Genomic DNA, 144,179 nt, shown 5'->3' with positions numbered 1-144,179 from the left:
GTAAAAGTCATGGAAAATAGTGATTAAAGTGGTAAATGAATCCAGCAAGAGCATCCCCAAGTATACAGAATACAATTTTTTTCTCTCGGAAAAGTAAAGATGAAAGAAGAGAGAAAAGAATTCATGGTTTTATGCCAAAGCAATAAATGTAGTCTATTAAAATGGAGTGATAACAATTAACAAATGTACATACTGAGTGCATGAACATAAAAGTAACAGTTGAACAAGACACACAACAAAACTCATGTCCATGCTCACAAGCAAGTCATCAGCTATCATTGTCTGTGTTTAACTAAAGAAGCCCTGCAATGACATTTCAATAAAGAACCAAATACATGGTTGAGCAAAAGACTACCCATCCAATGTGCATGATTCATGCCCACCTAACTACGGCCGTTTAGTTGCATCCAATTTCGCAAAAGACTATACCTCCCTGGATTCCTTACTTGGAATGACTACTACTATATCAGCAATCACGACTCATGCTTACAGAACTCAGGTGTTCTACACTATCTCATGTTGAGAAAAATTCCCCGAGGAACTTCTGGAGGACGTGCCGAAATGTCAACCACTGAAAGCCCCACCATGACATATCATTTTGACAAAGAGAAAGCTATCATCAATCCAGAATGGCCTCTCTTTACCGCATGAAAATAATATAATAAACAATAGCAAAAAATCCGTAGCTTCTGTTTTTCAAAGAATAAGTTAATGATTGATCTCATAAAACCCAATCCAGGAAAAAACATCTCATTTTGTCAGCAACTGGAACAAGTTTTTACATTCGCTGAGTGATACATAATACAATTCAGAATACTTTCAAGTTGCATTGCATTGCCTGTGAATCAATGTGACACAAAAATACCCAAAAAAAATAAAAAAATTCATGGCAAACCCATCTTGTTATCAACGAAAGCCTGCACATATATCCAAGATGGAACGAGAAACTAACCCGCCTAGCAAGCGCAGTGGCAACCATGTTTGAAGTTGCAATGGAAAGGAACATGAACACATAACTCATATAATCACACATCACAGTTCCAGGGCCTGCATATCAAAATAGTAAAATAAAGCTCAGCCAAACAAAATCTAGCACAATTACAATTTACAAAAGTATAAATTAACAATTAAATCAAAGTAAATTAGATCTAAGTACCTAAGGCAGCAAGCTCAATGGAGCTTCCCTGACCGATGACGACGGTGTCGATGAGACTCATAAGTGGGCCACACATCCAAAGCCCAGTGGCGGGTCCTGTAAACACTGCAATCTCCTTCATCCGACTCCACAGATTCTGACTCTCCAGCACTTCTTTCTTAACCTCCACAATTCCCTCCGCAGACACCGAAGCATCATCGTCCCCTCCATCGTCTGCCGCGCGGACTCCAGGTGTTTGGGCATTGCAGGCGGTACAGAACCGATTACGACGCCGTATAGGCGCGGATGAGCGTAGCCATGGGAGGCGAAGTGCAGGTGTGTGGTGAAAGCGTGGGGGGAAAGAGAGAGATGGAGTGGTGAAGGAGAAAGAAGGTTGAGAAAGAGCGTTGGGAGTAGGGTTTTGGAGGAGGGGAGAGTGAGGAGGGTGAGCTATCAGGGTTTTGGTTTGCATTTTCGTTTTTTATTTTCCGGGAAAATGGGCAGGAAAATCTCTGGCGCGAGAAAAGAAAACGGAGGCGGAAACTTGGAGGAGACTACCAACGCCAAGAAGTTCGTATTGGGTCTTCGAACCCGCCTATATACCCAATTGGATCTTAAACCCGATCAGCTGGTAATAACCCACACAAATCCAACCCGACCTCAATCTAATCATTTATTGGGGTAGGCTGAATTGGATCCCCTCCGGACCCAAAGGAACTGAGCCCAAATATCAAATTATTCGGACCATTGAAATTTGATCCAACGACTACAATTATTATAACTTTTAGAGGCCCCCTATTTGTAGCCGTTAAATCAAATTTCAATAGCCCGGATCATTTGATGAGTAGGCTCAATTCATTTAGGTCCGAAGGGGATCCGATTCCGGGTTTATACTTTGCTCACCCATATCAATTCAACCTGAATTTAATTTTTAGTCTGAATTGCTCATTCACATAATACATGTTCCACTTCATATTATATAAGCTAAGGATATGATTGAAGTTTGTTGTTTGGTTTTCAATTGAAAAATTAATGTTAGTGTTGCTTTTAGTTTTTTTTTTTTTTTAGTTAAAACTTTGATATTGTCTTGTAATTAATTTAACTTTGCATGGTTAAATTTTAGAAATGTGTCCCACTTTATTTGGTTTTTTTTTTGTATAGATGATGATATGTAAATTGAACTTTAAATAGTTTTGACGTTGTTTGCTTCGAAAATTGATATTTATGTATAGGGGTATGCTATTCAATCATTTCATTTTACTTCTCACACACCCCTTGATAATTTATGTCCGTTGATTTTCTTCAATTCATCCGATCCGACGGCCGAAAATTAAAAAAATGTGTGAGAAGAAAAATGGGGTGTGTGGATATCACACCCCTATTTATAAAATAATGTATTACAAGATTGAACTAGATAAAGTTGATCAAATCCGAACTCAACTTAAACTTGAGTTCGAATAAACCCGCATAAATTCAAACTCAACCAGAACCCAATTTAAATTTGAAACAGAATAAATCCGCATAAATCGGAACACAACCCGAACTCGAATTAGGAATGTTTGGTTAGGGTTGGGGCCCGAGTTGCACCCTTGGCCCATTTTCCACTTTTCATTTTTGGCCAAGAGAATTTCATTGAAGCAACGAAGGGGCAATAAAAACAATAGAGAAACCACCAAATTAGAGAGAACAGAAACGAGGGAGATTGGAGGTCAACAAACAAAAGAGCCCAAGCACAACCTCCACCGTGCAAGTGTTGCCATACAATCAATTGCAAGTGTTGCCAACGAAGACAAGGGAAAGCAGCTTTAACCGCTCTAATTTCACGCAAAGTAGGGAAAATTGACCGGCGAACTAATAGATTGTCGTTGCTAGCAACCGAGACGCAAACTTCGGAATCAATCTCTCTCCACCAAGATCTTGAGTAACCTTTGGATTTTCCATGTCTTAAGCCTCCCAATGCCGGCTGAAACTCCACCGCGCAGCTGAGGAAGCATGAAAGGATCTCACGTCTCAATATATCAAAGCACCATGTTGTGTTTTTTTGTAGTATTATAATAGAAAAATACCACAAGTTGGCCGCTGATGTTGTGTTTTTTTAAATATTTCAAAATGAAAATACCACAAGGTGGCCACATATGTTGTGTTTTTAATGTTTTTCTTTTGTTCAACGTGTGAAAACACGAAATTTCTAGAACAAATGAAACAAGAATGCTGTACAAAGTAAATGATCGTATTAATGTAGAATTAGGGTTACAATCTCTGTTACAATGTTTAAATTCTCTAATTTGATATCTGGAGTTGTAGAGTGTACGTATATGATCGTTGATCCGAGTGTCGTAGTGACTTGATCTCGAATAAACGGATGCTGTAAGGATTTGGCTTGTGGGGATGGAGGAACAGACACGTATAGGGGTGCTTGGTGGTTCTTCACAGGTGTGGCGAAGAATGCAAAGTTTATTGAATCTTTTGACTGTTTGGAAGTTTGAGCGCCTGAGTGTGAAGATGTATTTATGAGAGGGCTTTGTTTGCATTGGCATTTTAAATCAAGTAATTTATTTGATTTAAATTGAAATTAATTAAAGAATTAATAAAAATAATTCCTTAATTACTTTTCACCAAATGTTGACACATGTCACTCTTGATGACTCGTCAAATTTTTTGTGAGTCATGTGCCGTGTGTACGATTTGTGAGACACACAATGCATGCCAATAAGCCCTAAGATGTCGAAATTTAATGTATTTGTGAGTTTTTATTTCATCGACATTTACACGTGTCTACAATGTGTATTTAATGTTTATTACTAGCTCATTGTGAGGCTAAACTCACCCACACCCCTTTAGTGTAGATAATATAGTTTGTTCAAAAAAAAAAACTCATCTCTTTTTTTGGTAATTTGGGAGAAAATCCTCTCTCTTTTATTTCCTTCTATGTCCCTACTATAAAAACAACACATAACTTATTTTTCACTAACCTAGCTATTCCTCTCTTTGTCAATTTTTTTTCCTACAACGTATATGTTGAATTTTCGTTGGTTAATGTGATTTATTTGGTTTTGAAAATTTTGTCAGGATTTAAATTTTTTAAGTTAAAACATTCATAAAAGTTAATTAAGATAACATAACTCAAAGTTACAAAAAAAAATTTACCAAAAAAGAAATCCAAGTTAAAATTATTCCACAAAAATAAAAATATTTTAGTTCTTGAAATTATATATACTAAAACTCAGTTTCCTAACACTGTTTATTAATAGTGAACTCCCCATAATTAGACCTGGTATTCGTGTCGTTTTCGTGTCATACCCGATATCTTAACGGGTCGTGTCGTGTAACACCCGTTAAAATAAACGAGTAAAATGACCCGACCTGAAATCGACCCGATAATATTAACAGGTAATATGACCCGACTCGTTACCCGTTAAGGAAAATATATTTTAAACCAATAAATAATCAAATGAAAAACATAATACTAAATAAGTATATACATACCATATTGTCACATCCAAAACATAAAAACGCATTTTTCTTTTAAGTATATTTTCATTTACCTAAAGTCTTTAATAGTTTTTTAATTAATGTAGAAGTGTAAAAAAATATAGAAAAAATATATAAATGCTCGTAATGACAAGCTTTACAACTTTCATGAAGAGCTTAACTTCGAAATTCGCCACTGTAATCATATAAATCATAGATCAAAATTTAACCGTTGATTGTTGTTTACATTTACGCTTCATTGTTCTCATCAAATTTTGTTTTTTCAGATTTTCTTTTTTTGAAAACTTGATCTATTAGAGGATGCAGGAAGATGAACGGTTTGGATCGTTGATATTATATTAAGAGTTTTACGGTTAGTGAAAATATTGCTTGATGTTTATAAAGGTTATACAAACTATATGACATCGACTTATATTTCAATTAACTGTAAATGTCGAAACGTGATATCAAAGATCTGAACCGTTCATCTTCTTACATCCACCAGATGATCATGTTTTCAAAAAAAAAATTAAAAATGAAATTCAGTAAGAAGAATAAAGCATAAATGGTAATCGACGGTTAAATATAAATTTAAGGTTTATGAATTATAGTGTTGGATTTCGAAGTTGACCCCTTCATGAAAGTTGTAAAGTTTGTCACTACGAGTGATTGTATATTTTTTTTTTTTTTTTACACTTCTACAATAATTATTATTAATTTTATTAATTTTTCCCTCAAATAAAAAATATTATTCATGAAGGTTTTGACACACCCCGATCCTAGAATCAAGGTGTACTGGCTGTCACGTGAGCATGACGTAACCAAAAGTGCGATGCGGAAGCAAAAGATAAAAGAAATACGAAGGAATAAAAACCAACTACTAGCAATAATATCCAACTAACATGCTAGAGTGAGTTTAAGTGTGAAACACACATATTCAGAGCATAAGTACTAAGTGCAGTCAAGTAGGACCATTACTAAATTACAACACCCGAAGGTGAGTCCTACATTTAAGTAGTCTATCAGAACGTCGTGGGAATCCTCGTGAGCCACTCTCACTGCTAACTAGAACCTGGAGGGGCGCAAAACAAGATTGTGAAACCCCGTTTCCGGATTTCACTATTTAAAATTACGTATTTCGTATTATTATTATCGACGCATTTATATTTGTGGGGCATAAATTAATTTAGTGAAAGGACGAAAACGCTCTTAACGGACTAAACGTAATGTTGAGGACGTATTTGAGGTGCATATATTTTTCTTACTTTTCTTTACGAATTTGGATAGTACTCATCGATACGAGCGCATGAGCGCAAACGGAATGTAAAATGAAAATAAAAATAAATAAATAAATAAACGAGTAAAGGCTAAGGGTAAAATGGTAATTTTGTACCATACGGTGGAAAGCTCCAGAAAATTCACTTTTAGGAAGAGGGGGAAAGGGGGGAGAGGGGGGCTGTTCTTGTTTTTCCGTTTTGGGCTCCCCAAAAACACAAATCTCATACCTCTTTCATTTAATCACTGATTTTGACCAACCTTATATCTAAACCACAGTAGAAAATATCGATACTATCGGCGAAATATCGCCGATATTATCGCTTTTTGGGGACCCCGATATTTTAGTAACTATCCAACTAGTTTTCGGCTTAATATCGCGATATTATCGATAATATCGCGATATTTTCGAAACTATCGCGATATTTGGTATGGACTCGTCGGAGAACACGGCCGGAGCAAATAATCCGAAACCCTAAATCCCCAAATGCTAATTTCCAGCCTAATGAACTGAATCTACAATACAGGATTCCGACAAGAACGATTTCATTACAAAAATCAACATGTTTACAAGCCGAGAAGAACGATTTGAGTACAAAAATCAAAGCAAATGAACCGATCCCTAAATCCCCAAATTCGGATTCAAAGCAACTGAACTGAATCCCTAATTCCTAAATCCCTAAAATCTATTTCAGTACAAAAATCAAGCAACATGCAGATAAATCGCAATCTGTACAAAAATAGAACCCTAATTCCTAAATCCCTAAAATCAATTTCAGTACAACAAAGGTGTGCAACATGCAGAAAAATTGAAATCTTTACAAAAATTTAAAGTAATAGAGGGGAAGAAGAGAAGTAGGAGCCTGGAACATCGTCTTCCTCACGAATCCAAGACGGCTGGGACAAGTTCGTGGTCCTCAGTGGTGTCGACGGCTTGGACTACGGAGACAGAGGGAGACAGGGAGACACGGAGACACGGACGGTTAAGGAGTGGTGTCGACGGCTGGGTTTAGGGCGGGTGAGATGGGAGGAGCAGAGGGAGACAGAGAGACACGGAGACACGGACGAGGACTGAGAACTTCTCGGTGATGATGTCTCTGTGTGTGTGTGTGGAAGAAGTGGAGAAGGGGGAAGGGAGGGAGAAGACTGAGAACTTCTCGGTGAGAACGAAGGCTCAGACCGACCTCAGAGAGAGAAGAGAGAAGAGAGAGACTGAGAGGATTCGGGAATAGGGTAGTGGAGTGGGAAATGAAAGATCGAGACTGAGAGGATTCGAGAGAGACTGAGAGGATTCGGGAATAGGGTAGTACGTGTGTGGTGTGCGTGTGTGGTGTGGTGGGGGGGTCTCGAAGTGTGTGTGTGGTGGAGTGTGAGTTATTCAGTCTTTTTTTACTGTCTGAGTGATGGCATGTTAGAAAAAAAAAGCATCCAATGCTCCAAATTATTGAAAACCAAATCATTCCAAACCTATGTCTACCTCTCTGATACAATAATCCAAAGAACTTTTTGCAATTTCAGAACATGCACAACAAATACTACTGCTTTAATAATGAAAGCGTGTGACAGTCTTTCATATGCAAAACAGTGTCAATGTCTTTCACATGTAAAACATTGTCAATGTCTGTTATATACTTACATTCTTTCATCATCAGAGGCATTCACCGAATTTTAACTTACATTCTTCTTCCCATACCATTTTCAAAACCATTCCAGATCCTTTCCAACGCCAAGCAACACAAAGGCTTCCATATTTAAGGTAAGTTTACAAACTTAAATTTATATTATTGTAATTTATACAAAAACAAATAAATTTGTGTGCACTCGTATGTTAATTTTTTTAAGTAATTACTTGCATGTTAATTATGTTAATTTTTGTAAGTAATTAAGTAATGTTAATATTAATTGTTTTAAGTAATTAAGTAATGTTGTATAATTATTCCCTAGGATAATTTTAATATGTTTAATGTTATTTATTATTTTATTTTCCTTACCATTTTCAAAGTCATTCCAGATCCATTCCAAAGCTTGAACACAAAGGCTTCAATATTTAAGGTAAGTTTACAAACTTAAATTTATATTATTGTAATTTATACAACAACAAATAAATTTGTGTGGACTCGTATGTGAATCTTTTTAAGTAATTAATACTTGCATGTTAATTTTTGTAAGTAATTAAGTAATGTTAATATTAATTGTTTTAAGTAATTAAGTAATGTTGTATAATTATTCCCTAGGATAATTTTAATATGTTTAATATTATTTATTATTTTATTTCCCTTACCATCTTCATTATCAAATTGGATTATTATTCATTAATATTAGGTTTTTTTATTATCAAATTGGATTATTATTCTTTAATATTAGATTTTTTTATTATCAAATTGGATTATTATTCTTTTATATTAGGTTTTTTTTATTATCAAATTGGATTATTATTCTTTTATATTAGGATAATTTTTTTATCAAATTGGTGGATTATTCATTAAATTGGATTATTATCAAATTGGATTATTATTATCAAATTGGATTATTATTCATCACCATGTTTTAATTTAGGATAATTTTTTTTATCAAATTGGTGGATTATTCATTAAATTGGATTATTATCAAATTGGATTATTATTCATCACCATGTTTTATATTAGGATAATTTTTTTATCAAATTGGTGGATTATTCATTAAATTGGATTATTATCAAATTGGATTATTATTCATCACCATGTTTTAATTGAGGATAATTTTTTTATCAAATTGGTGGATTATTCATTAAATTGGATTATTATCAAATTGGATTATTATTCATCACCATGTTTTAATTTAGGATAATTTTTTTATCAAATTGGTGGATTATTCATTAAATTGGATTATTATCAAATTGGATTATGATTCATCACCATGTTTTAATTTAGGATAATTTTTTTTTCAAATTGGTGGATTATTCATTAAATTGGATTATTATCAAATTGGATTATTATTATCAAATTGGATTATTATTCATCACCATGTTTTATATTAGGATTTTTTTTATCAAATTGGATTATTATTCATTAAATTGAATTATTATCAAATTGGATTATTATTCATTAATATTAGGTTTTATTATTCCATATTATTTGTATAATTACTTAACTTTTTACAATCATTTTCTTTACTTTGTATTTAATTCTTCTGTAGAATAACTTTATTATTTAGGTTCTCTTATTTTTATCAAAAAATAATTGTCTAATTTTAATGAAAAATAAATATAGGTACGTTTAAGATGTCAAGTAAACGTGATCCAGCTTGGGAACATGGAGACCCAATAGACGGAAACAAACATGGCACAATTTGCAAATATTGTGGTCGGGTAATGAAGAGTGGCGGAGTGACACGACTGAAGTATCATCTTAGTGGATTAGATCCATCAAAAAATGTCCAACGATGCGATAATGTCCCCCCAGAAGTGAAGGCATTCATCAGCACATTATTAAAAAATAAAAAACAGCAGAAGGAAAAGATGACACAAGGAATGGAAAATATTCGAGCTGGGCTACGGGGAGAAGTCTATGGCCAAGCGGTTGACAGTGATGAGGATGACGATGAGGACGAATGTGATGATGACATGGGACCTGAAGAACGACGCAGTTTGAAACAAGCATTACGTGCCTCCAAACAGTCAGCATGGGAAAGAGAACACCTTCATAAAATTCCTAATAGGGGACAAGGTTCCGGGACAAGTGGTGGTGCACAAATGAGACGGGGAGGCAGTCTTAGAGAATCACAACCAACACCACCAATAGCCCCAAGTTTATATAAGTCATCCAACGCACGTCAAAAGAGTGTTTGGAGTTATTTCAAGGGAGGTAATGTGAAGGAGGGAATGGGGCGTCTAATTAGCAAGTTCTTTATCTATGAAAATGTCCCTGCTGCGAAGGCTTCATCACATCATTTCAAAAATATGGTAGTGGGATGTCAACAGGCCGGTGTTGGAGTACAACCTCCCACTCCCTATGAGATAAGAAACAAATATTTGGATATGGAGTATAAAGACATTGGCGAGTATGTTAACAAGTTGAGGTCAAAGTGGGAAACTAATGGTTGCACAATCATGTGTGACGGATGGACCGGCCCGACCAGATTATCTATCATCAACTTCATGGTATACTCCAAGGGCAAGACAATTTTTCTGAAGTCTGTTGATGCTTCAGACCATATAAAGAATTACAAGTATATTTACAAATTATTGAGGGATGTAATCATGGAGGTGGGAGAGCATAATGTTGTCCAAGTCGTGACCGACAACGGTTCTGCATTTGTCAAAGCTGGAAAAAAGTTAATGAAGCATCATAATGTGTTTTGGACATCATGTGCAGCACATTGTATTGATCTTATGTTTGAGGCAATGGGGAAGAGAGAGAATGTTGCTACTGTGGTCAAAAGAGCTAGAACGATCACTAATTATATTTACAATCACGGTTGGTTGTTGGCAAAGATGCGTGAATTTTGCAGAGGAGAAATTATTCGTCCAGCTACCACTCGATTCGCCACCAACTATATTGCATTAAACAGCCTACTCAAGAAGAAAGCAGGGTTGAAGCAACTATTCACTAGTGACGATTGGGCCAACCACAATTTCAGCCGCTCAAATACAGGTCGTATGGTGGAAAGTATAGTGCTTGATCATGCTTTTTGGAGTCAAACAGAACATGTGTGTCAAGTGTTTGAACCTCTTTACAAAGTTTTACGGATCGTTGACACAGAAGTGTATCCTACTATGGGGGCTGTATATGAGTTGATGCGTGTAGTGAAGGATGAATTGGAAAGAAAACATGGTGCAAGGTGGGTCGTAAAAATAATTGAAGACCGATGGTATAAAACATTATACCACGATTTGCATGCAGCAGGTATAAATTATGTCATAATTTGCAATTCATTTCTTTAGTTGCATAAGTATTATTTATCTTATTAGAGTATGTGTTTCTTTGAACAGCATATTATTAGAATCCCCGATACCAATATAGACCCGGTGTTGGAGATGATGGTAACCTTATACGTGCTGTACATAATGTATACAATAAATTAGACCCTGCATCACCAGCAGTTGGCCAATTTGGAAATGAGGTACACAATTACTTAAATTATAATAATTACTTTGTTGGATTAAACTAACACAATTTATTGTATTCAGCTAACATGGTTTAAAGATGCAAGAAGAACATTTGGAGAACCAACATCAGTTGCTGCTCGAACAAATATGTCTCCTAGTGAGTATAAACATATTTCACTATAAGTTTATAATAGAATTTGTTGGAGTTATTAGGCTTATCAACATTATTTTTCATTGTAGCTGAATGGTGGATCATGTATGGGACCGATGCACCAACTGTGAGAAAGTTAGCAATAAAAGTATTATCACAAACGGCTTCCTCATCTGCTTGTGAAAGAAATTGGAGCACATTTGCACTCATCCACACAAAGCAAAGAAATAAGTTGGCTCATAGTAGCTTGGAAAAATTAGTTTATTGCTACTACAACATGAAGCTTCAAATTCGAGATAAGGAAGCAGAAATCGATCATGTCGACCGTGGTGACCCACTAGATGTGTTTGATATTGTTGGTGAAGATGATGATACGGAGGGTAACCAACTTTTTCAATGGATTAGACCTCTTCATTTAGATGATGATGAAGGCAACCCAGCTCCCAGAGTTGCTGAAGAAGCACGTAATGAAGGGATAAATGTAGAAAGAGTATTAGAGGAGGAGGTGGGATCTAGCAGCGCTGACTCTTTCGAAGAACTTTTGCAGCCAAGACCAAGCAACACTGGAATTCCACCTTTTTCCAATCCTACACAACCACAACATCGTGCTGATACTAATGATAGCTCTAGTACAAGATCAGGAGACTCACCTACCACCGGAGGTGGGAATGATGAAGGACATAGTGGAGCTGGAGGTAGTGGAGCTGGAGGTAGTGGTGGTGGATATGGAAACTATTATGGACCACCACCTCCCGGATATATGAGCCCCTTCACTGGTGAGGCAAACTTCACGCATGCAACCCAGGATGATGACCATGGCAGTAGGCGGGCAGGACCAGGAATTGGTGCCATAGGGAAGGACTATACTCGCAGAGAAAGAGGCAAAAAGATTTTGTCAAGTCAAGAAGATGACTCGTTATCTAGAACTTCAGACTCTGTTGGATTGGGAAGTAGTAACTATGGTTATCCTCATAACCAACCATTTCCCTACCCTTCATATCCCATTCCTGTTGGGATGGAATCGAGCGACTCATGGAATCAATCCCAGCCTCAATCTTCAAATGATTTTTCTTATGGACAACCTCAACCAATCTCGGATCCATATGGGTGGCATATTAACAATTACATGCAAAACTATTTTGGGGATTTATCATTTGATAACTACTCTTCACAATACACTCATTCTACACATAGAGATGATGAAGATAGTGACAAATTTGAACCTCATAGGAACTCTATGTGGTTCTAAAGTGTAAAATATTGTACTAATTCATTATATATAAATGATTATGGTGTGTTTAGACTTCTTTCATTAATTACTACATATTTTCTACACTCATAATGTTTGTCAGATCGCTATATAATCAACTTGATAATGTTAAATCCATCATGCAATGCATTTCCTTCCAATTTTTTGTGATAAACTAATAGATAATTGACTAAATAAACATCCTACAAAGTTTCAATAAAAATTTCCAAGTTTTTCTTACAATTTCCGTGGTTTCCATGTAATTTTTATCGATATCGATATTTTACCGATATTTCCATCGATATTTCCGTGTTTTCGGACTACCGATATTTCCGATATCACCGATATTTTCTTCCTTGATCTAAACTCAAGTCCTCGTCGAGCCCATCACGTTTGTCACCTCGATTTTTCCAGAAACCACCAAACAAGGCAGAAGTTCGTAGCTTTGTTCACAGGGAGACTTATCTGTGTTCCTCCGTGGCAGCCCGAGTTGGTTCTTCTTCTGCTTAGGAAGACCCATTTCTAGAAAACAAGGAAGAATTATTTTGCGGAGCTGAATCGGGTTGGTCGAGGCACCATCTTGCGATCATCTTGCTTCCCTGTCCTCTAATCTTACTCACATTCCCACTTCCGATATTGCCTACAACAGAAATAGAAAGACATGGTGCGCGTCAGATATACCACTTGATGTCTTAAATCCATGTATGACTTGGTCAGTGGACAAGGCCAGAAGGGAAGAAAGCATGCTCAAACAGGTACATGTTCTTCTCCCCATCCATTGCCTTTTCAATCGATTTAAGTATTTCTAAATTTAAGCAAGCCTGGAGATATACGTGCCAATCTTCCTCGTAGATTAATATTAGTTATACGTAAGCTAGCTATTGTATATGTGTATATGCTTGAATCATGACCACGAGGGTGAAAGCTTGGACGAATTAACGAGTGGCTAGACAATTGCAAAATGGTTGAGATAAATAATTAATTGTAGAATTATATGCTTACATTCTTAGTCCAAGAGAATACGACAGAGACGATGGTTCTTAATAGACAATTTAAACCATGATCACCTGATTCACAATATATCCTCTTTATGTGACTCATAATATTATATAATTAGCGTTAGTTATTATCCGATAGCAAAGTTATACCCTATTGTAAGATGTGAGTTAGGCCAATCAGCTGAAGCACTTACCCTCTCTTCAATAGCGGAAGAATTTTCTAGTCTTCTTGTTACTATTCGTTATCTTTATGTTTGTTACTGATTCATTATCGTAAACATTCGTCCAATTAATGCATGCTGATGTTAAGTGCCAACGTCTTATTGAATTCAGGATAAATGAGTTTATTCTTTTTATGTTTTATGTTTTATTGGTTGCATTTCCTTTCTTGTGTTCTGCACATAAAGGAATTATTTATCGTGCTTATTCAATTTTGATGCAATGACGGGGGACTTCATATAATCTGTAGCATTAGGCAAATATTCAATAAGACATCTCCACTCTTTTCTATGTCAATGTCATGGCTGATGATTTTTTGGGAAGATAGTGTAAGGGCGGGATAATTTAATGTTCCTGTATAAAGGATTCCTGAGGTTTAGTTCGTGGATTTTTTTATATGAATCGACAAGGAAATGTGTTACGCTTTGTGATGAAAGAAAGGTAGTGCAAAGAAGGTAAAGACTAACGATACAAACAGCGCAGTTGAAAAGAGAGTAAACTATGGGAGGGTTGTACTTGAGAAAGATGTAGCAGCGGCATATTCCTCCGAGATTGGGATGATCTGCTTTAGGGTATGGCTCTGTGCTCAAGTTTAATTAACCAAAGCATTCCATTGGAAGTACGTATAGTGAAATCCGTCAACTAGCTGGAGTTCTTATAGCGTACCTTTGAGTTTAAAGTGTGGTTGAGATTTCATGGAACTTGACAAGTTCATCGTGATGACGTGTTTCCTCGGTTGACGTGTGAATCGATTGATGTACTAGTGGTACCGTATTATATTATACTTGTTTATTAAGTATGTTTTGGATTTGTGCATTGAAATGTTTGTGGAATATGGTCTAATTTGTACGATTGGCATGTTGTGATGAAATGTGAGGGCTTGTAGTGGACCGGTAACCTATTGTGATGGAGATTTGTTGCATCGATATTGTTTCATTTCCTGCTTCGTTGATTCGATTTAAATTTAGTGTTTGTGCCTTGCTTCACTTTGTTGAGCTTTTGTAAATTGAGTAACTTGTGCCTTGTCTCGTTTCTTTGAGCCATTGTACATTATGGATGTTGGCCTTCCGCTCGGTTCCGTAGAGTGGTCCGGAATCGTATCCAGCTTGGGTTTCATTTAGTGGTGGTTATGCATTGTACTCCGCGATTCCGTTGAGTGATGGTCTAGAATCGTACCCTGATTTGGATTACGTTGAGTGGTCCGGAATCCCTACTCTTACTCATTTCCATATGTTAGACTTGTTCCCTAGATTCGAGTGAATGTGATGTACCCATAATAGATCTTGTGAAAATCAATTAGAATTATCAAGTTATTTCTTGAAATCCAGGCAGGGAATTATGTAGAAATCCTTTATTAATTTTGTGCATTGAGGTGTGATCTGATTGACTGATTAACATAATTAAATGTTAATATTGTGCCTCCTTGATATCATGGAATGAGTTACTTGAGATGATTGTGGAAGGATGTTGAATATGATTGTTAGTAATACGATTAGATCAGTGATCAATGCAACTAGAGGATACTATTGTACTATGTTGATTCTTTGATATATTTCATGATATGAATAGCGATTTTATGTTGAAACATAATGATTTATATGATGGATGAAATGGAAACCTTGATTGTCATGCGGGTTGTTATGTAGTTTAAATCAAATAATTCATGCTTGTCAAGTCCAAATGTTTGATTGAGAAATGTTATGCATTTTGACTTGAACAGACTGTGTTATATGTCGAGTTATAACGAAGACGAACTACGAATGACTTAATCCCTGTTGAGGGTACGTAGGCAGTCTAACGAGAAGGTTAGATGCAACCATAAAATATATGGAAATTACTACACAATTTGGACCTTGAGTGGTGCTTTATTCATATCCATGAGGCAAGGTATGTTCGATATACGAGTATTTGGTGACGTCGCGTGTCGATCCTGGACGTATGTTGGGATCGAGGCGTGACAAAGATTGAGTGGGTCAGTAAAACAAAGCTTTTCGAAAATATTTCGTTTAACAACACTTTTAACCTCGCTGTAAAATATGTATACTTTCCCAGAAAAATAGTATATACATAACTATATATAACAGCAAAACTCAAAGCACAAGTCTTTAACACTTTTCAAGAATATGCCATGCTATGATTCAAAACATGATAAGGATGCATCAATATAACAGGTGAAATAAGGAATCAACCGGAGATCTTGCAGCTGTCCTGTACGGTTAATTCTATAGCTCAATATCCAATCCAACCGGAGTCACCACTGTGACCTATACGGCACTACTCTGCACATAAATAAGAACTACCTGAAGTAGTCTGTACGACAAGAATGGTGTAAGAATACGCTCTAGTGCTTCTCTCATCAACAGTTGTATAATAATCTAAAGTCACCTACAAGTCGGAACCACCTCTAATGGTATGTACGACATGCACCTACTTGGATCCAAGGTGAGCGTGTGGTGCGGGGTGAATAATATAAGCACTAACACCAGGGGTGCAGGTTATGAGCTCTCAACACAATTCACATCATCAATAAACCACATGAACAACATAAAACTCACTTGATACTCACATGTGCGTCCACAACACTATTTCACATATATGCATCAAATACTAATTCATATATTTCATAAATTATGCATGCATGGCATTTTAAAACATACTTTCATTTAAATTCAATTTCAGGGAAAAATCAGTAGTATATAGGTATAAACAGAAAATAACTGCCCACTCATTGGTAAGTCGAAGGGTCGTAACCCCCGTGACGCCCTTGAATGCACTCGTCCTCGTGATAGGTCTCACCTATATGCGAAACAACTATAAAAACATTATTTTAAAGCACATAACCAACAATACGTAATAACTTCTCATACGATGCTCAATTTGGGTATATGAATATACCATAGTGACCTATTTGACGTCACGGATGTCGAGATATTTTTAGAAAAAAAATTGGATCTATCACTCGCCCTCACACGCCAGAAATGGCACGGGCCTACGCACCCCCATGCGCGTCATCCCCTACCTCCAGTCGTCGGATTGGTTTCATCGGCGACGGAAAAGTCGCCGGTTTCTGGGTTATTTTCAAACTTCTTATTCTCCGTCAATTCTCAACCATTTTTTACGCAATTTATACCAAAATGAAGCCCTAAGCATGTAGAATCACGATGCATTAATTTAAGGCTAACACACGAAATATTACCGGAGAAAATCCAAGAAAATCGGCCAACTTCGAACCTTGCGATCCCGACGTCCAAAACCTTCAAACTAAGTACTCCGAACTTCCTTGGGACCTCACTAAGCTCCCTGTAGGCTTAGAATTCCCTGAAAACCAACATTTCACGTGTGCATGAACAATGACATCAAACTGGGTTACGGTTTCGACCTGATTTCGAGGGTTTCCAGTTCAAAAAATAGTACCAATCGATTCAGGAGGTTGCAAGGATGAAGGAACTCACCTTTTTGACGTCGATCCGTGAAGTTTTGAAGGGATTTGGTTCTTGTCCGTACAAGTTCGAAAGGGAGAGAGAGAGAGAGTGAACTGAGAGGAAGAAGAGAGAGGGCACGAGGTGAGTGTGCGTGTCTCGTGTGTGTGTGTGGTCCACCCAAAACAAACCACAATCCAAAATTCTTTAAGTCCCTAACCACACAAATTGTATACAACTTTTAATCCACTTAAAAATTTCCAAGAATTTAGGAGAGTATGCAATATTCAAACCACAAATTGTATACAAACCACAAATTGTCACACGTACCTTAGCAACTGTTAAGGGCAATTCCGTCATTTCACATTCGCAATAAATGAAATTTCGGGACGGGTTGTGACAGGTTTGGAGGATTGTAAAAATCTAAACGATAATGTAAGTGTAACCATTATCTACTCGTGGAGGAATAATGATGAATCACAAGTGTTTATATATCCTTTCACATTTTTCATACTTGTATGTATGTTTTCTTAGTTCTTACCTATACAAATACTATATTAGTTTATTTTAATTTTGGACAACAACATGTTAAGTAAAATTTATCCTAGTAATGATAATAACTCATAATTAAAATAAATAATGACTAAAACTTTTTTTTTAAAACATATATAGAATAATAATACAAAACTATATATTTAATATAGAATATATTGTATATACTAATATGACTATTGTATTTTATAATAAATCTTTAGTAATTAAACTTTAAAATTATCAAAATAAATTTTTTCTTAACGGGTCGAAACGGGTTACCCACGTGTTACCTGCGTGTATACCCGTTAAAAACTCGTTTACACCCGTTATTAACGGGTTTTTAACGGGTCACCCGATAATGACCCTATAAGTGATTATGTTGACCCGAAACCTGCTATTTTCGTGTCATTTTCGTGTCGTGTCAGAAACTGCCGGGTCTACCCATAATGCCCCAAAATTGCTCTTGGTTGTCCGGGTTTTCCACTTTTTGGCTAGTAAAATGGCGACATTGCCCTCTGTGACAACGTGTCTATCATCGCCAATCCTTTTCCTTCGATTTCTTCGTTGCATTTTCTTTATGTTCACTTCTCCCTCTTTCCATCCTCAGCTTCTGCAAATTGTCGAACGTTTTTTCTCTTCCACGCCGGTGTTGTTCTTGGTGTCCACCCTTTGCAACTTTCTCCGTCCAATTATTCACCTTCGTTTTTCTTCCGGAAAATTGCTCGATTCATGAACGATGGAGGGGCTACAGATTTCTGCCTTTTTCAACGATTGAAATCCGTTTTTTGCTTATGTAGTCTAACGTGTTCGGGTATTTTTGCATTTTTTCAGCGTACGTGATTTCGTTTTTTAGGTGGTTCTCAATTGGATTCCACAGTGAAACCCAGAAACTTAAAGGTGTGAAAATTTCAATTTTTTTGGATTCTTAATTTATTTTCAGTGTTAATTTTTTATTTATTTTCAGTATTAATTCTTGAATAAATTATTATTTTTGATAAACCCACTTAGAATCTGATATGGGTTTTGTTTCGATTCCATAGTAAAAACCTTGAAACTTAAAGGCACAATCTGCATGTCATTAGAAACTACTTGAGCAGCCGCGATCTCAGGTAATTTACTCTTTTGTGTTTATTGGGTTGGTGAGTTATTGATAAAATTTGAAATGACTTGAAGATTTGATTTGGGTTTTGCATGTTTGTAGTTTTTAAAATTATGGTTTTTTTGGGACTGGAATTTGGATTATACATGATTTAAAAGGATTTCATATATATATATGATTTGAGTTTAATTCATGAAAATTATTATCTATGTTGTATATTTTCAAACTCAGTTATTGGTTGAATATACTCACTGGTTGAAACCTGAAAGTAAAAGACTGCTCCAAGGCAAGGGAGAAGTGTCGCTTCATCAGTATTGGGAAACTTTCTTGAAATAATGGTGTCAATGACCCTGAGTTGGTCTGTTTTGGTTTTGGTTATTTTTTTTCAATTGGTTTGGGATTTTTTTTTACGTTTGGAGTTCTGTTGTTGTAATATTGTTTTCAATTCATCTGGAATTTAGTTTATGTTATGGGTTGCCATGTTTCTGTATTTAATTTGGTGTTTCGATGTTTATGTTACAATTGTCATCGATTTTCTTAAAAAAATAATCCAAGTGATGATGCCATTTTTTATATATGTTTAGATGTTAACACTTTACAGATTTTCAATTTCTAAACAATGAGATGATGCGACTGTTCAAAGTGCTTTATCATTAAGGTGAGTGATTTTTGTTTTTGCTTTTAGCCTTTTGTGATGAAGAAAGTTTAGTCATTTGTTTACTGACTTATTAATTGGTGAGAAGATGAAACATTTTGTTGCTGGTTGCTAACAAAGTAATACAATCTCACAAACAGTTTTCATTTTTTTTCTTTGTTTGCTTTAATTATGTATCTTTCTTTATAAAAAAGTTTTGTATATAGTTTTGGAAATTTTTATTTGGTTAGAGAAAGGGGAAGAATATAGAAAAAGGAGAATTACATGCTTTAATAAAAATGTTGCATTCTTATTTGTGTAACTGGTTACACGGTTGAAAAAAGAGTTGAGTGATGTTGTTTGTGTCTTCATAGTTTCGTCAAGATTTGAAAAACAGTGAAAATATATTAAACTTATGGATGGAAGTAAAGCAAACAAAATTTTAACAAAAAATGTGAATGGGATGAGAGGGTATTGTCAGAGTTCATTATGGTAAAATATTGTCATGCATAATAGTATTAAATAATCAGTTTGATAAATTAAAATGGTGTGATTAAATAAGATTATCTGTTGGGTGTACCTATATATGCTTAATAAATTGTTAATGAGTTTTCAATTTCATGTTATTATTTGCTCTGATGATTTTGTTTCGCTTTTGTATGTTTAAAATTGTCATGCTCTGTGTATCTGAGATTGTTTTTTTTTTAATTTAAATTTTATTTATGTGTATGGTCCAGTAGACTTCTGGTTCCCTAATCATTTGACTTAATTTTATTTCCACTTTTAAAAGTTTTTCCTGTAATTTTTTGTAACAAAAGGATTGTTTTGTTGTAAAAAGCAAGGCCAATTTGTTTAGGGCTTGAAGATTTCTACATTCACCAGGTTTATCTTCGACTTCAGGTACTTTGTTCCATTAACAACTTAAAGTCAGTTGCAACCACACAGTTTGGTTATGATTGGGTAAAATAAGCTGATTATCTGCATATTTCATGAGGATATCAATAGGGACTATCTACCCAATCTTTTGTGTGTAAATAGTATGTAAACACACATCAAATATTATCTTTTGTATGTAAATAATACTATATACAAAAAATTTCCTACGATTAAGGATAGTTAGGAGTTCAATTTGTAAAAGATGTGAATATTAGAACAATGACAATAGAACTGCCAATCCATATCGTTGTAAATAGATTTCTATATGTATGTAAAAAGTATTGCATATCGTGTGTATTTAGAATTTTCTGCATGTTTTATACAGTTTTAAAATCCGCATCATCGCGCAGGCACTATTGATAGTTTTAGTTTGGAAATGACATTTATTGTTAATAGTGCTAAATTATATATTTAGTCTTAAGGCTTAATTGGATTATTAGTCTATGTGGTGATAGGGTAGTCGGAAGATAGCTCATGTGATAAAAAAACAAAAAAAAGATTTAAGTGTCTGTAGTGAAGTCTATTAGAATTTAGGTTCAAAATTGAAAATTCCGTCAATTCTTCATTAATCCAATTATGCCAAAATCTAAAGACAACAAACTTCTCCCAATCCTTTTTCAAAAGGGGTTTTTTTCATAAATGGTCCTTGAAATTGACCATCACTATTAAAATGGTCATTGAAATTGATAATTAATCAATGTAGTCGCTGAACATAGGTATCACAAATCAATGTGGTCATTTTGTCACAATTTTGTTAAAAATTCCGTTAATTGTTGATGTGGCACATAAATGGATCCCATAAGTCTTTTTTTTTTTTGACAAATGATATTTGAAATTGACCCGCGACAACAAAATGATCCTTGAAATTGACTTGCAACATCAAAATGGTCCCTGAAATTGAAAATCGATCAATGTAGTCCGACAAGTAAGTGTCCCAAATCACTATAGTCATTCCGTCACAATTCTATAAAAAAATCTAAATGGATCACACAAGTCTAATTAAATTTAAAAAAAATTACAAATGGGTTTAATAATTTAATAGTTAATAAAAAGTTGTGAACCCAAAAACAATTTATTCATAATAAAAGGAAATTGAAATGCCACTTTTATTGAATTGAAATGTGAGTTTTAAACTACACGTTCAAAATAAAAATACATCAAACATAAATGATTCAATTGGACCGGTACACTTTATTCCCTCTCTCCACAATGAAGTCTGAAACATCTAGGTGAGTTGTGTTCAACTGCCCTGATAAGTTGAGTACTGGATCAGGTATATCCATTGGTCTAGCCTAGTCGAGGAAATTGGTCTCGACACCATTTTCCTTAAGGGAGGCTTGATATAGATCCACCAGATGTTTTGGGGCACGACATGTACGCGCCCAATGTCCATAGCCACCACACCTATGGCAAGTTCCTTCAGAGTTTCTAGGAGCATTGTTCATATGAGCTTTGCCTTTGTGACGATTTACATTTTTAAAGCTCAGACCTGAATTTTGTATTGGAACCTGATTGTGAAATTGGACACCATGATTCTTGCCTTTCTCGTTCCACTGGCCTCACTTGTGGCCATGTCCTCATTTATGATTATTGCCACCAGAGGATGTGGTGTTCACCTTGAGGAAAACAACATTCACTTCTGGGAATGGTGTTGATCCAGGAGGTCGAGACTGATGATTTTTCATCAGGAGCTTATTATTTTGTTTAGTTACCAAGAGCACAGATATCAGTTGGTTGTATTCAGTGAACCTCGCTCTCTATACTCTTGCTGTAGGAGCATGTTGGAGGCATGAAATGTGTTGAACGTCTTTTCCAGCATATCCTCCTCAGTGATGGTTTCCCCATAGAGCTTCATCTGAGAGCTAATTCTGAACATCGCATAATTGTACTCAGCCACTGACTTGAAATCCTGGATCCTTAGGTGAGTCCACTCATAACGAGCTCTTGGAAGAATCATCGTTTTTTGGTGATTGTATCTGTTTCTTAATGTCTTACAGAGAACTAATGGATCTTCAACCGTTAAGTATTCGCTCTTTAGTCATTCATTAAGGCGGCGACAAATAAAGATCATGGCCTTCACTCGATCTTGAGAGGATGCACTGTTTTCCTCCCTAATGGTTTCTCTAAGATTCATTGCCTCCAAATGGATCTTGGTATCCACTACCCAGGTAAGGTAGTTCTTCCTAGTAATGTCCAAGGTAACAAAATCAAGTTTTGTCAAGTTCGCCATTTTCTTTTCTGAAAGAAAGATGAGATGTGTAAAAACTTGAAATAATATGTATTCCTAAAGGAATATAGTGTTAGAACTTCTAGTTCTTACAATTTTTTCATTTTTGATCTTCAGGCCAAAATGATAAGCATTCGAAACTTCAAGCTCGAGATTTACATGATTAATGAGAAGGGCGATTGTACCGCATCATTCTCATTAAAGTAAGCATAGGATGGGCGATTATTCCGCACCACTTAAACAGCAGGAAAATTTAAATATGCAGAGCAGGGTAGGCGATTATACCGCACCACCTAAAATTACGATAAAATTTAAGTCTACAGCTCAAGATGGGCGATTGTACCGCACCATCTTTGATCGCAGTGAAATTGAATTTGCAGTTCAAGATGAGCGATTGTACTGCACCATCTTTGATTAAGTAAAATTAACATAAATAACTGGGTTAGTAATCAGGAACTACACCAAACAAGAAATCAAAGATATAAGTAATTGTTAAATTGAGAACGAGAAGCAGGCATGGTGGTAGGAGTTCTTTGCGAGGGTATATCATGCAGATGAGGCAGAGGAGGAAGAAGAACATGAAAACCCTTGGACAAAGCATTTTTTTTAATTTTTTGATGATGGGAGATGGAACTAGTTAAGTTTAGAGAATCATGCTGATAACGTGTTATAAATAGGTAAAAGTTATAGAGATAACCTTTGCTAAGGATATGAGTGAAGCAGGTGTAAAATATTGCACTGTAACTATAACACAAAATTATTGCAGAGGAGGTGATAGATACTGATATTATTTCTCTTGCTTTCTTTTGCAGTGTACTTTTAGCTAGCACACAGAGTGCTCTATTTATAGAGCAACTTCTGTAACTACAACCATCCAAATACAATGACGATACTTTTGAAAGTACCAAACACTATTCCTAAGTCTTTATATTCCCTTGAGTGGGCATTCACCCACTAATTCTACAACAATTTTTTCTTTATAATATTCAGGGGGAGAGAGGAAGGTAAGAGATTTTTTTTTTTCTCATTTTGTATATAAATGATTTGAAATCAAACCGAAACCGTTTAAAATCGTACCAAATCAAACCAAACGATTTGATTTCATTTTAATTTTAACTTCAAAATTACACTGAATCAAACCGTAAAAAGTTTCAATTTCAATTTCAATTTCACTCAGAACCCCACTTAATCAAACTGTGCCCATCCTTACGGGCCTGAAAGGCTGAACCCAATTTCCCTTTTTATTCCCTCCATCTTTCTTCTTCTCTTTCCCGCCGTTGTATGATTTTTGGAAAGAATCGAGGACTCCGCTTTCTGAGACTGATTTGCTGGATTTCTTCTATTCACTCCGACCCTTCCATATGTAAGTCGCCTTCTTCTGCGCCCTCTCTCTATTTTCTTTCTTCCTCTTTCCTTTTCCTCCTCTTCTTCTACTCTTATTTTTTTTTCTTGCAATAATTTCTGAGATTTATTAGGTACTGATTTAGGAATTAGGGTTTTAGCTGTTGTTTACTCTAGCGTTAAGGTTTGTGAAATTTACGTAAAGTGTATAATATCATGGTGTTTAATCGAATGTTTGAAGGGGTCTGTATACTGAGAGTTTTGTTCATTCAGTTCAGTTGTGATGCAATATGATAGGATATTGAATTATCAAAAAAGTCATGTCATTGTGTTGGCTTGAGGAAAGGCAACGGATGACGCTTAATGACGATTCCCGTAGTCGTAGATGCTGTCATCATCTATTTTGTGGGCAGATTTCGGGTTTTTAGTAGTGTTACTAGATTGATCTTGGTTACAGATTGCAGCTTTTTGGTTGTGTTACTGAAATTTTATGAACTGGGACAATTTGGAAAAAGTTCAGCCCACCCCATTTTCAAATCCCGAGAGTCAAGACGTGCCTGATTAGTACCCAAAAGTAAAAGGGCGATCAAGCCAACAAGGCTCCCCGCTTTGCAAGGGTCACCGGGGGGACATCTATTGTATGCAACCTTACCCTTGCTTTGCAAAGCGGCTGTCTTCACGACTTGAACCCGTGACCTTTTGGTCACAAAAGAGCAACCTTTCCGTTGCTCCAAGGTTCGCCCTTGTACTTTTCAAAAATATATGTGCTTGTTCTCCAACAGTATTATTAGCATTGAGCGTTCTTTTTATTTGGTCTATAATAATTATTTTTATTTTTTATAGGTGGTTTGCTTATATTGTGCATTTTAGTGTGCTGAGACACTCCTGTTGTTAGTCCTTGCAAAGGCGGGACTTTTAGTTGACTCTGACAAGTTTGAAACGTTTTCACACAGCCATGAGAACATTTTCTTCTGATGATCCCATCGAACCCGCTACATTTGACCTTATTATTATTGGAACGGGTCTCCTTGGATCAGTAATTGCTGCCGCAGCTTCTGCTGCCGGAAAAACTGTCCTCCAGCTTGACCCTTACAACTCTTATGGCAGTCACTTTGCCTCTCTTCATCTCAATGATTTCACCTCCTTCATACATTCCCATGCTACTCCATCCTCTACTGCCAGCGCCAATATGACCCCTACAAGTATTGACCATGACTACACCGTTTTGGACCTCAACCCCCAGTTGTTATACTCCAACATGGAGATTGCCACCTATGCCCCTGAAATCCTTGCAAAACATCAACCTGAAAGATTCACCATTGATCTTGGCGGGCCTAGGGTTTTCTTTTGTGCTGACAAAGCCATTGACCTTATTTTGAAATCAGGTGTGTATCACCAAGTTAAGAGCATTGATGCGAACTTCATTCTTGATGGGAAAGGGCAGTTATGGAATGTTCCAGATTCTCGAGGAGCAATATTTAAGGACAAGAGCCTAAGCCTTATAGAGAAGAACAAATTAATGAAGTTCTTCAAGCTTGTTTGGCAGCACTTGGCAGCCTCTGATGGCGGTGACGAAGGGAGTCAAAATAGCGAGAGTTCCAAAATTTTGGAGGAAGATTTGGAGAGCCCCTTTGTTGACTTCTTAAAGAGAATGCAGTTGCCACACAAAATAAAATCGTATATATCACAAACCCTGCCTCTATTTATTTTTATTATGAATTCTATGATTCTGATATTTTTTTTTTCATCAGAATGTTTATGTTCCTAATTGTCTTGGTAGAAGTGCTCTTAATTTTTTGGATATTTTATTTCTTAACTTTTTGCCATTGAGCGTTTGTTATTTGCAGTTTAAGCATTCACATGATACCCTTACCACTCTTTGCTGTTTTTTGCAGTTTTTTAAGGAGTTGATTTATGAACTCTGTTTTGTGTTTTTCTACAAATAATTGTTTGCCTTTATGCTCTACACCAGAACAAAATATTCGTTTTTTTAATTTTCATTCATCTCGTTTCTCTAGGAAGGAATGTAATAGCTTCAAGTTCTTTCTACTTATGACATTTATGGGTAAACAATATTAACAATCACCGCATCAGTTTGTCTGATTATTCATGTTAGTTTGTAGTCCTTCCGGAATACTTTTTATCTTCAATATGCTGAGAATTTGTGTCATCTTTTCGTGTGTAGGATTATTCTATATGGCATTGCCATGGTAGACTATGATCAAGACAACTTGGAATTTTGTAAAAGCATACTTAAAACAAGAGAAGGGATAGAGCGCTTAGCACTCTACCAGAAATCGAGGTTAGTTATGTCCCTTCTATTTTGTACTCACCAGCTATCGTAGGATTTTTAAATTTTAGGTAGTATTATTCTAGTGATTCTTAACCTGGTTCTATACAGTATTGATACCATCAAATGTGTTCTGTTTTAGATAAACTATGATCTAATTATAGATACGAAAGAGATGTGCTTGTGAATAATAGAAAACTGAGAAATTGTACACTGTTTAGTGATCAACTTAATGATTATGAAAGATAAGCTCATCTCTCTAGCAGGGGAAACAAGTAGGAAGTTTAAATAGGTGGAGTCCCATCAAATTCATTGAATAAAATCTCAAAAGTTTTTTTTTTCTTTGATGTGTTATGTTTCATACTTCAACTAATGGTTTCAGTATGTATCTTATCTCAATACTTACAGCGCGTATATATTTATAAGAAGCTAGGTACATTTGTATGCCCTAAATAAGTTCTTTAGGGGTTCTTCTTCTTATTAGGTTGACTAATGCACCTGAGGCTATGATTTATCCAAAGTATGGTCATGGGGACTTATCATACGCCTTTTGCCGCCGTGCTGCTGTTAAGGGTTGCGTTTATGTAAGTTCAAGTGGAAGTATCTGTTACTTATTTTTCAAGGAAAAAGTATCCTACACCATTATTGGCCTGTACATACTTCTTCATTTATGTGCACGCTTATTTATTTTTTTATTTTTGTGCCAATACATTAATTTAGTCTTTTTCAGTACTTGCTCTTTACTGTCTTGAAATTTTGCATGTCTCTGTATTTCCCAAATTTGTGTATCGTGTATTTTATAAAAGTACTTGATTGGGCTACCTTAATGTTTTGGATTTGGATTGGAATGGACAACCCACTGTATTAAGGAATAAATGAAAGATTGTGGCCAACTTGAAGTTAAAAGATGAATTGCTAATCGCCCCTTCAAAACAAAATTGTAGGTCCACCTTCAAAATACCATTTTATGAGTTACCAGTCCATTCCAATCTTAGGTACCAAATGTGCCCTTGAAGTTATGTTCACATGCACTAGTTCATACTTATGCCTAAGATATCTACCATGCAGGCTGAACGAGTTCCAGTTTCGGTACTTATGGACAAGGTATGAGATTGAGAATAGTTATGTTTGAAATTGAATCTTTGGTACGTGAAAGTTGCAAACTAATTCATATTTGTAACTGGTTGAGACTTTTGCAGCACAGTGAGCAATATAAAGGTGTTAGATTATCCACAGGTCAGGATTTGTTTAGTCATCATCTAGTTTTGGACCCAACCTTCAAGTTCCCATTGCCACCAGCTTCATCTCCACCTGATCTGAGCGCAAGTCTAAAAGATGATAAAGGAAAGGTGGCTAGGGGAATATGTATTACAACCAGTTCCATGAAGCCAGATATATCAAATTGTTTTCTTGTATATCCTCCTGGATGTAAGACTTTATATTGGTCATGTTACTATGATATTCTTCAAAATAACAAACATAATCCATCGCTTTTTTTCTTTCTTTCTTTCCTTCGCTAGCTTTGTACCCTGAACAACGTACTTCAATCCGGGCTATCCAGATAGCTGGCAGTTCGGCTGAGGTTTGTCCGAAGGGCATGTAAGTTTATGCCAATGTTTTATAGACAATAACACAGCTGAAATGAAATTGGTCAAGTCTTTGTTTCTGTAGTCTTGATATGGATTGCTAACTACTTGGCACTAACGACTTTTAAGTGAGCGAAATTGGGTGGCTAACTGTTATCAATGAATATAACTCTTATGCAGTCAGGGATATTCCTCTATCTCCCTTTTGGGATTGTTCACATAAATAGAATTCGACTTCTAACGTTTACCAGGTCGCTACCATTGTGTATTTATTGATATACTTATTGCTTACCTATTTGATTGGAGATACATATGTATGCTGCGGCTGCCTTCACTCTTATGAGGAATCTGTTAAATTTTTCATTGTTATCTTCTCTTGTTCAGGTTTATGTTGTACTTTTCTGCTTTATGTGATGACGCCGAACAAGGAAAAAGATCACTACATGCCGCCATGAATGCTCTTCTTACACTTCCTGTCTCTGGAAATCGTCATGGTTCCACTGTTCACAGTGAAGACGCAGAAAAAAAACCAACCTTAGTATGGAGCACGTTGTATATTCAGGAGCTGATCATGGTATGCCAATCATCTTGACCTTCATAAGTTTGCACTATTTTCTCATTAGTTCTGCTCGCATGGCAATGATGCACTTCAATAGTGATACGCCCCCACCCGCACATAGAGACACCATGATTCAGGGTCAAAATGAAAAATGAGGAACGCATATAATGTAGATTAAAGATATCTGAATAACCATATCTATCCAAGTAGTCTGCAATTACATTCATATATAGGGAGCTTCTTGTTGAAATGTGGCTGTGGACTTTGTATAATCTTGATATAGGTGTGACCTGTCATGAATTTTTTGATTCGCTTTGATTTCAGGATCAACATGAATATTTCATCTCAACTCCCATGCCAGATGGAAACCTGAACTACAATGATCTGATCGATGCAACTGCAGAGGTATATCTTTTTATTAACATCCCGTGTTTCATTATGCATAATTTCTTGTTGCCATAATCGCCTGATGTTGACCCTTATTTGGTTATTCCTACACCCTCTCTTTGGAGAACATAATACGATGAAAATTGTAAGTTGTGTTCCCGCTGGGGGAGGGGGTTACTGTCTATTGTGGACCTCTATGGTAGAATCACGCTTTATTCCTTTGTTATATGGCGCTCCCTGGGATCCCATCCCCCACCCTTGTGAAATACTGGTGTTGGACCAGAAGAGGGTGTTTAAACGTCTTGCCAGTTGTGTCTGAAAGATGACAGCTTCCCACAAAAAAATTGGGAATGAAAAGGGGCTAAAAATGAAAAAAAATAGGTTTTATAGAGTATCTGTCAATTTTTTTTGTTTGTTTATCTTTCATAATCTGATATGTAAAATTTGGTTCTGATGCTTGTACTTGACAGAGTTTCCATAGGATTTATCCAGATGAAGAATTCTTTCCACTGACATCGTCGGCTCGTAGTCTGGAGGATGATTGTGGCCTTGTTCTAGAGAACTAGGGCTCGTTTGGTAAGTGAATTGGATCGACCCATGTATTACTGTGCTGTACTTTACCGTATTATCTTTTTTACCTTTGATCTTTTATAAAATAAATAGTTCCCAAATTGTATATTTCAATATAAATTTTGCACAGCCCTCATCTTTCGTAGGACTTGTTCGTTATTGATATCTATGAGCGGCTTTTAGCAAAAAGATGAGGGAGAAACTCCTTAAGATGAAGCGTAATCTTTGCTTTTTTCTTCTAAACAAACAAAATTAGACATTGTATTTGATTCAATTTTGATAAATAAAGAGGGGTATGTGAGAAGCTAAAAACGGTGCTTGAAAATTACTTCCTTAAGTGAAAAGTACGGTTTGTTTATTTATTAAATGACTCAACGATTTCAAATTTAGTTAATTTTTTGCATAAGATAATCTTAAGGGGTGATCTAGAAAGTAGAAGGTTGCAATCATCAAACAATATTGCATGATGAGAAGGAAAGCCAATAAGGAACAACGAGAAGATTCAAGTGAAAAAGTTGCTAGCATTCTTCTTTACATAATGTATACACATTAGACATGACAAATCGTATTCATACGTGACACGAAACGATATGAAAAATTCAATATTTTGGTTAACACCTGATCATGTTTATAACGAATGGACCCGTTAACTAATGGATTGTGATCGTGTTAAAATGGACCCGTAAGTAACATGCATCTTCGTGATTATATACTATGTTCAATTTCCTCGTGCATAAGTAGCTCGGCCTTATGTTTTGTATTGAACGACAAATGGTAACCAGTGACAATCAATTGTCAAATGCAATATCATTATCCCACTTAAGCACCAATTATAACGTGCAATGCTGCAAAATATAACACAAAAAGAAATGAAGATCTTTTGTGTTTCACAGTGAAAAACTTGTAGAAACTCATGACTCTGGGAGAATATTGAAGGTAGAGAGAGAGAGAGAGAGAGGGAAATTGTGGAGAAAGAGTAATTAAAGTTGTATCTCTCATATTACATCGAATGAGTGAGTACAAATGTATAAATACATTACAATATTTGCTGAGTCACCATAACAACTAACAAACTCTATAGTCTAGCAAACTTATCTTAACAGCTAAGTTAAGATTTAATCTGGTGCTATATATCTATGGTTAGATGGTGGACCTTCTTTGTCCTTAACACACACCCCCTCAAGCTAAAGGTAAGTGATCTAACTGCAAGCTTGTAAGTCAAATATGCAAATCTATCAGTAGCCAAGGATTTGGTGAAGATATCTGCAATTTGATATCGAGAAGCGACATGATGCACACTTACATGACCATAAAGAGCCTTTTCTCGATGCAATGATAGTCTATATCTACGTGTTTAGTTCTAGCATGAAAACTGGATTGAATGCTAAGGCAATGGTAGTCTTGTTATCACAGAAAATAGCAGGAGTTTTTAGCAAAGGAAAAAAAACGTCCTGCAGAATTTCACACCCAAGTAATTTATGCAGCTCTGTTAGCAAGAGATCTATATTCTGCCTCTGTAGATGACCTAGCAATTGTGTTTTGCTTGTTTGCACTCCAAGATATGAGATTTGGACTAAGAAAAACACAATATCCATGGTGGACCTTTTGTCAACAAGGCACCCTGCACAATCTGCATCAGACCAAGCAGTTAGGTACTGAGGACCTTTAGTAAACCATAATCCTAAATCAAGTGAACCCTTTAAGTATCTAAGGATCCGTTTGATTACTTGCAAATGAATTGTCCTTGTTGCATGCATGTATTAACAAACTTGATTGACAACATATGCTAAATCAGGTCTTGTAAATGTAAAAAATTGGAGTGCACCTACAATTGATCTGTAGAAGGTAGGATCAGAGAGCAATGTGCCTAAGTGGTCTAACTTTGTAGAACTAACTTGTGAAATCCCGTTTCTGGATTTCACTGTTATAATCTACGTATTTGTATTATTAAGATTTTGTATTATTTTTCGAGAACTTATATTAATTTATTTGGATTAGATTTTAATTAAATTTGTTACAAAGTTTGAAGTTTGGAAAGTATTTATCTAAAATTCGTTGACCTTTCGAGGTCACAAGTAACGTATTCGAATAGATCTTGAAACTACGAGCGCATAGGCAAAAGTCATTTGCGAGTCCGAATTATAACGATATAGTTACGGACGTTTGAAATTGTGATACTATAGTTTGTAGGAATTATTTAACTTCCGCTTGTGAGTAAAAGGCCCAAAAAAAAAAAACATATATTTGGGTTAAGGGATTAGACAGGAGTGAGTTAAAAAAAAAAGGGGGGGAGGGGGTTTGATTTTTGACCCGTTTTTGGGGAGATTTCAACCCGTTAACCCGCCAACTTGACCTGCTCATATCTCCTTCATCCGATCTCCGTTTTGGGTGATTTTGGTGTTCATGGAAAGCTCTTGACGAGCCCTATAACTCTGTAATGTTAGATTTTCCATTTTCTTATCCATTTTTCCATTTCGATGCAGCATAGTCCCGTGGGTTTTCCAGCGGTTTTGTCATTTTTCTAGTGATTTCGGCAACCATTTCCCTCAAGTGAGATATGAAAGTTCATCTACTCTTCATAATCTTCAAGTTGGTATGCTTGGTTCATGCTTTTGTATTCGTTTTAGAGTTGGGTGTTTAGAACCCTAGAAACCTGGTTTCCCAAAGAATTTGGATGATTCCGGTTAAAATTTGTCGTTGGTCTAGTTGTGAATAATGTCTCCCTTGTTGAGCTCTAGTTACCACGTGAATTTGAACCTCTTGGGTTAAGGTTGAAAATTTGGGTTTTCAAACCCTTCACCATGGCTACCATTGCGTGTGGCGGTGCATGGTAAAGAAGCTAAAGTTTAGTCATTAAGTTTGTTGTTAAATAGTTTTGTATATTGTTAGATTGGTTAAGGGCATTAGTGTAATCTGTTAGAAAGGACACAAGTATATATATTAACATTGTTGTAATTATTTGTGATATTGAATGAAAGAGGAAAGTTCAGTTTCTATATGGTATCACGCCCTTCTTGCCTCCCGACTCCCCCCTCTCAATGCTCTTCGCTCTTGCTCCCAATCTCTGATTTCTTCTTCAATTTTCCTCAAATTCTTCGTCGTTCTTCCTCAATCGCACCCTTTGTGTTGTTAATTTGGTCTCTCTTACTGTGATTTGTCATGGCGTCTCCGTCTGGTTCGTCTTCTCTTAGTGCGTCGATGCAGGTTCCAAACCCTAATCCCTCAAATTCTTCGTTTTCTTCAAATTCGTATGCCTCTCTTACGATTCAAAACATTGGAAGTATGGTGCCTATCAAACTTAAACGCTCCAATTATCTTCCATTGCGTGCTTTATTTGCTCCAATTTTGCGCCGATATAAGCTTCTTGGCATCGTTAATGGCACCGACATCTGTCCGCCGCCTCTTCTTCCTGATCAATCTCTCAATCCTGCCTTTGAGATTTGGTATGAGAAGGATCATAATCTCCTAATCTGGTTGAATTCCACTCTGTCTGAAGAAGTGATTCCGTTTACCATTGATGTATCGTCGTCTCGGGATCTATGGCTCAAGCTTGAGCACCGTTTTGGAGGAGTTTCCGATGCTCACATTCATCAGTTACGATCTTGTCTACAGTCAATTCAGAAAGGATCACAGTCAATTTCTGATTATCTTCAACAAATCAAGGAGATTTCTGATGCTTTAATGGCAGCTGGTGCACCTGTCACCGATCGTGACCTAATTGCTGCTACATTGGCTGGTTTACCTGATGAGTTTGAATCCTTTATTGATTCAATTCTTTTTCGCATCTCTACCATAACTTTGGATAAATTGCATGGTTTACTGATCACCAAAGAATTGTCAATGTCTCGGCGGAATAAGCATGTTCCCTCCAGCTCCATTGAGCCCTTTCATGCCTTTGCTGCTCACTCACAACCTCCTTTGTTGCCTACTCCACCGCCGCATCAAGCTTTTGTTGTTCAATCACAGCCTTCTCGGAGTACTTACAGAGGCAATCATCGTGGTAATTACAGAGGTTCTGCTCGTGGACCTCGTGGTCACTACAGAGGTAACCACTTTCGAGGTAACTATCAAGGTTCTCGTGGTCCTAATTCTGGTTCTCGCGGCACTCTTTGTCAAATCTGTGGCTCAACCAGTCATGAGGCCATTGACTGTTTTGATCGAATGAATCCGGACATTTTTGCCAAGTTCCTCATGCGAAACTAGCAGCTATGTGTGTTCATTTCTCATCCAAGCCCTATCCTTCTTGGCTAATTGATTCGGGTGCGACTTCACACATCACCAACGATATCTCTAACATTTCCTCTCCTACTCCTTATCGGGGTGAAGACAAAGTCTACATTGGTGATGGTAAAGGTTTGACAATTACTAATATTGGTTATTCCCGTTTACATACTCCTTCTGCTACATTTAAACTGCAGAATGTTCTTCATGTACCACACATGCAACATAATTTACTCTCTGCATATCAATTCCTCAAGGATAATTACTATTCTTTGACACTTAATTCTGATGGATCCTTTGTCAAGGATCGTTCTACGGGGAAGACGCTTTTGCGGGGATCGGTTAAGGATGGGTTTTATCCTCTGCAGTGTTCTTCTACGGCATCTCCATGTTCTGCCTCCTCCCCTACTGCTCTAATAAGTGTCAAAGCACCAGTTCAAGTGTGGCACAGTAGACTTGGTCATCCTTCTTCCTCTATATTCAGACGTGTTATCTCCAAGCAACAAGTTGCTCTTCAAGGACGCCCTTCTGTGGACTTTTTTTGTTCCAACTGTGCACTTGCCAAGAGTCACAAGCAACCCTTTAGTACTATTCGTTCTAGTTCTTCTTCTTGTTTAGAACTTTTACATTGTGATCTTTGGGGACCAGCTCCTGTTCAGTCTGTGAGTGGTTCTAGGTACTATCTGTTGCTTGTTGATGACTATAGTAAATACAGTTGGTTCTTTCCTTTATAGTCCAAATCTGAGGTGTATTCTGTTTTTGTTGAGTTCAAGACTTATGTAGAAAATCTTCTTGGCAATAAAATCAAAATTGTTCGCTCCGATTCAGGGGGTGAATTTACTAGCACTGTTTTACAGTCTTTTCTCAAAACTCATGGTATTGTTCATCAATATAACTGTCCACACACACCTGAGCAAGACGGTTGTGCCGAAATGAAACATCGTCATCTGGTCGAGACTGCTCGCACACTCTTGGTTGCTTCTAATGTTCCTCATGTTTTCTGGGTAGAGGCATTCTCCACTGCTATGTACTTGATCAACCGCCTCCCTATATCTGGAAAATTACATTCTCTATGGGAATTACTGTTTCATACTTCACCTGGTTACAGTCGACTGAAGGTATTTGTTGCAGCTGTTTTCCTTGGCTTAAGCCTTATGCTTTTTCCAAATTGGACAGCAAGAGTAAGTCATGTATGTTCTTGGGCTATAGTATTCAACACAAGGGGTATCGGTGCTTGGATCCATTGACTCAGAGGGTATATATATCTCAACATGTGGTTTTTGATGAATCAACATTTCCTTTTCATCGTTCTCAGCTATCTCCCACAAGTGGTGCCTCTCTGTCAACTGCACCTGATTCACCTGCTTTTTCCGTTGATTTGCTCTTCACTGTTCCTCATGCTTCCAGCTCTTGTGGATTCCCTACTGTTCATGCTGTTACTCAACATGTGCCTTCTTCTAGTGCTTCTCACTCACTGTCCCCTATTCCTAGTGTCCCGAACTCCACTTTTTATGCAGAACTTGTTGATCCTGCTATTGCCGTCACTCTCCCTTCTCCTGCTGCACCTAGTATTCCTTCCTCTACATCCAACATTCACCCTATGCTCACACGTTCCAAAGCAGGGATATTCAAGCCGAAAGCCTTTTCAGCAACCAAGCATCCTCTTCATTCTTCTATAGATTTTGTTCCCACCACTTATCTGCAAACTTCAAAGTATGCTCACTAGAGAAAAGCCATGCAAGATGAATTTAATGCTTTGCAATCTATTGGAACTTGGGTTCTTGTTCCCCCTTCTTCTACTTTTAATGTTGTTGGTTGTAAGTGGGTGTTTCGCATCAAGAAACATCCTAATGGTTCCATCGATCGCTACAAGGCTCGCCTTGTTGCCAAAGGCTTTCATCAACAAGCCGGCCTTGACTATCAAGAGACATTCAGCCCTGTCGCCAAACCTGTCACCATTCGTCTTCTATTGTCTCTTGCAGCTCAGTTTAATTGGTTTTTAAACCAATTAGACTTCAGTAATGCTTTTTTGCATGGGGATTTACAAGAGGATGTCTTTATGCAGCAGCCTCCGGGGTTTAGTGATCCATCTTTTCCCAATCATGTGTGTCACCTTAAAAAGTCCATCTATGGTCTTAAACAGGCTCTACGGGCTTGGTTTGACAAATTATTTCAAGTGTTGCAGTCTTTTGGTTTTCAGCAGTCTTCTTCAGATGCTTATCTCTTTGTTAAAAAAGCTCCAACCTTGGTTATCATTCTTGTCTATGTGGATGATATTTTGGCCACGAGTCCTAATGCTACTCTCTGTCAACATTATATTCAGAAGCTGAGCACTGTTTTTCCAGTCAAGGATCTTGGTTCCCTGCATTATTTTTTGGGTCTCGAGGTGCACCGGTCTTCTGATGGTATTTTTCTACATCAAGGAAAATATTTGCTTAATCTTCTACAGAAAACCAAGATGGAGGGTGCTAAACCCTGTTCCACTCCTTTAGGCACAGCCAAGCTTGATCATACTAGTGCCCTTTTGTCTAATCTTACAGAGTACATATCTCTTGTTGGTGGCTTGCAGTATCTCTCTTGGACAAGACCCAACATCTCGTTTGCGGTCAATCAAGTTTGTCAATTTATGCATGCTCCACGGGATTCTCATCTTCAAGCTGCCAAAAGGATTCTTCGGTTCTTAAAATGTACTCTCACATATGGCCTTTTGTTTAAACCCGGGAATTTTAATCTTACTGCCTATTCCGATGCTGATTGGGCAGGGTGTACTTTTGACCGGCGATCCACTGGTGGTTATTGTATATTTCTTGGTTCTAACTTGATTAGTTGGAGTGCTAAGAAACAGTCTACGATTGCCCGATCCTCTATTGAGGCCGAGTATCGGTCCTTAGCTCATACATCGGCAAAAATTACACGGATATGTAAAGTGTTCAGGGACATTGGCTTTTCCCTACCACATATTCCTCATCTCTGGTGTGATAATATTTCTGCCATCTCTTTAGCTTCTAATCCTGTTTTTCATGCCCGGACTAAACACATTGAAATTGACTATCATTACATTCGTGAACTTGTTCTTGCTCGTCTTATCAAAATTCAGTATGTTTGTAGTCAAGATCAGTTGGCCGACATTCACACCAAGTCTTTGTCCAGGCATCGGATCTTATACCTACAGTCCAAGCTTTCTCTTGGTCCCTTTAATGCTTCCAAGTTCAGCTTGAGGGGGTGTAAAGAAGCTAAAGTTTAGTCATTAAGTTTGTTGTTAAATAGTTTTGTATATTGTTAGATTGGTTAAGGGCATTAGTGTAATCTATTAGAAAGTACACAAGTATATATATTAACATTGTTGTAATTATTTGTGATATTGAATGAAAGAGGAAAGTTCAGTTTCTATACGTGGGACCGTCCACGAGTGTTGTCTAAGTACCAAATACCTTCTAATGACCTTGTGAACCTATGTCTAGCTTGGTTTCCCGAAATTCAATTGTTGGTGTGATGTGGAGAAATGTGAATGATTAATATGTGATATTGATGATTATCTTATTTTCACAACTACTATCTTGTGTGGATATGAGATGGTTTTATAATTATGTTTCCTATAAAATTGTTAATTTTTATATTTAGCCATTGATGTAGTTTTATGGTATGATTTGACGTGCATATTGGAAATATGGTTTGTATTGTATGATTGGATTGATGTGATGAAATGCGAGGGCTAGTACTAGACCATTAACCCATTGTTATGGGGTTTGTTACTTCGAAACATGTTTTAACCCTCATGTCATTATGTCATTCTCGTTTTGTTGAGTCTTTGTACCTTGAAGAACTTGATCCATGTCTTGTTTCATTTATTGGTGTTACACATTCTACTTCGCGATTCCATTGAATGATGGTCCAGAATCGTATCCTGGTCTAGATTCCGTTGAGTGATGGTCCGGAATCCCTTCTACTCTGCGATTCCATTAAGTAATGGTCCGGAATCGTATCTACTCGGATTCCGTTGAGAGATGGTCTGGAATCCCTTCTACTTCGCGATTCCGTTGAATGATGTTCCGGAATCGTATTTAACTTGGGTTTCATTTAGTGGTGATTATGCATTGTACTCCGCAATTCCGTTGAGAGATGGTTCGGAATCGTACCCACTTGGATCCTGTTAAGAGGGTCCGGAATCCCTTATACTTCGCGATTCCGTTGAGAGATGATCCAGAATCGTGTTCACCTTGGGGTTTATTGAATTTGGATTGAGATAGCTTCAAAGATGTAGACTTCGGCCGAATTGTGTCACTCTAACCCTACTTTTCATTATGTTGTATGAGATTATGATTGTGAAATGTTGTGATTTGTTTCAAATGAACCGTTGTATGTCTGGGTGACTCATTCGGAGTTACAAAGGTTTGGTATTCATTCCTTATGAAAGATTTATATTCAAGAGATGTAAACTGTGATTAATGGTTGGCTTTATCATTATTATCACATCCTTTTATTATTGTCACTCACCCAAACTTTGCAGATTATCTGAATTCTTGATGCCAATGCATCATTCCCATGGTGTAGGCACTGATTGTACAGATGTCAGGTCTGAAGAGATTACAAGAGGTCGCTTGGTATTTTGGTTGGATTTTGTTGAGTGGTCTAGAATCCCTACGCTTGCTCATTTCCATAAAGGTAGTCTGACCTTAGAGTAAAGTGAATATGAATTGTTCACAGTAGACATTGTGTATAAATTAGACTTATCATGTTAGTACTTGGAATCTAGGTGGGGAATTATGTAGGGATCCTTTATTAAAATTTGTGAATTGATATGGGACCTTATTGATTGAATAACATAGTAATTGTAGATATCATGCATCTTTGATTTTTAGGATTGATTAAGTAGAATGATTGCGGAATGATGTGGGATATGATTATTATTATTATTATGATTAGTCTCGTTGCTCAAAGTGGCTTGAGAATAATATTGTGCCTTGTTGGTTCTTGGATATGTTACATGTGGTGGATTAAGGTTTCCTATTGAAGTCATAGTGATTTATATGATGGAGGAAGTGGAAATGTTGTTTGTCATATTGCATTGTTATGTAGCCCTGAATCTAGTACTTCCATACTTGTCAAGTTCTAATGATTGATTGAGGAATGTTATATCTTTCGGCTTGAACGTACTGTGGTAAATGTAGATGGGTAGTGAATGATGAACTATGAATGACTTGATCTTGTTTAGGGTACGTAGGCAGTCTAACGAGGATGTTAGATGCAGCCATAAAGCTTAAGAAAAATTATTATGCAGTTGGATCTTGAGTTATGCCTTATACATATCTCGAAAGCGGGATCTGTTAGATATACGGATGCTGAGTGACGTTATGCGTCGATCCTAGACGTATGTTGGGTTCGAGGTGTGACATAACTTGTGTAAAACATGGTTTAACACCAACCATATCAGTTTTGGTAAGAAGATGCAATGCATACTTGGATTGATTTAGAAACAATCGTTTGGCAAACCTATAAACTTCTATGCCTAGAAAATGATGAATGTCACCTAAATCTTTGACAGGAAACATAATCTACAATTGAGAAATGAGAGATTGACAAATTGAACTAGAGTTGCCAGTTATTATTCTGTCATCCACATAAACCAAGATGAAAGTAATGGATGAATCCCTCTTGATGAATAGGCTAGTAACAAATAAGGATGGAAAGAAACCCAATGATAAAATAGCAGTGTAGAAAGCATTATACCAGGCCATGGGTGCTTGTTTAAGGCCATATAGTGACTTCTAAGTTTACAGACATGATTTGGCTAAGCGAAATCCACAAAGCTAGGTGGCTAGACCATATAGACAGCTTCTTTCAATGTACCATGCAAGAAAGCATTACTCATATCTAGTTGATGAACAAATAAGTCATAATTGACAGCTATGGATAATCGAATACTTATAGTTGTAGGTTTTGCAACAGGACTGAATGTCTCATAACAACCAATTCCTTTTTGTTGATGAAACCCCTCAGCTACTAGCCGAGCCTTATACTTTTCAATTGAACCATCTGGTTTGTGTTTGATCTTAAAGACCCACTTGCAACCTACTAAGTTGTAACAGGGATTGAAAGGAACAAGATCCTAAGTCTTGGTAGTTCGTAAAGCTTGAAATTCATCCTTCATGTCTACCATCCATTTGGGATTCTTAAAGCTTGTAAAAATGTAGTTGGTGTAGGAGGAAGACTTGTGAGAGAATCAATAATAGCTAGAAGTTGGTGTTTTGTTGCAGTGAAAACCTTAGGTTTGTGAATTCCTGTTTTTGCCCTTGTAATCATAGGATTAGCTTTTTATACATCAGATATATAGAACATAGGATAAAGCTAACTGTATATGTATCTAGCACATGAAAGAGTGGGAGAAAGACCCCATACATCAGATTTATGTAATTTTAATAATTTTTTCGGATATGATTTCAAATGCCACATGTCGAGATGCAATTGGTTATACAAATTTTACATATGATTCTTATCTACGTGCCACGTAAAGAATTGAAATAAAATAAGGTAAGATATTATGGAATGGTGAAAAGGATGTGAGAAATGATGTAGAAATGGCTTAGGGATTTATAGGAAAAAAAAATTAGAATTTTTTTTAAAATCTCGTCTAATAAAAAATAGATGTCGCAAATGGTTCCAAAAATTGAGCCTCACCATCAAGATGGTCCTTGAAATTGAAAATCAATAAATATAATCCCTGAAAATAGGTGTCACATTTATGTGCCACATCAGCACTTAACATAATTTTTAATAGAATTGTAACGGAATGACCACTTTGATTTGTGACACCTATTTTCAGGGATTACATTGATTGATTTTCAATTTCAGGGACCATCTTGATGGTGATGGTCAATTTCAGGGACCATTTGTGATAAAAACCCATAAATAAATTCAAATTTCAACGATAACTTGACGTCAGCTAGTAGGTTACCGTTGGGCTTGGAGTGGGCTGCCCAGATCGGGCTAGCTGGTTGGCTTCTTTTAGCCAAACCACTTGCATGTTGGCTGGTTTATGGCCCAGCAGGGCTTGCAAGCCTTTTGGCCTAGCCCATAGTTGGAACGGTTTTCGTGTCAAAACGGACTATATTTTGACATATGGCGCTTTGACCGGGTTGCTTAGAGATGGCCCAAGTCCACCCCTCCCCCTTAGTATATAAAATATCATTTGTTCATAAATAAAATAAAGTAAAATAAAAAAACCTCACCCTCAAGTCCCCTTTCATTGCTCTCCAAAATATCATTTCATCACTTTCTTTTATACTAGTACGTGAGATACACTTTTTAATTGGGTGATGCTAGAAAGACCAAATTTTCGTATCATGAAAAAGGAGTCCAGTCATCAACAATCACATGATGTAGTCTACAAAAAATGGTTTAAACGTGGTCTCCCTATTATTTGTTTTTTAATCACGCGCTCTATGTGTGACTTACAAAATTTTATTTTATTTTAAATATTTTTACGCATTTCCACAAACTCAATAATTTCTTAAGGTATCAATAATAACAATTAGAGGTAAAATGAGGAAGAAAGGGTAAAATACAGATGGTTAATCCTTTCAAGTGTTCGTGCTTGGTTGGGGTAAAAAGTTAAGCAAAATATCTTAGGGCTCGTTTGGTATTCTACTAAAAAACTTTGATTGTTCCTATAACATTTTTCAAAGAAAATATCTTGAGAACAATTTTTTTTAATCTCAAAATTTCAAAAACCTCTTTGGTTGAATTTTAAAAAAATGAATTTTCTTAGTTTTTTTTTTTTAGTACATCGATATTTTTTACACTAAAGAGAGGAAGAGTTTGGCTGAACCACCCAATGGGCAGCCTAATTTGGTATCGAATTCGTTATCCACGAGATTCAATCCTAAGACCTCTCACTTCCAAGTGAAGAGGAATACCAACATATTGTAGTACTGAGTGGCAATAAGTTTTCTTAGAGCAGAAATTGGAGGAGAGAGAGAATTGATAAAGAGAAAAGAGAGAAAATAGTTGGTGAAGAGAGAGAAAGACCAAGGGAGGGTGAGAACGTGAGGGAGAGAGCAGAAAAATACAGTACAGTACGATGAGAAGAAAGAGAGGGTGATGAGAGAGAGAGAGAGATAAGACAAAGGCTGAGGAGAGAGAGAGAGAGATAAGACAAAGGCTGAGGACAGAGAGAAGACAAGACGTGGGTAGAGAAGAAAGAGAGGTTAGGGGAGAGAGAGCATAAAAAGATATTGAGGAGAGAGCAATAAAAACTTTAAAAACACACTTTTAGTGTTTTTAAGAAATAATCTATGTTTTTAAGCTAATTTTGAATCCAATTTTTGGAAAGAGTCCTATCAAACAAGAATTCAAAGTCTAAAACTCAAAAGTATTTTTGAGCTTAAAAAGTTGAACTCAAGTAAATATTCAAAGACATTTGCAATTCAAGGTCATATAAAGCAATTTAGAAAGGAAATTTATTAGCAAGTGTCACCAAAATTGCAATTTGTTGCTCTATAAAATAAAAGATTTGTGAAAAAAAAAATGCAACCGATTAGCACATGTCTGAAAATATCAATTCTCAATGACAATAACATGAGTTTCAACAAATAAAAGATGACAATAACATGAACGCGATTTATATTTTGATTGAGTGCCCTTTACCGACTAAACTCGCCTCACCCTAGTCTTTAGTTATGGAAAGAAGTTTCAAATTCGAATTAACTCCCTTTTTACTGATAATGGCTTTAAAAAATTAAAATAAATTTAAACTTCGCAAGTTTTCCAATGAGGGATAAAGTAGGCATGCGGATGTGTGTTACTTTTTTTTTTTAATTAATTAATTATTTATTTATTTATAAATGTGGCTATGTATTACTTGTTAACAGAATTAAACAAGCATTTCTTAATAAAAGAGATATCGTTTGGCGCAGTTTTGGTGGGGGAGAGAAGTAGTAAAACGGAGAATACATTGGGTAAAATGGCAACGGTTGTGTAAACCAAAAAGTGAAGGTGGCTTGGGGTTTAAAGATTTATATGCATTCAATCTTGCTTTGTTTGTGAAGCAAGGGTGGAGACTACTACAGCAGCCTAATTCTCTTGTTGCAAGAATTTTCAAAGCCCGGTTGTCTCTCCCCAATCCCAACATACGTCCAGGATTGACTCGTGACGTCACCAAATACCCGTATCTCTATTATATTTCGTCTTCGAGATATGGGCAAAGCACAACTTGAGATCCAACTGCGTAATAATTTTTGTGTACTTTATGGCTGCATCTAACCTCCTCGTTAGACTGCCTATGTACCCTAGAAAGGGATCAAGCCATTCGTAGTTCACAATTCACTGCAAATTGATGATTATCACAGTACGTTGAAGCCGAAAGGCATAACATTCCTCAAGCAATCATTTGAACTTAACAAGCATGAAATTACTAGGTTCAAGACTTCTTAACAAACCCACATGACATTCAAGGGTTCCATTCCATCCACAACATGTAACATATCAAATAACCAACGAAGCACATTATTATTCTCAAGCCACATTGATCAACTAAAATAATCATAATAGTAACAATCATATCCAACGTCATTCCACAATCCCATCAATTATCAATTCATGAATCAAAGATGCATGACCTTAGCATTTAACTACTTTAATCAATCAATGCAATAAAATATCATTTCCCAAATTTAATTAAGGAACTCTATATAATCCCCTACTTGGATTATGAGTAATAAACATGGTAAATCTAATTTATGTTCACAAGGTCTACTATGGGTAATTCCTACTCACTCAAATCTAGGGTTCTAGACTAACCTTATGGAAATGAGAAAGAGCAAGGATTCCGAACCACTCAATGGAACCAAAATCTCAAGCGGTTTCTCGTAATCTACCCCAACCTGTCACATATATAATCAGTGCCTACATCATGGGAATGGTGCATTGAGCAACCAGAACTCGGATAAGCTGCGAAGCTCAGGTGAGTGACAATAATACAAGTATGTGATAATTAATCAAAACAGACCATCGATCACAATCTATAAACATCAAGTATAGTAGAATCATGCTTTATGAAATCATAATCAAGTCATTGAAAACTCCGAAGGAGTCACCCAGACATCCAACGACTTTTATAATTCAAACCACAAGATTATCAAAAACCCATCGTTCATATGTACATTAAAAACTAGAGCTAAAGGGACGCAGTTCGGCCGAAGCCTACATAAATAACCAAACAAGAAGTGGCCCCCCAAAGCGGATTAACCAAGCAGAGCCACCCCTGAGAAAGTACCAAGTAGGCAGTGACCCCCCTAATGCGGATTAACCAAGCAAAATCACTACTACAACTATTAGGAAGTGATCACCCAACGCGGATTAACCAAGCATGATCACTCCTAAGCATACATGGCCATAAGGATTACCCAACGCGGATTTACCAAGCAGGACCACTAGTGACCCCCCAAAGCGGATTAACCAAGCAGAGTCACACCTATAGAACTGTTAGGCAGTGATCACCCAACGCTGATTAACTAAGCACGATCATCCCTAAGTATAAATGGCCATAAGGATCGCCTTACACGGATTAACCAAGCACGATCCATAAATAGTGTCCCCCAACGCGGATTAACCAAGCATGACTAGCCATGTACCACTGCTACATAGTGCAGACTCGGTGTCACATAACCTTGTGACATTAGGGTAACGGTCCCTACTAGCCTTCAATTTAACAAACATTTCAATATGCGCTTCAAAACACCTTTTCACAAATATTTCCAATCCATGAATCAAATCACATTTAATAAAAATAGATCGATGGCCAATTATAAAAAATCACATTTTAATAGAAAACACATTTATAAAATCAAGTCATATCCATAAAGTATATTAATATAAAGAGTTGGGTAATCATCATATCACATAAATTAAAGTCACTCACCGAAATAAGCCTACATAGCCTCACTGAGCCTCTATTAATACTAATTTTAGTTTCCATAAACAATTAGAGACATGTTGACCAAAAGTCAACTCTCGATCAATGGTGGGGCCCACAACCCTACGTAATTCAATCCGATAGATCCGTACATCGGATTTCAGATCCGTAACTTCCAAAGATCCAAATTACGCTTCTCAAACAATACTCTAAAGTTTCATTATGATCCAATGGTTGGATCTCCGTCAATCACCAAATTAAGAGGCAGTCAACAATTAGTTTTACAAACTTAGAAATTCAATTCAAGAAGATCCATACGTCAGTTCCTAATCTGTTAATTTCTAGTGTCCTCAAATATTACATTCTATAACACAATAAAGTTTGGTGACGATCCAACGGCCAGATCATCAATTTAAATTTTGATCAGGTGATATATCGTAATGAAACTAAGTTCAAACAATCAAACCATGTCATACGGATATCAATTATGAAATCAAGGCATCTAATTGAACTTAGAAAGACATCTTCGGCCCACTGGCCATGCGTCGCCATGGGTGGCGGTCAGTCGTCCCGACTTGCTGGAAAATTCAACTATTTTAAAAAATTACCAAATATTACAGAAATGTAGAACTCAATGATTGGAGCAAGTTTTATGCCTATGACCAAGACCAATTTGGTTGGGAAAAGCCTCAAATTGCCCACGAACCGCTTGAAACCCTTGATTTTGAGTGTTCTTGATTCATCACATTCTCAACTCCACCACACCCATAATTGTTTGGGGTTTGCTCCTAGGTCACATCAAAACACCTTTTGGAAACGGCGGATCACCGCCGTTCACCCCACGAAGCCCTCGGCTTCAATTCTCGTGAAATGAGACCAAATTGGTATCAGATTTTTGATGAAAATGTAAGAGGGGAGGTTGAATTCACCAGAATTTGACCGATAAAGGCATCGGAAACCCTTGTTTCCGTCCAGTCGGGAGGAACACCCGTTTCCCCTTTTTTTTTCTCTCTCCTTTCCCTCCTTGTTCTCCCTTTTGATTGGCTCTCCCCCTTATTTTCTCTCCCGCACTCTCCTTTCCTTCCTCTCCCCCGCTGCCATATGGTAGGTTATCCACTTTTATTTTTTTAACAATTAAAACATCTATAATTTCTTCGTTTCAAATCCGATTCGCAAACGGTTTTCGTCTCCGCGGTCGTAGGGTTGAGCTCTATCCAAAAATATAAATTGTGACCTCAAAAAGTCTACGAATTTTAAATAATTAATTTCCAAACTTCAAACTTCGTAACTAGTTTAATTAAAATCTAAATTCAGGATCGAGATTTCACACCGATACTATCCTACCACTGAGTTCTTACAGGCTCCAGTTAAACCTAATTCCGCTTACTGTTGGCACAGTATGGTGGCATCTCGGACAATTATTTGTCGAGGTGGGGGATGGTTTACGAATTCACATTTGGGGGGATAGTTGGCTACCACGGGATCATTTCTATAAAGTTATCAACCCAAGACCGATGTGGTTGCACTCAAAGCTTACGGTGAGATCATTAATGGTGGAGGATGACGGGATCCGTTGGAATTCCAATTTAGTTCGTAGTTGGTTCTTGGAGGAGGAAGTGGATTTGATTTTGAGCATACCCTTGAGTTTGTTTTACTTGCAGATTCTATGATTTGGGTAAAAGAACGTAAGGGTTTGTTTACAACTAAGAGTGCATACTTTGTGGCAAGACCGTGCCAGGGAGTTGGAGGTGATGAGCTTATGGGATCGGTGATTAATGTCGACACAAAGTTCCTTTGGAAAGCCTTGTGGTGAGCCAAAGTTCCGGGAAACTGAAAATTTGTATATAGCGTGGGTATATGAATGCGTTGCCTTCCAAAGTGAATTTGAAGAACATACGGCTACTTACGGAGCATACTTGTGGTTTTTGTGATAAAGATGCTGAGACAGTAGAACATGCTTTACTAATGTGTCCTAGAGCGGCTGTGGTGTGGTTTAGAAGTTCCTTGGGAATCCATTTGTTTCATCGAAGTGAGGATGGATTTGGAAGTTGGTTGGAGTATATGGCGCCACATGTGTCTAAGGATAGCTTTGAGCTGCTACTTGTCCTTGTTTGGAGTATTTGGAAGGTACGTAATGAGTTTATTTGGAATGGTGTTGGTGTTTCTCCGTTGGATACCCAAATCAAAGCACAAACTTGTCTGGCGGAATTTAAGAAATGGAATGATGCGAAACCGCCAAACTCCTCGGCAAAAATATATAAATGGCAATTTTGGATGGATAAAATGTAATTTTGATGCAGCATGGGATGAGAGGGGATCGATTGAAGGTTGTGGGCTTGTAGTGAGAGACTCGGAAGGAGGTTTTCAGGCGGCACAGGTGAGTAGAGAAGATGCTGTCAGATCGGCATTACATGCAGAGGCAGCTGCTGCAAGAGCATCAACGTTGTTCTTGCGTAGATGAATCACGAAGCAAGTCCAGGTGGAAGGGGATGCATTATTTGTGATTTCTACAATTCAAAATACAGGTGTAGCGTATAGTGGTCACTACGGACATATGTTCAATGATACAAGGCGGCTCCTACAAGATTTCAAGCAATGGAAAATCACATTTGGTCGAAGAGAGGTGAATAAGGTGGCTCATCGCCTTGCGAGGTTTAGTCTAACTGTTGATCGCCCAGTTTCTTGGTTTGAGGTGCCTCCTGATGTAATTTCTGATTTATTATTAGATGATAGTACTAGTAGTTAATTTTGGTGCGGGACACTTTTTTTTCCCTTCGATGGGGTTGAAAGCCCCGACAATGCTTTTATTGAGGCCCACTGTAAGCATCCTATCCTCGATTTGTACATGTTTTCAATCTTTAATGAATATCGTACTTATGCTCAAAAAAATAAAAAATAAAAGAGATGCTGCTGGCAAACAAAAAATATATATATATACACACACACACAAGAGATGCCGTTGAGATCCTTTTGTTGGAATAAATTTTATTTATTTTCTTGTGGGTTAAGAATTAAGACGCCTTGTCGGTTGAGTTTTAAATTTCTTGTCTATTTGGGTTTCTGGTTAATTTTCTATAAATAAAGTGCTTTGTAACTCAATTAGAACTAAGTTAGTCACAATGTAGTCTTACAGGTTATGTAGCCATCTTGATGAATTAGTAGTGTTCTATTTTGTTTCAATTAATAAAATTTCAAGTGTGATTTTATGTTTTGATTTTTCGTTCGTCAGGTACTCTGGTTTTCCATGTAAGACAAGACGTGGAGGACCGGTATTGTGACATACTGGTTATGGGAAGGGATACTTGGAAAATGATTCGCACAATTCTTCTTCCAAAAAGTGGAGAGATTGCGAAGGATTATTATCGTTCATTCCTGGCGCTTGTCCTATTGAAAGCAAAAACACAAAACAATCTAAAAGAAGAGAAGGGATTAATAGGAGAGTCCACTCTTGCAAGTAAGTGTCGATATCTTCACGAGTATTAGGGTTTTCTGGCAATTAGAGTTCGTATGTTTTGAGCGCGGTTTAAAGACTTAATTGTTTCGATCACTTCATAATGTTAATGTGGTTTACATGTTATTTACAAGTTTAAGCAATCTAATTAAGTTCATTTGCAGATTTCTTTCAATCTCTATGAATATAAACAAGAAAGAATCGCTTGAAACCAGTTTATTTATTCAATTAATATTTGGATTATTGGTAGTTCACTAAGAAATCTACTACGCTCATAGCTTACAAGGCATAAAGACTGTTCAATACCCCACTCATGTCACAATTTTTTTATTACAAGTAAGATAACTTGTGGTGCAAGCAATACTTATCTATGTAAGTATATGTTGGCATGAGTTAATAATGGCATTAGCAGAAGAAAAAAAAAATCTGATAACTGTCCTTTTGGGGCATCAACATTAATTAATTTGATTAGAGGTTGGATGTGTTGGCGCGTAGTCTAATTCGTTTCACTAATTGTATTAAGCTCTTTGCATTGGAACGATAATGACAGATCAGACCCGGTTTATGAGCCAAGGAAATTATGATTTCAGTGTTCAAGGCCTACTGAAGTTGCAAATAAACAGCTGGGGGGTTGGAGTGGAGGCATTTTCAAGTTCTACTCAACTTTTTTGAACAAACGGTATTATCTAGAGGGAGGGGGTGGGCTTAGGGCTCACAATAGACTAGCTATAATGTGATTCAAACATCTCACTTACGAGTGAAGATGAATACTACTAGACCTTAACACTTAATGGCCAACGCCTACTGAACTTAGATCAATATTTTTGTGGTAATAAAATGCAAACCAAATGATATATTTGGGTAATAAAATCTAGATTTCGATTGAGTTTGGCAATAAAACCTACCTCAGCGCTCAAAATAGACTAGCAATAATGTGATTCAAACCTCTCATATATAAGTGAAGAGGAATATCACTAGACCGTAGTACTAAACGGTGACTTAATTCACTCCTTAATGTTTCTAAAATATTATGAACTTTAGACTACTTATTTTAGTAAAAGGAAACTAAAGGAGAGCAGATTCAAACACCAATTATTTTTTTTTTGAACAAACGATATTATCTACACTAAATGAGAGGGAGTCCGCTTAACCTTACAATGAACTAGCAATAATATTGTTTTAATTCGTATTTGACAAGAATTAAACTTAAGATCTTAATTAGTCAAAATATTTTAGGTTTTAAAAGACTTTTGCAATTCAACGGTCACATCAAGCAATTAGAAAGGATTTGCAATTTGTTGCCTTATAATATAAAAGATTGTGAAAAAAATATGTAATAGACTGACACGTTAGTATTTGATAACAGACGTTTAAGATATTTGTCTGAAAATATCAATTGTCAATTCTCAATGACATAACATGAGAACAACTTCTTAAATACAATGATTTCTTGCCTTTAGAAAATTAAATTAAACCTAAACTTCGCAAGTTTTCTGACCTGGGTCAAGTAAGCATGTGGCTATGTAGTACTTGTTAACAAAATTAAACAAAGCATTGCTTAATAAAAGAGATGCTATTGGCAAACAAAATTAAAATAAATGAGATGCCATTGAGATCCTTTTGTTGGAAAATAAGTTTTGTTATTTTATTTGTTTTCTTCTAGGACAAGAATTAGGATCCTTTACCCCGTTAAGTTTGAGATTTTTTTGTCTATTTAGGTTTATGGTTAGTCTCTGTAAATAGAGTAACTTTATTAGAAGTAAGTTAGTAGCAATGTAATCTTCTAGGTTATGTAATTGTCTTAACAAATTTGTAGAGTTTTATTTTGTTTCAATTAATAAAGTATTATTCGCAAACTGATGTCCATTTGTTCATTCGCATGTACTCTGATTTTCAAGTCCTTGATGCCAAGGTCATTAGAATTGCTCTCTGAGTTCTTTTGCATTAAAATTTTTTACCCTAGGGAGAAGGGGAGGGCTAAATTGTAATGGCCAAGTTCAAGGTTGAAATGATTATTAAAAAAAAGGAAATAAATTAAGAGTCTGTTTAACAACTATCTTGTTTTTAAATTTTTATAACTTTTAAATTTCAAAAAGTTAAAAATAAAATAATTATCAACCGAAAATTTCCGCATTTTTTATTTATTTTTAATACATATCATATTATCTACACTAACGGCTGGGAGTGAGTGTTATAATAATTTGATTCAAATTTACCTTTGACGAGAAACTAACCTAGATCTTTCACTTACAAATAAAAATGAATATCATTAAACTATAATACTAAGTGACAACCAAACTCTTCACTAAAAATGCGATTTCACACTTAGCATGATATATGCCTAACCCAAGCAACCCCTTAAAGTTGACATTAAAAATTTTTCAACATAAGTGTTCAAATTATTTGGAAGTCCACACTTTGGTAGTTCGCATTTGGCATATCCACTCTCCTAGTCAAACAAATGCGGCCCTAGGCTCCCCCAAAAAAATTATATATATATAATTGTTTATTGCCGAATGAATATTGTAAAAAGAATTAAATCCCACCAATTAAAACTCACCCTTCAGTCCCTTTCATCGGAGAGAGTATTCTTGCCGGATCTCTTAGTGAAGATTCCGGAGATTCTACAATCACATTCGTTCATCGTATATCGTGCGGTCAGATATCATTGTAAATTTTTTTATTTAAAATTGAATATAAACAGAATCGGACGAAAACTGACCGTACGATGTACGATGAACATATATGATTGGAGAATCTCCAAGATCCTCACAAAATTGCTCTCCAAATTATTATTTTCACTTTCTTTTATACTAGTACGTAAGATACCGTAAGATACAGTTTTTGTCGAGTGATGATAGAGATTCTAAATCTCTAAATCATTGTTTGTAGACAATTTTATGTAGTGTTGATGATTAGACTCGTTTTTCAAATCACTAAAAAAAAGTTCAATCATCAACCGCCACATCATGTGGTCTACAAAAAATAGTTTAAATATTTGGTCTCTCTATCAGTTTTGTTTTTAATCACACGCTCTATGTGTGACTTACAAAATTTATTTTATTTTTAATATTTTACCGTATTTCCACATACTCAATAATTTCTTAAGGTATCAATGATAACAATTTGCGTAATATGAGGAAGAAAGGGTAAAATACAAAAGGTTAATCATTTCAAGTGTTCGTGCTTGTTGTCTAACCTCAGTATGCGTTACTTCATTAAATATAGAAAAGCTTTTTTAACTGTGGACAATTGAACAATCGCGAAATCAACACATGCACCAAATGGAATCACTAAAAAATAATACTTACATTCCTCTTTTCAAGTATGAGCTCATTTCCTCGAAGAGAAATACAATATTATTCAACCATCTATTAAATAATATCGTTTGTTTTTTCTTTTTAAAGTCAAAGACGAAACAATTAAGCCACTGACAAATAAACAATCCTTTATTTGCTAAAAAAATATGATAAGAGTTGTACAAATATGACTGAACATTGATTGACACAACCGGAGGCAGATTGTCTGCCCTCGTATTACCATGTCCTTCCCATCCTTTGTGCGGTTACGGTTAAACTACGTCAACATTTTATATTATTTTTTTATAGAGATAATAAGACATTTTAACGTGGCTTCACCGTGACCGCACAAATAGGAAAGGATGAGAAGGACATGGAAAAAAGAGGGTAGACAATCTGCCTTCGACACAACCGAACCTAAAAATATAAACCCATCAAATTTGATGGTTGCATGGAAAGTGACTTAAGGAATTAGAAAATAAAATACCTAGTGAAACAGATGAGCCCTAAATAATAACCTGCGTTTGGTGTTTGACATGTTTGAAATGGGGAATTTTAACGAAAAGCTCATGGTACTGTTCACTTTAACAAAAAAAACCACATTTTTACACTAAAAAGTCAATCCTAGTACTATTCACTTCACCCCTGTATTTTGTCCTCATCGTTAAAATTCAAAGTTTTCAAATCTTTTTCATTAATTTTCTTTTTGAAATGACCTCACCTTCTATACCTAAATTCCATAAAAAAAATTAAGAATAATACTTTTTACACATATTTTTTTTACCTTCAACACATTTTCTATCAAGTTTTGTTCTTTAATAATCTTCAGTTCATTCGATTCAATGATAAAAAATTAAGAGATGTGTGGAAAAAGTAAGAAAAATGTATGGAAAATTAAGGTATATTTAGTATTGAATTTGAATTCAATTTTTTAACTCAAAAATAATTTTTGAATTTCAAGCTAAAAATTCTTGTTTAATAAGATTATTTTCAAAAATTAAACTCAAACCAACTTGAAAAAAATAACTTATAAATTAAAAACACAAAATGTCAATTTTTAGAATTTTCAAATCAATTCAATCTCCACTTTTTTCTCTCTTATCCTATCCCTCATCTCTTTTTTATCTCTCTCCCTACTCTCCTGTCTCCCATCTCCCGCTCTCCTGTCTCCTTTCTCTTCTCTCTCCCATCCACCATCCTTTTTACTAGGAGTTGATTTTAATTTTTAATTGTGAATACTTAAAAAGATAATTTTACAATTTTATATGAAATAAGTTTTTGAATCTTATTAAAAGTTGTTCTCAAGAAATAGTCTTAAGAACTTTTTTGAAAAGGATAAATTCTCTACAAAACAGGCAGTTTTTTTTTTTTTTTTGACAAAATAACAGCTTGTTTGTTACTTTACTTGAATCCAACTTTTTTAACTTAAAAATAATTTTTAAGTTTTAGATTCCAAAAACTTGTTTGATAAGACTATTTAAAAAAAAAAACTGAACTCAAAACTAACTTAAAAATACATTTTCTAAAATATCGTAAGTAAGTTTTAAGAATTTTTAAACTTAAAGTCCTTTTTTTTTTCATCTCTTCCCCTCTCGCTCTCTTGTTTTCTTTTCTTTTCTTCTTTCTCTCCTCTCATCTCTCTTCCGATTCTCTCTTTCAGTGTTTCTTTCCTCCTCTCTCCTCTTTCCTCCTCTTTCCTCCTCTCTCCTCTCAGCTTGTTTGTTATTTTGAGTGTTCTTGATTCACCACATTCTCAACTCCACCACACCCATAATTGTTTGGGGTTTGCTCCTAGGTCACATCAAAACACCTTTTGGAAACGGCGGATCACCGCCGTTCACCCCACGAAGCCCTCGGCTTCAATTCTCGCGAAATGAGACCAAATTGGTATCAGATTTTTTATGAAAATGTAAGAGGGGAGGTTGAATTCACCAGAATTTGACCGATAAAGGCATCGGAAACCCTTGTTTCCGTCCAGTCGGAAGGAACACCCGTTTCCCCCTTTTTTTTCTCTCTCCTTTCCCTCATTGTTCTCCCTTTTGATTGGCTCTCCCCCTCATTTTCTCTCCCGCACTCTCCTTTCCTTCCTCTCCCCCGCTACCATATGGTAGGTTCTCCACTTTTTTTTTTATTTTTTTAACAACTAAAACATCTCTAATTTCTTCATTTCAAATCCGATTCACAAATGGTTTTCGTCTCCGCGGTCGTATGGTTGAGCTCTATCCAAAAATATAAATTGTGACCTCAAAAAGTCTACGAATTTTAAATAATTAATTTCCAAACTTCAAACTTCGTAACTAGTTTAATTAAAATCTAAATTCAGGAACGAGATTTCACACCGATACTATCCTACCACTGAGTTCTTGCAGGCTCCAGTTAAACCTAATTCCGCTTACTGTTGGCACAGTATGGCGGCATCTCGGACAATTATTTGTTGAGGTGGGGGATGGTTTACGAATTCACATTTGGGGGGATAGTTGGCTACCACGGGATCATTTCTATAAAGTTCTCAACCCAAGACCGATGTGGTTGCACTTAAAGCTTACGGTGAGATCATTAATGGTGGAGGATGACGGGATCCGTTGGAATTCCAATTTAGTTCGTAGTTGGTTCTTGGAGGAGGAAGTGGATTTGATTTTGAGCATACCCTTGAGTTTGTTTTACCTGCAGATTCTATGATTTGGGTAAAAGAACGTAAGGGTTTGTTTACAACTAAGAGTGCATACTTTGTGGCAAGACCGTGCCAGGGAGTTAGAGGTGATGAGCCTACGGGATCGGTGATTAATGTCAACACAAAGTTCCTTTGGAAAGCCTTGTGGTGAGCCAAAGTTCCGGGAAACTGAAAATTTGTATATGGCGTGGGTATATGAATGCGTTGCCTTCCAAAGTGAATTTGAAGAACATACGGCTACTTACGGAGCATACTTGTGGTTTTTGTGATAAAGATGCTGAGACAGTAGAACATGCTTTACTAATGTGTCCTAGAGCGGCTGCGGTGTGGTTTAGAAGTTCCTTGGGAATCCATTTGTTTCATCGAAGTGAGGAGGGATTTGGAAGTTGGTTGGAGTATATGGCGCAACATGTGTCTAAGGATAGCTTTGAGCTGCTACTTGTCCTTGTTTGGAGTATTTGGAAGGTACGTAATGAGTTTATTTGGAATGGTGTTGATGTTTCTCCGTTGGATACCCAAATCAAAGCACAAACTTGGCTGGCGGAATTTAAGAAATGGAATGATGCGACACCGCCAAACTCCTCGGCAAAAATATATAAATGGCAGTTTTGGATGGATAAAATGTAATTTTGATGCAGCATGGGATGAGAGGGGATCGATTGGAGGTTGTGGGCTTGTAGTGAGTGACTCGGAGGGAGGTTTTCAGGCGGCACAGGTGAGTAGAGAAGATGCTGTCAGATCGGCATTACATGCAGAGGCAGCTGCTGCAAGAGCATCAACGTTGTTCTTGCGTAGATGAGTCACGAAGCAAGTCCAGGTGGAAGGGGATGCATTATTTGTGATTTCTACAATTCAAAATACAGGTGTAGCGTATAGTGATCACTACGGACATATGTTCAATGATACAAGGCGGCTCCTACAAGATTTCAAGCAATGGAAAATCACATTTGGTCGAAGAGAGGTGAATAAGGTGGCTCATCGCCTTGCGAGGTTTAGTCTAACTGTTGATCGCCCAGTTTCTTGGTTTGAGGTGCCTCCTGATGTAATTTCTGATTTATTATTAGATGATAGTACTAGTAGTTAATTTTGGTGCGGGACACTTTTTTTTCCCTTCGATGAGGTTGAAAGCCCCGACAATGCTTTTATTGAGGCCCACTGTAAGCATCCTATCCTCGATTTGTACATGTTTTCAATCTTTAATGAATATCGTACTTATGCTCAAAAAAATAAAAAATAAAAGAGATGCTGCTGGCAAACAAAAAATATATATATATACACACACACAAGAGATGCCGTTGAGATCCTTTTGTTGGAATAAATTTTATTTATTTTCTTGTGGGTTAAGAATTAAGACGGCTTGTCGGTTGAGTTTTAAATTTCTTGTCTATTTGGGTTTCTGGTTAATTTTCTATAAATAAAGTGCTTTGTAACTCAATTAGAACTAAGTTAGTCACAATGTAGTCTTACAGGTTATGTAGCCATCTTGATGAATTAGTAGTGTTCTATTTTGTTTCAATTAATAAAATTTCAAGTGTGATTTTATGTTTTGATTTTTCGTTCGTCAGGTACTCTGGTTTTCCATGTAAGACAAGACGTGGAGGACCGGTATTGTGACATACTGGTTATGGGAAGGGATACTTGGAAAATGATTCGCACAATTCTTCTTCCGGAAAGTGGAGAGATTGCGAAGGATTATTATCGTTCATTCCTGGCGCTTGTCCTATTGATAGCAAAAACACAAAACAATCTAAAAGAAGAGAAGGGATTAATAGGAGAGTCCACTCTTGCAAGTAAGTGTCGATACCTTCACGAGTATTAGGGTTTTCTGGCAATTAGAGTTCGTATGTTTTGAGCGCGGTTTAAAAACTTAATTGTTTCGATCACTTCATAATGTTAATGTGGTTTACATGTTATTTACAAGTTTAAGCAATCTAATTAAGTTCATTTGCAGATTTCTTTCAATCTCTATGAATATAATAAACAAGAATGAATCGCTTGAAACCAGTTTATTTATTCAATTAATATTTGGATTATTGGTAGTTCACTAAGAAATCTACTACGGTCATAGCTTACAAGGCATAAAGACTGTTCAATACCCCACTCATGTCACAATTTTCTGATTACAAGTAAGATAACTTGTGGTGCAAGCAATACTTATCTATGTAAGTATATGTTGGCATGAGTTAATAATGGCACGCGTAGCACACCAATGCATACAACTTCGAAATTTATCCTAGAATTTTATTGGCATTAGCAGAAGAAAAAAAAAATCTGAGAACTGTCCTTTTGGGGCATCAACATTAATTAATTTGATTAGAGGTTGGATGTGTTGGCGCGTAGTCTAATTCGTTTCACTAATTGTATTAAGCTCTTTGCATTGGAACAATAATGATAGATCAGACCCGGTTTATGAGCCAAGGAAATTATGATTTCAGTGTTCAAGGCCTACTGAAGTTGCAAATAAACAACTGGGGTTTGGAGTGGAGGCATTTTCAAGTTCTACTCAACTTTTTTGAACAAACGGTATTATCTAGAGGGAGGGGGTGGGCTTAGGGCTCACAATAGACTAGCTATAATGTGATTCAAACATCTCACTTACGAGTGAAGATGAATACTACTAGACCTTAATACTTAATGGCCAAGGCCTACTGAACTTAGATCAATATTTTTGTGGTAATAAAATGCAAACCAAATGATATATTTGGGTAATAAAATCTAGATTTCGATTGAGTTTGGCAATAAAACCTACCTCAGCACTCAAAATAGACTAGCAATAATGTGATTCAAACATCTCATATACAAGTGAAGAGGAATATCACTAGACCGTAGTACTAAACGGCGACTTAATTCACTCCTTAATGTTTCTAAAATATTATGAACTTTAGACTACTTATTTTAGTAAAAGGAAACTAAAGGAGAGCAGATTCAAACACCAATTATTTTTTTTTTGAACAAACGATATTATCTACACTAAATGAGAGGGAGTCTGCTTAGCCTTACAATGAACTAGCAATAATATTGTTTTAATTCGTATTTGACGAGAATTAAACCTAAGATCTTAATTAGTCAAAATATTTTAGGTTTTAAAAGACTTTTGCAATTCAACGGTCACATCAAGCAATTAGAAAGGATTTGCAATTTGTTGCCTTATAATATAAAAGATTGTGAAAAAAATATGTAATAGACTGACACGTTAGTATTTGATAACAGACGTTTAAGATATTTGTCTGAAAATATCAATTGTCAATTCTCAATGACATAACATGAGAACAACTTCTTAAAAACAATGATTTATGGCCTTTAGCTCCCTACCCCGCCTTAGTCGCTTTCGAAAATATTGTCAAGCATCTAGTTATCGAAAGAAGCATCAAATTCGAATTAACTCCCCTTTTATTGATAGGTAGTTTTAGAAAATTATATTAAACCTAAACATCGCAAGTTTTCTGACCTGGGTCAAGTAAGCATGTGGCTATGTAGTACTTGTTAACAAAATTAAACAAAGCATTGCTTAATAAAAGAGATGCTATTGGCAAACAAAATTAAAATAAATGAGATGCCATTGAGATCCTTTTGTTGGAAAATAAGTTTTGTTATTTTATTTGTTTTCTTGTGGGCCAAGAATTAGGATCCTTTACCCGTTAAGTTTGAGATTTTTTTGTCTATTTAGGTTTATGGTTAGTCTCTGTAAATAGAGTAACTCTATTAGAAGTAAATTAGTAGCAATGTAGTCTTCTAGGTTATGTAATCGTCTTGACAAATTTGTAGAGTTTTATTCTGTTTCAATTAATAAAGTATTATTCGCGAACTGATGTCCATTTGTTCATTCGCATGTACTCTGATTTTCAAGTCCTTGATGCCAAGGTCATTAGAATTGCTCTCTGAGTTCTTTTGCATTAAAAATTTTTACCCTAGGGAGAAGAGGATGGCTAAATTGTAATGGCCAAGTTCAAGGTTGAAATCATTATTAAAAAAAAAAAAGGAAATAAATTTACAGTCTGTTTAACAACTATCTTGTTTTTAAATTTTTATATACTTTTAAATTTCAAAAAGTTAAAAATAAAATAATTATCAACCGAAAATTTCCTCAATTTTTATTTTTTTTATTACATATCATATTATCGACACTAACGGCTGGGAGTGAGTGTTATAATAATTTGGTTCAAATTTACCTTTGACGAGAAATAAACCTAGATCTCTCACTTACAAATAAAAATGAATATCATTAAACTATAGTACTAAGTGACAACCGAACTCTTCACTAAAACTAATGCGATTTCACACTTAGCATGATATATGCCTAACCCAAGCAACCCCTTAAAGTTGACATTAAAAAATTTTCAACATAAGTGTTCAAATTATTTGGAAGTCCACACTTTGGTAGTTCGCATTTGGCATATCCACTCTCCTAGTCAAACAAATGCGGCCCTAGGCTCCCCCAAAATAAAAAAAATAAAAAAATATATAATTGTTTATTGCCCAATGAATATTGCAAAAAGAATTAAATCCCACCAATTAAAACTCACCCTTCAGTCCCTTTCATCGGAGAGAGGATTCTTACCGGATCTCTTTGTGAAGATTCCGGAGATTCTACAATCACATTCATTTATCGTATATCGTGCGGTCAGATATCATTGTAAATTTTTTTATTTAAAATTGAATATAAACAGTACCTGACGAAAACTGACTGTACAATGAACATATATGATTGGAGAATCTCCAGGATCCTCACAAAGAGAATCTGGCGAGGATCCTCATTCCTTTCATTGCTCTCCAAATTATTATTTTCACTTTCCTTTATACTAGTACGTAAGATACAGTTTTTGTCGAGTGATGATAGAGATTCTAAATCTCTAAATCATTGTTTGTAGACAATATTATGTAGCGTTGATGATTAGACTCGTTTTTCAAGTCATTAAAAAAAAGTTCAATCATCAACCGCCACATCAAGTGGTCTACAAAAAATAGTTTAAATATTTGATCTCTATATCAGTTTTGTTTTTAATCACACTCTCTATGTGCGACTTACAAAATTTATTTTATTTTTAATATTTTACCGTATTTTCACATACTCAATAATTTCTTAAGGTATCAATGATAACAATTTGCGTAATATGTGGAAGAAAGGGTAAAATACAAAAGGTTAATCATTTCAAGTGTTCGTGCTTGTTGTCTAACCTCAGTAGGCGTTACTTCATTAAATATAGAAAAGCTTTTTTAACTGTAGACAATTGAACAATCGCGAAATCAACACATGCACCAAATGGAATCACTAAAAAATAATACTTACATTCCTTTTTTCAGGTATGAGCTCATTTCCTCGAAGAGAAATACAAGTATTATTCAACCATCTATTAAATAATATCGTTTGTTTTTTCTTTTTAAAGTCAAAGACGAAACAATTAAGCCACTGACAAATAAACAATCCTTTATTTGCTAAAAAAATATGATAAGAGTTGTACAAATATGACTGAACATTGATTGACACAACCGGAGGCAGATTGTCTGCCCTCATATTACCATGTCCTTCCCATCCCCTCTAATATTATGCAGTTATGGTTAAACTACGTCAACATTTTATATTATTTTTTTATAGAGATAATAAGACATGTTGACGTGGCTTAACCGTGAGCACGCAAATAGGAAAGGATGAGAAGGACATGGAAAAAAAGAGGGCAAACAATCTGCCTCCGACACAACCGAACCTAAAAATATAAACCCATCAAATTTGATGGTTGCAAGGAAAGTGACTTAAGGAATTAGAAAATAAAATACCTAGTGAAACGGGTGAGCCCTAAATAATAACCTGTGTTTGGTGTTTGACATGTTTGAAATGGGGAATTTTAACGAAAAGCTCATGGTACTGTTCACTTTAACAAGGAAAACCACATTTTTACACTAAAAAGTCAATCATAGTACTATTCACTTCACCCCTGTATTTTGTCCTCATCGTTAAAATTCAAAGTTTTCAAATCTTTTTCATTAATTTTCTTTTTGAAATGACCTCACCTTCTATACCTAAATTCCATAAAAAATTAAGAATAATACTTTTTACACATATTTTTTTTACCTTCAACACACTTTCTATCAAGTTTTGTTCTTTAATAATCTTCAGTTCATTCGATTCAATGATAAAAAATTAAGAGATATGTGGAAAAAGTAAGAAAAATGTATGGAAAATTAAGGTATGTTTAGTATTGAATTTGAATTCAATTTTTTAACTCAAAAATAATTTTTGAATTTCAAGCTAAAAATTCTTGTTTAATAAGATTATTTTCAAAAATTAAACTCAAACCAACTTGAAAAAAAATAACTTATAAATTAAAAACACAAAATGTAAATTTTTAGAATTTTCAAATCAATTCAATCTCCACTTTTTTCTCTCTTATCCTATCCCTCATCTCTTTTTTATCTCTCTCCCTACTCTCCTGTCTCCCATCTCCCGCTCTCCTGTCTCCTTTCTCTTCTCTCTCCCATCCACCATCTTTTTACCAGGAGTTGATTTTAATTTTTAATTGTGAATACTTAAAAAGATAATTTTACAATTTTATATGAAATAATTTTTTGAATCTTATTAAAAGTTGTTCTCAAGAAATAGTCTTAAGAAATTTTTTGAAAAGGATAAATTCTCTACAAAACAGGCAGTTTTTTTTGTTGAGAAAATAACAGCTTGTTTGTTACTTTACTTGAATCCAACTTTTTTAACTTAAAAATAATTTTTAAGTTTTAGATTTAAAAAACTTGTTTGATAAGACTATTAAAAAAAAATAACTGAACTCAAAACTAACTTAAAGTCCATTTTTTTTTCATCTCTTCCCCTCTCGCTCTCTTATTTTCTTTTCTTTTCTTCTTTCTCTCCTCTCATCTCTCTTCCGATTCTCTCTTTCAGTGTTTCTTTCCTTCTCTCTCCTCTTTATCACCCTCCTACAACCACGTCTCTAAGAATTTTATTTTCAGTTTAAATTTTAAAATTTAAAAACAATTTTAAAATTTATACCAAACAAATTTTTAAGTTTTAAAGAAAAATATTTTCAAGTGATATTTTTAAGAAATATTTTGAGAGAATGCAAAATTTTCAGGGTAGAAAGTTGTCTCTTTGTTTTTACAGCACAAATTTCTAAAGAAAAACAATGAATAATGCAAGTAGAAACAAACAAGAAAAAGAATAACACGGTAACACACGGAGTGACCGACGAGTGGCCGACAAGTGACCGACCTTTTTTTTGGCTCCAAATAGGACACCAGCTTTGGACCAAGCCTCCCGTCACCAGACCTTTACAACTACATAAACACTCTTCCAAAAATATCATCGAATCAAAATTCCCACCTTCCAAATCCAACCTCTCTTCGTCGGATTCCAAATTCTGTGATTTGGGTTTTGATCTCGGGTCCAGATCGAAAAATGGGTGCCTTGTCGACCATGATCAAACACCCCGACGACATTTACCCGCTTCTGAAGCTCAAAATTGCATCGAGGCATGTCGAGAAGCAGATCCCGTCAGAGCCCCATTGGGCTTTCTGCTACACCATGCTCCAGAAGGTCTCTCGTAGTTTCGCTCTTGTTATTCAACAGCTCGATACAGAGCTCCGCAACGCTGTAAGTTAATATAATATATATACACATATATGCATGTATATATATATATGTATATGTACGGAAGTGTTAGTTTCTGTATCTGATTTTATTTTTGTTTTTTGTTTTTCCAAGTGGTGATTTCTTGGTTTAGAGGAATTTTCTTGATTATGGCCTTGACTGTTGATTAAATATATTTTTTTGTGTTCAATATTTTTTATGGCCTGTTCTTAGTAGAATTGGAAATTTTATTAGTGTTCGTATTCTCGATTTTTACTGAAGGATGATGGTAATGGTTCACATAGGAGTTTTATTGCTTACAAGAAAAAAAGGGAGGCCCTTTTTTAGTTGTTTCAAAAAATGTTTGATAGTATTTTCTGTGGGTGTTTTGTTTGGTATTGGATTATCTACTTCTGTGGGTAGATTGTCACTTCTCTGCTTATTTTTTTTGTCCTTCTCTGTATTTTCTGGGATTTGAGTTGAAGCGGAGGCTAGACATAGAGTAACTTTCAGTTCCGGCCTTAATTCTCTTGCGGAATAGACTGTTTTTTACTTTGATTACTTATTCTTAAGATCCTTACAGATTGCTGCATTTCATTTATGTTGTTGACTTTCCATCTTTTGTTCGTTTTGTTGAGATTATCTAATGTTTGACTTTTTGCGGTTTTGCAGGTCTGTATATTTTATCTGGTTCTTAGAGCTCTAGACACTGTCGGTATGTTTCTATTATCTTTAGTTCTTGTCTTCCTAGTTACTTTCCCATCAATTGTACATGCCTCTTGTTCCTGTGGATTACCTACGTAATTGTTACAAGTGACACTGTATTGTAATCTAACTTTTTCTTCAGTGTGGCACTTGTGATGCTAATTTATTAACTCACCGTTTCATTGATATAATGCTAATTTATTAACTCACCGTTTCATTGATATAATTTGTTCTGGTGGACATGTACAGAGGATGATACAAGCATTGCAACAGACGTCAAAGTCCCTATCTTGTTAGCATTTCATCAGCACATATATGATCCCGAGTGGCATTTTGCATGTAAGTGGTTTAGCATTCCAAAACTACATTCTGAATGTTTGCTGTTGTCCTGTATCCTACGGAAGAGATTAAGATATATAACTTATTGTGCTGCCAATATCCTGTTTTAATAAATTCTATACACACACACACACACACAGAGCACATATACATGTATATATTTAATTATCTATATATAACATAGCGCATTTATGTAATTTTATCTTATCAAGGACTTGATATTCAGCCCTTTGATCATTTGGAGGGTTAACATGCACAGGGGTCCTAATAAAATACAAATTATTGCACTAAAATACCCATATTTGATATAATAAGTAACAGCCAAGAATGGGGTTGTAATAAGAGTTTATTAGCTTATACTTATATATGTAGAAATGAATATAGGAGCACATATGCATATAGATATGCCATCGAGAAATTCTTAGTAACTTGTAGCATCTCCAAGAGAAACTCTAATTTTATTTTTTTAAACTAGCAAGTGAACAGTGTCAAAAAACTATTTTAGCTATTCAGTTTAACTTTTCAACTCCAACAACACTCTCTAGTAACAAACTTTGAATATTTTATTGTTAACGTTTCAAACCCAACCCACCCATTTTCTAAAACAACCTTCTCTCTCTTCCTTTTCTCCTTGCTCAAGGGTCCACCCTTGAGTTTTATTATTTTTAATATTTAGCGAGTGAGTAGTTGCTCTCTAAATTTAAAGTGTGACTGTTCATTTTCCTATAATAGACTCTTTTACAGCATCTCTTGGAGATGAATTTTTTGAGTTTGGCTTTTTAAAACAGAGTTTTGGTTGTTTTACAACATCTTGATTGTTTACAGCTTCTCTTGGAGATGCTCAAGCTCATATTAGTCTACACCCTCATCATAGTATTGTGAACCTTATAAAATTTGTGATCTGCTTGACTTTATGGCAATAGTTCGAACAGTAACCAGAAAAAATCAGACTAATTTCTTTCCTTGCCTCTTACGAAAGGCTATTCTTTCTATGTTGTCGTTGCCAGTTGACATTCAATTGTCGTACCCAGTGCACAAGGCTCCCGCTTTACGCAGGGTCTGGGAGAGGTGAATGTCGGCCAGTTGACATTCAATGCATTATAAAAAATGTCTCATCTTCTTGTTATAAAAAAAGATTCATATATATATATATATATATAATATAGATGAACATAGGGAAAGAGTATGTTTGTTGTTGATCCTTGGTAGGTATAGTACATGCACACTCTCATGTTACTATGTTGATGAGACTTGTCTGCTTGCTCAATTACCTTCGTCCTTGTCTTTAGGTGGTACAAATAACTACAAAGTTCTCATGGACGAGTTCCATCATGTTTCAACTGCTTTTTTGGAACTTGGGAATGGGTAATTTCTTATCCTCGTGTATTTCATTGCTCAATTATTTGAAAGATCTTTTCTGTTCATTCATAATAATTTATGGTGCAGCTTCTCTATCAATGGACTGATTGGAAATCTAGTTTTTGGTTCTTTCTCTTAGTCATTTCATACTTGTTACTGTTATGAGGGTTCATCCAAAAGGAACGCCATTTAGTTATTACATGTAGCTTATAAACAATTCATGGGTTATAAGCATGGTTGATGAATTTGATGGTTCATACCAGTTACTGCTAAGTGCTAACACACACGCAGGAACATATGCAGAGACTTACCCCACACACACTTACAAATCCAAGTCATGAATTATATTTATCTAGTGAATGTAAAAACTGATTTTAGACGTCGAGCTTTAAACACCTTCAACGGATATAAGCATCAATTTTCCCATTCTATTGAAGATTCTTACATAGGATTCTTGAAATGTGTTCAACTCTCTATGGATTTCATGACGTTGATATTGACTGAATTCTCTTGCATGTTCCAGCACAATATCCTTGTCCTTCCTTTATGATGTCTGGAGAGTTTCCCAAGAAATGCAACTAAGTAATGCTGGTCCGCGCTTAGTGTTCTTGGTGATTATAAGAGAAAGTGCATGGGACAAAAATTTTCCCAACATTTTGGCTATATGCATGAAAACTTTGACCAAATTACTTAGCATAAGACATCTGATCATTTAGGGCAGTGTCTTTTTCTAATATGTCGATCATGTGGTACATGATGATTGATAACTGGGTAATTCTGGTGCTTCATATATATTTTTTTTAATTAAAACACCTAAAATGAGTGGTGATGTCCAACCCAACTGACTGTGTTGGATAATCCAGGTTCTCGGTGTAAGTTTTGCCTTTGGAAAATTATGTTAATTCTTGTTCTTTTCAATGAGTGCATGCTTTGCGGTTGGCTTGTTGGACTTAGCAATACTTATTGCTTGATGGAATTGTTTCTTTAAAAACATTCTTCATCTTCATGTTGTAACAACTCTCTGCATAACTTCGTTTCTTTTATGGGATATTCATATATGATTGGAAGTTTCATTGTACAATATTTAGATAAGCGATTGGTTTAATCTTGCAGTTATCAAGAGGCAATTGAGGATATTACCAAAAGAATGGGTGCAGGAATGGCAAAATTTATCTTGAAGGAGGTATGTGATGCATGATATATGTTGTAGGAAGAAAGAGTGGATTTGCTCTATTGTTTCATGTTTCTCATGCTTCAATTAAAATAAACTCCTTTCAAAACCTTTCTGACATTGTTTGCATTGTTTATTGACATATATTTATGATAGTTGTGAAATATATTCCAATTTTTTCACATATTCACAAATATGTATATAATCATTTTGATCTGTATTTGTAAATGCTATTATGGATGTTTGTGGATGTGTAGTTATTTTGAATGCTAATTGAAAGAAAATAAAGATTAAAAGTAGATCAACCATAGAAAGAATTTTAGCATCTGTTTTAAACTAGGATTTTGTTAAGTAATTTAAGAGTTAAAAACTTAAAACTAAAGAAAAAAATGTGTTCTGCAGTCAACTAGTTTCCACAATTTATAAGTGTCTATGGACCATAATTTGTGCATATAAGCAGGCACATTAGCTTACTTAATGTTTTTACACTATGGGAAATCAGATTCTGCAACGAAGTTGTTAAGCATAAATAAAATTTGAATTATTCTTCATTGGATGATTTCCGTTTACAATATTCCAAGTCTTATTATCAGTGTGCGTTTTGCACTATGTGCAGAAAGGAGAGACGTATTTCTTATGCGACTTGGATGTATTTTGCCTCATCTTGCAGGTAGAAACCATTGATGACTATGATGAATACTGCCACTATGTGGCAGGACTTGTTGGTTTAGGTTTGTCCAAGCTCTTCCATGCTGCTGGAAAGGAAGATTTGGCCTCAGACTCTCTCTCAAATTCAATGGGCTTATTTCTTCAGGTATAACAATAATATTAAGGCTAGAAATGCTATCTGTTCTCAGTATCAAATGTGATTCATGGCTTGATTCTGATTCTACAATGTCTGGATCTGATAAACAACAGAAAACAAACATCATTCGGGATTATTTGGAGGATATTAATGAGATACCAAAGTCACGCATGTTTTGGCCACGTCAAATCTGGAGTAAATATGTCAATAAACTTGAGGTGTTTCTTCTTTACTTGTATAATTGTAACAGCTTCCTATGCTATTCCTACCAGTTCACCTTCTTAGTCACTTATTTTCTTTCTAGTCTAGTGGAGACCTATGGTAGTGGGGTGGTGATGTAAGGATTTATGCATCACCACACAGTTGGAATTTTGTCTGAATAAATTTTTTTGATATTGCAACACAGGACTTGAAATATGAGGAAAACTCAGAGAAGGCAGTGCAATGCTTGAACGACATGGTAACTAATGCTTTGATACATATGGAAGATTGCTTGAAGTACATGGCTGCATTGAGAGATCCTGCTATATTCAAATTTTGTGCCATCCCTCAGGTAGATTATTCCTCAACTTTATCACAAAAGTTAGTCTTTTGTGGTGTGTGTCATAATCTGACATGTGTATTTTATGGATTTATAGAACAAATACAAACATTGTTAGGATGAATTGAGTGATTTTAACAGTATTTTCAAATGTACTATGGTGTAATCTTGATATTCATTGTTGGCTGCCCATAAGAGAAGTTTACACTGTTAGACCATCAGGATTGATTAGTTGCTTCCAAAATGACCCTCTTGTCCCATGTACAAGTCATAAGAGATCCTATTGACTTTTAACTTGATTGGAAGTTGGACCAGTGGAATGAAATTGATCCAAGTGCTTCCAAAATATCTTGGCTCAACAGTATCTCTGGATGTGCTTTTGTTTCCTCCTTGATGGTCTAGATCTGGATTGTTTTTATTTTCAATCCTTTGGAATTCCCATTGGAACTCTTCATTTGATCAGGAACTCTTCAGATTGTGTTTATCTTTCCCTTTCAGCAAAATTCAACATAACGTTTTGTGACTTCATAGTCTGCTGTTTAATTATTCAATCAAGATCATCTTCAAGTAATCTCATTTGATTTGTGCTGCCTTTACTAGATCATGGCAATTGGCACCCTAGCATTGTGCTACAACAACATTGAGGTCTTCAGAGGTGTAGTCAAAATGAGGCGAGGTAAGATTTTAATCTATGAACACGGTATTCCTTTCAGTTATAACCGACACATTTTGATATAATCAAAACAAAAATAATCGCATCTTGTATTTAATAAAGAATAGCTTTGTCAAAAACGGTGGTATGCATGTGCCATGGGATGGTCATTTGGTAGATACATCTATAGGAATTCCACAAATCCTAGCAAGATTGTTTTCTTAGTATAGTGATTTTATCGGAGATTTTGGAAGCTTACGCTGTTGGAGACTACTCTATAGACTAGCATGTTATAGTAACTACAAGTATTTTTATATATTTACTAGGGAAATGCTCTATGAAATCACGTCATGATAAAAATTATTTGTTAGAAAAATGAAAGTACTGCGACTACTGGTTGATTATGCCTTCCACCTCTGAGCCCTTCATGCACTACTGGTGAATTATTTGAATTCCTCTCTCATTCTATTGGGGTTTGCGATGGTTTGGATAGAATACTTGTCATGTTGTGTAGTTTTGGTCACATGATTTGTCATAACTCTTTACTGAAAGTATTCAATTCTTTGCTGTTTTTTCTAGGTCTTACAGCAAAAGTTATTGACCGAACAAAATCAATTGATGATGTCTATGGTGCTTTCTTTGATTTTGCTTCCGTTATAAAGTCCAAGGTAAGATGCTTCAAGAAACTAGATATGTATTATCTCGTAGCAAGATAGCTTTACTGCATACTAAACTGTAGTGAGAGTTGGGTTTGATGAACCCAACCAACCCAGATTTGACGAGTTTTGGGCAACCTGGGAATTTGATAAGTTGAGTAAACATATTTATACATATATCTTTAGGGGTACTGTTATTGGCACTCCAAAAATGTCGTTGTGCACTCCAAGCTTTCTTTATTTAGAAAGAAAAATACAAGTATGAGGACTGCCCAATGAGTTTTTTGGAGTGCCAATGGCAGCACTCATCTTTAACCTGAATTAAAAGTTAAGCAAACACGGTAAATAATTTTTAACCCAAGCAGGCCTAGGAATTATGATATGAATGTATTTTATAGGAAAATGTTCTCTTGTCAGACTATCTTGTGTAGACTATGAATCTGGACCATTGATCTGGTTGGCTGAATGTCTTGTCCATATCAGAGTCTGACAATATAAGCTCTCTCTAGCAATAGAAGTCTGGCAGGGGAACATTACCCGTAGTTTGTGTGTGTGTGTGTGTGTGTGTATTCCTATCAACTCTATAAATTGGGTAAATATGATTTGACTTCTAGCCCGCCCAACCCTGACTATTTGCACTTTTAGAATAAACTCCTTTGGATGCGCCAGTTTGTCTAGTTTTCCCAGTATGGATTTATCTATGGTTTTCTAAACCAATCAGATTATTCAAAACATTAAAGATTTAATATTGGCTGCAGGTTGACAAGAATGATCTTCATGCAACAAAAACATTGAGCAGAGTGGAAGCGGTACAGAAATTATGTAGAGACTCTGGAGCTCTGAGCAAAAGGTACGCATTTCATAGTTTCTAGTTCTTCTTCCTGATTATTGAACATTCATATTTAGTTATTTACTGATTATCTGACAAGTATCTATGGACCACACCAGGAAATCTTACATCATCAACAACGAACAAAATTCAACTCTGGTGAGTTTAATCTTAGATTAAAAGAAAAACTCAACTAGAATCATTGTAGAATTTACATACTGATCAGTCTACATTCTGAATGCAGATTGTGGCGTTGTTTATTATATTGGCGATCATTTACGCTTATCTCTCTGCTAGCCCAAGAATCTAATGTAAGTGTCGTCGAGCTGAACAATCGAGAACTGATTTCATAGTCTTAATTTCTTTTAGCAAGCAAAACCACTACCTCTAATCCCTTACACCAATTTTCTTCTTGTTGTGCAGGGTTTGCATTTCTTATATATTCTTCAACATAAATGGCTGGTTACAAAAGTACATGCCTCGTTGACTACATTAGTTTCTTGTATTTGTATGCAATAACGGCACTGCTGCTGCCGCCGCCGTTGTATACTCAGTATGAAGTTGCCCTAAATTATTGCCGTAGCTTTTGACGCCGTTTAAGCATAGTTACCGTTGCCAACCAATTGAGCCTGTGTTTTCTCTTCTCTGGAGTTCATATGTGATTGTTCTACTTAAGAAAAAGTACCTTGTTTATATGAAAGTAATGTAGTATTTTATGCGTGCATACAATAATGGCAATGCTTATATGGTATTATGTCTGATTTGTCCAAAATTAAATCCATAGATATATACCTGGTAATTTCTTGCACGACTTGTTAACTTGACATGAAACGACACAAAATAACATGTTTTGGAGCATCACTTTGTCGTCATCATTTGTGGTTCGAATCTTACAAACTGGTAGGTTGTCTATTCAATTAAGATTTCCTCCATCAAGTGCATGAGTCCTTCATATTCAACTATTTTGAGAAGGGGTGTGATATCCACACTCCTTTTTACTTCTTCCACACTTTTTTAGTTTTCAGTCGTCGGATCGGATGAATTAAAGAAGATCAACGGATATAAATTAACAAGGGGTGTGTGATAAGTAAAAAGAGGGGTGTGCTATGAGAAATGTAACGGCGAAATGATTCAAGCACTCTAAAAAAGATACAGGTCTCAATCGCTTCCAACCCACCAACTATAGCACTTGGCAGGAGGAAGCATCTATATCAGTTTTTGAATCGTCATACAATCACATATCACTTCGGCAACGCAAATTCAACCAAAAACACAAATTTAACTCCAAATCTTCAATGTCATGTCACTAATCAATCATTTACAACTGTATAATTTTTCAATTTTTTATACAAAGAAAATTGAACTAAGCAAATACAAAGGATTAGAGACCAAGAACGAGAAAATATCAATGAAAAGCCTCACATACTCTCTTCTCTGCCCCTTTAACCACTGCATGCAGCTCCACTTTCATCCCTCACTCACTGAAAATAATAGAAATCAAAGTCACTCAATGATGAAAATCCCTCAAAATAGACCACACATATAATTAGTATAGGCAGACTATTTTTCACTTAACGGAAACTTAAAAAAAAAAAAAAAAAAAAAAAAAAGGAATCAACTAGAGGAAAAGATGATATTTTTTTGGTCAAAAGAGGAAAACATGAGCAAATCCTTGCAAGCAGATATGATAAAATCTAATAATTTCAATGGAGAGAGAGTCATTATTCCTAGCACCATTTGATAAAATCCTAATCATTATTGCTTATAACCAGGTTAATACATGATGTAGAAGCAACCTTAGATATATATCTCATGGAGGCCTTTAAAGCCCACACCACATCGAACTTTAACGATCTAAATCATCTATTTTTTAAGTTGCACCTTGTATATCACCCTTGCAAAATATTTGCCAAATCAGAAATATTTGAGGTATCTAATTGAGTTTAAAGAAATCGACGAGCACTGTATTATAAGAAAACATTGAAATTTCATCTTGGTAATTAAATAGACAAATGATTTCGGATTGAATTGAATTTTTGCAAGGATGATTTATAAATCAAGACTTACAAAATAGACAGTTTTGATCGTTAAAATTTGGTGTGAAATGAATCCCACAACTAATCCCCATGTTTTGAATAAAATGGAAATCCCTTTCCGAAAAGGCATGTATATCTCATTACCTATTAATATGTATCCAACCTTTATCCATCTATATAGATATATCTCATATGCATGCAACATTCAATTTCACAATATAAACTGAAACAAAAGAGAGAGAGAGAGAGAGCAGTAAATTCAATAGTGGGTAAAAAGGATTATAAACACAACTGACCGCATGTATTTTATGTGGGTGTAATTGGCACAAAACGAACAAGTGAGTCGGACGCTTTTTAACATCCACCCACACCCTCATTGCAAGTGGTCCAATTGGCACAAAACGAACAAGAACGTTCGGACCACTTATGACCACCAACCTTCATCAATTAATTCTCCAGAACCCATCCAATCAAGCAATATGCACTTTTTATTTGACTTTGAGGACTATACGGAAAAACAAGAAAGCATTAATCTAAGTTACTAACCAAATTCACATTAGCAAGACAATAAATATAGCTCAAATTAGTAGCAAAAGAAACATGAAGGAACAATGTAAAAATTGAAACTTGCAACCAACCAGTTACAGGACGCCTAAAAAAATTTCTACTTTTGAGGTTATAAAGGTCTTTATGGATAACGTAATGGCTTAAAAGAATATTTACCGTAAATGTGAGGCATTCATGCACCCTCAAGCATTCATGCACTCTCTAAAAGACACAAGTCCTAAGATCAACTTCATCTCTAAAAAATACGCTGGTATACAGCCTATTTAATCCACTCAATGAACAATGATAGACCTCAATGAATAGTAATTAACCAAATGCATCTCCACTCCTAAAACTAAATAGCCTAGTCAATTTTATTAAAATATTATTAATTTTTATTATAAAATAAAATAATAATACTTTTATTTTTAATTTCTGACTTTATAAAAAATATTATTAATTTCTGACATTTTATTAATTTTTTTAAAGTTTTTTGGTCGAAAAATCTGGACCGTTGATCTGAAATTCGAACGGTCCTAATTGTGCCACGTCAGTAGCCATTAATTTTAAATTTAAATTTTTTTTTACCGTTGGAAATCCAACGGACACAGAGGCGCCACGTATCCCCATGCCAAAGCCCCATATTGTGCTTGCACAGTGGGCCCCACCTCTGCGACGCTATAGGCCGCTTGCAACCATGCGTGCATGTTTTCCACGCGCCTGGCGCAAAAAAAAAAGGATTTCAGGTGGTTGACGTCAACCTAGCGTCATGTGGGCCGGTCTCTAGCTTAGCATGTTTTGGCACGGCCTATGGACTGGCTTGGGCTGGGTGACAGCCTATTTGGATGGGCTGGAGGGTTTTTAAGGGGTGCCAACCTATTTTTCCAACTTTGGACAAGCCTATGTGCTTGGGGTGGAGTTGCTCTAATTGCTTCCAAATTTCCAATCCACCCACTATTGAATTCTTTATCAAACATTTATGTCCCATTAATGTAGGATGGGTTCAATTCCTTTCGGTTCGTTTTTTTACCGAAATCAAAAACCAAACCAAAGTTACTATTCAGTTCAATTCGGTTTTTCTTTCGCTTTGTTTTGGTTATGTTTTGACGGTTTGGTTTGATTTCAGTTTTGTTTATATATATATAAATTGTCACGCCTCGATCCCAATGGTTTAACGATCCACCATTAGCCCTCACATTTCATCACAACATGCCAATCAAACAAATCAAACCATATTTCAATATATACATGTCAAATCTCATTTCATAAACGTAAATCAATGGCTAAGCATTAAAAATAACAATTCAATAGAAAACATATTTATAAAACCAAGCCATATCCACACAGGATAACAATTACGAAAGCAGGGTAATCACCAATATCACATAAATTAAAATCACTCACTGAGATAAGCCGCAAAGCCTCACTAAGCCTCTATTAATACTAATTTTAACTTTATAAACAATTCGAGACATGCGTCAAACGAGAAGGACACGTCACCACAATGAGCCCATCAAGCTCCATGAAATCTCAACCACACTCTACGATAGCTGACACACTAGAAGAACTCGATCTAGTTGACTAAAGAGCCAATCGTCGATCAAGGTTGATAGTAGGGTCCACAACCCTATAAATCAAAACCAGAAGATCCGCCTATCGTATTTCTGATCCATAACTTCCCAAAATACACATTACACTTCTAGAACCACATACTAAAATTTCATTATCATCCAACGGACGGATCTCCACCAATTGCCAAATCAAGAGGCGGTCAACAATTAATTTTACTAACTTAGAAATCCAATTCGGGAAGATCCGTATATCGGATTTTCAATCCGTCAGTTCCAGCTGTCCTCAAATATTATGTTCTATAATGCATTTAATTTTGATAGCGATCCAACGGTCAAATCGTTGATTCAAATTTTGATCAAGTGATGTATCATAATGAAACTAAGTTCAAACAATCAAACCACTTCATACGGATTTCAATTATGAATTCAGGGCATCTAATTGGACTTAGAAAGACATCGTCGGTCCACTGGCCATGTCACACCCTGATCTCGACATACGTCCAGAATCGACACGTGACGTCACCGAATACCCGTATCTCTAACATACCTCGCCTCCGGAATAAGGCAAATCACAACTCAAGAATCGAATCGCATAGTAATTTTTTGTATACTTTATGACTACATCTAACCTCCTCATTAGACTGCCTACGTACCCTTATTAGGGATCAAGCCATTCGTAGATCATCTTTCGTCGAACCTTAAGCTTTTCGTAAAATACTTCTAGCAAAAATCATAGAGCATCACACTTTACACCAACCTTACGCCAAAAATATCATTATCACCTTATCATGCATGAAGGTAAGCCATTCTCATACATATGCTTTCCAATTCATACATCATATAAATCACTATGTTTCAAACAATACCGCAATTTATAGTATACAACATCTCAAATATAGTCGATGAAGCACAAAGTCATTCTCTAACCACATTGGTTAACAAGTCTAATCATAGTGACAACAATCACAACCAACATCATTCCACAATCACATCAATCAATATAACACATCATAGACCGAAATGCAGGGCTAGAGCAACACAGTTCGGCCCAAGCCTACATCTCTAAAGCTGTCTCGATCCAAACTCAATCAAACCCAAGGTGAAAATGATCCCGGACCATCTTTCAACGAAATCGCAAAGTATGAGGGATTCCGAACCATCTCTTAATAGAATCCAAGTGGATACGATTCTGGACCAGCACTCAACGGAATTGCGGAGCACAATGCATAACCACCACTAAGTGAAACCCAAGTTAGATACGATTCTGGAACATCACTCAACGAAATCCAAACAAGCATATGATTCCGGACTATCACTCAATGGAATCGCAGAATATAAGGGATTCTGGACCATCACTCAACGAAATTCAAGCAAGCATATGGTACCTACCAAATGTACTAGGTATATCTAAACCTCATCATCTCCATAAAGGTATGTCGTATTTCCCTTACCTAGATTCCTAAGCATTGCTTTTAGTTACTAACACAAGGATGCACCATCGTGGCCAAATTTTGTTTCACAAATGTAAGATACTACTAAATGCATGACTTGAATTTTAATCCTAATTAAAGTACTTTGGATTACTAATGTAACAGTATCCAAATTCAATGCCTTTTTTGGTTGATCTAAAACAATCGTTGTAAATACACATGAAGGAATAATTATAGATCATTAGTAATGATGTGTTTAACTCCGCCTATGTCTTACATGGCCGGTCCCAAGCCCGGATAAAGGAGGAGGGGGAGGGCGTCAGGTAGTCGACAGCCGGCACTCCATGATCACGTCGAATCCTTATGAAAATGAATCCAGAACAAAATCGCGCTAAAGCTAGGGCGTCACCCGTAAGTGGCGCTCTGTGTGGCCCAAGCACAGTGATAAGTGAGCAAGGGTCGCTGTATCTCCATCGGCACCCGGATGCAGTGTTAAATGAGCAAGGGGGCCATAGAAACTTCTTTTCGAACGACTCCACTCAAAGTTGTTTGGGAGCATATGCTCCTATCAACTTTACCCGGGACACACAAAAGAAGTACTTTGATCCTATTAGACGGGGGAGGGTGAAGAAGCTAGGACAGAAGGGTAGAGTTCAAGAGAGCAAAATGCGTTTAGGAACGTGGAATATAGGAACCTTAACGGGAAAATCTATGGAAGTAGTGGAAGTTATGGTGAGGAGAAGGATAAATATTATGTGCCTACAAGAAACTAAGTGGGTTGGTAGTAAGGCAAAGGATCTAGAAAACTCAGGGTTTAAACTTTGGTATTCGGGCACAAATAGAACGAGAAACGGTGTTGGCATCATCGTGGACAAGACCTTGGTACAAGATGTTGTAGATGTCAAGAGGGTAGGAGATAGAATCATGGCAATCAAGATTGTAATAGGACAAGAACTTATCAATGTGATTAGTGCGTACGCACCTCAAGTAGGGTTGGATACGAGTTCGAAGGAGAAATTTTGGGAAGATCTTGGAGACTTGGTGCAAGGAATTGCTCAGACGGAGAAGTTATTTATAGGAGGAGATTTAAATGGACACGTGGGCAGGGAGACAGGCAACTATGGAGGTTTTCATGGTGGCCATGGTTTTGGGGAGAGAAACGAGGATGGGGAAGCTATCTTGGATTTTGCAATGACATATGATCTCTTCTTAGCCAACACCTTCTTTAAGAAGAGAGAAGAACATGTGATCACCTACAAGAGTGGGTCGTCAAAAACACAAATAGATTTTCTTCTAATGAGGAAAGGGGATCGTATAACTTGTAAGGATTGCAAAGTTATACCAGGAGAGAGCGTGGCTAATCAACATCGCTTGTTGGTGATGGATGTACATATCAAAAGAGTAAGACAAAAGAACAAGACTTGGAAGTGCCCAAGGACTAGATGGTGGAATCTAAAAGAAGAAAAACAAGTCATTTTCAAAGAGAAGGTAATCACCCAATGTGTGTGGGATAGAGAGGGGGAAGCTAGCCAAATGTGGGATTCCATGGCTAGTTGTATCCGAAAAGTAGCAAAAGAGGTATTAGGAGAGTCCAAGGGCTTTGCCCCACACCAAAAGGAATCTTGGTGGTGGAATGAGGAGGTACAAACAAAGGTGAAGGCTAAGAAGGAATGTTGTAAAGCCTTATACAAGGAGAGGACCGATGAAAATGGTGAAAGGTATAGAAAAGCGAAGCAAGAGGCGAAGAAAGTTGTCAGAGAAGCTAAGTTAACGGCTTACGACGATATGTATAAACGACTAGATACCAAAGAAGGAGAGTTGGATATCTATAAACTATCTAGAGCAAGGGAAAAGAAGACAAGGGACCTAAACCAAGTGAGGTGCATCAAGGATGAGGATGGAAAGGTTCTTGCTACAGAGAACGCGGTTAGAGACAGATGGAGAGGTTATTTTCATAATCTTTTCAATGAAGGACATGAAATGAGTGCTTCTTTAGGGGAGTTGAGTAACTCAGAAGAGTGTAGAAACTACTCTTTTTATCGTCGAATCCGGAAGGAAGAAGTGGTTGTAGCTTTGAAGAAGATGAAGCATAAAAAAGCAATAGGCCCAGACAATATACCAATCGAAGTGTGGAAACTTTTGGGAGAGACAGGTATAACATGGCTCACTGACCTTTTCAATAGGATTTTGAAAACGAAGAAGATGCCAAATGAGTGGCGAACGAGCACTTTGGTGCCTATCTACAAGAATAAGGGCGACGTACAAAATTGCATGAACTATAGGGGTATTAAGCTAATGAGTCATACAATGAAGCTCTGGGAGAGAGTCATTGAGCATAGATTGAGGCAAGAGACACGGGTTTCGGACAACCAATTCGGGTTCATGCCAGGGCGCTCAACCATGGAGGCAATCTATCTCTTACGAAGATTGATGGAAAGATATAGAGATGGGAAAAAGGATTTACACATGGTCTTTATAGATTTGGAAAAAGCGTATGATAGGGTCCCAAGAGACATTCTTTGGAGGATTTTAGAGAAGAAAGGAGTATGAGTAGCATATATCCAAGCTATAAAGGATATGTATGAAGGAGCAAAGACTGCCGTAAGAACTCATGAAGGACAAACCGAAAGCTTTCCCATAACTGTAGGATTACATCAAGGCTCATCCTTAAGTCCTTACCTTTTTGCGTTGGTAATGGATGAGTTAACAGGACATATTCAAGATGATATTCCTTGGTGTATGCTTTTCGCAGACGATATAGTGTTGATAGATGAAACTCAGGAAGGGGTAAATGCAAAGCTTAACCTTTGGAGAGAAGTGTTGGAATCTAAAGGTCTTCGCCTAAGCCGATCAAAGACAGAATATATGGAGTGCAAGTTCAGTGCAAATGGAGGCCAAAACGAGTTAGGGGTGAGGATCGGAGATCAAGAAATACCAAAGAGCGACCGTTTTCGTTACCTAGGATCTATCTTGCAAAAGAACGGAGAATTAGATGGAGATCTCAACCATAGAATACAAGCTGGATGGATGAAGTGGAAGAGTGCATCCGGCGTGTTGTGTGACCGCCGTATGCCACTGAAGCTCAAGGGAAAATTTTATAGGACGGCAATAAGGCCGGCGATGCTGTATGGCACAGAATGTTGGGCGGTGAAACATCAACACGTACACAAAATGGGTGTAGCGGAGATGAGGATGCTTCGTTGGATGTGTGGGCACACGAGAAAGGATAAGATTAGGAATGAGGATATCCGGGGTAAAGTAGGAGTAGCCGAAATTGAAGGAAAGATGAGAGAAAATCGGTTACGGTGGTTTGGACATGTGCAAAGAAGGCCTACTGACGCTCCGATTAGAAGATGCGACTATGGGACAGAGGTTCAGGGCCGAAGGGGTAGAGGAAGACCTAGGAAAACTTTGGAAGAGACTCTAAGAAAAGACTTAGAGTACTTGGATCTAACGAAGGACATGACACAGGATCGAGCACAATGGCGTTCTAAGATTCATATAGCCGATCCCACTCAGTGACTTGGATTTTCCAAGTCTCCAACTGAGAAGTTTTCCTCACTCGGGAAATTAAGGGAACACTACCCCAACCTACATGCTCCACTCAGAAAGCTTCAACATACAAGCTTCAACAAAAGAAAATTCAAAGAACTTAGCGAAGAAGGCTTTGGTGTATTTAACACAATACGTTGAAATGAAGGAAAGCTTATTTATTGATATCCCCGATAAGCTACAAATATGTACATATACATGAGTCAAAATAAACACACAAGAGGGAGCCTTCACAAAGGTTGCTTAGGAGAAGTCTCAGCAGTCGGTAGAGCCCCAGAAAGAGAAGGCACCGGAGGGGGATCATTTGGAGCCTCAGTACTGGACAGAACCCTAGAAGGAGGAGGCATCAGAGGTTGATCATTCGGAGCTTCATTACGCGGTACAGCCCTAGAAGACGAAGGCAATAAATGCCTTTGGAACAAACCCACAAATCTCTGATGATCAAGTAAAACCTGACCATCAGTTTCCTTCATTTGGTCAAGCTTCCTCTTCATGTTTGTAGCATAGTCATGTGCGAGCCGGTGCAACTGTTTATTCTCATGCTTGAGCCCTCTAATCTCCTGTTTGAGACTCATCACTTCAGCCGCCAATGATTCAACTTGGCGGGTTCGAGCAAATAGGCGTTGGGCCATATTAGACACAGAACCTGCACACTGAACACTGAGAGCCAGCGAATCCTTAACAGCTAACTCATCAGACCGTTTGGAAAGTAGTCTGTTATCTTTGGGAGTGAGAAGGTTCCTGGCCACCACCGCAGCGGTCATATCATTCTTCATCACGGAATCCCTAACGGTAAGAGGACCAGTAGGGGAGACGAAGGATGGGCGCCATATGTTGTCTGGAGAAGGCGGGGCTGCCTCTTCAACAAGGTTCAAGTCAAAACGACGGTCGGAGGGGCCAGACATTTTCAAAGGTGTTGAAGAGAGAAGAGGTCGGACAAATCAAGATCTTAGAAGTGCAAGAATGAAGCTTCTACTGGTGGAGATTCAAGTGTGCTTTGGAACTTAATGCCAGCCCCTATAAAAATCTGCACTCGACGGAGCTTCAAAAATCGAAGAGGCGCCTGCTCAGAAATCGAAGAGGCGTTTGCTTTCTCAAAAGCTGGGCTGCTTAGAGATTCACGAGGGTTGATCTCAGAAATCGAAGAGGCGTTTGCTTTCTCAAAAGTTGGGCTGCTCAAAGACCACGAAGGCCGATCTCAGAAATCGAAGAGGCGCTCGCTTTCTCAAAAGCTGGGCTCCCCAGAGACCACGAGGGCCGATCTCAGAAATCGAAGAGGCACCTACTTTTCCAGCCTTGTCAGCACCTGTCACACGCACACTCAGCTTTGCGGAAATTATGGGCATTCTGTCGAAGACTTCTGGGGAAGTAGAAAACACATGAATCTTACTGTTCAATCACCCACTTCCCACACGCAACAATAGCTCATGGGTACCACAGATAATTTTGCCAAAGTTCTCTGCCAAAGTTGAGCACGTGAAGCTTGCAGCTCCCATTACATCGCTCTGACCAAGAAGGGTAAAAGAATAGCAAAGAAACAGCACTAACAAAGTTTAGACCCATAAATTTTGAAGGTCTAGCTACCATATTATTACCCACAAGGGTAAAGGAACAGTACAACTGCTGGATAATTGGAAAGTCCCTGTGTGTCAACCTCTGTGCTTCGTGGCAAGGTAGACTAGCAAACATGCCCAACCTTTACTCACATTCAAGAAAACACTCCCAATAAGATTGCTTGCTCCAAAATCGAAGAGGCACCGTCCTCCGAATCTCGAGAGCCAGACTCCCAACATGACTACTTTCTTAAAAATCGAAGAGAGGGTAAAGGAACAGTACCATTGCTGGATAATTGGAAAGTCTCTGTGTGTCAACCTCTGTGCTTCGTGGCAAGGTAGACTAGCAAACATGCCCAACCTTTACTCACATTTGAGAAAACACTCCCAACAAGATTGCTTGCTCCAAAATCGAAGAGGCACTGCCCTCCGAATCTCGAGAGCCAGACTCCCAACATGATTACTTTCTCAAAAATCGAAGAGACACTACTCCCCGAATCTTCGAGAGCCAGACCCCCAGCATGATTGCTTTCTCAAAAATCGATGAGGCATCGTTCTCCGAATCAATCGAAGAGGCGCTCGCTTTCTCAAAAGCTGGGCTGCTCAGAGACCACGAGGGCCGATCTCAGAAATCGAAGAGCCACCTACTTTTCTAGCCTTGTCAGCACCTGTCACACGCACACTCAGCTTTGCAGAAATTATGGGCATTCTGTCGAAGACTTCTGGTGAAGTAGAAAGCACATGAATCTTACTGTTCAATCACCCACTTCCCACACGCAACAATAGCTCATGGGTACCACAGATAACTTTGCCAAAGTTCTCTGCCAAAGTTGAGCACGTGAAGCTTGCAGCTCCCACTACATCGCTCTGACCAAGAAAGGTAAAAGAATAGCAAAGAAACAGCACTAACAAAGTTTAGACACATAAATTTTGAAGGTCTAGCTACCATATTATTACCCACAAGGGTAAATGAACAGTACCACTGCTGGATAATAGGAAAGTCCCTGTGTGTCAACCTCTGTGCTTCGTGGCAAGGTAGACTAGCAAACATGCCCAACCTTTACTCACATTCGAGAAAACACTCCCAACAAGATTGCTTGCTCCAAAATCGAAGAGGCACCGTCCTCCGAATCTCGAGAGCCAGACTCCCAACATGACTACTTTCTCAAAAGCGAAGAGAGGGTAAAGGAACAGTACCATTGCTGGATAATTGGAAAGTCCCTGGGTGTCAACCTTTGTGCTTCGTGGCAAGGTAGACTAGCAAACATGCCCAACCTTTACTCACATTCGAGACAACACTCCCAACAGGATTGCTTGCTCCAAAATCGAAGAGGCACCGCCCTCCGAATCTCGAGAGCCAGACTCCCAACATGATTACTTCCTCAAAAATCGAAGAGACACTGCTCTCCGAATCTCGAGAGCCAAACCCCCAGCATGATTGCTTTCTCAAAAATCGAAGAGGCATCGTTCTCCGAATCTCGAGAGCCAGATACCACAGACCACTTTTTCAAAGTGCTCTGACAGAGTTAAAACATGTGAAACTGGCAGCTCCCACTACCGTGCTATGACCAAGCAGGGTAAAGGAATAGCATTACTACTTGTTGTTAGGGAGGCTCCTATATATGTCGACCTCCATCCCCAACGGACAGGCAAACCTGCAAAAATGCTCAACCCTTCATCATATCTGAGAGGGCACTCCCAACGAAGCCTTTCGAAATATTCAGCTTTCTTTCCCCCCGATAATACCTCTACAAACAAGCTATACTAGAGCAAGAATATCTCATATCATCAGGGTTAAAAGCAAGAGTATCCCATATCATGCTTTTTCCCTGTCTTTTCCTTTGGCCTTGTTTTTACCTGCAAGACAAGGAGAAAGAGAGCAATCAGTCAGCACTTGGAATCAAGCTTCCAGCTAGGAACTGACTGCCTGGAACCCCTTACCTGATTACTTACCTGACATTGCTCTCGAGTACTCATCTTCAACATCTTATGTTTCCAGGGAAGATTTCGCATCTGCTTGAGGAACAGATAGGGCAAGTGCGAAGGATACAAGGAAGCATGTGGAGACAAGCGTAACAGCACACGTGCCGATACATCCATTACTCTGTCAAAAGCAAAAGTATCCCATATCAGCAGGGTGGAACGTACTCTAGATTTGATGGACTTGTTTTGACCCTCAAATTCTTCAGTCGGCCTTATACTCTGGAGGAAACCAGAAAACCCTCCAGCTCAGTTCAAGAATAAGCCTGTGGAAAGTTACTTCTTCAAAAGCAAAAGTATCTCATATCATCTCTTCTCATTTTTCTTCTCTTTATCCTTCATGCTGCTGCAAGATGGGGAGAAGGTGAACAATCAGTCGGAGCTCTGATTGCTTACCTTGTCTGTCACCTCTTTCAGCAGACCCCCTAGCTCGGCGACTTGGGGGACTCTTACTACATGGTTTGTATCGCACTTGACCAAGCCTGAAACTACAAGTAAGCTTCAAGTGAAATTGATACATTACCTTGTGCATCTCCACCAGTTGAAGATACCACCCCTGGATGGAGGAAGAGTACTTCCAGAGAAGATGCCACATCTACCTATGAGACAGATAAGGCAAGTCAAGACGACACCACACTCCGATACTTAGAAGTTTCGTGATTACGAGATCATTCTCCCACAATATTTCCTAATGTCATTTGTACTAAATCATTCACTTGTACTCACTAAAGGAGAGCTTGAACATATGTACTTGTGTAAACCCTTCACAATTAATGAGAACTCTTCTATTCCGTGGACGTAGCCAATCTGGGTGAACCACGTACATCTTGTGTTTGCTTTCGTATCTCTATCCATTTATATACTTATCCACACTAATGACCGGAGCAATCTAGCGAAGATCACAAAAAGCGACCGTTTTCGCTACCTAGGATCTATCTTGCAAGAGAACGGAGAATTAGATGGAGATCTCAACCATGGAATACGAGCTGGATGGATGAAGTGTAAGAGTGCATCCGGCGTGTTGTGTGACCGTCGTAGGCCACTAAAGCTCAAGGGAAAATTTTATAGGACGACAATAAGACCAGCAATGTTGTATGGCACAGAATGTTGGGCGGTGAAGCATCAACACGTACACAAAATGGGTGTAGCGGAGATGAGGATGCTTCGTGGGATGTGTGGGCACACGAGAATGGATAAGATTGGGAATGAGGATATCCGAGGTAAAGTAGGAATAGCCGAAATTGTAGGAAAGATGAGAGAAAATCGGCTCCGGTGATTTGGACATGTGCAAAGAAGGCCGACTGACGCTCCGGTTCGAAGATGTGACTACGGGACAGAGGTTCAGGGCCGAAGGGGTAGAGGAAGACCTAGGAAAACTTTGGAAGAGACTCTAAGAAAAGACTTAGAGTACTTGGATCTAACGGAGGACATGACACAAAACCGAGCGCAATGGCGTTCTAGGATTCATATAGCCGACCCCACTTAGTGGGAAAAAGCTTTGTTGTTGTTGTTGTATTAGTAATGATGTGTTTCAGTAGGTATAAAAATGCACCAACACAATAAAATAATTGAGCTTATAATCATATCACAGCTTTACTCAAATTTATCTTATAAGCCAAGGGATGGAATCATATAATGCACAACTATATAATATTCATTGTTTCTGACTTTAAAGAAATGCTTTGATCGATAAAGTTGGAACTACCCAACAACCATAGCAGCATATGAAAAAGAATTGCGAACGTAAAGGCTATTTTGGTGTAGTTCAAGAATTTGCATGCTTATGCATGAATATACAAATATGTGTATACACAACCTGAATAGGTAAAGAATACATAAATACATTGGCACATAATTGTATAAGAAAGTGGTTCTTTTGGAACCAAATACGTAACCTTATCAAGTGGTTTAAGCACAAACTCAAAATAGATAAGTAAATTAGAATTAAAGTTGTAAGAAAAAAATGATATTACAAAGGCAACATCCTCAACTCCACAAAAGCTGCAGAAAAACAGTCTTAGTCAACCTAGATTAAGCCCGATTTTGAACACCCATAACTATACCAAATGATGCAAACTTACATGAGATTCAAAGCTTGTTTTGAGTGCATTAAAAACATATAAGATTTGTAGGAAACGGGGTTTCGATTTGAAAGTTATGCAAGATACAAAATAGAACCCCGAAACTGGAATCCAGTATTTGCTGCTTTCTGGCAGCTTCGTGACTTAAAATTATACATGGTTTTGACAAATCAAAACTCAACAGAATTATGTGAAATCAGATGGGCTTTGATTATTGACATGTCTAGTTTCAAAACACATAATAATAGATCAAAAGGAATCCACAAGGACATAGTAATCAGGAGCCAAAGTAAACTACTGGAAACATAGCTTTTCTCTGCAAGCACATAAGTTCCTGCAACTTAGAACCCAAACTCTTCTAATCCAAAACATAACTTCAGAATACTTCTATATACTTCAATCATATTTATAACTTTGATTTCAATTATGTCAACAATAAACAAGAATTGGCCTTTTTACCCAAACCCTAAAACATGATAATTTGATCAACACACCCAATGTATAAAATTGAAAGTAATAAGAAGATTGATACAAAACATTTATGGAAAGAACCAAGAGAGCTAGGAGTTTTTACCAATGTTGCAGGTCGACAAAAGGAATCATACCTTCGTTATGATTCTCTTTGCTTCTTCAGACATCGTCTTCTACACTTCCTTATTCCGGTTCATAGTTTCGGGGCGGTGGGATTCCTCGTAATCCCCTTCTTGGCCAACGCCATCTCCCCCTGTTTTTTTTTCCTTTTCTGACCCGTCTCTCCCGTTCCCGTGTTGGGATTGAAACATTGTGTCCTCCATATGATGCTTGCAACATGCATCACCGAATCAACTTGAAGCTCTCCACCTCTCCATCTTGATTCTTTGGCACAAATAGTTAAGTTTTGAGATGGGACAAAATGGGTCTCAAGACCCACATACAATGCATCCGATGGTGTTGAAATCCTACAGATCTTCCTCGTGGACTCTATGCCACCATACGTGAAAACCCAACATCTGGGACCAAACAAATTACATTCTCTGGCATAGCAAGAATAATCCTCCCTGCTGAAAATCCTCTCCCTTGCTGCCATCAGGCAGCCTCTAGAGTTCTCTCCCTTTTTCTTTTTGGTCCCTCACTCTTTTATCTAATTAGTTACTCTTCCCACATGATGGGGGTTTAACTAATTTATAATCTATAGTTTAGTAAAACGATTTCAAACGTCTGTAACTGTACCGTAATAATCTGGACTCACAAACAGCTTTCGCCTATATGTTCGTAGTTTCGAGATATGTTCGAAAACGTTATTTGTGACCTCGAAAGGTCAACGAGTAAATAATAATTTTCCAAACTTCACTCTTCGTACCTAGTTTAATTGAAATCTAAATTCAAATAAATTAATATAATTTCTCGTAAAATAATGTAAAGTCTCAATAATATAATTTCGTAGATTATAACACTGAAATCCAAGAACGGGATTTCATAGGTCACACGCCGCTGCACAAGCCGTCGCGGGTGGCGGTTTGCCGTCCCGACTCGTTGGAAAATTCAACTATTTCCAAAAATTACCAAATTTTACAGGCAAGTAGATCTCAGTGAGTGAAGCAAGTTTTATACATGTGGACAAGTCCAATTTGGCCGGGAAAAGCTCCAATTTCACTCAAACCCGTCGAAAACCCTAAGATGGGTGTTCTTCGATTCGACTTCCTCCATCTTCCAACGCCCCTAGAACTGATTAGGTCTTATTCTGGGTCCAAGGGGAGTTGATTAAGGGTGGTGGTGGGTGGTGAGACTCACCGGAGTGTCGAATCGCTGTTGAAAACCTCCGAGTTCTCCGGTACGGTTCTACTTGAAATTGGCCTTAAAAACCCTTGAATTTGAGAAAATATGGTAGATGAGAGGTTGTGGAATAAGTTGCAGGTGGTGGAAGGGTGAGAATGGCCTAAAAATGGTGGAGATTGGCCCGAAATTTGTCCGGGTTGAAGTCGGGTTTGTAGGTGCACGGGGTTGACGAAATGGAACGGGGAAAAAAAATCCCCCTTTCCTCTTTTTCCCTTTTTGTTCTTTCTTCCCCCTTTCTGATTGGCTGCTGCCTAACCTCTCTAAAATCTGATTGGTCCCCTTCCTCTTCTAACTGATTGGTCCCTTAACCTAAATATCTGATTAGGAGTATTTTTGCTCACCACTATTTAGTGTGGTGTATGTTCACCACCTTATTTATCACCATTGGTTTGTCTCCTCACCTTTTTGGGTATTCTTCACTATGGGTTTTACATTCTTTTTTTATCAGTTCAAATTTTGATTATTTTTTCAATTTTATTGTATTAGATAATTCTATTTAATTTAAATTTGTGTTTTCCTTATTAGTTATAATCCACAAAATCATCCAAGTCATTTAATGTTTAACAATCTCCACATCATTCTTGATTTAGACCGTTGAATGTTATAGGATCCAAAGGCTACAAAGGAGTGTAAAACTGTTTGTCAAAATCTTTATCCTTTGATCCTATCCTATATATATATGGGGAAGCATTATTGACACGTCAAAAATCTCATTCTACATTCTACACTCCCCACAAGTGTATTTTTCTTTCCTAATATAAAAAGTTTGGAATGTAGAATGAGATTTTTGGAGTGCTAATAATAATTCCTTATATATATTTATGTGTGTGTGTGTAAATATAAATATATGATCCCAAAACTTTGACAGGCGAAAGAAAGACTTGTGGCGGACCAACATATGTGTAAGTGCTCTATCTTCAACTTCCCCCTCTTATTTTTCCATCCACTTGTCATCTCCCTCCATCTCTCTCCAACCACACAACCACTGGAATACACCCCACAACCATTATAGCAGTGGATCCACCACCACTGCAACTTCAATTCCAAGTGTTGAGTGTCAATTAGCAGATGCGGCACTGAACGAATTTCAAATCTGTTCTTCGCCAACGACAACCCATTCCACCAACTCAGTCTTCGAAGGCCATCTTGGCACAAAATAATCCAGAACCATGATTGAGCTGGTGAACATGCAAGGGAGTCAGCAGACTGGGCAAAGAGAGTCACAGATACGAAATGGGAGGTAGAAGATACCGGGGGGTAGTTTGGGTATAAAAGTTGGATTCCTGGAAGAGGGAGTCCAAATACCACCTCCATCTAGGAGATCCGACTTCGGCAGATTTAGGGATCCAACTCCTAATTTTAAGTGGACCCCATCTTGTTTTTTATTCTAGAAATGTAGGCTTGAATGCCTAGAAAAGAATACAAGTCCGTTTCTTGCCATTCCGTTCCGGTTTCGTAAACACGCCCTTAGTTATAAGTTTGCATTATTACATTCCTTCCTCCTGATATCTTCCTGCCTGGTCGTCCTCTTCTTTTCCAATTAAAAATCTTCTGCGACTCCTCCTCACCAAGCAGCCACTTTGCTTCAAATCTTTCAAATTGAAATTCCTCTCCTTCAACCTTTGCATGTTGAATTTCACATCAATATCATCTCCCTATAACCTAGGAGCCTTGTTCGGATTCAAGCTTTTCGACGGTAATTGGACGATTCCTCCGACTCCCGCCGTCAAGGTTAGTCTGAAACAATTCCTACCTTATTGATTTATTGCATGTCAAAATCTGCTTCAAATTTGTGGTTTAATATAATTGGGCTTTAGAAAAATTTTCATGATTTTGTCTAATCCAATTTAACAATTAGAAATTTCGCCTGGGGATTGCAATTTCATCTGCTCCAAACAAATAGATTCTTTTTAATCTGAATTTAGGAAATTATATGTGAATTTGTTTTACATCTGATTTTGTTGGATTTAGGGGTTGTGTTTTAGGCCTCGTTTGGTACGTCGTATATAGCATCGGATAGGATTATTAATACGGAGCCAGGTGTTTGGCGCGCTCTCGTATTAAATTGGACCGGACTAATTTAATCCGATGCTCTTATTTTATACGGTTTACGCCCTCTTAATAAACCCGTCCAAAAGGAGTGTATAATTTAGTCGGGTCCTTTCTCTCTCGCGCGAACTGGGCTTTCTCTCTCACTTCCATCGCCGTCTCATTCTCTCACCGACTACATTCTCCCCGTCTCCTTTGGCTGGCTATGTTCTTGCCATCTCCCCTGCCCAACTCTGTTCTCCTGGTCTCCTCTCATCGACTCCGTCCTCCTCTGCCGACGTTGATCTCCCCAGCTCTGTTCTCCCCGTTGCCATTTTTTTGGTTTAATTCAGACGCCCACAGAGAGACCAATCGCACCACCACTGCACAAATTCTGAAAGATTTCATTTGGGTTTTAGAACCTTGACTTGGATTCGATGACAAGATTCGAAAATTCGGAAAGATTTCATCTGGGTTTTACGATTTTGCATGTTTCCCCTTTTTTTGTTTTCTGATTGTGATTTAATTTCATTAGTTCGGGGTATTTTTTGGATTAGTTTCAGATGTACAGAGGGGGAAGATCTGCTTGACGATGCATTTCAATGCCTCTTTAGGCCAAGAATTGTAAGGAGATAGAGACTGATGCTGTTAGGGGACAGTGCGGCGGAGAGATCTGGGGAAGACTGAAGCTTTTTTTTTTTTTTAATTGTATTTTAAGTAACTTGATTTAAATAAAAGAAGATTTTGTTTTTTGTTTTACTTTGATCCATTAGGTGGTTGTGAATTTTATTAAGTGTAAAAAAAAAATAAAAAATTCCCCTTGTTTTTATTAATCATCTATTTTTATCTTTAAAAAGTAATAATACTTTGAATTCTTCTTATTCGGTATAGTACCAAACGCAGTATAAATAATACGGTCGTTAGTCCGATACTACACCAAACGTCCGATTAATTTAGTCAGTACTATCCGGTGGCTATTTATCCTATCCGACTGAAATAGTCAGTACAGTCCGAGCTGCCAAACGAGGCCTTAGTGTTTCCTGGCCTGAGTTGTATATAAAGAAAAAAGAGTGATTTTTCTTTTTTGTATCGCAAAGAGTTCATCATGATCATAGACACGAGTTTGATATTATCAAGTAAGATGCCGAGTCCTCTTACATTCATGTAATTACATTTGTGAGCTGCTTTTCTGGGGTTTTGTTGATTTTGTTTGCTTATCTGGTACATACAAGAAGAGTGACACCGCCATGAACATTATAAATTTATACATGAAAAATGTAACACTTGGGCCAATCTAACCTTTTTTTTAGCACATCACATGAACAAAATAATAAAACATATGACAATGGGGTTTTCTCAAGTCAATTTTTGTTGGCATGTTGTTGTTTGTTGATTGATAAATGTGATTGCTTTTGACATTTTATGACAAAGAAGAAGAAGAGTATGTATGCTATAACATTATGAGTTTGAGAACTAAGACATGTAAATTGTATGGAGGTAAGCAACGGTTATGTGAGATATGTGAATTGTAAGGAGGTAAACAACAATTATGTGACTGTTTTTTTGCTAAAAGAATTATGTGACTTTTTGATATATTGTTCATTACGAAACAAGAAAATTAGAAAGAAAGTGTAATATATGATGTCTAACTATTCAACTTTGTTCCAAGCAATATTGTTTGGTGAAATAGTTGTGAATTGGAGAAAATTAAAAATATTTAAAATTCTTTTTGAGGTGGTTCTCATTCTCCGTGAAATACCAAATCTCAAGATCAATGGTGCCACAAAGTGGCATGTGAAGTAGTGCATTAATTATTCAAAAGAGCCCAACAAAACTCCAAGCAGCCCAATTCTGAAAACCCAAAACCCTGCCGACTTAAATCCTTTTTTTTTTTTGGGCGACTTGGATCTCTCACTCTGGGGCGCCGCCGCCATGGCCGACGCTCTCGCACCGGAACCCGAACTCTACTCACCACAACTGCACCAAAACACTCCAAACAGTCCAAGCAAACCGAACAGCCGCAAAAGAAAGTCCACCGACGACGGCAAAGCTCACCCCACAGTGCCTCCCCACGTTCAAAAACTCCTCAAACGAATTGTTTTGTCCCTGAGCAAGCCCTCCTATCTACTCGGTGTTGGCTCCACGAGACCCCGAGCCGAGCACCGCGCCCGGCTCACCAAGCTCATGCGGAAGCTCGTCAAGCAGCGCAACTGGGTCGAAGCCAGCGGAGTCTTGAGCGTGTTGTTGGAAGGCAGCCAGAAAGAAAGGTCGCCGGCGAACAACCGGTTCAAGTATTGGGTAATGAGATTAAAGTTTGAAACTTTCTGGGCTTTAATTGGTGTTTGAAATTGAATAGTAGTAAATTAGAAGAAACACTCAGATAATTATAAGTTTTATCGAAAAATACTTTGAAAACGCAATTAGAAAAAAGAAGAAGAAGAAATCCGTCATTTATCCACTTGTCATGTTTTTATCGTGGGCGAAATAGCCCTTTGAATAATTTGATTGTTTTGAGAATAACCAGTGATAATTTTATTGTTGGTTTTTGGTAATGTGTTTTAGGTTTTGATGGAAATGCTTGAGCATTTGGATTCCAATGCTTATAAGGTTATGGAAGCTTATGCTGTTTGGGAGGGCAGGAATGCGATGGCAGGTTACTCGCCGGAGGTTGTATTATATTCGCTATGATTTTACCTGGCTTATGCATTTAATTTCAGTATATGTTATACTGATTACTCATACTTTCTTTTTGTTGAGCAGTACCGGTATGCGCTTCAACTGGAGCGTATTACTTTGTTGATTACTGAGGGAAATTACAATGAGCATGCGCATCACTCTACCGTGATGTATGTATGATTCTTATATTTTCACTGCTTGGCAGCTTTCTGCATATGGTAGCAATTTCTGTACTATTATCCTATTCAATGCTGTTTTTGCTAGTTCATCATTCACAACATTGAATCAGGAAACCCATGTGTTATATATTTGAGTAATGCTGACATTTGCCTTGCATTTTTATGACTTCTCAAGAAATTTTTGGCCCTTCTTTATCTTTACTCAATAGAGGCAATGAATAGAACAAGCAGTTTTTGATCAGGGTATCATCCATCCCTTTGACTTATGATTCTCTTATTTCCTTTTGACAACGTGTTGTGTGTGCCCAAATTTTTTAAAGTTACATGTTGACTTTGCTACTTTTAGAAAGAATTTTCTGATATCTAAATTTTCTCTCTTTTTTGAATTGTATTTGAACTTGTTATGTAAGTAGGGAAATGTATACTTTTTTTTGTGTCCCCGCTATGTCATGCTCTATTTCTAGAATTCTATTTTCCTATGTCTGTGTTGTGTCTCTTTGCATCTCACATCTGTAATTCATTTTCATGTAGTTTTTATATCCTTGATATTTGTTATAGGTGGACTTTCTCTGCCACTTTTATTTGGTACAGACTTTAACAAATGAAAGACAAAATTGGCTTGTTGGATAGCAGAAATGAGTCTTCAATTTTCTGTATTAGTTTTGAATTACCTTTTCCTTTTTTTTTTAATCTGATTTAGGCTGCAAATATGGCGGCTTTTAAGAGATACCATATGCAATACATCACCTAATCAATCATGTTTGTTTTTTTCCAGTCTCACGCAATTAAAGGAGTTTGGAAATGAACCACTGTTAATTATGATTGTAGGATTGGCATACCAGCAACTCTGGTATTCCAATCTTCCAAATGAAATGAAATGGAGGGAGTCTGACCAGTTTTACACTGCTAGGGAATCAAATGAACTACTTCCACACTCGGAGGGGCATTATGCTGGTAATACTCACGAGGCTGGTACTGACATTCAATGTGGTTCAGAGACCTCTGTAATGAATGATAAAGTATCATATATTGGTGCCGACGGTGGCATACATAGAGATATATCTATGGGGGTCGACGACATGGAGATAGAAAATTCTCAACCAAACTTTGGGGCCCAAAGTTTTTATGCGGACCCTGATGAAGATACAGAAAATGAAAATGATGGCGAAATGCAGTATGTTCCCATTTTTTATGCCCTTGGTGAGTAACTAGTTTCTTGCATTCTCTCAATTGATGTTATGTGTTAGGCTTTCAATCATTGAATTTCTTTCTTTGTATAAGGAAATATAAACATTGTCCCTTTTCTCATCCATATTCATGATGATGAAGAGTTTCTGTAAATGCAGTTGCTATAAAGGGGGAAGGTATAAGTAAAATCTAGTTCCAGCTGATTTAAATTGGCACAGTTCAAAATAGTACATGCATTGTTTAGTCTGTTAGTCTTGACTACAATTACCAGATACTGGTTGTAACCAGAATGCGTCGATTACTCAACATATTGTGTGTGCGCGTTTGTAGTACACATCTGTTACTTTTACTAACAATTAACAAATCACTGTTTCCATTCACTCTGTATTTTCTTAGGTGTTTAATAACTTCCTAAGTATATTTTTGTTCTATTCGTTATTGTGATATATACCTGATTTATCATTCATTATTTCAGAGGGCTTGGAATCTCTGTTACTTCCCATACGATTGCCAGAATCTACAGATAGGGAAGATTTCATGAATTCACAGACGACAATTTTTAATGACAGTTTTAGGAATGCAGTGAAATATTTAAGGCGTGCTCTTCACTCCATGCCCCCAGTATTGCAGGCCTTGCTTCCTTTGGTACAGGTAAAAATTTGTTCTAGTGAAGTAAGAACATTTATCTTAATATGATTTTTATAAAATTGTAGTAGCTAATGTTATGGCAACCCTATTATAATTTTTTATTACTTTTCTTAAGTACCAAGTGATATAGTTGTAGCTTATGGTACCCTGCCAAAACTCTAGTACTCTCTTCTCAGGCTTTTTCTTTTCGTGGCAGCTGTTGCTGATTGGAGGTCAAGTAAAAGAAGCCCTAAATGAGATTGACAACTGCTGTAGTCCAAATACTGCACTGCCACTTCGGTACTGATTTCTTTGGCAAATTTCGTTTTATCTCTGATTGTGAATGTGAATTGAATATATAAGTTAGAAAGCGCACCAGATGAATGGAAATTAATAGGAAATTCTGCTAGATTGATTCTACAAAACATGGGATAAAAGGTGAAATGATATTTTACTGTATAGGATTTGACTGTAATGATTGCTGCAGTGGCGGTTGGTCATAGTAGTGAAGTTGGAGGTGGTGATACTAGTAATACGTTGATAAATGAGTAATTGGTGCCAACTTGTCACTGGGATGATGAAGTTGAATGAAATAACAATGACAGCACCGGAAGAGAATGATTGCAAGAAATTGAAAATAAAATCAAGGGAGCTTTACAAAAATCAAGGGCAGAAATGTCTCCTTGTCTAGGGATAAGGCACACTTTATTTGGAAAACAGCATTTACAATCTCAAAATAATGTTTTCTTCAAAGAAGAAAAACAGATTAAGCATACTTATTCGACTCCAGACTGGTTTCCTGGTCTTTGTCGATTAGTTGGGTAATGGTTTTCTAAGTTAAGACACTGGCGGCAAGCTGGTTCAGAGTTAGTCTGGTCAGACAAGTTGGGTAGGTCTGGTTTTCTGAACAGCGCTAAAAGGTCAACATTAGCTTCACTACAGCAGCTTTGGTAGAAAGTAGATCCTAGGAATTCCTTCTTCAAAAGTCTGACAATTACTAACAGTTGTGTTGTTTAAGTGATGGCTATTCTGGTGATGCGTTTTTTTTTTTTTTTCCCTGCTATGAGACACTGTATTAACATGTTATCATTTAGGTAATCTCGTTCTTGAGCATTATAACTTAGCTTGAATTTTGGATAGATTAGTTGAAACAAAATATGCTGTCTGCGGACAGCAGTTGTAAAACAAATGACCATGTATTAGAGTCTGAACTTTCAGGACTTTTGAATTTTTTTTTTTTGTGTACAATTTTTACCATAATCTTGCTACAGAGAACGCGGTTAAAGACAGATGGAGAGGTTATTTTCATAATCTTTTCAATGAAGGACATGAAAGGAGTGCTTCTTTAGGAGAGTTGAGTAACTCAGAAGAGTGTAGAAACTACTCCTTTTATCGTCGAATCCGGAAGGAAGAAGTGGTTGTAGCTTTGAAGAAGATGAAGCATAGAAAAGCAATAGGCCCAGACGATATACCAATCGAAGTGTGGAAAGTTTTGGGAGAGACAGGTATAACATGGCTCACTGACCTTTTCAATAGGATTTTGAAAACGAAGAAGATGCCAAATGAGTGGCGAACGAGCACTTTGGTGCCTATCTACAAGAATAAGGGCGACGTACAAAATTGCATGAACTATAGGGGTATTAAGCTAATGAGTCATACAATGAAGCTCTGGGAGAGAGTCATTGAGCATAGATTGAGGCAAGAGACACGGGTTTCGGACAACCAATTCGGGTTCATGCCAGGGCGCTCAACCATGGAGGCAATCTATCTCTTACGAAGATTGATGGAAAGATATAGAGATGGGAAAAAGGATTTACACATGGTCTTTATAGATTTGGAAAAAGCGTATGATAGGGTCCCAAGAGACATTCTTTGGAGGATTTTAGAGAAGAAAGGAGTACGAGTAGCATATATCCAAGCTATAAAGGATATGTATGAAGGAGCAAAGACCGCCGTAAGAACTCATGAAGGACAAACCGAAAGCTTTCCCATAACTGTAGGATTACATCAAGGCTCATCCTTAAGTCCTTACCTTTTTGCGTTGGTAATGGATGAGTTAACAGGACATATTCAAGATGATATTCCTTGGTGTATGCTTTTCGCAGACGATATAGTGTTGATAGATGAAACTCAGGAAGGGGTAAATGCAAAGCTTAACCTTTGGAGAGAAGTGTTGGAATCTAAAGGTCTTCGCCTCAGCCGATCAAAGACAGAATATATGGAGTGCAAGTTCAGTGCAAATGGAGGCCAAAACGAGTTAGGGGTGAGGATCGGAGATCAAGAAATACCAAAGAGCGACCGTTTTCGTTACCTAGGATCTATCTTGCAAAAGAACGGAGAATTAGATGGAGATCTCAACCATAGAATACAAGCTGGATGGATGAAGTGGAAGAGTGCATCCGGCGTGTTGTGTGACCGCCGTATGCCACTGAAGCTCAAGGGAAAATTTTATAGGACGGCAATAAGGCCGGCAATGCTGTATGGCACAGAATGTTGGGCGGTGAAACATCAACACGTACACAAAATGGGTGTAGCGGAGATGAGGATGCTTCGTTGGATGTGTGGGCACACGAGAAAGGATAAGATTAGGAATGAGGATATCCGGGGTAAAGTAGGAGTAGCCGAAATTGAAGGAAAGATGAGAGAAAATCGGTTACGGTGGTTTGGACATGTGCAAAGAAGGCCTACTGACGCTCCGATTAGAAGATGCGACTATGGGACAGAGGTTCAGGGCCGAAGGGGTAGAGGAAGACCTAGGAAAACTTTGGAAGAGACTCTAAGAAAAGACTTAGAGTACTTGGATCTAACGAAGGACATGACACAGGATCGAGCACAATGGCGTTCTAAGATTCATATAGCCGATCCCACTCAGTGACTTGGATTTTCCAAGTCTCCAACCAAGAAGTTTTCCTCACTCGGGAAATTAAGGGAACACTACCCCAACCTACATGCTCCACTCAGAAAGCTTCAACATACAAGCTTCAACAAAAGAAAATTCAAAGAACTTAGCGAAGAAGGCTTTGGTGTATTTAACACAATACGTTGAAATGAAGGAAAGCTTATTTATTGATATCCCCGATAAGCTACAAATATGTACATATACATGAGTCAAAATAAACACACAAGAGGGAGCCTTCACAAAGGTTGCTTAGGAGAAGTCTCAGCAGTCGGTAGAGCCCCAGAAAGAGAAGGCACCGGAGGGGGATCATTTGGAGCCTCAGTACTGGACAGAACCCTAGAAGGAGGAGGCATCAGAGGTTGATCATTTGGAGCTTCATTACGCGGTACAGCCCCAGAAGACGAAGGCAATAAATGCCTTTGGAACAAACCCACAAATCTCTGATGATCAAGTAAAACCTGACCATCAGTTTCCTTCATCTGGTCAAGCTTCCTCTTCATGTTTGTAGCATAGTCATGTGCGAGCCGGTGCAACTGTTTATTCTCATGCTTGAGCCCTCTAATCTCATGTTTGAGACTCATCACTTCAGCCGCCAATGATTCAACTTGGCGGGTTCGAGCAAATAGGCGTTGTGCCATATTAGACACAGAACCTGCACACTGAACACTGAGAGCCAGCGAATCCTTAACAGCTAACTCATCAGACCGTTTGGAAAGTAGTCTGTTATCTTTGGGAGTGAGAAGGTTCCTGGCCACCACCGCAGCGGTCATATCATTCTTCATCACGGAATCCCCAACGGTAAGAGGACCAGTTGGGGAGACGAAGGATGGGCGCCATATGTTGTCTGGAGAAGGCGGGGCTGCCTCTTCAACAAGGTTCAAGTCAAAACGACGGTCGGAGGGGCCAGACATTTTCAAAGGTGTTGAAGAGAGAAGAGGTCGGACAAATCAAGATCTTAGAAGTGCAAGAATGAAGCTTCTACTAGTGGAGATTCAAGTGTGCTTTGGAACTTAATGCCAGCCCCTATAAAAATCTGCACTCGACGGAGCTTCAGAAATCAAAGAGGCGCCTGCTCAGAAATCGAAGAGGCGTTTGCTTTCTCAAAAGTTGGGCTGCTTAGAGATCACGAGGGTTGATCTCAGAAATCGAAGAGCCGTTTGCTTTCTCAAAAGTTGGGCTGCTCAAAGACCACGAAGGCCGATCTCAGAAATCGAAGAGGCGCTCGCTTTCTCAAAAGCTGGGCTCCCTAGAGACCACGAGGGCCGATCTCAGAAATCGAAGAGGCACCTACTTTTCCAGCCTTGTCAGCACCTGTCACACGCACACTCAGCTTTGCGGAAATTATGGGCATTCTGTCAAAGACTTCTGGGGAAGTAGAAAACACATGAATCTTACTGTTCAATCCCCCACTTCCCACACGCAACAATAGCTCATGGGTACCACAGATAACTTTGCCAAAGTTCTCTGCCAAAGTTGAGCACGTGAAGCTTGCAGCTCCCACTACATCGCTCTGACCAAGAAGGGTAAAAGAATAGCAAAGAAACAGCACTAACAAAGTTTAGACCCATAAATTTTGAAGGTCTAGCTACCATATTATTACCCACAAGGGTAAAGGAACAGTACCACTGTTGGATAATTGGAAAGTCCATGTATGTCAACCTCTGTGCTTCGTGGCAAGGTAGACTAGCAAACATGCCCAACCTTTACTCACATTCGAGAAAACACTCCCAATAAGATTGCTTGCTCCAAAATCGAAGAGGTACCGTCCTCCGAATCTAAAGAGCCAGACTCCCAACATGACTACTTTCTTAAAAATCGAAGAGAGGGTAAAGGAACAGTACCATTGCTGGATAATTGGAAAGTCCCTGTGTGTCAACCTCTGTGCTTCGTGGCAAGGTAGACTAGCAAACATGCCCAACCTTTACTCACATTCGAGAAAACACTCCCAACAAGATTGCTTGCTCCAAAATCGAAGAGGCACCGCCCTCCGAATATCGAGAGCCACTCTCCCAACATGATTACTTTCTCAAAAATCAAAGAGACACTGCTCCCCGAATCTCGAGAGCCAGACCCCCAGCATGATTGCTTTCTCAAAAATCGGTGAGGCACCGTTCTCCGAATCAATCGAAGAGGCGCTCGCTTTCTCAAAAGCTGGGCTGCTCAGAGACCACGAGGGCCGATCTCAGAAATCAAAGAGGCACCTACTTTTCTAGCCTTGTCAGCACCTGTCACACGCACACTCAGCTTTGCAGAAATTATGGGCATTCTGTCGAAGACTTCTGGTGAAGTAGAAAGCACATGAATCTTACTGTTCAATCACCCACTTCCCACACGCAACAATAACTCATGGGTACCACAGATCACTTTGCCAAAGTTCTCTGCCAAAGTTGAGCACGTGAAGCTTGCAGCTCCCACTACATCGCTCTGACCAAGAAAGGTAAAAGAATAGCAAAGAAACAGCACTAACAAAGTTTAGACACATAAATTTTGAAGGTCTAGCTACCATATTATTACCCACAAGGGTAAAGGAACAGTACCACTGCTGGATAATTGGAAAGTCCCTGTGTGTCAACCTCTGTGCTTCGTGGCAAGGTAGACTACCAAACATGCCCAACCTTTACTCACATTCGAGAAAACAGTCCCAACAAGATTGCTTGCTCCAAAATCGAAGAGGCACCGTCATTCGAATCTCGAGAGCCAGACTCCCAACATGACTACTTTCTCAAAATCGAAGAGAGGGTAAAGGAACAGTACCATTGCTGGATAATTGGAAAGTCCCTATGTGTCAACCTTTGTGCTTCGTGGCAAGGTAGACTAGCAAACATGTCCAACCTTTACTCACATTCGAGACAACACTCCCAACAAGATTGCTTGCTCCAAAATCGAAGAGGCACCGCCCTCCGAATCTCGAGAGCCAGACTCCCAACATGATTACTTCCTCAAAAATCGAAGAGACACTGCTCTCCGAATCTCGAGAGTCAGACCCCCAACATGATTGCTTTCTCAAAAATCGAAGAGGCATCGTTCTCCGAATCTCGAGAGCCAGATACCACAGACCACTTTTTCAAAGTGCTCTGACAGAGTTAAAACATGTGAAACTGGCAGCTCCCACTACCGTGCTATGACCAAGCAGGGTAAAGGAATAGCATTACTACTTGTTGTTAGGGAGACTCCTATATATGTCGACCTCCATCCCCAACGGACAGGCAGACCTGCAAAAATGCTCAACCCTTCATCATATCTGAGAGGGCACTCCCAACAAAGCCTTTCGAAATATTCAGCTTTCTTTCCCCCCGATAATACCTCTGCAAACAAGCTATACTAGAGCAAGAATATCTCATATCATCAGGGTTAAAAGCAAGAGTATCCCATATCATGCTTTTTCCCTGTTTTTTCTTTTGGCCTTGTTTTTACCTGCAAGACAAGGAGAAAGAGAGCAATCAGTCAGCACTTGGAATCAAGCTTCCAGCCAGGAACTGACTGCCTGGAACCCCTTACCTGATTACTTACCTGGCATTGCTCTCGAGTACTCATCTTCAACATCTTATGTTTCCAGGGAAGATTCCGCATCTGCTTGAGGAACAGATAGGGCAAGTGCGAAGGATACAAGGAAGCATGTGGAGACAAGCGTAACAGCACACGTGCCGATACATCCATTACTATGTCAAAAGCAAAAGTATCCCATATCAGCAGGGTGGAACGTACTCTAGATTTGATGGACTTGTTTTGACCCTCAAATTCTTCAGTCGGCCTTATACTCTGGAGGAAACCAGAAAACCCTCCAGCTCAGTTCAAGAATAAGCATGTGGAAAGTTACTTCTTCAAAAGCAAAAGTATCTCATATCATCTCTTCTCATTTTTCTTCTCTTTATCCTTCATGCTGCTGCAAGATGGGGAGAAGGTGAACAATCAGTCGGAGCTCTGATTGCTTACCTTGTCTGTCACCTCTTTCAGCAGACCCCCTAGCTCGACGACTTGGGGGACTCCTACTACATGGTTTGTATCGCGCTTGACCAAGCCTGAAACTACAAGTAAGCTTCAAGTGAAATTGATACATTACCTTGTGCATCTCCACCAGTTAAAGATACCACCCCTGGATGGAGGAAGAGTACTTCCAGAGAAGATGCCACATCTACCTATGAGACAGATAAGGCAAGTCAAGACGACACCACACTCCGATACTTAGAAGTTTCGTGATTACGAGATCACTCCCACAATATTTCCTAATGTCATTTGTACTAAATCATTCACTCGTACTCACTAAAGGAGAGCTTGAACCTATGTACTTGTGTAAACCCTTCACAATTAATGAGAACTCTTCTATTCCGTGGACGTAGCCAATCTGGGTGAACCACGTACATCTTGTGTTTGCTTTCCTATCTCTATCCATTTATATACTTATCCACACTAATGACCGGAGCAATCTAGCGAAGATCACAAAAAGCGACCGTTTTCGTTACCTATGATCTATCTTGCAAGAGAACGGAGAATTAGATGGAGATCTCAACCATAGAATACGAGCTGGATGGAAAGAGTGCATCCGGCGTGTTGTGTGACCGTCGTAGGCCACTGAAGCTCAAGGGAAAATTTTATAGGACGGCAATAAGGCCAGCGATGTTGTATGGCAGAGAATGTTGGGTGGTGAAGCATCAACACGTACACAAAATGGGTGTAGCGGAGATGAGGATGCTTCGTGGGATGTGTGGGCACACGAGAAAGGATAAGATTGGGAATGAGGATATCCGAGGTACAGTAGGAGTAGCCGAAATTGTAGGAAAGATGAGAGAAAATCGGCTCTGGTGATTTGGACATGTGCAAAGAAGGCCGACTGACGCTCCGGTTCGAAGATGTGACTACGGGACAGAGGTTCAGGGCCGAAGGGGTAGAGGAAGACCTAGGAAAACTTTGGAAGAGACTCTAAGAAAAGACTTAGAGTACTTGGATCTAACGGAGGACATGACACAAAACCGAGCGCAATGGCGTTCTAGGATTCATATAGCCGACCCCACTTAGTGGGAAAAGGCTTTGTTGTTGTTGTTGTTGTTGTACAATTTTTACCATTCAACATTTTGATAGTTCTGCATGTGAAAATTCCTATATTGGACCATCATTGGTGAAGTTGGATCTCTTTTTGTCAATAACTAATGACTTAAGGTAGTGTATGGTTGTTGAACTGAACTTTGAATGGATGGAATCACAATTACAAGAAAGACATCGGTATCTACCATCCTTTTGATGGAGTGACATTGTATAGGAATGCTCATTTGTGGTTTTGGTTTTGGTCAACCAAACCTGGAGTATTCTTGTGGAATATGGATGCACATTCTATTCCAAGGTTCATTCCAATAATTCAAATACTACCTCATTTATAAATATTTGCTGAACTTTTTGTTGCTTTAGTTCTGTTTGTGAGATATGGATTTATTTTCTCATGCTAGTTATTGTTCTATGGTCTTGTCACCAATCACACGACAATAAAGATTTAATGTGTTCACGTTGGGCAGATTAAGGGCTACTCTTTTGGAGCAATTTGATCGTTACAACAGCGCCCTTCTTTCTACTTGTTTTGAGGATGTTTTAAAGAACGATCCAACCTGTTACGATTCATTGGCAAAACTTGTTCAACTGCATCAAAATGGTACGTGATTGTTCTCAGCTTGTTCATATATGCTGATTATTCTTGCAAACAGACAGAACACTAACATTACGTGCTGATCATGTAATTACTATATATATTCCACATTCATGTAATTAGAAAAGATATATCATATGAGGAGCGAGCTAATAAATTCATGGGTTCTCTCTAGCCCAGTTAACGGAGCATATCAAGAATTCTTCCTTTCTCTTAAGTCAGACAATTCTCTTAAAGAAATAAACCTAAAGAATAAAATCTCTCAAGATGCAAAACCCCTTATCGGGCATTTAGAAAATTTTGAAGTTACTTTGAGGATTGACATGACTACATCTCCTTAGCTAGAACTTTTTCTTTTTACTAGTAAAAGGTTTTTGTAGAACAGATAATTTATTTGTTGCTGTTCCAATTGTTGGGAAAAGGCTTTGTTGTTGTTGTTGTTGTTGTTGTTCCAATTGTTAAAATCCCTTTGAACCTGTCTAATCCCACTAGTCGTTTTGAACTTCACATGGTTTGGAATTGAAACCAAGTTTCTTGTAAGTATATGACCAGAATTCCCTAGGTGCCAACTTCTCCATTATACAGATAATTTCTATTTTTTTAATTTTCTCAAATCCCTGATCATTTTGCTGCGGAACTTAATAGTCTTCCTCATTTTCTAAGTTTTCAAGGTTTTAAATGTCTCATCGACTTACAAAATCGGTATTTGTGACTAACAATAAACTTGGTCCTATTTCCAAAAATCCTGGAAATCCTTTGTCTCTCTCTGTCTTTGGTCTTTTTGGGCTATATATTTTTAGGAATTAATACACCTCTTCTTGTTTATGTAGTTTATCTCATTCTTTTGAAAGGACACTGTACTTCATTGTATTGATTAACTTTATTTTGACACTCGTGAACAAAATATTTTATATGAATTTTTTATAATTTAGGAGAAACTATTGTTTCAAATCTTAATATTTTCAAAACTTGGATAGTTGTAGAAGCAGCTAAAATTTGGAAGTCCTTGATAACAAGAATTTGAACTGAAATTTTGATTTTTATAAATTATTAACGGTTTCTTATTTCTTTCTTCTGATATTTTGCAGATGAATATAGTCCCGAGAGTCTACTGGAAATGATAGCTTTGCATTTAGATGCAACCTATGCAGACTACAACACCTGGAGAGAATTTGCTTTATGTTTCCTGAAGCTTTCTCAGTATGACGAGGACCGAATGTCCGTGTGTCTGAATGGAAATGAGGGTGAACATAAAGAGCGCTACTCCGTTTGTTTCAATAGGACCCCCAAAATGTTTATAGAGGGAAAATCTGGAGAGAGTTGGAGATTTCGCTGCAGATGGTGGCGTACACGTCATTTCAGCCACCAGATGCTAACCTCGGAGATAGCAACGGGTGAGTTGCAGCTCTTAACTTACAAAGCAGCATGCGCGGTGCATATGTACGGGTCAGAGTTTTCGTACTTTGTGGATGCTTATGCCTGTTTAGAGAAAGAAAATGAGTGGGATTTGCTCATGTTTTTGCAGACCAACATTCAAAATTCAGTTAGAATACAATCAAACTTTGAACAGAGAAGTAGATGAGTTTATGGAGACAAAGCCTGATCATATTTTGCAACTCTTTTGTTTCCTTGCGTCTCAAGCAATCAAAATCAAGATCTATCATCTGTAGGACTAAGATGATCATTCTTTCATTTATTTATTTATATTAGTGAAATCGAAAAGTGCATTGAATCTCCTAGTTGTGCCTGAAAAGGTCATGAAGCTCAATTTTTACGCTAGTGACATGTTTACTTGGAATGGGAGAAGTCATAAATCAGGGGAGGGAGAGACGGTTACTGGATCGATTAATTTATGATTTTTTAGGTATTTGAGCATAAACTTTAATGTGGAATTCACCTTTTTCTTTAATTTCCATGTGCATCAATAAACATTGGAAGTCAGGAATCGAAAATAGGAATAATTTCAATACCTGTGTTTTAGTATCGGAAAAATTAATAGTGAAGCAAGGTTTTACACAAGTTTTAATTAATTATCATGCCATATCAAACAAGAAAATATATCGCACCACGTACGGCACATTCATTTAAACTCGACACTTACTAAGCTCACATGACCCAAGAGTCAAGACACGTGGTTTTACAGGGATTTGCTAGAGGGGTTGAGGTGTGAAAGGTTGCATAGTTCCACAAGGCTCATGAAAACTCTTCAATAATGTAGACTTGGCGTGCTTGGGAGCACCAAAGTCCAAACCCATTAGTGCATTGTCCATGACAATAACCTAATTCTATAACAACCTATCGACCCAAGAGACATATATTCTCCTTTCTTGCACCAAGACACATTTCCCGTGTACCTATTCATGTTGCAACTCATCTTACCTTTTTCCAATTCTTTCCTTTCCATCTACGGTAAAAAAAAAAAAAAAAAAAAAAAAAAAAAACAAACAAATCTTTCCCCATTTTCCTATACATAAAAGTCAACCACCATGGCCAAACTCATCCATCGTTAAAATCTCTTAGAAACCTTCATGCTAAACTTAAGCCTGGTCAACACCAAGTATTGTCTCATTTGATAAACTTGTAGATCTTTAGTTTCTACACTTCAAGCTCTCATGCCAAACCATTTTCGACATTAATTAACCACCTTAAGGAACCACTTCAACAACCACCGTAAGAACTTCGGTGAACATTGAAAGCATTTCAACAAAAGATCCACCAAAAAATTGGTGATTTTCGGGTGTTTTTTTATTTATTTTAATTTTATTTATTTCTATTTAGTTTTTATTTTTCATTCGGTGTGTTTTTATTAGGAATTGAATCCTCTTCTGAGCACAAGCTCAGGAGCCTGCTGACTTGCGTACGTGGGCCGTTGAATTTTGATCCAACGACTACAAACAGGAGATCCCTCTAAAAGTTATAATAATTGTAACATTTGGATCAAAATTCAATGGTTCACGTGCATTAGTCAGCAGGCTCCTGAGCTTGTGCTCAAGAGAGGATCCAATTCCTTTTTATTAGTAGTGTTGCTGATATGTTGAAAGAATGATGAAAAGACTAATTTGCTTATAACTTTAAAAGAAGTATAGGTGGAATCAGACGCCAGGGGTCAATAGGCCAATTTCGAAAAGTTTAGATCCTTAATTTATCACAGGATAGGTTTTTTTTTTCTTCTATTTTTACGAACGTTAATAGCGAGTTAAATTGTTAATTGTTAGAGAGAAATTTATGGACCATATGAAAGAAAAAGGTAATGCAAGAGAGTTCAAATTTTTTAAACCAAATTTGCTAACTAAATGATGTGGTTGTAGAGGATTGGATTATTAATTACATGCCGATTAACGTGCTTGTTTTTTATAAGTCACACATTATTTGGTTTGCAAATTTGGAGAAAATTTTCATTATGATGGGAACATGGGTGGTACACCACGTGTTTTTATATAAGTGGTGGGAAATTTTATTTTTTAAGCTATTAACTTTTTAGCACACATATTTCACCATTAGTATAATGACACGTGATGTATCACCATTTTTTCAATCACACTTAAATTCCCTTGCAAATTTAATTTAAAATTTTAATTTCTCTAACATTATTTGAAAAAAAAAAAAAAATCAGGCTGAAAAGGCAGTTTAGCCCATCATTTTATCACCGCCAGCAGAAAACTCATAAAGTCGTTGTCCTTCCCCTTTTCACATAGTCCCTCCTCCCTTTGTTCCATGTCTCCGAGTCCGAGTCGCTCTTCCAATTGAGTAAATCGGCGACCCATTTCGGATTCGACCTGGAAAACCAGAACCAACCCAACCACCGAGTCAAATTTGTAATTTGTGAGGGAGGAGGGCAGCTATGGCATACAAGGTTGACGATGACTACGACTATCTGTTCAATATGGTGCTGACTGGCGACTCCGGCGTCGGAAAATCCAATTGAAGTGAGTTTCAGGGTTTGACAAATTTGGATTTTATCACCAAAAAATTCCAATACTGATTAAACACTGCCATTGTATTTTTCCTTCAAGAAAACATTATAAAAAAAACAAAAAATCAAAGTTAAACTAGAAAAGAAAACTGAGATTAAATAAGATGCTAACGTGATCAAACCAACCATTTTTTTTACAGCTCAAAACCCTGTTAGAACCCAAATCTCAAACCCTAACTCAAACCTTAACTATTACACATAGAAGAGAAGGAAGGAGGAAGATAGAAGGAGCAGAGCTCCAATATTTTTGTATTGATTTGTTTTGTTAAATTCTGTTCCGTTTCAAACCAAAGAGCAGGTGCTCTTATACATGAAGTGTGACTGCCAGCTGGAATTTCTATCAAATTCCCCTAATAACCAGTAAAAACCATCAATTACAACTAATTTGACTCTTTACTTTAAGCATAAACCTCAATTACAAATTGGGTTCATAACAATATTTCCCCCTTGAAAATTAGCCCTGTCCTCAAGGCTTAAAAAAGAAACTGTGGAAACTTGTTTGAACGCAGCAGCACTCTCCTTCAGTTCCAGAAATGTCCATTGCAATCCCAATATCAGCAAGTTTCAAAGTAGGTGCATCATTCACTCCATCAACAGTCATAGCAACAACCTCACCATCAATAGCTACTTGTTTATTCCGCACTGCAATTACCTTCTCAGCCATATCATTTAGTTCAGACACCTCAAGCACACCATTATAGAGGTCGCACTTGGTGCGATGGCAAGTGCCTTCGCCCATTAGCGGTAGGTCTCGGGTTCGAGACTTGGGAGCAGCCTCTCCATAAATGGGGGTAAGGCTAGCCGACATTCACCTCTCCCAGACCCTGCGTAAAGTGGGAGCCTTGTGCACTGGGTACGACGACCTCAAGCACACCATTGTTGACTTCCTCAGGATCAAGGAGAGGTAACTCAAATATAATGGGTCGTAAGTCATGAGGCTCAACTCCATTTGTTCCTTTACCTTCTTGGTCCATAATGTCCTTTCTCACAACATTATGGCTAGGCTGCAAAATATTCAGCACTAAATAACTTTTATTCCCAAATTCCATAATAAAACTCAAGTCCTGCACATCAGCAATGTTTGCCATTTCAAGCATTGGATAAATTTTGATCAAACATTTGATGTTGTTTTCAACACCATTTATTGCTCGATGACATGTTGATCCCTTATCACCTGTACAGAGAGCCCTGAAATTCCCTGTTGTCTGATGAACAACATCAACAAAAAACTCAATAACAAGTTGTTCCACAGGGTCCCTATCAATTGATATATCTAAGAAGACATGAGGGTTCTTCTTCTTGCTTTGTTCCACAGGGTCCCTATCAATTGATATATCTAAGAAGACAAGAGGGTTCTTTTCTTGCTCTTATCTTCAATGGACATTGATATTCCTTGTAATTTGATACCGTGAAGAGCCCCACCACCTCTCCGCAAAATCTCAGCAACCACATCTTCATTTCCAAGTGAATTTATAGAGCAGGTAGAGTACACCATTATTCCATGGTCTAATGCACCCGAATGCTTGCACGCGGATCTTACACACACAACCATTGCCACGTCTAAGTCATCGATAACCCAAGGTTGAGGGATAAGGTTTTGACAAGTAACTAAAAAGGACATACCCTTCTTTGAGAGAACTTCTGCAAGCTGTGCATAACCAAGATCAAATATATTTCCAGCAACTATTCCTCTAATCAGATTCTTTACCCACTTGACTTCATCTTCAATAGCATCACTAAGGTCCACTACATTCTCAAACAAGGATATGGCCTTGGCATTGTCTTCATCCACATGTCCCACCCGGTTCAAAGCCTTAATTCTTGACAAAGCTGAGATCACATCCCCAAGAGTTGAAAGAGATTTATTGACGTTTTGAGCTTCCTTAAGGCTTTCCCCTAGAACTTCAGTTTTTGCTAGACTCTCACTGCCACCCACATTCACAATCCAAAGCTTGCTCATTGTGGACCCTTCATCGAACTTAAGCTTAAGCTCATCAAACTGTGTAACCATCGCTGGAATTGCAGAAACCATATTGTTGAATTCGGAAATCACATCAGCAAATTTATGCACTTCAGAAAAGAGTTGAGAATAACCTTTCTCCCTCACCTTGACTTTACTTTCTATATTGTCAGCAAGAGATATACAATATTCACGAGACAGAAACTGGTCAAGAGATTGAAATCTGCCCTCACATATCGATCGTAAGGAAACTATCAAACTCAACGGGGAAGCTTCTTTTATTTTCTTGAGAGATACAATATTAATGTCCTGATTGCAGTCCTTGTTGGCCAAATATGCAGCAACTTGTGCAGCAGCCATTGCATAACTGGCAGATTTTGAAGCTGAGTCTACAAACTGCATATGTCCTCATTCACACCACAGCATGCGATTCGCACCACAGTAGGGACGTACATCAACAACCGCAGATACAAAATCTTTACCATACTTTTCCTAAAAAATATGCCTTAGTGAGATCAGTTTCAAAATCTCAGAACACCTAGAAAAGGCCAAGATTAAACTAGCAATTCCTTCTTTGAGACCAGGCTGACACTCATTTGGCTCTGCGATGATAGAAAGTCTAGATACTACTAATTCACAGAAGAGCTTAATGAACTCATTGGCAGCCAAAGTGTTATGTTCTCTAATCACATGTTCAACCCGAATTCGAGCAATAACGTTTTTACCAGATTGTAGGAGCAAGGCAATGGCACGCCTCATTTGCTTCACTACCACCTGCCCCTTGTTCCTCAGCAGCTTTATTCGAGCCACCGCCATCTTCAATTGCATTTTGTTGAATTTAGAGCCTCCACCCTTATCCCAAATGCCATTACAGTAGCATATGTCACCAATTGGTGTGGAGGAACCAATTATACTGCCCCCAAATGCTGCCTGTGATGTTTGAGTTGGACCTTCAAAAGGACTTGGTTGAGCAAGATTGGACCCAAATGCTCCAAACATAGGCTTCTGACTAAAACCAGATGAACAAGCAAAAGCTCTACCTAAAACAATTGTACTTCCATATTCAAAACCAAGGTAGCAATTTAAGTCAAAATAATGGAGCTGGATGGCAAGACAGTCAAGATGGAGAACTTCAATATTGTGAACCAGTGGCTGAATGAACATATTGTCATTCTGTCTCTTAGACATTTCATCAAACAGTTTCAATGCACAGAAATTCTTCTTCACAAATTTTCCCACAAGATACCAATGAACCCATCCAAATTTATCTTTCAGGTATGCACCATAGTTATCAGTCAAAAGAGAAGGGAATTTAGCCTCCGAAGTTGCTGAAATGATACTCAAATTAAGAACTACCTTAGGTCTATTTTTCGTAGTATTGGAGAATGAGTGCTCATGGAGTAGCCGCGGAGCAGAGGTCATCGTTGAAGCATGAATCCCTGCTTTCGATTCCGGACGCAAAACTGTAGCTGCAGCGGAGTCCTTCGAGTGTGGCTTGACGGCCGAAGTTGCAAGTGCTTGCAACAACGGTGAAGATGAAAGCAGCGGTAGAGCTTGGACTGTCGACGGACTAAGCTGCGATTGGGCTCCTTCAGCATAGATTGGGCTCCGAGTTAGCTGAATCAGATCAATTGCAGGAGAACCATGATGATCGCTCGCAAAAGGGGCGGAGATACCTTCCCCAGCACCTCGAAAGAACATGTCGCGACGAAATTGTGTAAGAGCGTCGGCGAAGGCCTAGTCGATCGCAGCGGTGATGAGGGAAGGTAAAGCAGCGACGCAAGCCTCCAAGGAAGCAAGACGGGATTCCAAGGCAGCGTCGCAAGTAGCAGCGGATTGGCGGGTGTGCACAGAAGGGAATCCAGGAATTGATATGGGTGATACCATTGTTAGAACCCAAATCTCAAACCCTAACTCAAACCTTAACTATAGCACATAGAAGGGAAGGAAGGAGGAAGATAGAAGGAGCAGAGCTCCAATATTTTTTTATTGATTTGTTTTGTTAAATTCTGTTTCGTTTCAAAACAAAGAGCAGATGCTCTTATACATGAAGTGTGACTGCCAGCTGGCATTTCTATCAAATTCCCCTAATAACTAGTAAAAACCATAAATTACAACTAATTTGACTCTTTACTTTAAGCATAAACCTCAATTACAAATTGGGTTCATAACAAACCCAAGGTGCTGTAATTTAATTATGAAATATAATCTAACCTAATTCAGCAGACAAAGAAACAAAGAAAAAGGAAACCATGTCATAGAGACTGAGAACAGCGATGTAGCAAAGTTCACACCACAATGCTTAATAGAATTAGGGTTGATAAGGGACATAAACCGACGTCCTTTTAATTGGTTTTGGAATCAATTCGGTTCTGTTCGGTGTCTGAACCCTTGCAATTGAAACCGAAGCACTGAATCAACCAGATTGGTTCGGTTTACTTGATTCAGATTTGTTTTATTGGACATTGGTTCGGTGTTTGGTTTTTCGAACCCATTCCTCATTAATAATGATGGCTTTGTCATTGTGAGAAACGTTAGTAGGATTAGCCAAAAAGCTCCTTAAGATGACAAAGAAAAGAAGCAAAAGGCAAATAAAGTATTAGTTTCCTCCAATATCTAACTTCTTATAATTGCAAATTTTTGAAACATTTATCTTTGTTTCAATTGTAGCCAGTTTCTTAATATATAGCTGCTCCGAAAATTCCAAAATTGCTCATCTTGAGTCTAAATACATTGTTTTGATGGTCAACTTATCATATATTTTATATGGCTAGAGTCACGCATGAACATAAAAACTATATAATGTTACAGCTTCACAAATATTCTTATCAATTTCACAACATTGATGGAAAACGCTGCTCTTGCCCTATCTCGTAATATTCAAGCTAGACTGATGCGACTCTAGGCTATTGAGCTTCAGTTATGACCAATTGGACTACCTATTGTTATTGCTATCCATTAGGTCCATGTAATGGTAATCTCATAAGACTCATCTACATTTTAAACCCTACGTATCCTTAGATGTATTTAAACGTCTTTTATGATGTAAAGAGACTATGAATGAAATGATATGAATTTACTCTAATTTCTTCTACTTCTCTTGCATTTCCCTTTCCTGTAATTTCCTTTTCCGATTATGTTGATCAATGATCCTCTCCGGATTCTTTATGTGAGGACCCTAAAGATCAACTGATCCTAGCCGTTCACTAAAGATCGAACGGTCGAGACTCAATCTTTCAATTTCCAACATAAAATTCCTTGGGCATAATTTTTTCTCATATGCAGCTTCGCCAATCCAAACTCTCTGCAGGCTTGCCTCAGCTCGAAAATGGTGATGAACCTGCTTCCGTCCTTGTCGAATAACGAGAACGGCGAGAACGGCGACAACAGATTTTCCTCCCTCTCCAGCTTGTTCCAGTGCACCGTCGCCGCCAGAAACTCACCGTAGTCGGTCGTCTCCAGTTGTCAATTAAAGGGAAAATATGAAAGGAGAGAGAGACCTTAGTCTGGGGGTTTGGATTTGGGTGGTGTGTCATCAGTTAAAGGGAGAAGAGGGAGGAGGACAGAGGGAAAGATTACACGTTCCTAGCCGCACGATTCGATTGAACGGCCATGATTCTAGGATCTTGAGGCTCGGGATACTAACAAAAAATATCCGTAAAAATGAAGAAAACTACTTGAACATCCAAAGGCCTCAAGGTACAGTACTGATAGTATATATCCGCATACGAACCTTTGCTAAGAAAACTAGTTGTGAATCAACAACTCAACGGCATGAATTGCTGCAACAAATTATTAGAAGAAAGTGGGGAAATTACATTGACAAACAGCACTGATCCAAATGAGAAGGCCACACGGAACAGCTCCGATTCAACAACATAACTCAAAAGAAACTATTCAAAAATTCAAGTGCTGAGCTAGCTTCAGCTGCTAAAAGCATGGACACGGGCAAATTTCAATTTCGGCATTGTAGCCTACAATTCCGTGTCAGCTTTAATCTTCCGCCAAGAGTCCATGCTCATTTTTCAACTGAATTGCAAAAACCTTATGCAAGAACAGAACACACGTGTTGGAATTCAGCTAATGATCATCTTGCTAAGGAAATCAGCTTTCTCAGGAAAGTACTCCATCAATTCATCCTTGGTCACCCAGACAAAATCCTCGCACTTCCCAATGTTCAACTTGTTCGTTGCAATCACTTGAGACTTGAAAAAGAATTGCTGAATCGGGCAAAATGAAATTCTGATTAATATACAGGATTGACAGCAGCACCAATATGTACTTTAACATTTATTGGCCAAAGCCAATCCCACGTAAGAACGGACATAATTTACAACAACAAACCTTCATATTCTCTGCTGTCTGTTCCATATGGCCCATGGGAGCATTTCCAACAAAGTATGTGTGTGACAGATCTCCCAAAACTGATTTTAATGCAGATTCTGCGCACTGAAAATAAACCGAATGTATGTAACTGAGAAATAAAAACAAAGAAACTACATGGGATTTTAGGAGGATAAGAAGATGATAAGTATATGGCATCTTATAGCAACCATCACCTTCCGCAGTGTGTCTTCAGACTGGTAAACTTTTTCTGGAAAATGCCAGACTGATTTTCCAGCAGATCCATCAGTGGTTCCGTAGAGAAGAAGATATAGTCTTCTGTCAAGGGCTCTCTGCAATGACCTAAAGAACAAGAATCAACTTTTAACATTCAAGGCCTAACTACCAATAAAAATCACTGAAATGTCCCACAGCTGGCAGTAAAGGACAATTGTATGTCTTCTAGCTCCCAACAAGGTTGTAGAAAAGGTTTTACAAAGAATATGAAGATCTTGCAACATTACAAGCAAAAAGAACTTTTTATGAGCTCCTTAACTTCAAACAAAAACTGAAAAATATAAATTTTAAAAAAGAGCAAGAAAAACAAATTCTTAAAAAACATCATCAAAATTGTACTGCATACTTTTTATCATTCTTTTTGTCAGCTTCAGTGATCCGCAGAGCAGGTTCATAATCTATCTGGTAGTCACCTTTTCCCCTGTTCACAGTAAGTGTCATGTTTGTTTGAGTGAAAACTTGTATTTGCATGTCTTGTGGACATCAAGTGTGAGTAATGCTTACACAACAAACCAAAAAGTTGCTTATAAACTATACTTCCAGTTCTACCCATAAAATTAGAACAGAATAAATGAATTGGATGGTGATGCAAAACACATTTCCTCGTACTAATATCAACATTATCCCTTTTCATAACTCTGAGACCCATGAAACAGAATCCACTACAGAATGTATCGTCATTTCAAGGAACTTTCAACCAATAATAACCTTTTGAAAAACTAAAGACATTCAAGTCAAACAGACCTAATATTTGGATAATTAGTTCAATTAAGAAGTTCTAATGTTTAGAGCTTAGTGATTAGAACAATAATGAACATCCATGATGTGTTTGCTACAGACAGTACAAGAAAAAGAAGCACCGACATTTATACGAAATGTAGTTATTTCTTTAAACGAGAACATGTGATGTAGTTGCGATTAAATGAGTATATAACAACATAAACCTAGATATATGTGCCAATATTGCGATTAAACGAGAACAACGTTAGCCTTTGAAACAAACCTTACCTAGCATTAGACTTGTCTAAAAGCTCATCGGGATATATGCGCCGATATTGCTGTCGCCACCGGAACCTAAAAAACCCAACATGAGCCACTCATAACACAAATTTACATATATAATCAACAGAATAAACCACATTTTTACAAATTTAGGTACCCTAGTCAATATCTATCACCATATCACATTCATCACCCCAAAAACCAATATTGAAGCCTTCAGTCACTTGCCCAGAACCCACCATCGCGGCTAAGAAAAGTAAAAACCGCCCAAACAGAGCAATTCAGGACAAAAAGCAAACTGAATCTGATTTACATGCATACACAAGAATGTATTGTCCCCAATATTATGAAAATGTAAAGCTGAGCTCAATCCAGCTCAATTCAGCAAGGCCACCTATTTTGTACAGTAAATTAATCAACATTTTCAGTCCTTTCCACAACTTTCTGTGCAACTAAGCCCTACCAACCCTCTTTATCTAGTTAACTTTCTCGCATTTTCTGAGCAACCAAACAGAAAATAAACAAGAAAAACATAAAGAGAGAGATTAAGAAGCAGACTTACGCGAATTCCTGATACGCATAAACGACGGGGTCGATTTTGGGAATAACAACGGGCAGCCTCTCGAAGAGCACGGACGCAACGATTTTGTCGGAGGAAGACGATGAGGTGGAGGAAAACCCTCGGCCTCTGCCCAGAGGACCACGCAATATTGTGATCGTCCGCTGCATCCTGTATCAGAATATCAACCGGAGATTTTCGGGAAAAGCCCTTTCTAAAACCCTAAATTCTCAGTAGCCATTATAAACAATGAAAAAGGGCCTGCTACTGCTGAAAATTACAAAAATAGCCATTATAAAGATAAATAATAATTATATACTAGAGAAGAAAGTGCTCTGTTGGGCTCGTGCTTTTAAAATGACTTAAAATAGTTTTGATGAAATATTTTTGGAATCTTGAAAAAATATTTGAATTGCTTCTTGCAGAAGATACTTTAAGTGTTTTTAGAATCCAAAATTATTTTATCTAAAAGCACTTTTGATCATTTTATAACGTTTCGTAAATAACCAACATGCAATCATGAACACAAACACCATAATAAAGACTTGAAACCCTCCACCTTTAAGAGAAGAAGGTACTTTTGAACACTTATGTTATACGCTTTTACCCTGTTTCAGAACAAAAAATATATATTGCTCTGGAGTGTAAGATATTTTTAACTTTTTAACTATTAGATCTTGATTTTTGTGTTTTTAGTAAAGATCTAACGGTTAAAAAAATTGGGAGTATCCGATACTTGTGAAATGTGGAAATCATATGCAAACTCTTTGTTTGATTAATGCTCGTATAGGTCTTTTGATTGGGGTTCGTGGCCAAGTGAATTTTTCTAACACACATAATGTACATTTAAATTACACATCTGAGTAAGGCCTATTCAACTTTCATTTCATTAAGTCAAACAATTTAAAGTAACGATATTTGTTCAAATGTGCGATCTAAATGTACATTAGAAAGGCCTTTATGGCCTAGTGCCACAAATATTTGGGCTGCCTTGCGGGCTAGCGTAATTGGACTTGTTTCTCTCTTACCTTACCTAGGGCTTTTGGACTTGTGAGGTTATTAGGGCTCCTTCCGTCTTCGTTGAAGGGGATAAGTATCAACAAATTCTATTCGGGCTCCTTACCTTACAATAGGCATGATTGCATTCTGTCACCACAGTAAAGTACCATCTGTATTTGTATTTGTTCACCAAATTCTATGATTAGCAAAAACTAACACAGTTAAAATAAAAATTAGGCTTTTTAGCCAAAATGATCTCTAAGATTTGCATAATACATCACTTAATTTCTGAGATTTGAAATCAATATAAGTGGTTGTCCATCATCAATCATTTTGGTCATTCAATGCAAAATTATGTTAAATAAGGATCAAAATGACAAATATACCCTGAATAAACAATGAACCAAAATGATTTGATAAAAATTAAGGGTATTTTGATCATTCTATTCTTATTTAATGGAGATTTTTCAAGGAATGACCAAAATGATTGATGATAGACAAACTCAAGGACCAATTCTATTGATTTCAAATCTTAAGGACCAAAGTGAGGAGTTATGCAAATCTCAATGACAATTTTGAATAGAAAGCCTAAAAATTAACAAATAACTACTCATTTCTTTTTGTCGAGGAATAAGCTGCATTGCAAAATTGTTGTTTTGGCACCCATGGTGGTTAGTGCCTTCTTCTTCAACCCACTACATCTCGAGTTCAAACCCTCCACCCTCTTCTTAGAGCCGCACCTTCTTTCATTGACAAAAAAGATGATAACGATGATGGGGTTCCGTATATGTGGCATCGTTAAAATCTTGCTCAGTAAAAGCTGCATAGTAAAACCTCAAACCAAGAATAATACCAAATCTACGTCAATATAACTATACAGATTTTCTCTCCTGTATACGGATTTTGTGCGTATGGCTTGCACATGACCCAATTGAGTCTAATGTCACCATGACGACACTCCAACAACAACAAAAACAGGTCAAAATCCGCCCATGCACAACCAATGGCGTTGTCGTAACAATGTCGTTGGATTGTTGAAGTATCATTAGCATCGTTGTGGCATCGTACATGGTTGTCGTTGGAGTGTCGCTATGACATCATTAAACCCAACCAGGTCATGCGCAACCCATGCGCACACGATTCGTTGTGCAGGAGAGAAAATAGGTAAGATAACTGAGAAATCTAGCTGTTGGATATGAAACAAACAAAAGTAAGGAAAAATACAAATGTACCAAGTTGTTCATAGTGCTGCAAGGCAGATATGAAATCAGTAAAGAAACGATACTTGTATCAATCAATACGATACACTGTTATTCTATTTGAACCAACGTATTCTCCATCATTAAGTACATTAAATAACAAAAATACACATTTAGAGGAAACAAAAAAGAATCGAAAAACGCTCTGTCCCATGCACAAACGCTAGAACACTTCGGCCACCTTGCTTGCGAGAACTCGTTCCCTTCTTTCGATGTATCCAAACGGGAACCAACCTGCTCTGCCTTTGCATTCGCCTTCTGCCCAACCGTTGTTTGTCACCTGTAGAAAGAACAAAAGATAATCAACCTAGAAACTCGCATCAACAATAATGCACTACAAAAATTTAGGCATTCGCCTTCCTTCTCGTTTGATTGTTTTATTTATTCAACACAAGCAGCAGACACATGTGCAAATAAAGAAACAAGAACTGCAATCTTCAACCTGGATTCACTGACTTGCCTCAGATGACAGGCATCTGAAATCTGCAAAAACCAACCGGATCATGCCTTATTGTTGCAAGGTTAAATTGTACTCAACCCAACCTAAAGTGGATCCAGTTGGTATGTATTAGTAATCACAATTAAAACAATAGATCGTGCTCATTTTTCCATTTAGATTAGATCTTAGGTTGGTCCAAATCCAAGCCCAGGGCCAACCCGAATTCAGAATTTAGTATCAAGGTAGTTGAAGTATAACATCCAAGTAAGTTGTAAACCTTTCGCACAACAACATAATCGCCAACTGACAAACTGAGCTCTATGTCAGACACAGCTTGATACGTAAACATAACCTGCAATAAATTGACAAATAAACAACACAAATGAACAGCCTTCAAGTGCAGCAGTTGCATCATACAAGCAAAAAGAATTCAGAAATTTCATTGATTACTAACCTCCCCTAAGAAGTAATCCATGCTGTCTGACGATCCATTATGTGTTTGAGAAGCATATATGCCGTTAACTTCTTCATAAGATGGAGGTGGAGGCATGGTGGTTTCAACAGTAGGGCTAGGAGGTGCTTCAATCCGTTGTCGTTCTGATACCATCTATCAATATCAGAAAAAAACATTACCCAAAATCATCAATTGACACAGAAATAAAAAATGGGATTTTGCATAGTTGAGAAAATTAGTTTATTTGGGAGAGAGAGGGGGGGTGCATACCTCTCCTTCAAGTTGATCAAGTATCTTAAGGATCCTCTGATGATAAGTACGCTCTGCCTCGACCTTCATTCCAGAACAAAATTGACAAGAAGAAAGACATTTTGATAAGAACAGGAAGAAAGTTTAAACATTAATTCCCAATAAATAACACGTAAACATTTACTTAGGCTTAACGTATTTATCTCGAAGTATATATTCACAAAACTTGTACTACCATGGCAATGAGTCGCTGGAGTGTCAACCTCTGTTGTTGAGCCTCAACAGCTGCCATTGCTGCAGCAGCTTCCTTCCCTAATATTGCCATATTTGACTTCAGATCTTGCAGCTTCGACTCTGCAGCTTCCAGTTTCATAACATTTTCTGAATTTCCTGGTGTTTCCCGCACTTTTGCTTGGCGTTTGGAAACTTCATTAGCCTGTCTAGGTTCAAAAGAACGCACAATGACATACTTGTACAAGAAATCCACCAGGTGAATTAGCTTTCACCAATTTGCATGAATAGAAGGTGCATCAGTTGACGCACACTGATTCCAGTATAAAATATTGTTGTGGGAAGAAAACACTCAGAAAGTCTCTGGTAAACACAGATTAAAGATACCTGAGCTTCAGCTTCTTGTCGCATTCTATCATAACGTTGAGCAAGATGCCGAGCATCCTCCAATGGAGCCCCCATTACCATTGCTCTTAATGGCTCTGCCACCTAATAGTATTTTTAAACACCGTGTCACAAACTTAACCTCTGATAGCAGTAAGAAGGAATTAACGATTTCAAATTAAATCATACAATGGTATTTACCAAGTAAAGGATGACTGAAATAAAATGTCAAGAAGAACAAAATGTAGTTTAAGCATATAATCAATGTTGGATGTGCAAAATGAGCTTGGATGATGCCTTTCGGAAATTTAATTTTGGAGGGGGAAAGCGGTAAAGATTAAACTAGGAGAACAGAATCTAAACAGGATATCGATGTCAATAACATCCTCTGTTCTACCCACCAGTAAGGTATGGCTTTGAGGTTAAAGAAATTGGAACACAACAACCAAAAGAAAATACTACCAGAAATATTGTGAATGGCAGGAACATGGTGGAATGCAACAATTTATTAATGCAGTATCCCTGTACAAAGAATGATGCAGACTGTTGGTTCTATAAATCTACAAAATCTTAGTTGCTATAAGAATTTCCTTGGCACATTTAGTCAGAAAATATCTCAGAAGAGAAATATAACTTGGTTTGTCATATCTAGTGTAACTAAAGTAAACAACTAAACATAACAGAGCTGCCAATTTGAGTCCTTCATTCTGCATAAGTTTATGCATAATGTTTGGGAAGCTCTTGATGCAACAACTTGGGTTCACTATTGTCACAAAGTTGCATACAGAAGAAGAGGTAGAATTTTGTATCTGAATCCACACCCTCTTCACTTGTCTAATAAACAGATTCTAACATTAAACCTGGGATAATTAAATTTAAAATTTTCTGAGCAACTGTATAGTCCAACCCCCTACGGCCAAAAAGAAAAATTGCATTACAATTATCAATCAAATAAATTATAAAATCAGTATGAAAATGTATTACTCATTCCACCATTTCACAAACATATGCAAAAGTCGTATCTATAGAATTATGCATCTAAGTGAAGAAAATTTTGTCACACCTGTGTACCAAGAGCTTTCAACAGATTCCCCCTCTCCTTCTCCATTTGAGCACGAGCTCGCCCATAGCTTAATGAAGCTCTTGATAATGTACTTCCACTAGTACACGTATTTTCAGCACCATATTTCCTACTATCTTCTGACAACTTCGTTCCTATCCAATAATTAAGGTTATGGTTTTTAATATGAATATTAGGCCTTGTGAAATTAGCTTCAAGCTTGACAAATGACATATAAGTTACGAACTCACCTATTTCAACTTGTTTGGACCCGGTGACAATATATCCCTCCACACCACGAACAATATCCCTTTGATAATGCTACAACATGAATTAAAATTTCTATAAGTAGAGGTAAAAACATTAACTGAAATTAGAGGAGGCAAGAAAGGAAGTAGGCCACCTTGCCGGCACGTGTTGATATGTAAAGCTTTTCAAGTTTCTGATGCTGCACGAGTTCTGCCTCATCAGTTACTAAATTATCTGAACCTCCGTATCCTCCAGCTCCAAACTGCTTGAGGACAGCCTAAAATAAAACGAAAAGTAATCAGATTGTCTGTTACACTTAAATGAAAATGAAATGTAAGTAAACCTTTGTTACAACAAACATACGCTCAAGTTTAGCCATGTTATTTGTTCACCTAAAAAACATCATTAATAACAGAGAAGGATGGAAATATACGGGAGCTTCTAATTGATAGATAGTCGTTGAAGATACACCATATACTTTTTTGGTGCATGTGTAGGAATATGACCACATGAACAGAAAACGTGACATGAAAAATAAAATTACAACAGAAATGGAAATCCCTTAACACATTGTTTGCACAACTTTCTTAAATGGTTAATAGTTTTTCAGCTGCACTTTAGACACCAAGGTAATCAGTGTGCAGCCATGACCATCTGTAATGTGCCCATGATCAAAACACATTGCCACCCAATTTCTTTAAGAACACATTGCCATGTAAAACATAAGAGGAACACATTTACTTATCATGACCTGCATCCCATAAAACACACTTCTAGGCTACAATTATCCAAGATATGGAACAATAAACGTATTAAAATGTTCTACCGAAATCTTCTGCTTGCAATCCTCCACAGACACATTTCTCAGTTCACCAATGAAGCTTCCAAGATCAACCATCAGATTCCAAAGATGTTATTGGAGCAATACATTGAGGCGTAAAACATACTAACAACATTACGTTTCATTGGATGAACAAGCTTGACCTGCATCCCATAACACAAACTCTAGGCTATAATTTTTAAGGGGGTATGGACCAAGAACTGCAGCAAATTGTTCTACCCATATCTTCTTTTTGCAATCCTCCTCACATCATTTCTCAATTCACCAAATGAAAATCCCAAAATAAACCATCAGATTCCAAGAAGGTTATCGGAGCAATGCATCGCGTATCCTCATTACACATTACACTAAATTTCGGTTGCATATCGAATCTCAATCAACAAAATTCATAAAAGATTAAGACTTGAAAAGCAAATGCATTGCGTTGCATCACACCATGCGAAGTGAATCAAGAATCTCAAACCCAACTGAGATAAAAGCATTGCCAGCAGAACAAGATTGCAAATTTCACCAAGAAAAAAAGAAAAAGAAAAAGAAAAGACTTGGAAAAATGAAAAATCGGGCTAACTCAGCGGGGAATTAAAATTTGGTAACAAATGAAACATCAAATATGGATTCAGGACAGAGAGTTAGAGATTGAAAGAGATTGAAATAAAATTGGATCTGGTGGGAATTAGGATTGTGGGTTGAGGGTACCTGTTGCTGCCTGGCGACCTGTTCGCGAAGCCGGGTGGCTTGCTTTCTGATAGCTTCCATTCAAAACTGAAGGGCCAAATCTGCCGAGTGTTTGGGGTCTCCACCAACAGAATTTGTAAGAGAGAGAGAGATGAAAGCAGGCAGGCTTGGGTTTCAAATAAAATGGTAGGGACTTTTGCTTTGATGGAGCTGTTTGAGCTTTCGGTCGTGTGCGTGCAGACATTTCACCTATTTGAACTCATATTTGTTTTATATTTTAGTTTTTTAATAGGGAATTGTTATTAGTATTCTAAAAATTTCATTTGACATTTGAAATTTTCTATAATTAGAAAAAAAAATACATTTATGAGGAGTTTAGAATGAGATTTTTGGAGTGTTAATAACAATTTCCTTTTAATATTTTGCATGTGTTATTTACATAGATGGAATCCAAATGACAAAAATAGGAATGAAATTAACTTTTTAGAATTTAAATAAAATATATGTAATTAACATGATCATCATTTGCCATTTTGCCCTTTAGGACTAGGTATGATAGTAATCATCTTCGTTTGTAAGTAAGAGATATTAGATTTGATTCTCGCTAAAGGCGAATTTGAACCACATTATTGCTAGCTCGCTAAATGTAGATAACATATGATGTGTATTTAAATTGACCTAAATAATAAATTAATTTAAACCAAATTAGACTCGCAAGCGCACAAATCAATTGTAATAATATATGCATATACGAGGTCGATCCCAAAGGACTGCTTTAATACCAATTTAACCGATTTATCACACTAGACTTTATTAAACAAACAAATGATAAATTGAATTGAATAATTGAGCAAGACTATACTTAACAAGAATAAGAAAACCATCCAATTACCATGTCAATCTTAAAGGTTGTTCTTTCTAAGGTATGAATCAATCCGTGGCCAAACAACAACTCGTGTATCTCTACATGATAATCCTATCCTATTGGTTAAGCATACAATTAAACACATAAAAACTCATTACACATAGAAGAATCATGTCAACCAAGTAGGACTAGCTTGATACTGGTCATCCTCACTAGTTTGTCTACTCTTCTTAATCTTAATTCCAATAAACCTAATTGATTGGTCATCCACATAGATTTATCTAAATATCTAGATGCAAAATTCCTAAAGGTGATTAGTCATTAGAAATCCAAATCTAGAATAAATTACACACAAAGATTAAGAATATAACATGGCATATAATAGGATAATAATTAACAAAGTACTTCGCAACTATTCATGTCATGGCTTCATCATAAACCTTAGAAAATAACTTAGTTACACATAGAAATAAAAATAAAAGAAAGATAGAACCAGGAGTCCATGGCAAAGCACGTCCCTAAGCTCTTCTTCACAAATTGCGGAGATGGTGAATGGTAGTATGGATGTGGGGTGATGTCAAGAGGATGTTCTAGAGAGAGCTTAGGACACCTTATTTATACTAAAAAAACCCTAAAATGACTGGGAGAAACTCTCCTAAATAAAACAAACTCCTAAACAATTAATGACACTAACTAGGAAAGAATCTTTCTTGGCTTGGGAATATGTCATCTGTCTTGCGTGCCAAATTTAGAGTCAATTTATCTTCTGGAATTTTTTTTCAAAAATATAAGAAACGTAGCTTTATCTCTTATCTTTCCAAGCATATATCGCACTCCATTAGGAAAAATCGGGAAAGCCTTCAAATCATCATTCTCCTACAGCTGCGCATTTCTGACGGAAAAAACAACTTCTGCGGGATTGATTTTTAAAACTGGAATGAATGTTTTCATGGAAAATTATGAAATTCGGACACAATGAGCTTCATCCTTTTAGCTTCCTTCTCCAATTGGCATTGCACCAAAACTCCTTCAGAAAGTCAAATTATCACAAAAAACGTTTTAAGTGTGCATATTGGCTAAAATTAAGGAAAGGAAAGTAATAAGGCTCTTTTATAATCAATTCCTTAACAAAATTTAGGGATAATTAACATGAAAATATGATACATGATGCACCTATCAACATCGTTTGTTCAAAAAAAAAAAAAACATGATCATCATTTGATCGTTGAGATGGTGATTGTTGTGGTAGCTAATTTCCGCCGTCTTCGATTTTCACGAAAATGTAACTACAAAACAATCAACACCTTTGATCAAATCCTAAAGCCTCATACGCTCAAGAGGAGTGGGGTGGGGAAGAGAGAAAGGGGTTGGCCAATGGATCTCTGATGCCTAAGTTAGTTTCTCTTAGAAGAGTGAGTGTTTAGAGCTTGTATGCGTAACAAAAACCTTACTTAAATTTGGTGAAGATACGGTATTTGTAGGAAGAGGTGGCTGGCCATCGGGTTAGAGTTTCACTGTACACATGACAGCATCCTATTGGTCAAGGTGTGTCATCTGTTGGATGATGAGTAAAGAATATTCCCCAAGATATTAATTAGGAGAAAATATCTTGGGATAATGGTGGGAGTATCCTTAATTGATTGTGATAGATATTCCTTACTTTATTGAATTGACCTTCAATTGAGAATGTATTAAAGATATGATTTAGTAATTAACTTTATCTTTAATACCTTTGACTTTTTAATGCCACGAGCAGTCAACTGTTTAGACCTTTAATGATGTTGAGTTGCGCATGGGAGTATTTGAGAAGCATGCCTATTTAGTGAGGGCAATCTTGTCTTTCTTAAGGAAAAGTCCACGTGTCGTCTTCTAGATTTTTGGAATTATTTCTGGCTCGACAAATGCACACACACCTGCTGGACTACAAGCAGAAAAGGGTAGTAGGTGTAGAGCTTCCAAGCTGCTTAGGCATGTGTAAAGTTGTTTCCCAATTTGATGTAGATTTTCCACTTCGTTTTGGAAATAGAGTCTTCATGGAAAAGGGAAGCCAATAGCCACCAAGACTTATTTATCCCTACAAGAAAGAGAGAAAAATGCATCCCTATAAAAAAAAGAGAAAAGGTTAGAGGATATAGTAAACATCTCCCCTTGTTTTCTTCTTTTATTGCCCTTGCGAAAAGTTGATCATCGTCATTGTTTTTCTTCTCTATGTCGCACCAAGGTAAGAAAAATTAAATTTTCTTCTTTATTGATTTTTTTTTAGCCATGAGGCTCAATGAAATGGCTCAAGGGGGCCAAGGATGGTGTCGGCGGAAGCCACGAGGTTGTTGTGCAAGTAGGCAGCACAATGAGCTATTGCATATTATGTGGTGCGGCTGGCTGGCGTGGACTAGGAACTCGGCTCAGCTTTGACCAAGGAAATTGGCGTGCTAGGGCGCGAAGCTTAAGCTAGCGTGGCCAAGGCTGCAAAAAAGGTGTAGCGCTTCACTTGCAAGTTAGCCTTCTTGTCGAACCTTTAGTTAGGAAGAAGTTTTTCTACCGTTTGTGAGATTTTGCTACTTCTGGAAAGCTTGACATCAAGATGTTTCCAACGTCCGGATTTAGAAGCTCTGGCTCAGTTTGGATCGGCTTCTGAATGGCTAGCCATTACGAGAAGTGGGGAGAAAGTTTGTCACTTGGAAACGTGGATTCGGCCGTTAAAGAGGCGTCAAAGCCTGCTCCTTTTATTGCTGCCACGTTTGTGCTGGTTGCCAAAAAGAATGGAATTGCTTGAGTTTGATTTCTTAGCTACTAACGGTGGAACAGTTGAGGATAAAGCTGCCAAGATTGGACTTACTGAATATGAAGTGTTGGATGAGCAAACTATTGAGTGCAAAGTGGCTGCTGAAGGCATGATAGCTACTGGAAAACCAAAGATCATCCAAGTCGTTAATGAGCAATCTTCTTTGTGTAGCTTATGTCAGATTTTGGTGACCTTCGTGCAAGTTTATCGACTTGCTAGAAATTTAATAAACTGCTTTCTTTGTTTTACTCCATCATTGTTTTTCTTTAAACTTTGCTTGCTTGAAGCATTTTACAAAACTTTTAGCCATAGGGCCATCGGTTGGGCACGCTGCTTTGAAAAAACAGACGATCCCACGTAGTCAATATGGCTATGACTTTTGGCTTCTTGGGGTGTTGAGCTGTTGAGCATGTCGTGAGCTACTGCCCATTGTCGTGGTGCTTAATCTGTCTTTAAATCTTCTTTCCTTTGAGCTGAGTGGCCTGCATCACAACATGATAAAAATTTGTGGGACATTAAAATCGTTAACTAATCACATTAAAAGTGTTTAGCTGTGTAAATATTCATGGATGTCGAGGAATTTTACACTCTCGCACTGGAGGGCAAACCCATATGGGTGTCGGAGAATTAGTATACCCTCTCGCACTAGAAAGCAGACCCAGATGGGTGTCAGAGAATTAGTTTACCCTATCACACTGAAGAACAAACCCAAATGGGTGTCCGGGGATTAGCTTATCCTCTCGCACTAGAGAGTAGACCAGATGGGTGTCGAGAAATTAGTTTACCTTCTCACGCTAGAGAACAGACCCAGATAAGTGTTCGAGAATTAGTTTATCTTCTCGCGTTGGAGAGTAAACGCAGATGGGTGTGGGGGAATTAGTTTATCCTCTCACGCTAGAGAGCAGACCCATATGGATGTCGAGAATTAGTTTATATTCTTGCGTTAGAAAGCAGACCCAAGTGGGTGTCAGGGAATTAGTTTATCCTCTCGCATTGGGAACATACCAGATAAGTGTCGATGACTTAGTTTACACTCTCGCATTGAAGAGCAAACCTAGATGGGTGTTAAGGGATTGGTTTACCTTCTTGCACTAGATAACATAACCAAATAGGTATCGGGGGCTTGGTTTGTTGAGAATATTGCGTTTAAGAATGAGAAAAACAAGAACGAACTCCGGAAATCGAAAAACAAATAACCAAGATAAATAACACCAAGAATTTACGTGGTTTGGCAATATGTGCCTACGTCTACGGGACAGCAACAACAATCTTTCACTATATCAATAATGAGTACAACCAATAATCTTGCCAAATATTTAGAACTAGGACTTGACGAAAAACCTGAAAGAACAAGAACAAGAAATACACTATCTCTTTTCTTTTCTCTCGCACACACTTTACAATATTCTCTCACTCTAATCCCTTGAGTGGTATACAATTTATTGTTTTGCTCCCTCCTCAAAACTAGTACAATAGCCCCTTTATATAGACATAATAAAGGTCTTCTTCAATAGGGATTATTAATCCTAATTGGAATCTAGTTATGAATCCTACTCCAATTGAGAAATGAACTCCAATTGGGTAAACAACTCCAATTGGGAAAACAATTTAATCCTTTAAGATTATTAATTCCCAATAAACTTAGGACAACTAATCATGGGCTGGAAAAAAACCCAACAATCTCCCTCTCCAGGCCATGAGGAAGGTATACCATAATAGAATTACTCCTCTTGACCAAACTCCCATTGATCAAACTTTTCATGACTAGACTCCCCCTGATCGAATTACCCATAACCAAGCTCCCCTTGATCGAACTACTCATTAACCAAGACCCTCTTGATTAGATTTCTCTTGACCAGGCTCCCCTTGATCGCAACACCCATCGTCATTGGCAAATGCAATTATAGACATCTTTGCCAGAAAACCATCAATCATCTGCATTAAAGAAGCTCTTCATCGTAAGTCACAACACTTGCAGTATTGTTCCTATCCTTTTGTTCCTTTTTCCATTTACAACAATGCATCTTCATGTGACCCTTTTTCCCATAATAGTGGCAGTCGCCATTGAATCTCATTTTACCAGAATTCTTGCTTCTTTTCTCTGTGACAAAGAGTTGTCCAGCACTTGCACCTGGAGCTTTTCTCCTTGTTTCTTCATTAAACATGTTATCCTTAACAACATCCATAGACAGTATGCCATTAGAAGCCGAATTGCTAACAGTTACGATAAAGGTTTCCCAACTATCTGGCAATGATCCTAGCAATAAAAGTGCTAGCAGCTCTTCTTCAATATTCAAACCCATAGTGGCTACCTGATTGATCATGTTCTGAAAGTTGTTCAAGTGCTCGGTTACATTAACATCTTCTGCATACTTCATGTTGACAAGCTCTTTAATAAAGAATGCTTTCTTGGCAGCGGTCTTTTTCTCAAAGAGGGATTCTAACTTCTTCCAAAAAGCTTGTGCATCAGTTTCTTTAGACACATGGTGATGGATGCTCTCATCCACCCATTGTCTAATCGTACCAATAGTTTTACGATTCATCTTGGTCCAATTGGCATCAGACATATTTTATGGCTTGCTCTTAACACCTTTAATTGGCTCATGGAGATCTTTACAATAAAGCATGTCCTCCATTCTCGATTTCCACGTAACCCAGTTGGAGCGGGTGAGTTTCATCATAATTGAACTCTACATTCTAAACGGATATCGGCCGAACCAGGCTCTGATACCACTTGTTAAGAATGAGAAAAATAAGAACAAACTACGGAAATCAAAAAATAAATAACCAAGATAAATAACACCAAGAATTTATGTGGTTCAGCAATATGTGCCTACGTCCACGGGATAGCAACAACAATCTTTCACTATATCAATAATGAGTACAACTAATAATCTTGCCAAATCTCTAAAACTAGGACTTGACGAAAAACCTGAAAGAACAAGAATAAGAAATACACTATCTCTTTTCTTTTTCTCACACACACACTTTACAATATTCTCTCACTCTAATCCCTTGAGTGGTAAACAATTTATTGTTTTGCTCTCTCCTCAAAACTAGTACAATAGCTCCTTTATATAGACATAATAAAGGTTTTCTTCAATAGGGATTATTAATCCTAATTGGAATCTAGTTATGAATCCTACTCCAATTGAGAAACTAGCTCCAATTGGGTAAACAACTCCAATTGGGAAAATGACTCCAATTGGGAAAACAATTTAATCCTCTAAGACTATTAATTCCCAATAGACTTAGGACAACTAATCATGGGCTGGAAAAAACCCAACATGGTTTACCCTTTCACACTGGAGAGCATGAAAGTCGTTATGAGTGTAGGTGAGGAAAGTTGGACTGTTGGACAACTAAAATAATCCTCAACCTCTAAGGTCTTGTTTGGCGATCTACTTGAGACTTCGAACTGCTTGTGGAACCCGTATAAGGGTGTAAGTAGGGAGCACATTGAGCTGTTCTCAGACATTCTCCAAGTATTCTGCACTTATTAAATGTTTCGCCATATGCTTCCCTGAGGCTTGGTTTGTGATTAATTGAGAATTTGAATGAATTGCAAGCTTCTTCATGGATAAATCTTTCATTAGCAAAGCACCATTGGTTAAAGCCTCGTGTTTTGCTTCATCGTTAGATGCTTTTGAAGCTTAGTGTCGCGGGCCTGATCGGCGGGGCTGAGAGTCACCTAGTATAGGTTGGCATGACTGGAAGGTGTGGGGCAAGATCGGTATAACTGGGAATAGTGGTGCAAGATCAAGGACAGCCGGCAGCTGCAGAGCAAGTAGGCTCAATGAGCTATGAAAGGGGGACTGGCTTAGGCCAGGTTATGAGCAACGGGATGAGTTGAGGCACTAGGTCCGTGATGCTCTGCCACTAGCAATGTTCTCCCCAAGTGTTAAATTGTCTGGTGTAATGAGAACAAGACTTACTTCTGGTTCTTGATGGTTAGAGAGATTGTCTTGCAAGTTGGGCTGGTGCGTTCTTTTGGTACTTGTTTGCCCCCTATGGGCCATTAGGTTAAGTTGTTGTGTTCGTCGGAGCATAATTAATCTTTGCATTCACTAGTGTATGCGGGTTGGTTATGTTTGCTCGATCTTGTTAATAAAAGGTGAACTACTCATATGGGCTGCGTCTTTTTCATAGTGCTTTATCAATGGTTTTGATGCATCTAAATTTGCATGGCTACTTAGTTAGGAACCTTTGTAAGGAACCTTTGTACTTCATTCTGGATCTGCCTTTGCTGGGCTAGCAGAACCTCTGAATGCCCCCGACATTAACCTGATGGTTTTTACTGCTCTTCTGCTTGTCTTGCTCGTCTATGTCGCGGTGGCGTTACACGTGATACGTTTCTTGCTAGTGAGTAGTGCTGCTCACTATCGTGTGTGTCTTGGTCTGCTAGATGAACTTGAGCCAGACTGCTCTCGTGTTTCCTTTTATCTGTTGTGCTGCCTACTCCAATGCTTAATAAGAGGAACTCCTTGCGTGCCTAGCCGTGAGTGGACGCTTCACCTGGAATGTCTATAATGCTCGTCGAAGTGTGGACACAACCGTGAACATACGCTGACTCGAGGGCTAAGTCAGGAGTGTACGCTGCCATATTTTTTAAACTTTGTGCAAAGGAATTTACAAACAACCCAATGGTCCAAATTTTCTATCTTTCCTACTACAATTACACGTAAGCATCCATATCCATTTCAAATTTTGATCCCTTAGATCAAAATTTTAACCTTTAATTATTGACATTGCTTAATTTAGTTGTAATTTAAAGTTCTGATTTTTTCAGTTTTTGTTATTTCCTTTACAAAACAGCTTTGATCTTCCACATGACTGCTTTGTCCGGCTTCCAAAAGATCTATGTCTCGATGTGAGTAGGGTTTTTTCAATATGTATGAATTCCCCAACCATCTGTTATGGCTATATGTTTGTTCCTTGTTATAAATATGATGAATACATAACATATACATATATGTACAACTTTTTAAAAATTTTATACACTTTTAAAACCAACAGCAACGCATGGGCACAATTACTAGTAAAATACTAAAAATACTCTAACATGAAGTACATCAAATTGCTAACTTTTCAATATGTATTTACCCCTTGTCTCAGTTGCCTTTTGTTTTGCCATCTCATCCAAACAAATATAAAATTTCTGCAAAATTCTTGAGTTGATAGTGGCAACTCAAATAAATTTTTTGTTTCTGTACAATCACTTTGCAGAAATTATTGATGCATCATGCATGTATAGTGTTTATTTGGATATAAATAGTGAATTTATTTTAACTAAAACTCAAATATGCGCGTTAGCAATTTCTGGATAACACTAGCTTAATGACTAGATTTAATTGGCAATCAAGGATGAAAGGTTGTCTTCTACTTGTACAAATCCATTTTACTTTTTCTTTGTAATCAATCTTCGCATTTTCGATTAAACTCTTTTGGTATTTCTTTTGAGCCAATACATTTCTATGGAAAAAAGGGAAGTCATTCTCACATTCCGTTGTAGTTTTTCACACATCCCTCTTTATTTCTAGCCATTGAATTAAATATATCAAACAGAACCAACTACTAAAATTAAATAAGAATGTACAAGAAGCTAAAAAAGATGTGTGCTTATTATTTTCTAAAAAATATCCGACAAAAGTAGAAGAAGTATTCTTTAATGATTTTCCAACCGCCATCCTATGTTCTTCAAAGATCCTTTTGAGTATTATGTTAGATGTCAAGGAAAATCAATTACGTCTTTGAAGGATACTTCTCTTCAAATGAACAAGTGGTAATTTATCGTCAACCATGAAGGATTTATATAAACCAATTGTCCAAGGAGCATTAAGATAATATTTCCATTTGAGACAATAATTAATTCCAGCATACACATCCCCCCACAATAATTATTTCAGCCCTGTTTGACTCTTAATACTGCAAGGCTGCATGTTTCATTATTAAGCTAAATGCTAATGAAACTCTCTGGAAGTGGAACTGACACGCTCCGATTCTGATATTCCCCAAATACCAGGATAGACACGTGATGGCTTTCGTCATCCTCGGGTGTCGGCCAGCACGTGTCTATCTTGGAATTCGGGGAATATCAGGGTCAGGGCGTTATATATAATAATAATAAAACAGTTATCAATGTACTAACCCCCAAAGTTTATATATAATGAAAACTGCTAGCATAATAAGTGATGGATTTAAATCAAAATCCTAGCATGCCAAAATATCTCAAAAGTCACATCGCGGAAACGCATCGCGGAAATCAAAACTATAAACGCATCATAAATTGTCTCGTAAGCGCGGTGTGCTGCTAGAAAGATCACTGAATAAATATAACTCCCGGCCCAATGCCTGCACCTTAGTCTCTGTGCCCGTAGCCAGAGATAACTCCCTCCCGGCCCAATGCCTGTCTCCATGTCCCTCAGCCTTTTGCTAGGGATTATTTCTCCCGGCCTACATGCCAACACTAGATCCTCGCCCCAGGCGGCATAGTATCCACTAGGTACGCACAAATAGTTACGTCTCTCTTAAATAACCACTTCATAGTATAGGTTACCGATCATCGTCTACACTATAAAGAGGGGTTCAAAAACATGTTCTAGCATCCTATCGTCATCTGTCAGATAGTCTACCAGTTTATGGTTTTTATAGAAAATACGATATATTAAAATATAGCTCAAAATAGGCTAACAATTAATTCCTCACCAAAACACGAGACGATAATCAATAAATTCAGTAAACAGGATTGATATAAATCAATTCACAAAATTCGTAGGCATGCTAATCATTTATGCAATTACTATAAAATCATGTAATTTTAGAAGGGGTCCACTCACCTTTGTTTTGCGCCCCCATTCAGGACTTAGGATCAAGGCACCTAATTCCGGCGTCAAGACACTTCCGCAGCAGCATATTTGAGTCATCTCGATGTAGGACCCACTTCTTTATTCATTCAATTTTATCTTAATTCTTTTTAGTGATTAGGTTTAGTTGTATGCTCTGAACACGTTCCTAAATTATTAATTCATAGTATTTTAAATTCATAACCCGTATTTATTTCTTATTCTTAGTTTTTGTATCAATTAATGGCTTTCGTCACCCTAGGTGTCGGCCAGCACGTGTCTATCCTGGTATTCGGGGCGTGTCAGGAACTCTTTACCATTTTATATTTTTGACACAATATTTTATAATATTGATACGAGAATTAATGTTAAATTGTGGAATGACAGAGTCCATAAAAGTCTCACTTTAACAGTGTCTTCGTAGCATTTTTCATGTTATCAATTTACTCATGTCTCAATATTTATTTATTTATACCACAACATAATTTGAGGAACTTGATGTGCAATATTGATCGCACAAAGACTTCATATAGAATAGTGAAATCCTAAAAAATTAAATTTGTAGGGTTCATTAATTGTTCCAACTCTTAGGTTAAAACTAAAATTTTTAACCCATAAAATTTAGGTTTTAATCTAGAAACAGTTTTTCTCCCCCAACCCGTATGGGTTAAATTTCTAGTTCGAGAATATTAAAAAATGAATTTAGGATAATTTTTTTCCTTAAAGGAACTTTAAAAAAAAATTATGTAGACTATCCTAATTTAATTTTATGAACATTTTAACCTAAAAATATTTAGATTCTGATAAATATTGGAAAATCTCTAAACCGACACTATAAAACTCGTGGAACATTATGAAAGAATTTAATTACTTCAGCCGTTAGATTTAAATTTGGACCGTTACATTTTTTATTTTATTTTTATTGTTAGATTTGATCATATTAAATTTTAGATGTTGGATTCAATGAATTTATAAATATAAAACTAAAAAATGTTTACATATATGGTGGGCCAACTCCAATAACCTAGGAAGAATTCTAGGCTAAATTGGCCCTAGAAATGAGTTTTGGGTTAAAATCATATTTGTCCCAAGTGTTAAAAGAAGTTGAGATAAGTTTAGAACCTAAAATTTAAGTTGGAGTAGATCTTAGTAGAAATCATATTATATTATAGCAAGAATAAACGATAAAGCCCCATGTCGTAGAAGATCCTCATATTCTAGAAATAAAAAAGGAAAACAACAAAAAATATAAGAAGTCATATTTTAAAAAAAATTAGGAATTTAACCAAATCGACAGTCTACTCTTTATATATAATCTTTAAATAAAGACTGACCAAAACAAAAAAGAACAGGGGTAAGAATATGGAGGTAGTTAATCTAGAACTCCTAAGTCCCATTAAGTCTAATTGTGAGCTTGATCCCAAGGTTTATGACTATATCATATAGATTATAGAGCACAATGTGACCTAATCTTCCACTGAAAAGTAGCACCAGGACATAAAAATTCATAATCCATTGGTAATTTTCAAAGTGCGACCAGTAGAATGCTTTGAAAATGTATAATGTTTTAGACATTTGACTTTTTCCTGTAGCTAGCTTGAATTTGTCTTTCAACATCATTCGTGGAAGTTCATTTTCTCCAGAACTAGGTCACTATATATCCCACAAGTAATATCAAGGTTTATTTTATTGGGCTGGTAAGACTTTTGACTAGGTTGAAATAAAAAATGTCCACAACTTCGACTTCACCAACTTCTTATATATGTATATATACTGAGTGTGTTCTTGGATATATCTCATAAATTCAACATGTTCTTCTTCAAATCAATCCCTCTGGGTCTCTTAGTGCTTTGCCTTTTCCACCATTCTGCAATTGGTGCCTCCCCCCTTTACCATATTTGTTTCAGCCAACAAAACTACCCTGCTAGTAGTCCATATGGTGCCAACTTGAACTTATTGTTCAATCTTTTATACACCAAAGTTCCTCCTACGGGCTTTGGCCTTGGTTCAACTGGCCATGCCAAAAACCAAGTGAATGGCTTGGCCCTTTGTCGCGGTGACGTCTCAAGCAAAGATTGCAATACTTGCGTGGTTGATGCAAGCAAAGATTTACGCGAGCTCTGCCCTTCTCGTAAAGGAGCCATAATTTGGTATGATCACTGCCTTTTAAAGTACTCAGATGTGGGCTTTTTTGGGCAAATTGATACGAACAACAGGTTCTATTTGTATAACGTCCAAGAAGTAGAGAATGGAACAGTATTCAATGAGAAAGTCAAGGAATTGTTAAGTGGGTTATCTAATGAAGCTTCTGAAGATAATCAAAAGTTCTACGCTACTGGTGAGGTACAACTCGATACGTTCACAACATTATATGGTCTTGCTCAATGCACAAGGGACCTCTCTGGCGTTGATTGTAAGAAGTGTCTTGATAGTGCAATAGGCGAACTCCCAAACTGCTGCAATGCAAAACGAGGTGGGCGTGTTGTAGGTGGGAGCTGTAATGTTCGATTTGAACTGTATCCCATTGTCAGTACTTAAGAGCATTATCTGTACAGTATGCATACTATATAAAATGATCGACGTCTTGTTATATTTGCTAATAAATGAGGTCCAAATTATATTGTAATAAGAAGATCCAAATGATATTGTAATAAGATCTAGGTTTTCTTGTCCATGTAATTCTGTGGTTGCTTGTACAATTACGTACTATTGATTTACTGTTTTGAGTAAGCGTTGTATCTTGTTCTCCTGCAAATATCTATCTATGAAGAAGAATAAAGTACACGAGCATTGTGAGATTATTCTAATTTTGTACTAAAACCTTAAATAATTTTGAGGGTAATGTTAAGAAGACTAAATTTGCAAACTAAATTATGGGTAACCAATAAGAAATAAGCACGTTAATCAACACTTAAGTAATAATTCAATCATCAACTTCTATTTCATTTAGTTTACAAATTTAGTTTCCCTAGCATTACCTTATTTTTGAACACCGGCTGCAACCAATTTTTTGGTTGTGCAAAATCATTTTCACAAGCCACATCAGTCCATATGTTTCATCTATCTTCTCTCCAACGTCCTCTGTGGTTAATTTGTACCTCTTACGCCTTAAGGATGTAATTAAGCAAGGCATGTGGGGTAATTGGAGCGATCCAATTTAAGATATAGGCCGGAGGTTGGAAGAGGATGAAGAAGATGAGGAAGCCATAGGGAAAGAGAGAAGGATCGGAAAAAGAGGTTGTTTTATCTATAAAACAAGGAAAATTGTGCAATATAAGAAAAATTGCTAAGTTGTATTTAAAGTGAAAGGACCAAATTCAATATTTAATCTTACATTAGGTTTTGATGAAAAATGGATCTTACGTAAGGATTAAACTCTTAGCTATCCGAAAAAACAAATATCTCTTGCATGTGAACTTTGAGTATAATGAGTAGGTTTGAATAATTTTCTCATCAAATCTGAGCAAATTAGCAATATAATTATATTAATCGTTATACTAAGAAATGACATCATTTAGTCAGACAATTCCCAAATCAAAACGACAATAAATCAACAAGGTCGCAAGAAGCCGCGACGTGTGGTGGAACCGGTGCTTGTGACTCAACAAATTGCTCCATCTGAGCCCTTAACTCCTGCAACATAATTCGTGTTTCTGCAAATTGCTCCATCTGAGCCTTTAACTCTTGCAACATATTTCGTGTTTCTGCAACCTCCTCACGAAGAGTTGCAATCTCCTGTCGCTGCGTTTCCACAAGAGTCTCAATCCTCTCGCGTAAGTCAAACATCTCATCATGATCGTGATCATGATCAGATGTGGTTGTTGACGTGGATGATGACGCTGCCTTATCAGGGTGAAACAAAGATTTCAAGCGTGAGAAACTAATAGATTTGGAGCTTCGAGGCAAGTTGGGTTCATCCTTAGTAAGTGTAGTCATTGTACTGTATCGATCCCATGTGTGGGATTTGACTTTAGTGTACAATCCCAATCTAATTGATATTTGTGGTTTTAAAAGGCGTGGTGATAATGACGGAGGAGTTGAGGGATCAATGTCTGATGCTTCATCAGTACTGTAGTCCCCAAAGCTTACATATGTTTCATGCAATTCTGATGCAGATTTCTCTTCTAAATTTTCTTGGGTTGAGGAGGAGGTCTCTTCAAGTGTAGTACTCAGTTTTTCTTTTTCTGACATTATATTTCCCTCCTTGCTCAAGGTAATGCACAACACATACCTAAGATATGTAAATACAACAACAACAACAACAACAAAGCCTTTTCCCACTAAGTGGGGTCGGCTATATGAATCCTAGAACGTCATTGCGCTCGGTTTTGTGTCATGTCCTCCGTTAGATCCAAGTACTCTAAGTCTTTTCTTAGGGTCTCTTCCAAAGTTTTCCTAGATCTTCCTCTACCCCTTCGGCCCCGAACCTCTGTTCCGTAGTCACATCTTCGAACCAGAGCGTCAATAGGCCTTCTTTGCACATGTCCAAACCACCGTAACCGATTTTCTCTCATCTTTCCTTCAACTTCGGCTACTCCTACTTTACCTCGGATATCCTCATTCACAATCTTATCCTTTCTCGTGTGCCCACACATCCCACGAAGCATCCTTATCTCCGCTACACCCATTTTGTGTACGTGTTGATGCTTCACCGCCCAACATTCTGTGCCATACAACATCGCTGGCCTTATTGCCGTTCTATAAAATTTTCCCTTGAGCTTTAGTGACCTACGACAGTCACACAACACGCCGGATGCACTCTTACACTTCATCCATCCAGCTTGTATTCTATGGTTGAGATCTCCATCTAATTCTCCGTTCTCTTGCAAGATAGATCCTAGGTAGCGAAAACGGTCGCTTTTTGTGATCTTCGCTAGATTGCTCCGGTCATTAGTGTGGATAAGTATATAAATGGATAGAGATAGGAAAGCAGACACCAGATGTACGTGGTTCACCCATATTGGCTACGTCCACGAAATAGAGGAGTTCTCATTAATTGTGAAGGGTTTACACAAGTACATAGGTTCAAGCTCTCTTTTAGTGAGTACAAGTGAATGATTTAGTACAAATGACATTAGGAAATATTGTGGGAGAATGATCTCGTAATCACGAAACTTCTAAGTACCGGAGTGTGGTATCGTCTTGACTTGCCTTATCTGTCTCTTTGGTAGATGTGGCATCTTCTCTGGAAGTACTATTCCTCCATCCAGGGGTGGTATCTTTAACTGGTGGAGATGCACAAGGTAATGTATCAATTTCACTTGAAGCTTACTTGTAGTTTCAGGCTTGGTCAAGCGCGATACAAACCATGTAGTAGGAGTCCTCCAAGTCGCCGAGCTAGGGGATCTGCTGAAAGAGGTGATAGACAAGGTAAGCAATCAGAGCTCTAAGCAATCAGTCCCAGATCAGAACTTTGATTTCGAGTTCCGGCTGATTGTTCACATTTTCCCTATCTTGCAGGCAGCATGAAGGATAAAGAGAAGAAAAATGAGAAGAGATGATATGGGATACTTTTGCTTTTGAAGAAGTAACTTTCCACAGGCTTATTCTTGAACTGGGCTGGAGGGTTTTCTAGTTTCCTCCAGAGTATAAGGCCGACTGAAGAATTTGAGGGTCAAAACAAGTCCATCAAATCTATAGTACGTTCGACCCTACTGATATGGGATACTTTTGCTTTTGACAGAGTAGTGGATGTATCGGCACGTGTGCTGTTACGCTTGTCTCCACATGCTTCCTTGTATCATTCTCACTTGCCCTATCTGTTCCTCAGGCAGATGCGGTATCTTCCCTGGAAGCATAAGATGTTGAAGATGAGTACTCGAGAGCAATGCCAGGTAAGTAATCAAGTAAGGGGTTCCAGGCAGTCAGTTCCTGACTGGAAGCTTGAGTCCAAGTGCTAACTGATTGCTCTCTTTCTCCTTGTCTTGCAGGTAAGAACAAGGCCACAGGAAAAGACAGGGAAAAAACATGATATGGGATACTCTTGCTTTTAACCCTGATGATATGAGATATTCTTGCTCTAGTATAGCTTGTTTGCAGAGGTATTATCGGGGGGAAAGAAAGCTGAATATTTCGAAAAGCTTCTTTGGGAGTGCCCTCTCAGATATGAGGAAGGGTTGAGCATTTTTGCAGGTCTGCCTGTCTGTTGGGGATGGAGGTCAACATATATAGGAGTCTCCCGAACAACAAGTAGTAATGCTATTCCTTTACCCTGCTTGGTCATAACACGGTAGTGGGAGCTGCCAGCTTCACATGTTTTAACTCTGTCAGAGCACTTTGAAAAAGTGGTCTGTGGTATCTGGAAAGCTGATGTTGCGTGTAAAGATTACAGACAAGCTTTATCCAAGGAGATCCGGCTCTTGAAGTTGGGAAAATGGTGCCTCTTCGATTTTCGAACAAGCAATCCTGTCGGAGATCTGGCTCTCGAGATTCGGAGAACGATGCCTTTTCGATTTTTGAGAAAGCAATCCTGCTAGGGGTCTGGCTCTCGAGATTCGGAGAGCGGTGTCTCTTCGATTTTTGAGAAAGTAATCATGTTGAGAGTCTGGCTCTCGAGATTCGAAGAGCGGTGCCTCTTCGATTTTGGAGCAAGCAATCTTGTTGGGAGTGTTTTCTCGAATGTGAGAAAAGGTTGGGCATGTTTGCTAGTCTATCTTGCCACGAAGCACAGAGGTTGACACACAGGGACATTCCAATTATCTAGCAATGGTACTGTTCCTTTACCCTTGTGGGTAATAATATGGTAGCTAGACCTTCAAAATTTATGTGTTTAAACTTTGTTAGTGCTGTTTCTTTGCTATTCTTTTACCCTTCTTGGTCAGAGCGGTGTAGTGGGAGCTGCAAGCTTCACGTGTCTCAACTTTGTTAGAGAACTTTGGCAAAGTTATCTGTGGTACTCATGAGCTAATGTTGCGTGTGGGAAGTGGGTGATTGAACAGTAAGATTCATGTGCTTTCTACTTCACCAGAAATCTTCGACATAATGCCCATAATTTCCGCAAAGCTGACAGGTGCTGACAAGGCTGGAAAAGTAGGTGCCTCTTCGAATTCTGAGATCGGCCCTCGTGGTCTCTGAGCAGCCCAGCTTTTGAGAAAGCAATCGCCTCTTCGATTTCTGAGATCAGCCTTCGTGGTCTTTGAGCAGCCCAACTTTTGAGAAAGCAAACGTCTCGTGGTCTCTGAGCAGCCCAGCTTTTGAGAAAGCAAACGCCTCTTCGATTTCTGAAGCTCCGTTGAGTGCAGATTTTTATAGAGGCTAGCATTAAGTTCCAAAACACACTTGAATCTCCACCAGTAGAAGCTCCATTCTTGCACTTCTAAGATCTTGATTTGTCCGACCTCTTCTCTCTTCAACATCTTTGAAAATGTCTGGCCCCTCCGACCGTCGTTTTGACTTGAACCTTGTTGAAGAGGCAGCCATGCCTTCTCCAGACAACATATGGCGCCCATCCTTCGTCTCCCCTACTGGTCCTCTTACCGTTGGGGATTCCGTGATGAAGAATGATATGACCGCTGCGGTAGTGGCCAGGAACCTTCTCACTCCCAAAGATAACAGACTACTTTCCAAACGGTCTGATGAGTTGGCTGTTAAGGATTCTCTGGCTCTCAGTGTTCAGTGTGCAGGTTCTGTGGCTAACATGGCCCAACGCCTATTTGCTTGAACCCGCCAAGTTGAATCATTGGCGGCTGAAGTGATGAGTCTCAAACAGGAGATTAGGGGGCTCAAGCATGAGAATAAACAGTTGCACCGGCTCGCACATAACTATGCTACAAACATGAAGAGGAAACTTGACCAGATGAAGGAATCTAATGGTCAGGTTTTACTTGATCATCAGAGATTTGTGGGTTTGTTCCAAAGGCATTTATTGCCTTCGTCTTCTGGGGCTGTGTCGCGTAATGAAGCTCCAAATGATCAACCTCTGCTGCCTCATCCTTCTAGGGTTCTGTCCAGTACTGAGACTCTAAATGATCCCTCTTCAGTGCCTGCTCTTTCTGGGGCTCTACCGACTGCTGAGACTTCTCCTAAGCAACCTTTGTGAAGGCTCCCTCTTGTTTGTTTATTTTGACTCATGTATATGTACATATTTGTGACTTATCGGGGATATCAATAAATAGCTTTCCTTCATTTCAACGTATTGTGTTAAATACACCAAAGCCTTCTTCGCTAAGTTCTCTGAATTTTCTTTTGTTGAAGCTTGTATGTTGAAGCTTTGTGAGTGGAGCATGTAGGTTGAGGTAGTATTCCCTTAATTTCCCGAGTGAGGAAAACTTCTCGGTTGGAGACTTGGAAAATCCAAGTCACTGAGTGGGATCGGCTATATGAATCTTTGAACGCCATTGTGCTCGGTCCTGTGTCATGTCCTCCGTTAGATCCAAGTACTCTAAGTCTTTTCTTAGAGTCTCTTCCAAAGTTTTCCTAGGTCTTCCTCTACCCCTTCGGCCCTGAACCTCTGTCCCATAGTCGTATCTTCTAATCGGAGCGTCAGTAGGCCTTCTTTGCACATGTCCAAACCACTGTAACCGATTTTCACTCATCTTTCCTTCAATTTCGGCTACTCCTACTTTACCCCGGATATCCTCATTCCTAATCTTATCCTTTCTTGTGTGCCCACACATCCAACGAAGCATCCTCATCTCCGCTACACCCATTTTGTGTACGTGTTGATGCTTCACCGCCCAACATTCTGTTCCATACAGCATCGCCGGCCTTATTGCCGTCCTATAAAATTTTCCCTTGAGCTTCAGTGGCATACGGCGGTCACAAAACACGCCGGATGCACTCTTCCACTTCATCCATCCAGCTTGTATTCTATGATTGAGATCTCCATCTAATTCTCCGTTCTTTTGCAAGATAGATCCTAGGTAACGAAAACGATCGCTCTTTGGTATTTCTTAATCTCCGATCCTCACCCCTAACTCGTTTTGGCCTCCATTTTCACTGAACTTGCACTCCATATATTCTATCTTTGATTGGCTTAGGCGAAGACCTTTAGATTCCAACACTTCTCTCCAAAGGTTAAGCTTTGCATTTACCCCTTCCTGAGTTTCATCTATCAACACTATATCGTCTGCGAAAAGCATACACCAAGGAATATCATCTTGAATATGTCATGTTAACTCATCCATTACCAACGCAAAAAGGTAAGGACTTAAGGATGAGCCTTGATGTAATCCTACAGTTATGGGAAAGCTTTCGGTTTGTCCTTCAAGAGTTCTTACGGCAGTCTTTGCTCCTTCATACTTATCCTTTATAGCTTGGATATATGCTATTCGTACTCTTTTCTTCTCTAAAATCCTCCAAAGAATGTCTCTTGGGACCTTATCATACGCTTTTTCCAAATCTATAAAGACCATGTGTAAATCCTTTTTCCCATCTCTATATCTTTCCATCAATCTTCGTAAGAGATAGATTGCCTCCATGGTTGAGCGCCCTGGCATGAACCCGAATTGGTTGTCCGAAACCCGTGTCTCTTGCCTCAATCTATGCTCAATGACTCTCTCCCAGAGCTTCATTGTATGACTCATTAGCTTAATACCCCTATAGTTCATGCAATTTTGTACGTCGCCCTTATTCTTGTAGATAGGCACCAAAGTGCTCGTTCGCCACTCATTTGGCATCTTCTTCGTTTTCAAAATCCTATTGAAAAGGTTAGTGAGCCATGTTATACTTGTCTCTCCCAAAACTTTCCACACTTCGATTGGTATATCGTCTGGGCCTACTGCTTTTCTATGCTTCATCTTCTTCAAAGCTACAACCACTTCTTCCTTCCGGATTCGACGATAAAAAGAGTAGTTTCTACACTCTTCTGAGTTACTCAACTCCCCTAAAGAAGCACTCCTTTCATGTCCTTCATTGAAAAGATTATGAAAATAACCTCTCCATCTGTCTTTAACCGCGTTCTCTGTAGCAAGAACCTTTCCATCCTCATCCTTGATGCACCTCACTTGGTTTAGGTCCCTTGTCTTCTTTTCCCTTGCTCTAGCTAGTTTATAGATATCCAACTCTCCTTCTTTGGTATCTAGTCGCTTATACATATCGTCATAAGCCGCTAACTTAGCTTCTCTCACAGCTTTCTTCGCCTCTTGCTTCGCTTTTCTATACCTTTCACCATTTTCATCGGTCCTATCCTTGTATAAGGCTTTACAACATTCCTTCTTAGCCTTCACCTTTGTTTGTACCTCCTCATTCCACCACCAAGATTCCTTTTGGTGTGGGGCAAAGCCCTTGGACTCTCCTAATACCTCTTTTGCTACTTTTCGGATACAACTAGCCATGGAATCCCACATTTGGCTAGCTTCCCCCTCTCTATCCCACACACACTGGGTGATTACTTTCTCTTTGAAAATGACTTGTTTTTCTTCTTTTAGATTCCACCATCTAGTCCTTGGGCACTTCCAAGTCTTGTTCTTTTTTCTCACTCTTTTGATATGTACATCCATCACCAACAATCGATGTTGATTAGCCACGCTCTCTCCTGGTATAACTTTGCAATCCTTACAAGTTATACGATCCCCTTTCCTCATTAGAAGAAAATCTATTTGTGTTTTTGATGACCCACTCTTGTAGGTGATCACATGTTCTTCTCTCTTCTTAAAGAAGGTGTTGGCTAAGAAGAGATCATATGCCATTGCAAAATCCAAATTTTATTTTGATAAAGTTGAAGTGAGCAAAGAATCGAAAGTAAGTATAATCATATGGGATGAGCTAGTGTCGGAAAAATTAATTACCTTTGGAAACTTGATGCCAAGTAGATGCTGCAAGTTTTTCAAACTATTGGAGTTGATGTCAAGTTCAGCATCCAAAAGTGTAGTTAAAGCTGCAAAAAATTGAAGCTTCTACAAGGAGTTGTTGAGTGTTAGTGTTTAGGGTTTAGAGTTTAGCTCAACAAAGATTGTTTGGGCTCTCTAACCTCAGACGTTATGGGTATTTCCGATCCCTTTAAACATGTAGTTTAAGTGGTTGAGGTTTGGAGATTTCTTCTCGATCAGTTTGTATAATTCGAGGATTTTCAGAATTATGTTGTGAGATTCTACTTGATTGCCAGAACAAAGAGAGCTGTGTCTTAGGCTGGCAGTTTTATTGGTCGGATCACCGCACGTATACAATGTTATCTAAATAATTTTGCTCATCACTAGAACAAATACTAGAGAACAAAGTATCATCAAGAAACAAAAGAAAGACTTTAAAGTAGCAGGCTCACACACACCACATCATCATGGTTTGTCAAAACTTGTCTCCTTACCAATGACAACTCCATGCATAACTTAACATATCATGTGTCCACACTAGATCAGTTTTAGTGAGAAAATGAATATGGACTAAAGAGGTCTCTATTTTATTTTATTTGGACTTAATTTACGGAAACGTAAATGCATAGGATTTTGTAATAGGTTTATGATGAGCGTTTCTATTAGGGTTATATATTCTATGTGAGGTTCTATGCTGGTGGTAGGTACAATGCACAAAATGAGTAGAAACCAATAGAAGAACTATTGCTAGTATTCATGGAAAAACTAAACAACAAATAGAAGATGTCCTTGAAACTCGAAGATCCAGGTTAGTACTCTAGCATGTTTTAATTATATGCACACATACATTTGAGCATCAGTAATAAATGTCAAGTTTTTTTTTTAGAAAAACTAATGAAAAGGGCTTGAAAACTTTGAGTTTTAATGATAAGGACAAAATAAAGGGTAAAGTGAATAGTACCAGGATTGACTTTTTAGTGTAAAAATGTGGTTTTTCGTTAAAGTGAACAATACCGGGTGCTTTTCGTTAAAGTTCCTTTTTTTTTTCTCTTATTAAGGCCTAGTCCCCATATGCTTAGGAAGCTGACACAGCCAACCCGCCGGTTGGGCTTTAAAGCACGTAGTAGTACTTTCTGCCAAGATCATACCAGTCGGGCTAGTCTACAAAAGCTCTCTCGCATTTCTTTGGAGGTGGAGTCATGTCTATTCTGTCTAAAGCTTGATAGTCCATATATAGTGTCAAAATCACACCGAAAACATGTTTTGGAAGTTTGAGATTGAATTCAAATGGGTAGATATTAGGCCTGGCAATTCCTGACACGACCCGATAACCCGACACGACACGACACGAAATTAACAGGTGTTCGAGTCGACACGATAACGAAACGGGTCGTTATCGGGTAACCCGATAAGCACCTGTTAAGATAACGGGTTGGTTCGGGTATACACGTGGGTAACACGATACACGATAAGCAGAATATTAATTTAATAATTTTATAACCCTAAAAAATACTATAATAATTATATATATTAATTTAACAATTTTATACCCTAAGAACTATAATAATTATATATATATATATATATTAGATTAACTATAATAATTATAATAATTATATATACTATAATAATTATACCCCCAAAATATATATATTAGATTAGCTATAATAATTATAATAATTATAATTTATATATACTATAATAATTATACCCCCAAAATATTAACTATAATAATTATATATATATATATTAAATTTTATACCCCTAAAAACTATAATAATTATACATACAAAATAAATAGATTTAAATCTACTTAACATATATATATATATATATATACGTAACACACACACCATTGAACTTCTTGGGATACGAATTATACGAAACTAATTTCAACGATCCAACCGTCAAACATGTTTGTATATACTTTGAGATCAAGTACGCCAAAAATTGCAAAAAAAAAACATTCAGAGATCAAGGAACAAGACAAAACGTTTTGACGGTTATAAACAAAAAATCACGATTTAACGGTTATTTTAACTCCGATTTTGATGATTTTTTACAACTACACTCCTTGACCCTATATGAATACAATGAATGAATTTGATCTTCAATTTAAAATATTTACACTAGTGGATACCGCAAAATCTTATGTTATATTTGATGAAAGTATGAATAAACTCTTAAGTGTTAGTGAATCTATTGTTTTGATGGGATACATATTCTACGAAACTAATTTCAACGATCCAACCGTCAAACATGTTTGTATATACTTCGAGATCTCATATGCCAAAAATTACAAAAAACAAACATTCAGAGATCATGTAACAAGACAAAACTTTTCGACGATTATAAACAAAAAATCACGATTTAACGGTTATTTTAACTCTGATTTTGATGATTTTTTACAACTACACACCTTGACCCTATATGAATACAATGAATGAATTCGATCTTCAATTTAAAATATTTACACTAGTGTATACCACAAAATCTTATGTTATACTTGATGAAAGTATGAATAAACTCTTAAGTGTTAGTAAATCTATTGTTTTGATGGGATACGTATTCTACGAAACTAATTTCAACAATCCAACCGTCAAACATGTTTGTATATACTTTGAGATCAAGTACGCCAAAAATTGCAAAAAAAAAACATTCAGAGATCAAGGAACAAGACAAAACGTTTCGACGGTTATAAACAAAAAATCACGATTTAACGGTTATTTTAACTCCGATTTTGATGATTTTTTACAACTACACTCCTTGACCCTATATGAATATAATGAATGAACTCGATCTTCAATTTAAAATATTTACACTAGTGGATACCACAAAATCTTATGTTATACTTGATGAAAGTATGAATAAACTCTTAAGTGTTAGTGAATCTATTGTTTTGATGGGATACATATTCTACGAAACTAATTTCAACGATCCAACCGTCAAACATGTTTGTATATACTTTGAGATCAAGTACGCCAAAAATTGCAAAAAAAAAACATTCAGAGATCAAGGAACAAGACAAAACGTTTCGACGGTTATAAACAAAAAATCACGATTTAACGGTTATTTTAACTCCGATTTTGATGATTTTTTACAACTACACTCCTTGACCCTATATGAATACAATGAATGAATTCGATCTTCAATTTAAAATATTTACACTAGTAGATGGATGCCACAAAATTTTATACCCCTAAAAACTATAATAATTATATATATATATATTAAATTAAATTTTAAAAATTGATGACCATTGGATCGGCTGAGATTTAATCTCAGCCGTCCATTGTAGGCTATCCTTCTATTCTTTCTCAAATCAGAAACTCAAATCATTCTTTCTGTCTCTCTCTCGATCGACCTCACGCGGCGCCTCACCGTCACCGAGTCACCCTCACCTCAGTCTCAGTGACCTCACCGGATCACCCTCCTCATCGTCCTCGACCTCACCCAGACCGTCACCCCTCACTCAGTCACTCTGTCAGTCCTCAGTCATCACCTAAATCGCGACTTCACTGGTTCACCTACTGTCCAGATTCCAGACTCCGGACTCCATACCAGTACCACCCAAATACGGCTCCTGAATCGAGCTCTCGATCTCAATCCGCACTCCTCACCTCACTGCACAAGGTAAAAAATTCCTACAATGAACTCAAGGGTTTCTGAATTAGGACTTTTGGAATTATGAATTTTTGAAATTAGGGTTTCTAAATTAGGGCTTTTGGAGAAGGTTAATTTGCTTCATGATTTCTTTGCTCAGTTTGTTGTGCTGAATCTGCTGATCTATTTGGTATTTGCTAATTGATATAAATAATAATCACAGGAATTACGATTTTCTGAAATTAAGG

At 37.5% G+C, this 144,179-nt stretch overlaps 9 protein-coding genes and 3 long non-coding RNA genes across 21 annotated transcripts in view; 8 read left to right on the top strand and 4 right to left on the bottom strand.

Annotated features, from left to right (window-relative positions):
• LOC103451556 (protein DETOXIFICATION 46, chloroplastic) overlaps positions 1-1,735 on the bottom strand; it is a 12,255-nt gene extending 10,520 nt beyond the window's left edge. The window contains exons 1-2 of the mRNA XM_029109551.2: positions 1,157-1,735; positions 953-1,047 (exon numbers count right to left, since the gene is read on the bottom strand). Of these exons, the coding sequence (XP_028965384.2) occupies positions 953-1,047; positions 1,157-1,607 (546 nt within the window). The 5' untranslated portion in view covers positions 1,608-1,735. The remainder of the gene's footprint in view (positions 1-952; positions 1,048-1,156) is intronic.
• Positions 1,736-7,877: 6,142 nt separating this feature from the next.
• Positions 7,878-10,817, top strand: LOC139189057 (uncharacterized). Its single transcript, XM_070807308.1, has 2 exons — positions 7,878-7,933; positions 9,130-10,817. The coding sequence occupies exon 2, from the start codon at positions 9,141-9,143 to the stop codon at positions 10,800-10,802; it is 1,662 nt and encodes a 553-aa protein (XP_070663409.1). The 5' UTR covers positions 7,878-7,933; positions 9,130-9,140; the 3' UTR covers positions 10,803-10,817.
• A 66-nt stretch (positions 10,818-10,883) lies between these two features.
• Positions 10,884-12,434, top strand: LOC139189058 (uncharacterized). The gene is made up of 3 exons (XM_070807309.1): positions 10,884-10,981; positions 11,049-11,124; positions 11,208-12,434. Exons 2-3 carry the CDS (start codon positions 11,115-11,117, stop codon positions 12,365-12,367), a joined length of 1,170 nt encoding a protein of 389 aa, XP_070663410.1. The 5' UTR covers positions 10,884-10,981; positions 11,049-11,114; the 3' UTR covers positions 12,368-12,434.
• Positions 12,435-18,303: 5,869 nt separating this feature from the next.
• On the top strand, positions 18,304-20,437 carry LOC108172396 (uncharacterized). 2 transcript variants are annotated; one of them, XR_011572295.1, is made up of 4 exons: positions 18,304-18,434; positions 18,578-18,646; positions 19,238-19,294; positions 20,171-20,324. It is a non-coding gene; the product is annotated as an uncharacterized lncRNA (long non-coding RNA). The 2 variants fall into 2 exon arrangements; XR_011572294.1 differs by lacking the exons at positions 18,304-18,434; positions 18,578-18,646 and having other exon boundaries at positions 19,246-19,294; positions 20,153-20,437.
• Positions 20,438-23,584: 3,147 nt separating this feature from the next.
• Positions 23,585-29,267, top strand: LOC103445127 (rab escort protein 1-like). Of its 3 annotated transcripts, none has more exons than XM_008384110.4 (10): positions 23,585-23,796; positions 24,728-25,451; positions 25,960-26,076; positions 26,549-26,648; positions 27,133-27,168; positions 27,264-27,492; positions 27,585-27,663; positions 28,035-28,224; positions 28,534-28,614; positions 29,067-29,267. In XM_008384110.4, the coding sequence occupies exons 1-10, from the start codon at positions 23,715-23,717 to the stop codon at positions 29,160-29,162; spliced, it is 1,734 nt and encodes a 577-aa protein (XP_008382332.1). In that variant the 5' UTR covers positions 23,585-23,714; the 3' UTR covers positions 29,163-29,267. The 3 variants fall into 3 exon arrangements, with proteins under 3 accessions (XP_008382332.1, XP_008382333.1, XP_070663046.1); XM_008384111.4 differs by having other exon boundaries at positions 23,658-23,796; positions 24,618-25,451; XM_070806945.1 differs by lacking the exon at positions 23,585-23,796 and adding an exon at positions 24,387-24,509 and having other exon boundaries at positions 24,618-25,451.
• Positions 29,268-60,855: 31,588 nt separating this feature from the next.
• On the top strand, positions 60,856-69,098 carry LOC103445128 (squalene synthase-like). 2 transcript variants are annotated; one of them, XM_008384112.4, is made up of 14 exons: positions 60,856-61,311; positions 61,960-62,002; positions 62,242-62,331; positions 63,621-63,696; positions 64,804-64,873; positions 65,532-65,675; positions 65,780-65,884; positions 66,073-66,219; positions 66,808-66,883; positions 67,439-67,527; positions 68,274-68,365; positions 68,464-68,503; positions 68,589-68,655; positions 68,768-69,098. In XM_008384112.4, exons 1-13 carry the CDS (start codon positions 61,117-61,119, stop codon positions 68,652-68,654), a joined length of 1,233 nt encoding a protein of 410 aa, XP_008382334.1. In that variant the 5' UTR covers positions 60,856-61,116; the 3' UTR covers position 68,655; positions 68,768-69,098. The 2 variants fall into 2 exon arrangements, with proteins under 2 accessions (XP_008382334.1, NP_001280921.1); NM_001293992.1 differs by lacking the exon at positions 68,768-69,098 and having other exon boundaries at positions 61,117-61,311; positions 68,589-68,654.
• Positions 69,099-69,603: 505 nt separating this feature from the next.
• On the bottom strand, positions 69,604-84,094 carry LOC114827543 (uncharacterized). Its single transcript, XR_003776635.2, has 3 exons — positions 83,699-84,094; positions 70,677-70,885; positions 69,604-69,825 (listed from the first exon to the last, which is right to left on the bottom strand). It is a non-coding gene; the product is annotated as an uncharacterized lncRNA (long non-coding RNA).
• A 2,405-nt stretch (positions 84,095-86,499) lies between these two features.
• LOC139188899 (uncharacterized) lies at positions 86,500-87,695 on the top strand. Its single transcript, XR_011572293.1, has 2 exons — positions 86,500-86,639; positions 87,494-87,695. It is a non-coding gene; the product is annotated as an uncharacterized lncRNA (long non-coding RNA).
• A 1,017-nt stretch (positions 87,696-88,712) lies between these two features.
• LOC103427335 (uncharacterized) lies at positions 88,713-101,869 on the top strand. 2 transcript variants are annotated; one of them, XM_029109549.2, is made up of 8 exons: positions 88,713-89,234; positions 89,499-89,603; positions 89,697-89,782; positions 90,567-90,991; positions 91,455-91,630; positions 91,824-91,906; positions 100,010-100,143; positions 101,226-101,869. In XM_029109549.2, exons 1-8 carry the CDS (start codon positions 88,869-88,871, stop codon positions 101,717-101,719), a joined length of 1,869 nt encoding a protein of 622 aa, XP_028965382.1. In that variant the 5' UTR covers positions 88,713-88,868; the 3' UTR covers positions 101,720-101,869. The 2 variants fall into 2 exon arrangements, with proteins under 2 accessions (XP_028965382.1, XP_028965383.1); XM_029109550.2 differs by having other exon boundaries at positions 88,749-89,234; positions 90,702-90,991.
• Positions 101,870-109,821: 7,952 nt separating this feature from the next.
• On the bottom strand, positions 109,822-112,533 carry LOC114827542 (uncharacterized). The gene is made up of 6 exons (XM_029109548.2): positions 112,255-112,533; positions 111,699-111,764; positions 111,037-111,111; positions 110,630-110,756; positions 110,415-110,519; positions 109,822-110,290 (listed from the first exon to the last, which is right to left on the bottom strand). The coding sequence occupies exons 1-6, from the start codon at positions 112,419-112,421 to the stop codon at positions 110,147-110,149; spliced, it is 684 nt and encodes a 227-aa protein (XP_028965381.1). The 5' UTR covers positions 112,422-112,533; the 3' UTR covers positions 109,822-110,146.
• A 1,979-nt stretch (positions 112,534-114,512) lies between these two features.
• On the bottom strand, positions 114,513-119,342 carry LOC114827541 (SH3 domain-containing protein 2-like). Of its 5 annotated transcripts, none has more exons than XR_003776634.2 (11): positions 119,113-119,342; positions 117,730-117,852; positions 117,578-117,647; positions 117,330-117,481; positions 116,270-116,371; positions 115,887-116,087; positions 115,673-115,735; positions 115,403-115,555; positions 115,226-115,300; positions 114,952-115,052; positions 114,513-114,789 (listed from the first exon to the last, which is right to left on the bottom strand). XR_003776634.2 is itself a non-coding variant. In XM_029109547.2 (11 exons), the coding sequence occupies exons 1-11, from the start codon at positions 119,170-119,172 to the stop codon at positions 114,786-114,788; spliced, it is 1,044 nt and encodes a 347-aa protein (XP_028965380.1). In that variant the 5' UTR covers positions 119,173-119,342; the 3' UTR covers positions 114,513-114,785. The 5 variants fall into 5 exon arrangements, 3 of the variants coding, with proteins under 3 accessions (XP_028965380.1, XP_028965379.1, XP_070663044.1); XR_011572292.1 differs by having other exon boundaries at positions 114,970-115,052; XM_029109547.2 differs by having other exon boundaries at positions 114,952-114,992.
• Positions 119,343-131,353: 12,011 nt separating this feature from the next.
• On the top strand, positions 131,354-132,335 carry LOC103453814 (antimicrobial ginkbilobin-2-like protein). Its single transcript, XM_008393395.4, has one exon. It carries the CDS (start codon positions 131,390-131,392, stop codon positions 132,116-132,118), a length of 729 nt encoding a protein of 242 aa, XP_008391617.1. The 5' UTR covers positions 131,354-131,389; the 3' UTR covers positions 132,119-132,335.
• Positions 132,336-144,179: the final 11,844 nt, after the last annotated feature.

Source organism: Malus domestica, chromosome 10 (assembly GCF_042453785.1).
Source record: "Malus domestica chromosome 10, GDT2T_hap1".
NCBI classification, from domain to species: Eukaryota; Viridiplantae; Streptophyta; class Magnoliopsida; order Rosales; family Rosaceae; genus Malus; species Malus domestica.
This window is presented reverse-complemented; position numbering and strand designations above follow the sequence as displayed.

What these genes read in the sequence shown, in the direction of transcription:
- LOC139189057 (XM_070807308.1), top strand. Translation starts at nt 9,141, where the DNA reads ATGTCAAGTAAACGTGATCCAGCTTGGGAACATGGAGACCCAATAGAC.
- LOC103445127 (XM_008384110.4), top strand. Translation starts at nt 23,715, where the DNA reads ATGATTTTTGGAAAGAATCGAGGACTCCGCTTTCTGAGACTGATTTGC. An exon ending in TTGCCACACAAAATAAAATC is followed by an intron (nt 25,452 to 25,959) that starts GTATATATCACA and finishes TTTCGTGTGTAG; the next exon opens with GATTATTCTATATGGCATTG. An exon ending in TGATCGATGCAACTGCAGAG is followed by an intron (nt 28,615 to 29,066) that starts GTATATCTTTTT and finishes TGTACTTGACAG; the next exon opens with AGTTTCCATAGGATTTATCC.
- LOC103445128 (XM_008384112.4), top strand. Translation starts at nt 61,117, where the DNA reads ATGGGTGCCTTGTCGACCATGATCAAACACCCCGACGACATTTACCCG. An exon ending in TGTAGTCAAAATGAGGCGAG is followed by an intron (nt 66,884 to 67,438) that starts GTAAGATTTTAA and finishes TGTTTTTTCTAG; the next exon opens with GTCTTACAGCAAAAGTTATT. An exon ending in TCTGGAGCTCTGAGCAAAAG is followed by an intron (nt 68,366 to 68,463) that starts GTACGCATTTCA and finishes GGACCACACCAG; the next exon opens with GAAATCTTACATCATCAACA.
- LOC103427335 (XM_029109549.2), top strand. Translation starts at nt 88,869, where the DNA reads ATGGCCGACGCTCTCGCACCGGAACCCGAACTCTACTCACCACAACTG. An exon ending in TGGCAGGTTACTCGCCGGAG is followed by an intron (nt 89,604 to 89,696) that starts GTTGTATTATAT and finishes TTTGTTGAGCAG; the next exon opens with TACCGGTATGCGCTTCAACT. An exon ending in TGTTCAACTGCATCAAAATG is followed by an intron (nt 100,144 to 101,225) that starts GTACGTGATTGT and finishes GATATTTTGCAG; the next exon opens with ATGAATATAGTCCCGAGAGT.
- LOC114827542 (XM_029109548.2), bottom strand. Translation starts at nt 112,421, where the DNA reads ATGCAGCGGACGATCACAATATTGCGTGGTCCTCTGGGCAGAGGCCGA. An exon ending in TATGCGTATCAGGAATTCGC is followed by an intron (nt 111,765 to 112,254) that starts GTAAGTCTGCTT and finishes TGGGTTTTTTAG; the next exon opens with GTTCCGGTGGCGACAGCAAT. An exon ending in CTGAAGACACACTGCGGAAG is followed by an intron (nt 110,520 to 110,629) that starts GTGATGGTTGCT and finishes GTTTATTTTCAG; the next exon opens with TGCGCAGAATCTGCATTAAA.
- LOC114827541 (XM_029109546.2), bottom strand. Translation starts at nt 119,172, where the DNA reads ATGGAAGCTATCAGAAAGCAAGCCACCCGGCTTCGCGAACAGGTCGCC. An exon ending in GACAAGAAGCTGAAGCTCAG is followed by an intron (nt 116,088 to 116,269) that starts GTATCTTTAATC and finishes GAACCTAGACAG; the next exon opens with GCTAATGAAGTTTCCAAACG. An exon ending in ATTATGTTGTTGTGCGAAAG is followed by an intron (nt 114,790 to 115,225) that starts GTTTACAACTTA and finishes TTCTTTCTACAG; the next exon opens with GTGACAAACAACGGTTGGGC.
- LOC103453814 (XM_008393395.4), top strand. Translation starts at nt 131,390, where the DNA reads ATGTTCTTCTTCAAATCAATCCCTCTGGGTCTCTTAGTGCTTTGCCTT.